Source organism: Dysidea avara, chromosome 9 (genome assembly GCF_963678975.1).
Source record: "Dysidea avara chromosome 9, odDysAvar1.4, whole genome shotgun sequence".
Lineage (NCBI taxonomy): Eukaryota > Metazoa > Porifera > Demospongiae > Dictyoceratida > Dysideidae > Dysidea > Dysidea avara.
The window spans coordinates 6,960,107-7,077,924 of NC_089280.1; the positions used below are offsets into that span (position 1 = coordinate 6,960,107).

Consider the following 117,818-nt stretch of genomic DNA (forward strand, 5'->3'; position numbering starts at 1 on the left):
ATGAACTCTTGGTATTACAAATTTTGATAGCGATGTCTCATTATAACAGAATGTATTGAGATTGTTGAATTGCTCAAACACAAAGAGCCATTTGATGGCTTGAGGGTAATGTGTACATGTGTCATGTGCTGTTACAGTCTATTTGGAATATTTATTTCCATAAAATGAGACACACTATTCCGTACACGTACATCAAACACCTCCGACCACATTCAATTTTAATGCATAATGAATGAAGTAACCAGTCACTGTAAATAACTAATACATTAGGAGATAGTTATGTAGCTAATTACTACATTAAGTGGGCACGCAAAATATTGTAGTATCGCATTAGTGAAAGTGTTTAAGTTGATAAAGAACACGTCATGAATGTCGGCAATTAAAACTATTACCATCAGACACCACTATTGACGTGGGCGAGGACAGACAAATTGGATGTTAAACAGTTGGCGGAAGCTAGATTTTGATAGGCTAAAGCTGTTGTTGATTTGATTAAATCACCAGGTTATGCTTGGAGGCCACAATTTAAATCTAATTGTGATAAGTAAACTATACACTCCAGGTGTCAGCCACTTGGAGCTTGGTAGCTACGTACCTGGATAAACCCTAGTTATTGAATGCAAAAACACACTCCAAGTAGAGGCTCCTGATTTGATCAATTTTGTCTTTGTCACATATGACAGACACCAGTGCATTAGTTTAGTGAACATGACATACTTACTAACAGTGAAATGTACTTCCCTACTATTGGCATCGTACAGTTATTTGGTAACAACAAGCTGGCTTGTAGCTAAACAGCTTGGAGGTAGCTATGTAGGTAACACCATATGAACAAGTTATATGGATACACTCATAACCATTTGCCAGTAACAGATTTACAAATGTATACAAAGACTGCATAATAATACGTACCTTTCTGTGGCACAAACCACAATTTATGACTCAGTGTAAACACCAATCCTTTTGGTTCCACATACAATCACGATTATACTGTTATCATAGCTACACTATATATATAATAACCAGAAACAATAACCATTTCCCCCATGTGTTAGAACTGTCACTACAGTGGGTTAGTTGTGGTTATGCAAGATACATTTTTGTGTGTGCACAAATGAAGACATGTTTTATAAACACTAAAGGTATTCATAAAATGTTCACTACAAATTTACATGTAAGGCACTTGTAAGATTAAGTGGGAAACCATAAAAGTACTGTGGTTTTAGTGCTTGCATTTCCATGAACCTTACTGGCCAGCACTTATCAGACTTCCTGTTTGTAGAGAGTATAAATATGTGAATACTCAGCCGTTCCACCATTTGATCTGCAGTCTTTTGTGAATTCAGATCTATGCAAAGAATATGGATTGCTGCAAACAGCTGTTTATCTTGATTGTTCTGATTTCCGTTGCTAATATGGTAAGGATGTTTCTTGCTAAAGGGAAAACCACCAATCTATATATGTACTATGGTTACTGAATTAAACAATCTCTATGTGCTTTTAGATCTTAGGTAGTAAATGGACTCCCTGCTCTAGAACTTGTGGTGTTGGAATCATGCAGAGGACCATCCCTTGCCAGTAAGTTTAACAGCAATGCACTAGTGATAGGCCAGGCCTTCTATTATTGCAACAATTTGTACTCTTAGGAAAGGTGAATGTGATGGAACAAGGGAAGAATTTAAGGCTTGCAACATGAAGGTAAGTAAATATTTGTATTGTTATAGCCTAAAGGCCTGTTATCAATAGTATCTAAACTAGTGTTTGTGGTTGCAGCAACATGTGTGGCAGGTGTCTGCAAATTCACCGCCCAGCCATGCCACAAATTCTTGAAGGAGTGGCATGATAAAAAAGGGAATTGTTTATATGCTGTGGGTTACTTTGCAGACGCACGACTCCCTATCCCACACAAACCACATAAACACAATAATGTGGCCTATTGGTGTTAACACAAACACTTAAGATGTACTGATTTGGTCTTTATTCATTTTTTAGAGGTGCCCAGATGGCAATGCTGACTTCAGGAGTCAACAATGTAAGACACATGGAGAGGAGTTAATGCCATTCATTAACAAAAGTGATCCCTGCAAACTGCTATGCAGTGCACCAGGACAGAGTCCTGCACAGAAAGGTTTAGTTGTAGATGGAACACCTTGTTCCTCGAGTGGTGTTTGTGTTGCTGGAGAATGTGTGGTAAGTTTTGTGGAAATATAACTGACTTGTCTCATATCAACTCTTGTCTATTATGTAGCCCTTTGGCTGTGATCATGTTCTTGGATCAAAGAAAACAACAAACAAGTGTGGAACATGCAGTGATTTGTGTATTCAACTGACATGCAAATTTAAGGAAATCGCTTCTAATGGTATGTTAGTGTATAGTGTTTGCATGGACGTTTATTTACCAAAATTTTAATTTGCATAGATTACCACACTACGCTACCATCTGAATCAACCAACATAAGCATTGCTTTGGGTTCATCTTCCTGTAGCTTCAAAGGTGATATAGTATAGAGTTGTCTTCTAAGATTACATTAATTGTAACTTAATTACATTCATTGTAACCTTCATAAAAATAGTAATGAATATGATATACCTTAATCTACAGCCATCAGCAATTCTACAAAGTCTCTACACTTTAGCAGAGACCAATCAGTCATATCTCTATCAGGGACAGTTTTTACAATTTCTAACAATGAGTTGACTGCAGAAGGACCACTTCAATCACCAGTCACTATTGAGGTATGTAATTACACTATTATTCAGTTCTATTGTAACTAACTTTCGTTAGGTTCATTGTCCGAAAAGTAGCCACAAGATGGAATGTGATTACCACATGTCTGTCCATATCCCATATGACCTTGAAATTTCAAGTTACTATGAATGGGCTGTAGGAGACAATTATTCTCCCTGCTCTCAAACTTGTGGAAGAGGTATTAAAGAATCAACTATTTAATTTAGTCATATTTAGTTTTTCCAGGAATCCAAATGCCAGAGATTTATTGCCGAACAGCAGGCACTAAAATAAGGGCACCGGACATAGAATGCAGTGATCAATCAAAAGAAGGACTTCCATACAACTTAATATTTTGTGATCAGCCAGCTTGTCCCTCTGAGTGAGTATATTCTCCACTATATGAAATCATGATAGTTGAAACCTTAGCAGTTCACAAAACTATAATAGGATGTGTGGTTGATTATTCATAAACACTATCACTTTCAGTGTTATCATTATATAATTCCTTGTGGTTATTATTTTTCAAATGGGATATGACCATTGTCTGAAGAATATAACATCTATAAATGTGATGATTTCCACTTTAGATGGACACACTCCGATTGGACACACTGTTCACAAAGTTGTGGTGGAGGAGACAGGATGAGGGATGTTAGATGTGTACAAGTGATCCGAAATGGTGTGCAACCAATCCAGACACCAGGGAAGTGTGACAGTGAAACAAAACCAGCATCACTACATGAATGTAACAAACACCCTTGTCACAACCATTGGCATGCAGGAGACTGGAGTATAGTAAGTTACAAAACAATCACTACTTCATATTACATATTATTTCACATTCAGTGTTCTGTTGATTGTGGGGAAGGAATTCAAAGTAGAAATGTCACATGTAGAGATGCCAATGGAAACAAGATACGCAGACACAATTGCAGTTTGCAGGCAAAGCCTCGTACAGAGAGATCATGTACTGGAGACACGTGCATCCACAAGTGGATCAAATCTAATTGGACCAAAGTAAGGGACTGGACACTACAAACTATTGTACAGGTGTCTGCTCTTTGGGAGGATATTATTATAATATAATGACACTTGTATATTAATTGTTTGTAGTGCTCTGTGAGTTGTGGTGAAGGAGTTCAGACCAGGCAAGTAAACTGTACTGAAAATGGGACAGTTGTAGATGACAGTGTTTGTCTTGAGAACATTCCAAATGCCAAGCCAACAGAAGTAAAAAGTTGCCAAGGACGTTGTTGTAATGGAATATGGACTGTTACAAACTGGCTAACAGAAGTAAGTGTGTGAGCTGCAATAAAGCATATATATGTGTGTGTGTATTTGATTTCTGCACAGTGTGTTGCACCTGGATGTCACAAAGAAGGTACACAATCCAGAAATTGTGATGCAATTGAATGTCATGAAAGAGGAGTACAGTACAGAAATGTACATTGCATACACAATGGAAGGACTTCTGAAGAGAATGACCACATTAAGTGTAACCCAGCAACAGAACCGTTAAACACACAAGGATGCTACAGGACTCAAGGATGTGAACCAGCTTGGATTGAAACAGATTGGACCCAGGTAAGTATGAACTAAACGGTAGAACAAATGTGAACCATATTTTTTAGTGTAGTAAATCTTGTCGTGGTACACAAGAGAGAAACATAACATGTAAACTGGGAAATGAAACACTTATGAATGAAAGATGCCCAAATAAGAAGCCAAGTATAAAACGTACATGTACTTCAAATTGTACAGTCTCTGATATATGTTTCAAAGAGTTTTGCTACAGAGATGATTTACCACAATGCCATCAAAATTGCTGCGATTCATGTGAAGAAGCTTTTCCACAATTGACGGGACTACTACGATACAATCGGTGTGACAAGCAGTGCTGTATAGGTGAACTCATAATTGGATCAAATGATGGCACCTTCTGTACATGATGGCTCCACATAATGGTACATTAGATGATACTATTGTTTGCCTAACATGACTCCGCTTAATTCTGACATCATAATAATAAAATGACTTTTTTTTGTAACACATTTTTGTATGATTGTACTTTATTAATAATTTATAAAACTATCAAATAAAAAATAAACAAGACAACATGTTAGTACATACGTAACAGCAGCAATAGATTGTGTTTACCACTCAGAATTGTTTTCTTTCTGAAATGACAATCTTGGATTATTTTCTGAGAAAAACTGTGAGTACCATCGCCAGTGTTTTGCTATCAACTGGTCTTCTTTAACCAACACTGGTTTGGATACATATGTCTTATTGTTCCATATCATCACATCCCGATCAACCTATATATACAAAACACATGGATGGGGCTTGTACACAGTGTAATTATGAATGGTTTAAAGGGGCAGTGTGTTGGTATTGTTAACATGTTTAAGTTTATGATGCAACATTGTTTAAATGGATGACAAAGTAGTGGGTGAAGCTTATAAAAACTTCAATCTTGCACTCCTACTGCTGCAAGACACAGCTGTATGAAATTAACGCTACACAACAACTTCTGTCCATGGATGTATCACAACCAGGCGGACGGTTTGAGCATTAGAGGGCTACACAGCGAAAGCCATGAGGCACCTGTTTAATCATCTGATATACTGTTGTGCAGTTGAAAAAGCATACTGGACTGTATCTCACTATTGATGTGCAAGCCTGAGTCTTGTACATATAATTAACAATTTCACTGGCAGTAAAACAATGCACAATTGAATGGCTTTGATGCCAACACACTGCTCCTAGTGACCAATCACCTCTACAATGGTACAGTATGTACACATTGAGCTGAGCAGAAAACTGGATGTTTTTCAAAAGAAATAGCATTTCAGTGATAACAGTTTAGGTATGAAGAACAGACATGTGTGGTTTGGCCCATTTCAAGTTTGAGAAAAGTTGTATATGTAACAGACCATGCAATTATAACAGGAAACGCGCAGAAAATATTGATTGGTCATAAATAAAGTGTCAGACATTTGAGTCAAGCAGTACTATACTAACTTTCGTCATTTACAGTATACATAAATTGCAACAAGAATACTGAATAGTGAGTTATTTTAGAGGAGGGAATTTTTTTGCAGTTTTAGCAGATTGGTAGCCATTTGTGAAAAAATTTGATCAAATTAGCATGAAGGCATAAAACTTTCCCCAGCCTTTAACATTTTGGATGGTGGCAATCCACAACTATACACCTCACTAGCAGTAGTTTAAGCTACCTGACAGTAAAGTGCTATTAAAAATGCTCCTTCATTATTTTACTAAACTCCAGAATTGAACTTTGCTTACCGTTCTCCTACCTCAAACGGTATTCTTAATGATTCAGAGAGGTCAATAGCTTTCATTGCAGAGGAATTTCTGCAAAATTCTGGCTAGCATTTTTGATTTATGATTTTTCCTTCCTACTATTCCCTCATACTGGCAAACGTAATAGACTCAAACCTAGCACCTACCAAAAATGCAGAGTAATAGAGCTAATTGTATTAATTGTCTATATAGTGCTCTGTGAGTTGTGGTGAAGGTGTCCAGACCAGGCAAGTAAACTGTACTGAAAATGGGACAGCTGTGGATTACAGTGTTTGCCTTGAGAACATTCCAATTGCAAAGCCAGCAGAAGAAAGAACTTGCCAAGGACCTTGTTGTAATGGAATATGGGCAGTTGAAAATTGGCTAAAAGAAGTAAGTGTTTTAGCTGCAATACAGCATGCATGTATTTATTTATTGTAATCTCAGTGTGTTGCACTTGGATGTCACAAAGAAGGAGTACAGTACAGAAATGTACATTGCATACACAATGGAAGGACTTCTGAAGGGAATGACCACATTAAATGTAACCCAGCAACAGAACCGTCAAATACACAAGGATGTTACATGACTGATGGATGCAATCCAGAATGGTTCCCAACAGACTGGGGCTACGTGAGTATCTGTAAACATGCAGCATAGCAAATGTGAAGTATTACTCTTTCTTATAATAGTGCAGTAAAACTTGCAGTGGTACACAAACAAGAACATTATACTGCAAACTGGGAAATGTAACACTTGCTGATGAAAAGTGCTCATATGCAAAGCCCAGTATGGTACAAACATGTGGTCCAAAGTGTCTAGTTTCTGAGATATGCGAAGCACAGTTTTGCCACAAAGATGAATTACCACCTTGCCAAAAACAATGCTGTGAATATTGTAAACAATGGCAGTTGCTACCACTGCTCCGGTACAATTTTTGTGAAAGACCCTGCTGTAAAGGTGACTTACCCGGGCAGGATACAGGTTGTAACTAATGATCAGTACATTGGATATGACACTATGTTTTACTAACATGACTCCCCTTTATCCTTACGCTGAAATGACTTTTTATAATTGTATTACATCTTTTTGTATGACTAATGACTAATGACTATATATATATATATTATATTGGACTTGTCATTATTCTATACTAGCATTGGTACCTGCCCTACGTGCAGGACCATACGTGCAGTACATGGTGATGTCACATCATGAGGTTTCCTTATGTCATTAATGATGCAAAACACTAAAGTTTATTGTTTGTGGTTTTGACAGGAATGTAGTTCAATTATTCAGTGTGTCTTCCCTACCAGTGACTTCAACATGGTGTAAAGAACAAACAAAACCTTTGTTGCTTTACATCTAGGACAACTGATGCAATAATAATTAATGTATTGGGAATGAAGCATAAATATTAGTGTCCTATATTTGCTGTGTAGCTTGCATGTTGATAGTGCTTTAAAGTACATGATCCTTATGCAGTACATATAGTGAAATAATGAGCATGTAAGCTAATTAGTTAAACTGCATGCAAGCTAAGGCAATTGTATATACAGTATACCGGAGGTGTACACATGGTATAGTTCGGTTTCTACATGATGTTTACCTTACCGACTGTCACAAAGAGAAACAAACTTGGGCATAATTTAACAATTTGCAATTATATAGTTACTGCATGGCAGGCAAAGGTTCAGAACTTGTCCTATGCTATGCACTTTGGTAGCTGCCCTACGTGCAGGACCATCTCCACATTAAACATTTTAATGCCAGGAAGAGGGACCAAGCATTAAACACCAGCACTGCTAATGTAGCTATGTAGGGTACATGGTGATGTCACATTTTTAAAGAGCATGAGGTTTCCTTATGCCATATATCCTGCTGAAATTAATGATGCAAAACACTAAAGTTTATTGTTTGCGGTTTTGACAGTTCAATTATTTCCCTACCGGTGACTTCAATATGCTGTATAGAACAAACGAAACCTTTGTTGCTTTAATAAGGATCATGTACTTTAAAGCACTGTCGACATGCATGCTACACAGCACTAATATTTATGCTTGGTTCCCAATATATTAATTATTGTTGCATTAGTTGTCATGGCAGTACATAATAATTTATAGTGAAATAATGAGCATGTAAGGCTAATTAGTTAAACTGCATGTGAGCTAAGGCAATTGTATACAGTATACCCTGCATTACATACAGGTTGTGTACACATGGTACAGTTTCAGTTTCTACATTATGATGTTTACCTTGCTGACTGTCACAAAGAGAAATGAACTTGGGAATAATTTAAAGCCAACACAATTTGCAGTTATAGTTACTGCATGGCAAGCAGAGGTTCAGAACTTGTCCTATGCACTTTCAGTTCTGATGTTGCAGTGACACATATACCTCTTGCCATACAAAAACCCAGTTTTGAAACACCTACAGTGTAATTGACCATTAAGGTAATGTACGAATCTTTAGAGTGAAAGCATGTAAGCAGGATTATAGTGAAACAGTTGTGCCAGGTCAGATGCAGTTCCTTGGTGTAAACTATGGATCTGCATGGTTCCAGTACTATCATTTTTCAGATGCACAGTAGTATCTGTCCAATCATGTAAGCTGCCTATTTACTACAGCAGTAATGAGGTAGCTAAGTCTGAACAAACAGTTTTGCATGCCAGTGCACACCTATGTGGAGGTGTAGATATTCTGGATACTGGTGAAAGAAGCTTTTACCTACTCTAATACAACAAACTGGACCAACACACAGATGGACAAATATGTTGGCAATTTGCCTGCCCTATCCAAAAATCGCTATAAGAGTCCCTGTGATGTGAGGCAGTTAAGTGCCAGTGCTGAAAAACTGAGCATAAGAGTTTGTAGATGAAGACTTGCATGGAACAGATAGAACAAAAAGGTCCCAAAAGTGAAAAAAGAAGTTATGCCTAGGCGGGGATTGAACCCAGGTTGGTTATGGGGTTAAGGGAGGTGCACAAATCGCCACAGTTGTTTATCTATGGTTTTGACAGGAATGTAGCTCAACTTTTCAGTGATCCTTCCCTACACCAGTGTCTTCATCGCCCTATAAAGAGCGAACAAAAGCACGTATTGATTTGCTACAACAACACTCGAGTTGCCAGGTGATGGGCGTTTAATTTCGCTAAAGTCCGGCGTCGATACGTGCTTTGCATGCCTGAGCTAAAAGTTTTTATAGTGTTTTTTTTTTGTTTTTTTTAAATTTTTTTTTATGGAATTTAGCTATACAAATTAATGACATAAGATAAAACAGTACATAATAAACAAAAACAAATTATTTTACATATGGGCCTCAGCGACCTGCACAGCAATCGGTGCCTCAGCAATGGGACAGCGCAAACTGGACCTGGCACCGCGAATGCACATAATTGCAGACCTCAACAAAGAGAAGCTCAATTTACATCTCAGCCATCCCATCACTATTCCATAGGAAAGACTGTGCTTTGTACTCAAAAGGTTGGCCAATCTCTTATAAAACTGAGTAGCAGCATCACCCATTCCACCAGTAGTAGTAAAAATTAAGGGAGTAAATGAGGCATTCTCTACTTCATGAACCCGTTGTTGGTATTCACGTCTCTTTTCCTTGTCATGACGTCGGTATGCAGAGTGTAGGGGTTGATTTGAGGGTGCACTAGGGTTAAAAATTCTGACATCAAAGTATGACCTCTCAAATCGTCCTCCGCAAAAACCATTAGCTGCAATGTCAAGCCTTGCGTTATCATCACGATTAGCTGTTTTGTATTGAAGGGTCTCACCAGAAAGAGGCTGAAGGTGGGGTTCAGTGACAACATTGTTACAGACCTCGGAAAGTAAATCGGCAGTTAGATCACGCACTTCATTATGTCTCAGAGAAGGAAACCCACCCTTTGGGCAAGACAGAGCATGTTCTATGGTAAAAGAGTGACCACAGGCACAGGAAGTAGGGCAGGCAGATGGTAGCCAGTGATAGCGAAGCGCAATTGCATCACGAAAAGCAGTTTTATGAAGCACAAAATTATGCGACTTCAATGGAAGACAAGAGAGCCAATTCGATGCACCCTTCTCCTGAGCCAACATGACTGAGGAACGCATGCTAGGAGGAAGTTCATCAAACAAATGATTGACAGATTGAAGTTGCTCTTGATGGCTCCTAGAGTGAAACTTGGATCGCAACTGAACCTGTGCATCAAGACAGTCACCTAGTTGATGTACCTGAGAGATAATCAAGCCAACGAGACCAGCATTTACTTCTACAGAGCAGGAACGCTGCTGTGACATAACAATTGAGCTAAAAGTCGTGTTTTAAAAAGGTGTTCACAAAAAGGTACTAAGTAGAAAGAAAAAAAACCTGTCAACACGTGGATTCGAACCCACGACCTCTTACACGCTAGTCAGGCGCTCTACCACTTAAACACTATGTGCTGTGGTTTTCAAAGGAATGTTGCTCAAGTTTTCTCTACACCTTGGCCTTCTACGCGCTGTAGAGAACGAACGGAAGCACGCGTGAACTCGTGATAACAATCTTAGAGTAGGCGGATGATGAGTGCTTCATTATCAGTACAAATTGTGTCAATTCGCGCCAAGTCTGGTGAGTAAGCGGCGTGACGAACAGACGGACAGATGGCTTTTCAGCTTTATATGTATAGATAGATAGATAGATCATGATCACATCGTACTATGATACAAAACAAAATTAATATTAAATAGCATTGGCAGTAGAGTTGGGCAATAAATCAATATTTCAATATGCACACCAAATGGTATTTTTGGTATTTTGATAATTGAAATACCGCATGTATATTGCAAATACCGAGAGTAATTGCAGGATATACTGTAGGCATAAAAATAAAATGTGAGCCATTCCCCAAAAAGCATTTTATTAATGTTAGACTGATTTGTAACTTCAAAATGCTACAATATTTCAGTTAATATTGATATCCTAGTTTTTACATACCTCCTTGCTTCAGTTTAATGTCCATTAGATGTACATAATCACAAATCAATGCCAGTTGCAAAAATTATTGAATAACTTCAATTATTTCATTAATACCTTAAAAATTCTCAATACCGCCCATCACTAATTGGCAGTTCCAACAAATGCAAGCCAGTTTTCTTGGGTAGGTATACATATAACGATCCCTACTAGACAGTACAGTAACAGTGCTACTGTACTGTATTAATAAGTAGTTAACTGCATCAGGGCAGTCTCCATCACCCATGTAAAAGCTTGGGATCTTTTGAACGGAGCATACGTACGTAGCTACTTCAATAGCTACTAGTGTTGAAATTAATGCTACAATTGTGCATTCTGCCAGTACATTTATATGTAAGTTACCAGTGTTTGTTGACATTTTTGTAATACAATGATGCTTGCACATGCACATATATTAGTTTATATACATGTAACCTAGGACATGCATTGATGATATAAAGTCCTCAGAGTGCTTCATGTTCTTTGATGTATACTTTTTTCTGGTATTTTGAAACCCTTTCATCATTTAATATACAGCAGACATGCATGCTTACACAACTAATGATTCTACTGTGTTCAGCTATATACCAGCTTACTACAGATTTAGTTGTCAACACCATTAAACAATCAACAACTCTGAATACTTCTTCAACACTTGTATATAGTTGTGTCATGATCTTTAATTATTTGAGCCATGCTGACGAGAGCACATAAGGTTTACTGGCTTTTGTAATTATTAATTAATAACAATATTTAAATCAATTCTTTCATCCTTACTATGGTTCGTTTGTCAGAAGCTGGCACTGCAATATGATAACCTTTGGAGCTACTGTACAAGGGAGACTATGTCTAGATTTCTTGAAGAATATTATAGGTTTATATAAACTCCAGTTCTTGCAATGTTTACGTGCTATTGACTTTTAGAAGCAGCCATGGTGCACATAATGGTTCAAAATTGTTTCTTCTATCTTGCAAAATCTAGAGATATTTGCAAAAGTTTTTCATCACATTGTTTACTTAGCAGCTGCCTGGTTTACTCCCACAATTGAAACAACAATATGTGACCAGACCTTCAAAAAACAGGTCATGCAGGTACAAACTAAACCCTGTCACATAACAGATCATAGTTCAGGAATGCCTGCATTTTGTAACTTGCATATTATAGTATGACGTCAAATAAAGAAGGGATTAAAATGTGTGCCCATGGCATAAGAATTATGAAAATTTGGTGAGTATTATGTTCCTTAGCAGGGCCTGTCACATAGTCATTGACATAGTCTGAAATTTCATGTTTTCATTTGCTACTTTCTGTTTGTCTTCTCTCACCTCTGTCATTTCAGTTTCCTGTAATTGAAACTTGAGTTTCTTCTTTCCTTCTTTGGCCAAATTTACCCTGTAGTGCATGCAGGTTTAGGGATTTTCCTTGTTCTATGGTACTCCAACTGGTTCCCATTGTCCTTTCTTTTATCTTGCATCATAAACTTTCACAAAGCAAATATGGCTGCACTCAAGCTATGTTTCTGCCTTTCAACTGTCTATTACATAATTTGATCACCATATGAGTGGGACAATAGATACAACACCACATAGATCGTGACTCTGATTTTGGAAAATCAATTTTAATGTTGCATTTAATAATACTTTAAATATTCATGACCAAAATAGGGCATTTCAAGCTATCAATGGGCTTTAGGTCAATATCATGTGTGACATTAAAACTGATTTTCCAAAGTCCAGTCACAATTGCAACCTAGGACTTTATTAGCCAAGCCATTGTATTCTAAAGAAAGTTAGATATTCTAATAGAGCAGTCACTGCTTGTATGAATTAAGGTACTGCAATAGAACAGTCAAATACTCTAGAAGCTGAAACATTTACAAACAATTTTCTGAAGCCCAATGCAAGTACTGGATTACACAAATTGCAATTCCTCAAGAGTTTTTTGATTGTCAAATGCAGACCTAGAATTTAATTCCAGGGGTAAATACTCTTAACCTATGGGAGGACTGGTAACATGTCCCATTGTTCTTTCTGACTCCGTATAACATGACATGAATAAGGAGAAACTGTTTATGATGCTACATACGTAGCTGTTGCAATTTATTTCCAGTTGTGGAAAAGATTAACACACCACTGATGTGACTGCTTATATCAATTAAATGGAAGTCTGCATGAGGTTGTCAGTTAACTGTGACAGTTTATGGAACAACACAGTGAATGGAAACATTCTGTGTAATATTATTGTATTTGCATGCATGAATCCTAAAAATTACTTGGCTATACAAAACATCATGTCCACAAAAGTAAATGTAACATACAAACTATATGAAAGAGCTGACATCTGGCAGAGCCAATAATGAATGCTAATATATACAGTTGTGTACAATTTACAATTAATAACACTGGCCTGTTATCGTTCTACATTCCATTTTGCTGCACTCTAATTTAAACTTACGTCGGCTAATATTTCCAGTATTAATTAAGGCTTTACAGCACAAGTGCTGAAGGTCTGTAGGACACCTGATCCTACAACCTGTTTAAAGAAGTGGGTTTGAAAAGATGGAAAAAATCCATGACTTGGACCTTGGCAGCCTCAAACCTGCAGCCATCCCATTAACACTCGAATGCTTACAGGAGTCTGCCAGGCGGTCAGGATGTTTTATCTTTGTCAATTTCATGTATATGTATCCACAGTAGTAAGTGTCTTGGGGAAAGAGAGTAAACCCAGTAAGACTGAATGTAGGGCATAAAGTCAATGAATAAGGACTGATGTTAATCTTTGCTCGGTAGTTATGTTGATATTCATTGTTAAAAGCAGCTCTTTTGGTAGCCAAGTACTCTTACTTTTGTGAATGTATACTGTTTGCACAGCCAAGCTAGCTGTATATGTATTTTGCATGAGATTATATCCATTTCAGATCGATAAAGGTAAATTGTCCCATGACAGTGCCTGAGGTAGTGTTTGCTCTATTAGAATAATTTTAACAGAGCCTCATAAACTTCATTTATCCAAGCAAATGAACTGTTTTGTGATTGAACACTATCACACAAGTGCTTATGCAATCAAGGTCCCACTATACTTTGTTTCTACAGAATTTACTAAAAATACTTTTACAAAGCACACACAGAGTGGAACATACCAAGCTCAAGACAAGAGAAGTAGTTGTATGCCCACATCAGCAAGATCTGATGGCACATAATGTTTTGTTGGCTTTGATCAATTCATGCATGCTATGAAGCATCCACCATCTAGGCTTTACCACTATACTGTTTAATCTATACTTAACTACAAACTATAACCACAGCAAGTAAATAATCTCCATTTAATTTGAGTATAGTACCCACAGGTTTAATAGACTTTGTGCATGGTATTATATTCTCCAAATCAAATTTTACTTAAAAATTTTACAGTTTGTTTATATGAAGTGAATTGCATCCAGCAATATAATTCTTTCAAAGTTTTTGTTTGTGGTAGGAGTTCCATGCTAGTTGGAAACTTGACATAGGATCTGACAAAATTTCAGGTACAACTTATACTAATATTTATAAAACTGTAATACAGTATTAGCAATAATTGAGAAGTTGGTTTTTCAGTACAAGCAAAACACTAATTGTGATTGCAGTAACATGGTAAGAGAAGTTGTAAACTGAAATTGTATGGCCTCATAATTCCGCACTAAATTTTGCAATTAAGGTATGTGTTACAAAACATTCTCAGCACTATCTATACATAGATGAGTGACCTAGTCTAGTATGGATACAATAATTATTGTTTGTTCCTAATATCAAGTTGAAAGCTTGTTGTTGAGGACAATTACATAATAAAACGTAAGCTGAATAATAGTATAACATTTTATAATGTGGAATTAAGGTGTGGATCTATAGTGAGACAAGGTGCTGAAACATTCATATCCCATTCCAGTTGAGGTAGCCACTAATACAAACACATGTTAGCATCCTTTGTGTTGAACCACAACATTACCAACATAAATGTATCAGATACGTATCAAATGCGATGGGTTTAGGAGATTTCATTCATAAAACTACAGAGATCATATATATCTATTGACAAAAATAGATTTACAAAAGCAGTCACCATTAGTTGGCATCCTGATTGTCCTGTTTTTATGTAAAATCGGTACAATTGTCAAACGATTATTCAACCATTCACTATTGTCATAGCTCCCAAACGAAGTTTACATTCACATAATTGAATGCTGTTAATTTTGTGTAACTGCTTTCCACCACATTGAAAGTTGAACTTCCGACTCATTAAGAGCCACTTTAAGCAGATCTGCTTATATTAAGTGACATCATAACGAAGGCTCACAGGCCAATCTACAATACAAATTGACCTGCCAAATACAGCCACCAGCTTAATAAGGTCTGGAAATTTTGAAAGTAAAAGTGGACAGTACAGTGTTACTATAAAATAACAAGAGAAAGTGTAATTCACAACACAAATCTGTCAACATTGTGTGACTGTGAGGAACTAATTTATGGAGCTACATATAATGATTCTAGTGTATATACAATGAACAAAAAAACTATCTACAAATATTTGGCCAAAGTCAGATCTATCCACTTCAGACACTTTGATCAGACATACGTATACTTCACAATATATCCTTATAAGATAAAATGCTTATCAATTTGTAGGGTCATATGACAAGAGGGTCGCATGACACATAGTGGAACACTAAAACTAATAGTATATTGGTGTAACAATATTATATGTAATACACTGTGGGCTGCAGCTGAAACAGTACCGCTGTAACACAACCATATGATTCCCCATGTAGGTAACACCTAAATTCCCTACTATAAAACAGCATGCTGTTTATGCATACCTCCTGAAATGCATTCAAGAGAAAGTGACAAGCAGACAAATATCTAACTACCGCAGGATAAATAAAATAATTGGTCAGAGTGGCTAGTTTTTGATGCGTTTCCTCAATGAAATGGACTGTCTTACATGAGTTAGTCTGTTGTTATGGTACATAATTGGCTCCCAGCATAGTCATGATGCCAACTGTGTTTGTGCTCTGTTACTATGCCCATGTAATTGCTAAACTGTCGGCTCCTTTTATTAGATAATGAACTAATTAACATGTTGACTAATGATCAAATTCCATTCATAAATTATCAGTCATTTGACAGATTATATTCATGCCAGCCTTGTTGATTGCAACAAAACATTCACATAAAATCAACAGTTAACTGAAACTTGATGATAATAGAGTAGGGCTCAAACGAATATGAGTTCTATTATTCGAATATTCGTTTCAAAGGAAATATATAACATCAATGGTAGAGTACATGGAAATTCTTGATCCTACATAAGCATATCTATGACATAAGTGATCAAATAATGTTCATTCTGAATTGCATTAAAGAGACATCTTGTACAACCGCAGGATTATTGATATCTCATCCATACCAATGCTGAAAAAGAATACTCGAATATTCGGTAGTTGTGAATAAAGAATATTCAAATAGTAAAAACCACTATTCGTTTGAGCCCTATAATAGAGAAATCATCTACAGACACTATATCCAATAGTCATAGCACGTGTTACAATAGCTGTATAACCTCTTTCAATGCTTGACATTTGTCAGTGTCAGCATGTGTGCATATACACACCAAGTGCACATTTTTGCACTAAGCACCCATCAATTAACACAATGAACAAGGGATGACAAAGGTAAATCACTTGTAATGAGGTAGTGTTAACATTTAGCATGAACAATCAATAAAATAAACATGCAACTAAGTTACAAATAACTAACATTCTGCTAGGGGTCCTAAATCAATTGATTGTATCCCACACAGAGATTCTCTTCATATGGCGGACAGTGTTAACATAATACAATATCATTAAAGGTATAATAGATAATAATTACCTGTTTTAGTAAAGCAGCTTCCTCCTATCATAATCCCCACAATGTCTTGTCTATGCCAGGCATGCTGAGGTTGCTGACAGATTTACAGCAGTCAGCATTGTCAACATAATTCCATTCATGGCAGTACTAGTCCCCTAACTAACAGCTAAATACCATGTACAGAATTTACGAGGACACATGTACAGCACCTTAATAAATAGTCGTCCATAATTTTGGTTTAGTATTTAATCCGATTGCATTGTACGTGACAGGTGACAGACTTGTATTATAATGACTGAGTTGCTACTAATTTCATGTCAGGATTGACATTTGACAGTTTGTTATGATACTGTGACATAATTAGTTGCTATGTAACAGTTGAGCACACAAGAATGGCTAATGGCTGAATGAGATATAACAAGAATCACACAAATTGTGCAAGTTTAGCGACTGTTGCCTTGTCAATACGTTGCTATACTACAAAACACCTTCAAACATAAAAAGTTGAAAACAAAATCGTATAGTGCTGGATATCAATTTAGTTAGAGAGGGAATACTGTGCAGCCTTTAAGGCTATTACCTTTAGACAAAATGGGATTGAAATCAGTATGACTAGCCAATGAATATATATATAGATATGATTTTCACTCAATTATGAAACTATTTGAGCAGCAAACACCTCTGTCAACATATGTAATTATCTTGCCCATTGATTTGAGGTTGCCTATATACATAGGTACAGTCATGAATTTTTTCTCCTTTCTGTACCTTTTCAAACACACTTTGTGTAACAACGTTAACTTTAAACAGGCAGTAGGACCAGGTGTCCTACAGACCTTCAGCACTTGTGCTGTAATTAAAGCCTTATTTAAAAAAAATTAAAATTGAAGCAATAGCCTTTAAAATGAAGGGCTGTGTTCTCTAGTCAGTTGTTATTTACAAAATAGAAGAAGTTAGTTGGAAATACTATGGGCTGCTTTGAAAGGATGTTCGGGCTTGATAGTACCCAATTAATACTGCCAAGGCATCATGCATGAAAGAAATACAAGGCTGATATCTGGCTGGTAGTTACGTGGTTGAAAACACAATCATTTGCATGTGCAATCACTGCTATCATCATAATATAAATGATGCCAAAACTTGTGCGTAGTTGGTGACATGCCACTTGTCTTTGCCTGGTGATGCAAAGACAAGTGGTATTTATTTTTTATCATCAGCCAGTTAGGCACTGGAGGGTGAACACAGAAAGCAGAGCCTGTATGAGGTGTTTACCACTAACCTATAGCTAGGAGCCTAAGTGAAAATCTTTGAGTGAAGTATCCTAAAGTGAAACGGTAAGCAAAAGCAATGCTCTCTAAAGCACTATTACGTACAATACGTTCCTTATACAATAACAACATGTAGAACACAATGAAGTTTTACATTATGTTCCTAAGTATGATGGGATGTTGTTCTTTAGTGTGAGATCTCTCCCTATGTAGACGTAATATTTAGTTCTTTATCCTACACTGTACCATGAAAGTGTGTCCAATGGGTATAGGGACAAAAGAGCAGTAATAAACTGAAAATGTAGGACATGGGCAATGGAAACTGAAGAAAATGATGTTGTGGGGAATGTTTTGACTTAGCCTATCATGAGTTTTAAATGCTTATACGTACATAGCTGAGCCTGTATACATAAATATTAGACAAGTACTAGACTGTGAAGCTCAGGTAACTATGTACTACATGACTTTCTTAATTAAGATTAAATGCTAGCATTTATAGTTTATGTTGTGTCCTGACTATAAGCGTCAGTTAGCTCAGGACTTGCCATTTGACTGACTAGAAAACCAAACCTGGTAAACCTGTCCACACCAATTAAGATAGTTGATAAGCATAAGTTTCAAAAATTAAAGAAAAGTAATTACAGGTGGAAAATCCCTTAAGTTCCAGTTCCATTTTAGCACAAAATTCAAGATTCATTTGAAAAATGTATAGAACTAAACAGGTTATCACACAATGTAATGAATTGAAGGTTCTACATATATCTATGTAGAAACAATGCATACAGAGAAGACTTGCACTGTGAATGGCATAATATTGTAAGTACAGTAGTGCCTAGACACAGAAGTATGTATGTACACAATATAGCACAAACCTTGACCACTTCTTCAGTTTACTGAGCTCTATTTGCCGTAACTTGTGATGGACAGATATTTAATATGTGACTTGTGCATGTAATATTGTGTAATCTTACTGATACATTCTTAAGCTTACAGCCCTAATCAGACAGTACATCACTAAATTAAGGCAAACAATTGGGCATGTACAGTTTATTGTAGTGGTACAACTTGAAGCATGCACTAATGTAAGGGTGCAGTCATGTTGTACAGAACTACATATCACAATGACTGTTGCCGTAGCTACATGGCAAACAATACAAGCAACAGTGACTGGTTATGCAGTTATAGCATGATCTTACTGATACATTCTTACATAATAAATTACACAATATTATGTGACTTGTGCATGTAATATTGTGTAATCTTACTGATACATCCTTAAGCTTACAGCCCTAATCAGACAGTACATCACTAAATTAAGGCAAACAATTGGGCAATTACAGTTTATTGTAGTGATACAACTTGAAGCATGCAACAAATTGCTAATGTAAGGGTGCAGTCATGTTGTACAGAACTACATATCACAATGACTGTTGCCGTAGCTACATATTACATATTACACTTCCAGAAATCTAGTCCATGGTGTATATGTTCACTTCCTAGACATCTTTTGTTAGTTGAAGAGTCTGTTTCCTGTAAAAAGACAAGCTATATAAAGTATAATACAACTGTATGATCTATCTCACTGCTGAGGGAATATGGTACCGATCTTCAGCACTTTGTTGTTTACAACCGTACACGAACTAAATCCAATAATATCACAATTTTAGTTATAAGATATGTACTGCCGATACTATTACTATTACAGAGACAATGGTGCTTTACTAAAAAGGTATGTTTTAATTTAATTGAGAATGATCTAGCTTAATTACTTACTGTACATTCAAACTCAAGCTGTCCATATTAATCAACATACAATGCACAAAACAGTAACTAGATGTCTCAGCATGGGGTATGCGGTATAGTACCTCCTGTTAGCTGATACTATCAATAATAAACAAACAGTTGTCTAAATAATAGTATGTAGTGTTTCTGATGTAACACTATCAAAAAGTCATCAGGCAGAGGCAGATAATCCTTACCTACATACCCAAATATGGAAAAAGGTACTCCTACATGGTAGTTGCGGCGTGACAGTACATTAAGCAAAACTTAGTAGCCGACAGGCCAACAACAGGTGTTGCATGTAAACATAAATTAAAACATTGATGGGCTCTCTGGAAGTAACTGTCAGAGCAACATCCTCAAAAAAAACCAAAAAAAAACAAAAAAAACCCAGCAGATCAGTGCTAAAAATTTGCTAGAAGTACAGTAAATTGGAAAATATTATATTACACATCTCTGGATGCATCAAACACAAGCACAAAGTGTCTACACTATAATGTGGCTAATAATTATCCCTAAAATTGTGTCCTTAACTACTTTCATGTAATAGGTGTCTTTAAGGCTTTTTAACATTTCACTAATTGCAAATCATCTTTAATACTAAACTCTACATTGTGACATTTTGGTTTGAGTGTACAGCAAAGTAGATGAACCTTGTGGGATTTAATTTGGGCAAACACAGAATCCTTGAAAATGTATTTTGCATTTGGCTATTTGTGGTACAATTTTTCTTCTCTTCAAAAGTTTTTGTAAGAGAAGTTTGCATAATTAGCTGGCTAATGACTAAAAATGACACAAATACACTCAAGTATACACATTATAAACACAGAGAAGTGAACAAACTTATAATTAGTTGCAATCATGCAATATCATTGAATTCATAACCAGTTTGGGAGTGAAAGTGCTGAGTTCATTAGGATTGCTAGAATGGCCTTAAAAATCCTTACGACTAGGAATGCCAATTAGACAGGATCACAATCTTTTCCTAGGTCTTGTGCAGCCTGACTCAATTTGCACACAGCGAGTTACACTATAAAAACTGAAGTATCCCCAGGACACCAAAATGTCCCGATCTGGACACCATTACCACCATTGGTGTCCATATATTGGAACATTTTGACTGTCCTGGGGACACTTCAATTTTTACAGTGTACTAACCACATCTTAAGCACCTGTTTACTTTTGAGGTGCTTGTCTACAATTAATGCCATCAGTAAGATCCCACAAACATTAACGTAGGGTCTGATTACACAAGACTTTACAGTTTAACAATGAATGTGCCAACATCTGACATGACAATAACTACATGATATCTGTTATAGAAAAAATGTCAATATAGTTGATACAGTTCTTGCATAATTCTACCAGCTGTCTGGGTATTGCTTGAAAGTCTAGTAGCTATGGCATTAAAAGGCCAAATTACATAGCAACTGTAAAGTACAACGTGTAATTACCAACAACACCTGAATGGTAAATTCAGATGTGTTTTGTAGCATCAATACATAGTCCCATGTGCTCGGTTGCATATACGTACACAACAATGTAACCAAACATATGAAATGTAGACCTATATCATTGTGTCCTATTCTAATCAGCCTACTGTATAATATGATCACTTGCCAAAATCAAATCATGTATAAAGCATTAACCTACCCAATGTAGTCACCTGTTAAGCAAGATAACAACTCATAGATGACCAAAACAGACAACTTTTACTGAAAAAGGATATACCATACATACTGTACTATATAGACAACATTCACTTGGTCAGTTCTGTGAAGAAGTCTGTGAAGAAGTAACAGGCAAAAGATAAATGCATTGGAATTACTGACAATGCACACACATAGTTCAATTCCTAACTAATATTCGCTACGGCATTCAAACTCTTTTGCTACGCTGTTACCAACAATAGACACTTCCTTTGTAACAATCAATAACCATTGTCATCACATCACTTCAGAAGGAAGTCCCTTGTTATTTCAACTGTACAACGTGACACACAATGTATTATGAACTTCTGTGTGACCAACTGCTATTTAAGAAAGGATGCGTCTACGTGACTGAGCATGAGCTCTCATCATTATTGTCACTACAGTACAAGGTACAAAACATTGTAGTGCTGACCTCTAACTATACACATATGTCCATATATATATGGGTAATACAAAACACACATTAGTTACTACATGGTTTTGCATAACTCTATATATACGTAATATGCACACACAGTCAAAGTTCATCGCACTTGAGATACGTATTAAGTGAAGATACGTATGAAGATTAGTAGGTACGTATCTTATACCTTTGGATTGTACCAGTTGGATTGCAAAGGTTGGTTGTACAACAATTTCAAGGATACGTACGTATAATTATAGTTTCAGGATTATTAGAACAGCAGACGGCTTTAAATATGGGAATACAAAATTATTATACAACACACGGTGTACTTTATGACACAAATAGCACAACTTATGCCAACAGTAAGACAGTCGTATATATTAAGTAGCATTCAGAGTTCCCCCTTCACATGTAAGAGTTTTCTCAATGAGTCCAAATATGCATGGGACTAGTATGTTTCAGTCTCGGCAATGCCTATAGTTGAGCTGTGATTATTTGTGTAAACAGTTAGCAAGTCTCATAGTTGAACAGTTTATAAAACAGTAAGGTTTAAAAGATGTGTTATGATTTTGATCATCAACTATGGAAATTTGTTCAACCAGAACTTGTACAGTTAAGATACTTTAAGGTGGGTGTATTTGTACCTCTGTATATTTAGTTAATTGGAATTCAGTTTATAATGTGCTATATATACGTATTTTAATACTATACACATGTCAACTCCCTCCAATAATCCCTCTCCCACAAAGTACAATACGTATGTCAAATGTAGTTACTGATCAAAACATATCATGTTTTGTTTGTACTTAATCAAGTATTAAGAATTACTACCGTAACTACAGGAAAATTTCTGGTCAGAGTTAGTGATTTCTCATTGACAGACCCTATTTTATCAAGGTGTACAAAGAAACTATAATATTATATAACAATGTGAATATAACTTTGTACTGTTGTACTGTTAAATACACACTGTGTACTTGTTTGTACTTGTTTACATACATACGTACGTATGATATCACTTAAGGCGATTGCCTTAGGCAATAGTAAGTAATATGACTAGAAGCCATCACAGACTACAGAATGTAGAAGAATCTGTAACATGTAAACAATTAAGCAATTAGGAGTCCATACAACTGCCATGACTACGCAATTGCATTCAGCAGTGTGTACCAATGCTACAAATATTTTTATTGAACAGGATGCTGTATGGCTAACTTCTGAACAGCGCAATACACATTATTACTGTAACTGAACACAAATCAGACAGACCGATATAGATAAAAATCACTATCTAAACAGTACGTTAAACATATTATGCTTGCACCAATTACTCTCTCAAATGGTTACTATAGGCAATGAAACACAATAAATTATTTTATGCCCTATTGTATATAGTTTGAATAATAAAATATTATCACAGACATAGAGAAAAAAAATAAAGTTGACAAAACTGACGTGTGCTCATGAATGTAACATGTTGCATCATCCAACCGCACAGTCTGATTCACATTACAAGACTATCTTGTTTTTAATTTCTGAGAAACAAATCATTACAAGTACAGAAAATATGTCCGAAACATGCAGAAGCCAGCTAGTATCACTGCAACCCCCACCTAGTATCACAGCAACCGCATGCATTCCGAGGACAGTAAACTTGATCACAGGTGTAAACGTAGCATAGCAGAAACACCACAGCAGACATAATACTGTTACGACAAGAGTATTACGGGTTACACTGTGTCATTCAAACAAGTTTAGTTTAATTATCCAGTTGTAACGAGGATAAAGGATAGGATAAAGTGACTGATTAGGCTACCTAATTAACGAAGGCATTTTTATTGATGAGGTTTCACACTTGTAACTGATACTACATGATAGAACACTACCCTGGGGGTATCATAACTAAAATATCACATGCACAACATGCGCTCCAACACAATTAATACTACACTACCCTCAGGGGAAGATACCAATTACAACATATTGTATGACATATTGAAACTAAAGCAAACGAGCAACGACTATACTGAAGCACACACACACACTGGCTGGGTGATGGGTGAAGTGGATGAGCTGTGACTGAAGCAGTGGACACAACTCTCTGGGTCATTCTATATAAGCAAACCAGATGACATGCTGCCATTGTTGTAGCATGTGATATCCAACATAGTGTTCAGTAACAATTGCTAATTATCTTGGATGGGTAGTATAACCAGTGAAAAAGTTCAAAGATAGTAAGAGATAGGTGTGGCTGAATCAACCTGCAAGTAATGCCAATTAAATGCATACTTACTATACGTATGTTTATACCCAGTATCTGCCAAGGTTCACAGTCAGTAATATCTTTTTAAGGGAATGCAAACTTTAACAAAGACACTGAAGAGAGTTATGCTTTTTGTGTTAATTACCCCAAATATAAATAGTTTTGTCGAACAAGTCGTTTGATCTGAGTATAAGACCGTCATAGCATTTCATCTTAATAACAGTTTTTATAACTACATTCCTGTACAGATATGATATTGGGACATTCAAATTAAGTACGCAGGTTTTAGTCAAGCAGTTATTGCTGAATTAAGTACGAAATCTGTTGACTGTAATTTATCACAATTAATGTTTAATAGTTGAAGACATGGTAACCAAAGTGAATTTCAGAAGCTAAATAAAATTTTGGCCTCCAGGCTATGATGTACGTAATTCAATTACATTATACTGCATGATAAAAAAAGATTTAAATGCTCGCAATCAATTGACCAAACCCAAACCAGATTGAATAAGACTCACAAATGGTTTTGGTCTGGTCATGGCTAATTGAATTATGGTTTAAAAAGTTAATATTAAGTACGTAGCAACATTGCTAGACAACATCTTGAATGCTACAAATTATACACACAATGTTGACAATGTTAATAACACACCACCAATTTTTACACAATCCCATGTATAAAAATTTGTAGTACCTCTTATAATCCAAGGAAATAGCAGTCCATTGAGTTTATAGTTGTGTAAACATACACCAATTATTTTACCAGGATGTGTACACCGCATGAACTTACATGTACTTCAGAAACAGCACAATCAGGATGTTCACTTGATACAACTTAGCTTAGGAGTTGGTAGGTTTGTCTTTTGCACAATAAGTAGACACTGATATACGCATATATAAAATCAGTGATGGCAATTGATAGCCATCAAGCTCATAGGGTACAGTGTATTGCACACACGCACGCACGCACACACACACACACACACACACACACACACACACACACACACACACACACACACACACACACACACACACACACACACACACACACCTACAACAAGCAATTCAGTGTCCCTTTTTAACCTCACATATGTAGATTAAATTGTGAAAGTTACTGGTTCACTGGCAGACAATGAACAATATCAGTTTTAATATGGACAGTTTTTGTCCCCTATTCTAGGTCTCATGCACGTAGCTCAGTATGTCAGTACCACAAGGTCTAAATCCTAGATTGGCTTTCTTACATACAAAACACACACTTGGTTGCAAAATCTCTTGTGACTTCTTACAACAATCTATTAAGCAGTATGCACACTGTGTGGGACATAGACATCACGAACATGAAAATGCTACCTACGTTGTCACGGTTTGATGAGCACAACTCATAATCATTTACTTTCTCTGATATAAGACCTGGCATGGTAGCTTTATCACCAAAGCACCTCTACACACTGGCCTCTCAAATGGAAAAATCGTAATAGCAAATGGTCATTCAGCGTCACAATCATAAATCTATTATACTGGCTACTAATTTCTATAAAAGAAGTAACCATGAATTTCTCTAGTAAGTAATGAATATTCTAGTTTGATTACAGTATAGGTGCTGACTGGTCACTAAAAGGATTATAAGGCTAACAAAGTTATAAGCATACAAGCTTAGTGGGATGTTGTCAAACAGACCAATGAATTTAGTATAACAGTATAATGAACCCACACATATATATCCATATGGATAACTAGGTGAATAAACATTTTTCTTCATGTATTGTATTTATGTGTCTGGCCTCAAACATCTTAACTATATGCTAGTTACTTCATTCCAAGATACACGTAGAACACACACCTGGGCCTGTACTACATAAGGCTTAATTATTAGTTTCTCATCCTCCTGTACTCAAAATAGCAGTGCAGGAGGGTGGATTTCTATTTTATTTTTTACTAACTAGATAGCTGAATTAGCTAGCTAAAATGACTCAAAATGTAATTTTCTTAGACTACTCTAACAAGGTACAAACTATAAAAGGTGCTAATTGGCCTTCCTTACTCACCAGTGATGCAACAAAACCTTGATGAGGTAAGGAAAACGGCAATGCTGGCAGGGATTAGAAGCTAACAATTAAGTTTGTGTGGCCTAAGCTATAATTATTACTTGAGCTTCACCACATGAACAGGAAAATCCTCATGCATAGCTGCTGTGCAAGATGCAGAGATATTGTTTAACCAGGCAACACACATACACACACATACACACACACACACACACACACACACACACACACACACACACACACACACACATGTAAAAACAAAGCCTTCAGGTATACCATTCTAGGAGAATTTGCCAGCACTGACTCATAGCACTTGAGTAGTCCACTGGTGTCACAGTCCTGGTTTACTGGGTATAGGCAAGACCATGTCACAGGACTAGTAACATACAGGAGACTGTACCATGTCTTAAACGTGAAGGTGTGGGTACCGAAAGTCCCACCTGGATCTTCTCACGCTGTGTGAGACATGGACAGTTGGCATTTCCTTCCCTAGTTAGCACCTGGTGCCCATTGGGTGGGTTGCTTCTCCAGGTCACCATAAGCAGCTGAGTATAGACTGGAGTACTGTAAGTAAAATTTCTTGTTCAAGGGAACAACAAAAAACTGTAGCAGCTGTATGGCATAACCGGGTGGAATCTTTCAATTACCAGGCAGGTACTCTAGCCACTTAGCTATGTTGGCTGCCTCATGCTACACCTGTGCATGCATGCACATGAGTGGGAGCAATCACATGCACACACACACGCATGCACACACGCAGAAGGGATTTTAAAAATATTTATCTAGCAACAGCGATGTTAGTGGTTGCACACATGATGAAATGCTGTGAATCTCACCATCAAAATTTTTAATGATGACTATTTTCAGTTTTGAATTTATCCTGATTTACAGTAATAAATAAATTATTACTTTAAAAAATGAAGTAGAGTTCCAGCAATAAAAAGTAGTGAAACAAGATATGATGAAGAGTCCATAATGTAAGTAAGGGAGAGAGTATAGCTGGAATACAATACATCCAGGAAAATCACTGAGTCAAGTACCACTCTGTTCACAGAATAAAGCCTTGACCTTATCAGCAATAATAAGCACCAATCAACATTAACAATTCCCTATCACCAGAATAGGTATTAATTTGATCTAAGGCAAATTTGACTGAGCTAAATTTGTCACATATTGGAAGCTGGATACTCTCTCCGTTACTTGCATTATGAACTCTTGGTATTACAAATTTTGATAGCGTGATATCTCATTATAACAGAATGTATTGAGATTGTTGAATTGCTCAAACACAAAGAGCCATTTGATGGCTTGAGGGTAATGTGTACATGTGTCATGTGCTGTTACAGTCTATTTGGATTATTTATTTTCATAAAATGAGACACACTATTCCGTACACGTACATCAAACACCTCCAACCACATTCAATTTTAATGCATAATGAATGAAGTAACCAGTCACTGTAAATAATCAATACATTAGGAGATAGTTATGTAGCTAATTACTACATTAAGTGGGCACGCAAAATATTGCAGTATCGCATTAGTGAAAGTGTTTAAGTTGATAAAGAACACGTCATGAATGTCGGCAATTAAAACTATTACCATCAGACACCACTATTGACGTGGGCGAGGACAGACAAATTGGATGTTAAACAGTTGGCGGAAGCTGGATTTTGACAAGCTAAAGCTGTTGTTGATTTGATTAAATCACCAGGTTATGCTTGGAGGCCACAATTTAAATCTAATTGTGATAAGTAAACTATACACTCCAGGTGCCAGCCACTTGAATCTTGGTAGCTACGTAGCTGGATAAACCCTAGTTATTGAATGCAAAAAACACACTCCAAGTAGAGGCTCCCAATCTGATCAATTTTGTCTTTGTCACATATGACAGACACCAGTGCATTAGTTTAGTGAACATGACATACTTACTAACAGTGAAATGTACTTCCCTACTATTGGCATCGTACAGTTATTTGGTAACAACAAGCTGGCTTGTAGCTAAACAGCTTGGAGGTAGCTATGTAGGTAACACCATGTGAACAAGTTATATGGATACACTCATAACCATTTGCCAGTAACAGATTTACAAATGTATACAAAGACTACATAATAATACGTACCTTTCTGTGGCACAAACCACAATTTATGACTCAGTGTAAACACCAATCATTTTGGTTCCACATACAATCACGATTATACTGTTATCATAGCTACACTATATATATAATAACCAGAAACAATAACCATTTCCTTCATGTGTTAGAACTGTCACTACAGTGGGTTAGTTGTGGTTATGCAAGATACATTTTTGTGTGTGCACAAATGAAGACATGTTTTATAAACACTAAAGGTATTCATAAAATGTTCACTACAAATTTACATGTAAGGCACTTGTAAGATTAAGTGGGAAACCATAAAACTACTGTGGTTTTAGTGCTTGCATTTGCATGAACCTTACTGGCCAGCACTTATCAGACTTCCTGTTTGTAGATAGTATAAATATGTGAATACTCAGCCGTTCCACCATTTGATCTGCAGTCTTTTGTGAATTCAGATCTATGCAAAGAATATGGATTGCTGCAAACAGCTGTTTATCTTGATTGCTCTGATTTCCGTTGCTGATATGGTAAGGATGTTTCTTGCTAAAGAAAACCACCAATCTATATATGTACTATGGTTACTGAATTAAACAATCTCTATGTGCTTTTAGATCTTAGGTAGTAAATGGACTCCCTGCTCTAGAACTTGTGGTGTTGGAATCATGCAGAGGACCATCCCTTGCCAGTAAGTTTAACAGTAATGCACTAGTGATAGGCCAGGCCTTCTATTATTGAAACAATTTGTACTCTTAGGAAAGGTGAATGTGATGGAACAAGGGAAGAATTTAAGGCTTGCAATGTGAAGGTAAGTAAATATTTGTATTGTTATAGCCTAAAGGCCTGTTATCAATAGTATCTAAACTAGTGTTTGTGGTTGCAGCAACATGTGTGGCAGGTGTCTGCAAATTCACCGCCCAGCCATGCCACAAATTCTTGAAGGAGTGGCATGATAAAAAAGGGAATTGTTTATATGCTGTGGGTTACTTTGCAGACGCACGACTCCCTATCCCACACAAACCACATAAACACAATAATGTGGCCTATTGGTGTTAACACAAACACTTAAGATGTACTGATTTGGTCTTTATTCATTTTTTAGAGGTGCCCAGATGGCAATGCTGACTTCAGGAGTCAACAATGTAAGACACATGGAGAGGAGTTAATGCCATTCATTAACAAAAGTGATCCCTGCAAACTGCTATGCAGTGCACCAGGACAGAGTCCTGCACAGAAAGGTTTAGTTGTAGATGGAACACCTTGTTCCTCGAGTGGTGTTTGTGTTGCTGGAGAATGTGTGGTAAGTTTTGTGGAAATATAACTGACTTGTCTCATATCAACTCTTGTCTATTATGTAGCCCTTTGGCTGTGATCATGTTCTTGGATCAAAGAAAACAACAAACAAGTGTGGAACATGCAGTGATTTGTGTATTCAACTGACATGCAAATTTAAGGAAATCGCTTCTAATGGTATGTTAGTGTATAGTGTTTGCATGGACGTTTATTTACCAAAATTTTAATTTGCATAGATTACCACACTACGCTACCATCTGAATCAACCAACATAAGCATTGCTTTGGGTTCATCTTCCTGTAGCTTCAAAGGTGATATAGTATAGAGTTGTCTTCTAAGATTACATTAATTGTAACTTAATTACATTCATTGTAACCTTCATAAAAATAGTAATGAATATGATATACCTTAATCTACAGCCATCAGCAATTCTACAAAGTCTCTACACTTTAGCAGAGACCAATCAGTCATATCTCTATCAGGGACAGTTTTTACAATTTCTAACAATGAGTTGACTGCAGAAGGACCACTTCAATCACCAGTCACTATTGAGGTATGTAATTACACTATTATTCAGTTCTATTGTAACTAACTTTCGTTAGGTTCATTGTCCGAAAAGTAGCCACAAGATGGAATGTGATTACCACATGTCTGTCCATATCCCATATGACCTTGAAATTTCAAGTTACTATGAATGGGCTGTAGGAGACAATTATTCTCCCTGCTCTCAAACTTGTGGAAGAGGTATTAAAGAATCAACTATTTAATTTAGTCATATTTAGTTTTTCCAGGAATCCAAATGCCAGAGATTTATTGCCGAACAGCAGGCACTAAAATAAGGGCACCGGACATAGAATGCAGTGATCAATCAAAAGAAGGACTTCCATACAACTTAATATTTTGTGATCAGCCAGCTTGTCCCTCTGAGTGAGTATATTCTCCACTATATGAAATCATGATAGTTGAAACCTTAGCAGTTCACAAAACTATAATAGGATGTGTGGTTGATTATTCATAAACACTATCACTTTCAGTGTTATCATTATATAATTCCTTGTGGTTATTATTTTTCAAATGGGATATGACCATTGTCTGAAGAATATAACATCTATAAATGTGATGATTTCCACTTTAGATGGACACACTCCGATTGGACACACTGTTCACAAAGTTGTGGTGGAGGAGACAGGATGAGGGATGTTAGATGTGTACAAGTGATCCGAAATGGTGTGCAACCAATCCAGACACCAGGGAAGTGTGACAGTGAAACAAAACCAGCATCACTACATGAATGTAACAAACACCCTTGTCACAACCATTGGCATGCAGGAGACTGGAGTATAGTAAGTTACAAAACAATCACTACTTCATATTACATATTATTTCACATTCAGTGTTCTGTTGATTGTGGGGAAGGAATTCAAAGTAGAAATGTCACATGTAGAGATGCCAATGGAAACAAGATACGCAGACACAATTGCAGTTTGCAGGCAAAGCCTCGTACAGAGAGATCATGTACTGGAGACACGTGCATCCACAAGTGGATCAAATCTAATTGGACCAAAGTAAGGGACTGGACACTACAAACTATTGTACAGGTGTCTGCTCTTTGGGAGGATATTATTATAATATAATGACACTTGTATATTAATTGTTTGTAGTGCTCTGTGAGTTGTGGTGAAGGAGTTCAGACCAGGCAAGTAAACTGTACTGAAAATGGGACAGTTGTAGATGACAGTGTTTGTCTTGAGAACATTCCAAATGCCAAGCCAACAGAAGTAAAAAGTTGCCAAGGACGTTGTTGTAATGGAATATGGACTGTTACAAACTGGCTAACAGAAGTAAGTGTGTGAGCTGCAATAAAGCATATATATGTGTGTGTGTATTTGATTTCTGCACAGTGTGTTGCACCTGGATGTCACAAAGAAGGTACACAATCCAGAAATTGTGATGCAATTGAATGTCATGAAAGAGGAGTACAGTACAGAAATGTACATTGCATACACAATGGAAGGACTTCTGAAGAGAATGACCACATTAAGTGTAACCCAGCAACAGAACCGTTAAACACACAAGGATGCTACAGGACTCAAGGATGTGAACCAGCTTGGATTGAAACAGATTGGACCCAGGTAAGTATGAACTAAACGGTAGAACAAATGTGAACCATATTTTTTAGTGTAGTAAATCTTGTCGTGGTACACAAGAGAGAAACATAACATGTAAACTGGGAAATGAAACACTTATGAATGAAAGATGCCCAAATAAGAAGCCAAGTATAAAACGTACATGTACTTCAAATTGTACAGTCTCTGATATATGTTTCAAAGAGTTTTGCTACAGAGATGATTTACCACAATGCCATCAAAATTGCTGCGATTCATGTGAAGAAGCTTTTCCACAATTGACGGGACTACTACGATACAATCGGTGTGACAAGCAGTGCTGTATAGGTGAACTCATAATTGGATCAAATGATGGCACCTTCTGTACATGATGGCTCCACATAATGGTACATTAGATGATACTATTGTTTGCCTAACATGACTCCGCTTAAATCTGACATCATAATAATAAAATGACTTTTTTTTGTAACACATTTTTGTATGATTGTACTTTATTAATAATTTATAAAACTATCAAATAAAAAATAAACAAGACAACATGTTAGTACATACGTAACAGCAGCAATAGATTGTGTTTACCACTCAGAATTGTTTTCTTTCTGAAATGACAATCTTGGATTATTTTCTGAGAAAAACTGTGAGTACCATCGCCAGTGTTTTGCTATCAACTGGTCTTCTTTAACCAACACTGGTTTGGATACATATGTCTTATTGTTCCATATCATCACATCCCGATCAACCTATATATACAAAACACATGGATGGGGCTTGTACACAGTGTAATTATGAATGGTTTAAAGGGGCAGTGTGTTGGTATTGTTAACATGTTTAAGTTTATGATGCAACATTGTTTAAATGGATGACAAAGTAGTGGGTGAAGCTTATAAAAACTTCAATCTTGCACTCCTACTGCTGCAAGACACAGCTGTATGAAATTAACGCTACACAACAACTTCTGTCCATGGATGTATCACAACCAGGCGGACGGTTTGAGCATTAGAGGGCTACACAGCGAAAGCCATGAGGCACCTGTTTAATCATCTGATATACTGTTGTGCAGTTGAAAAAGCATACTGGACTGTATCTCACTATTGATGTGCAAGCCTGAGTCTTGTACATATAATTAACAATTTCACTGGCAGTAAAACAATGCACAATTGAATGGCTTTGATGCCAACACACTGCTCCTAGTGACCAATCACCTCTACAATGGTACAGTATGTACACATTGAGCTGAGCAGAAAACTGGATGTTTTTCAAAAGAAATAGCATTTCAGTGATAACAGTTTAGGTATGAAGAACAGACATGTGTGGTTTGGCCCATTTCAAGTTTGAGAAAAGTTGTATATGTAACAGACCATGCAATTATAACAGGAAACGCGCAGAAAATATTGATTGGTCATAAATAAAGTGTCAGACATTTGAGTCAAGCAGTACTATACTAACTTTCGTCATTTACAGTATACATAAATTGCAACAAGAATATTGAATAGTGAGTTATTTTAGAGGAGGGAATTTTTTTGCAGTTTTAGCAGATTGGTAGCCATTTGTGAAAAAATTTGATCAAATTAGCATGAAGGCATAAAACTTTCCCCAGCCTTTAACATTTTGGATGGTGGCAATCCACAACTATACACCTCACTAGCAGTAGTTTAAGCTACCTGACAGTAAAGTGCTATTAAAAATGCTCCTTCATTATTTTACTAAACTCCAGAATTGAACTTTGCTTACCGTTCTCCTACCTCAAACGGTATTCTTAATGATTCAGAGAGGTCAATAGCTTTCATTGCAGAGGAATTTCTGCAAAATTCTGGCTAGCATTTTTGATTTATGATTTTTCCTTCCTACTATTCCCTCATACTGGCAAACGTAATAGACTCAAACCTAGCACCTACCAAAAATGCAGAGTAATAGAGCTAATTGTATTAATTGTCTATATAGTGCTCTGTGAGTTGTGGTGAAGGTGTCCAGACCAGGCAAGTAAACTGTACTGAAAATGGGACAGCTGTGGATTACAGTGTTTGCCTTGAGAACATTCCAATTGCAAAGCCAGCAGAAGAAAGAACTTGCCAAGGACCTTGTTGTAATGGAATATGGGCAGTTGAAAATTGGCTAAAAGAAGTAAGTGTTTTAGCTGCAATACAGCATGCATGTATTTATTCATTGTAATCTCAGTGTGTTGCACTTGGATGTCACAAAGAAGGAGTACAGTACAGAAATGTACATTGCATACACAATGGAAGGACTTCTGAAGGGAATGACCACATTAAATGTAACCCAGCAACAGAACCGTCAAATACACAAGGATGTTACATGACTGATGGATGCAATCCAGAATGGTTCCCAACAGACTGGGGCTACGTGAGTATCTGTAAACATGCAGCATAGCAAATGTGAAGTATTACTCTTTCTTATAATAGTGCAGTAAAACTTGCAGTGGTACACAAACAAGAACATTATACTGCAAACTGGGAAATGTAACACTTGCTGATGAAAAGTGCTCATATGCAAAGCCCAGTATGGTACAAACATGTGGTCCAAAGTGTCTAGTTTCTGAGATATGCGAAGCACAGTTTTGCCACAAAGATGAATTACCACCTTGCCAAAAACAATGCTGTGAATATTGTAAACAATGGCAGTTGCTACCACTGCTCCGGTACAATTTTTGTGAAAGACCCTGCTGTAAAGGTGACTTACCCGGGCAGGATACAGGTTGTAACTAATGATCAGTACATTGGATATGACACTATGTTTTACTAACATGACTCCCCTTTATCCTTACGCTGAAATGACTTTTTATAATTGTATTACATCTTTTTGTATGACTAATGACTAATGACTATATATATATATATTATATTGGACTTGTCATTATTCTATACTAGCATTGGTACCTGCCCTACGTGCAGGACCATACGTGCAGTACATGGTGATGTCACATCATGAGGTTTCCTTATGTCATTAATGATGCAAAACACTAAAGTTTATTGTTTGTGGTTTTGACAGGAATGTAGTTCAATTATTCAGTGTGTCTTCCCTACCAGTGACTTCAACATGGTGTAAAGAACAAACAAAACCTTTGTTGCTTTACATCTAGGACAACTGATGCAATAATAATTAATGTATTGGGAATGAAGCATAAATATTAGTGTCCTATATTTGCTGTGTAGCTTGCATGTTGATAGTGCTTTAAAGTACATGATCCTTATGCAGTACATATAGTGAAATAATGAGCATGTAAGCTAATTAGTTAAACTGCATGCAAGCTAAGGCAATTGTATATACAGTATACCGGAGGTGTACACATGGTATAGTTCGGTTTCTACATGATGTTTACCTTACCGACTGTCACAAAGAGAAACAAACTTGGGCATAATTTAACAATTTGCAATTATATAGTTACTGCATGGCAGGCAAAGGTTCAGAACTTGTCCTATGCTATGCACTTTGGTAGCTGCCCTACGTGCAGGACCATCTCCACATTAAACATTTTAATGCCAGGAAGAGGGACCAAGCATTAAACACCAGCACTGCTAATGTAGCTATGTAGGGTACATGGTGATGTCACATTTTTAAAGAGCATGAGGTTTCCTTATGCCATATATCCTGCTGAAATTAATGATGCAAAACACTAAAGTTTATTGTTTGCGGTTTTGACAGTTCAATTATTTCCCTACCGGTGACTTCAATATGCTGTATAGAACAAACGAAACCTTTGTTGCTTTAATAAGGATCATGTACTTTAAAGCACTGTCGACATGCATGCTACACAGCACTAATATTTATGCTTGGTTCCCAATATATTAATTATTGTTGCATTAGTTGTCATGGCAGTACATAATAATTTATAGTGAAATAATGAGCATGTAAGGCTAATTAGTTAAACTGCATGTGAGCTAAGGCAATTGTATACAGTATACCCTGCATTACATACAGGTTGTGTACACATGGTACAGTTTCAGTTTCTACATTATGATGTTTACCTTGCTGACTGTCACAAAGAGAAATGAACTTGGGAATAATTTAAAGCCAACACAATTTGCAGTTATAGTTACTGCATGGCAAGCAGAGGTTCAGAACTTGTCCTATGCACTTTCAGTTCTGATGTTGCAGTGACACATATACCTCTTGCCATACAAAAACCCAGTTTTGAAACACCTACAGTGTAATTGACCATTAAGGTAATGTACGAATCTTTAGAGTGAAAGCATGTAAGCAGGATTATAGTGAAACAGTTGTGCCAGGTCAGATGCAGTTCCTTGGTGTAAACTATGGATCTGCATGGTTCCAGTACTATCATTTTTCAGATGCACAGTAGTATCTGTCCAATCATGTAAGCTGCCTATTTACTACAGCAGTAATGAGGTAGCTAAGTCTGAACAAACAGTTTTGCATGCCAGTGCACACCTATGTGGAGGTGTAGATATTCTGGATACTGGTGAAAGAAGCTTTTACCTACTCTAATACAACAAACTGGACCAACACACAGATGGACAAATATGTTGGCAATTTGCCTGCCCTATCCAAAAATCGCTATAAGAGTCCCTGTGATGTGAGGCAGTTAAGTGCCAGTGCTGAAAAACTGAGCATAAGAAATTGTAGATGAAGACTTGCATGGAACAGATAGAACAAAAAGGTCCCAAAAGTGAAAAAAGAAGTTATGCCTAGGCGGGGATTGAACCCAGGTTGGTTATGGGGTTAAGGGAGGTGCACAAATCGCCACAGTTGTTTATCTATGGTTTTGACAGGAATGTAGCTCAACTTTTCAGTGATCCTTCCCTACACCAGTGTCTTCATCGCCCTATAAAGAGCGAACAAAAGCACGTATTGATTTGCTACAACAACACTCGAGTTGCCAGGTGATGGGCGTTTAATTTCGCTAAAGTCCGGCGTCGATACGTGCTTTGCATGCCTGAGCTAAAAGTTTTTATAGTGTTTTTTTTTTGTTTTTTAAAAATTTTTTTTTATGGAATTTAGCTATACAAATTAATGACATAAGATAAAACAGTACATAATAAACAAAAACAAATTATTTTACATATGGGCCTCAGCGACCTGCACAGCAATCGGTGCCTCAGCAATGGGACAGCGCAAACTGGACCTGGCACCGCGAATGCACATAATTGCAGACCTCAACAAAGAGAAGCTCAATTTACATCTCAGCCATCCCATCACTATTCCATAGGAAAGACTGTGCTTTGTACTCAAAAGGTTGGCCAATCTCTTATAAAACTGAGTAGCAGCATCACCCATTCCACCAGTAGTAGTAAAAATTAAGGGAGTAAATGAGGCATTCTCTACTTCATGAACCCGTTGTTGGTATTCACGTCTCTTTTCCTTGTCATGACGTCGGTATGCAGAGTGTAGGGGTTGATTTGAGGGTGCACTAGGGTTAAAAATTCTGACATCAAAGTATGACCTCTCAAATCGTCCTCCGCAAAAACCATTAGCTGCAATGTCAAGCCTTGCGTTATCATCACGATTAGCTGTTTTGTATTGAAGGGTCTCACCAGAAAGAGGCTGAAGGTGGGGTTCAGTGACAACATTGTTACAGACCTCGGAAAGTAAATCGGCAGTTAGATCACGCACTTCATTATGTCTCAGAGAAGGAAACCCACCCTTTGGGCAAGACAGAGCATGTTCTATGGTAAAAGAGTGACCACAGGCACAGGAAGTAGGGCAGGCAGATGGTAGCCAGTGATAGCGAAGCGCAATTGCATCACGAAAAGCAGTTTTATGAAGCACAAAATTATGCGACTTCAATGGAAGACAAGAGAGCCAATTCGATGCACCCTTCTCCTGAGCCAACATGACTGAGGAACGCATGCTAGGAGGAAGTTCATCAAACAAATGATTGGCAGATTGAAGTTGCTCTTGATGGCTCCTAGAGTGAAACTTGGATCGCAACTGAACCTGTGCATCAAGACAGTCACCTAGTTGATGTACCTGAGAGATAATCAAGCCAACGAGACCAGCATTTACTTCTACAGAGCAGGAACGCTGCTGTGACATAACAATTGAGCTAAAAGTCGTGTTTTAAAAAGGTGTTCACAAAAAGGTACTAAGTAGAAAGAAAAAAAACCTGTCAACACGTGGATTCGAACCCACGACCTCTTACACGCTAGTCAGGCGTTCTACCACTTAAACACTATGTGCTGTGGTTTTCAAAGGAATGTTGCTCAAGTTTTCTCTACACCTTGGCCTTCTACGCGCTGTAGAGAACGAACGGAAGCACGCGTGAACTCGTGATAACAATCTTAGAGTAGGCGGATGATGAGTGCTTCATTATCAGTACAAATTGTGTCAATTCGCGCCAAGTCTGGTGAGTAAGCGGCGTGACGAACAGACGGACAGACGGCTTTTCAGCTTTATATGTATAGATAGATAGATAGATCATGATCACATCGTACTATGATACAAAACAAAATTAATATTAAATAGCATTGGCAGTAGAGTTGGGCAATAAATCAATATTTCAATATGCACACCAAATGGTATTTTTGGTATTTTGATAATTGAAATACCGCATGTATATTGCAAATACCGAGAGTAATTGCAGGATATACTGTAGGCATAAAAATAAAATGTGAGCCATTCCCCAAAAAGCATTTTATTAATGTTAGACTGATTTGTAACTTCAAAATGCTACAATATTTCAGTTAATATTGATATCCTAGTTTTTACATACCTCCTTGCTTCAGTTTAATGTCCATTAGATGTACATAATCACAAATCAATGCCAGTTGCAAAAATTATTGAATAACTTCAATTATTTCATTAATACCTTAAAAATTCTCAATACCGCCCATCACTAATTGGCAGTTCCAACAAATGCAAGCCAGTTTTCTTGGGTAGGTATACATATAACGATCCCTACTAGACAGTACAGTAACAGTGCTACTGTACTGTATTAATAAGTAGTTAACTGCATCAGGGCAGTCTCCATCACCCATGTAAAAGCTTGGGATCTTTTGAACGGAGCATACGTACGTAGCTACTTCAATAGCTACTAGTGTTGAAATTAATGCTACAATTGTGCATTCTGCCAGTACATTTATATGTAAGTTACCAGTGTTTGTTGACATTTTTGTAATACAATGATGCTTGCACATGCACATATATTAGTTTATATACATGTAACCTAGGACATGCATTGATGATATAAAGTCCTCAGAGTGCTTCATGTTCTTTGATGTATACTTTTTTCTGGTATTTTGAAACCCTTTCATCATTTAATATACAGCAGACATGCATGCTTACACAACTAATGATTCTACTGTGTTCAGCTATATACCAGCTTACTACAGATTTAGTTGTCAACACCATTAAACAATCAACAACTCTGAATACTTCTTCAACACTTGTATATAGTTGTGTCATGATCTTTAATTATTTGAGCCATGCTGACGAGAGCACATAAGGTTCACTGGCTTTTGTAATTATTAATTAATAACAATATTTAAATCAATTCTTTCATCCTTACTATGGTTCGTTTGTCAGAAGCTGGCACTGCAATATGATAACCTTTGGAGCTACTGTACAAGGGAGACTATGTCTAGATTTCTTGAAGAATATTATAGGTTTATATAAACTCCAGTTCTTGCAATGTTTACGTGCTATTGACTTTTAGAAGCAGCCATGGTGCACATAATGGTTCAAAATTGTTTCTTCTATCTTGCAAAATCTAGAGATATTTGCAAAAGTTTTTCATCACATTGTTTACTTAGCAGCTGCCTGGTTTACTCCCACAATTGAAACAACAATATGTGACCAGACCTTCAAAAAACAGGTCATGCAGGTACAAACTAAACCCTGTCACATAACAGATCATAGTTCAGGAATGCCTGCATTTTGTAACTTGCATATTATAGTATGACGTCAAATAAAGAAGGGATTAAAATGTGTGCCCATGGCATAAGAATTATGAAAATTTGGTGAGTATTATGTTCCTTAGCAGGGCCTGTCACATAGTCATTGACATAGTCTGAAATTTCATGTTTTCATTTGCTACTTTCTGTTTGTCTTCTCTCACCTCTGTCATTTCAGTTTCCTGTAATTGAAACTTGAGTTTCTTCTTTCCTTCTTTGGCCAAATTTACCCTGTAGTGCATGCAGGTTTAGGGATTTTCCTTGTTCTATGGTACTCCAACTGGTTCCCATTGTCCTTTCTTTTATCTTGCATCATAAACTTTCACAAAGCAAATATGGCTGCACTCAAGCTATGTTTCTGCCTTTCAACTGTCTATTACATAATTTGATCACCATATGAGTGGGACAATAGATACAACACCACATAGATCGTGACTCTGATTTTGGAAAATCAATTTTAATGTTGCATTTAATAATACTTTAAATATTCATGACCAAAATAGGGCATTTCAAGCTATCAATGGGCTTTAGGTCAATATCATGTGTGACATTAAAACTGATTTTCCAAAGTCCAGTCACAATTGCAACCTAGGACTTTATTAGCCAAGCCATTGTATTCTAAAGAAAGTTAGATATTCTAATAGAGCAGTCACTGCTTGTATGAATTAAGGTACTGCAATAGAACAGTCAAATACTCTAGAAGCTGAAACATTTACAAACAATTTTCTGAAGCCCAATGCAAGTACTGGATTACACAAATTGCAATTCCTCAAGAGTTTTTTGATTGTCAAATGCAGACCTAGAATTTAATTCCAGAGGTAAATACTCTTAACCTATGGGAGGACTGGTAACATGTCCCATTGTTCTTTCTGACTCCGTATAACATGACATGAATAAGGAGAAACTGTTTATGATGCTACATACGTAGCTGTTGCAATTTATTTCCAGTTGTGGAAAAGATTAACACACCACTGATGTGACTGCTTATATCAATTAAATGGAAGTCTGCATGAGGTTGTCAGTTAACTGTGACAGTTTATGGAACAACACAGTGAATGGAAACTTTCTGTGTAATATTATTGTATTTGCATGCATGAATCCTAAAAATTACTTGGCTATACAAAACATCATGTCCACAAAAGTAAATGTAACATACAAACTATATGAAAGAGCTGACATCTGGCAGAGCCAATAATGAATGCTAATATATACAGTTGTGTACAATTTACAATTAATAACACTGGCCTGTTATCGTTCTACATTCCATTTTGCTGCACTCTAATTTAAACTTACGTTGGCTAATATTTCCAGTATTAATTAAGGCTTTACAGCACAAGTGCTGAAGGTCTGTAGGACACCTGATCCTACAACCTGTTTAAAGAAGTGGGTTTGAAAAGATGGAAAAAATCCATGACTTGGACCTTGGCAGCCTCAAACCTGCAGCCATCCCATTAACACTCGAATGCTTACAGGAGTCTGCCAGGCGGTCAGGATGTTTTATCTTTGTCAATTTCATGTATATGTATCCACAGTAGTAAGTGTCTTGGGGAAAGAGAGTAAACCCAGTAAGACTGAATGTAGGGCATAAAGTCAATGAATAAGGACTGATGTTAATCTTTGCTCGGTAGTTATGTTGATATTCATTGTTAAAAGCAGCTCTTTTGGTAGCCAAGTACTCTTACTTTTGTGAATGTATACTGTTTGCACAGCCAAGCTAGCTGTATATGTATTTTGCATGAGATTATATCCATTTCAGATCGATAAAGGTAAATTGTCCCATGACAGTGCCTGAGGTAGTGTTTGCTCTATTAGAATAATTTTAACAGAGCCTCATAAACTTCATTTATCCAAGCAAATGAACTGTTTTGTGATTGAACACTATCACACAAGTGCTTATGCAATCAAGGTCCCACTATACTTTGTTTCTACAGAATTTACTAAAAATACTTTTACAAAGCACACACAGAGTGGAACATACCAAGCTCAAGACAAGAGAAGTAGTTGTATGCCCACATCAGCAAGATCTGATGGCACATAATGTTTTGTTGGCTTTGATCAATTCATGCATGCTATGAAGCATCCACCATCTAGGCTTTACCACTATACTGTTTAATCTATACTTAACTACAAACTATAACCACAGCAAGTAAATAATCTCCATTTAATTTGAGTATAGTACCCACAGGTTTAATAGACTTTGTGCATGGTATTATATTCTCCAAATCAAATTTTACTTAAAAATTTTACAGTTTGTTTATATGAAGTGAATTGCATCCAGCAATATAATTCTTTCAAAGTTTTTGTTTGTGGTAGGAGTTCCATGCTAGTTGGAAACTTGACATAGGATCTGACAAAATTTCAGGTACAACTTATACTAATATTTATAAAACTGTAATACAGTATTAGCAATAATTGAGAAGTTGGTTTTTCAGTACAAGCAAAACACTAATTGTGATTGCAGTAACATGGTAAGAGAAGTTGTAAACTGAAATTGTATGGCCTCATAATTCCGCACTAAATTTTGCAATTAAGGTATGTGTTACAAAACATTCTCAGCACTATCTATACATAGATGAGTGACCTAGTCTAGTATGGATACAATAATTATTGTTTGTTCCTAATATCAAGTTGAAAGCTTGTTGTTGAGGACAATTACATAATAAAACGTAAGCTGAATAATAGTATAACATTTTATAATGTGGAATTAAGGTGTGGATCTATAGTGAGACAAGGTGCTGAAACATTCATATCCCATTCCAGTTGAGGTAGCCACTAATACAAACACATGTTAGCATCCTTTGTGTTGAACCACAACATTACCAACATAAATGTATCAGATACGTATCAAATGCGATGGGTTTAGGAGATTTCATTCATAAAACTACAGAGATCATATATATCTATTGACAAAAATAGATTTACAAAAGCAGTCACCATTAGTTGGCATCCTGATTGTCCTGTTTTTATGTAAAATCGGTACAATTGTCAAACGATTATTCAACCATTCACTATTGTCATAGCTCCCAAACGAAGTTTACATTCACATAATTGAATGCTGTTAATTTTGTGTAACTGCTTTCCACCACATTGAAAGTTGAACTTCCGACTCATTAAGAGCCACTTTAAGCAGATCTGCTTATATTAAGTGACATCATAACGAAGGCTCACAGGCCAATCTACAATACAAATTGACCTGCCAAATACAGCCACCAGCTTAATAAGGTCTGGAAATTTTGAAAGTAAAAGTGGACAGTACAGTGTTACTATAAAATAACAAGAGAAATTGTAATTCACAACACAAATCTGTCAACATTGTGTGACTGTGAGGAACTAATTTATGGAGCTACATATAATGATTCTAGTGTATATACAATGAACAAAAAAACTATCTACAAATATTTGGCCAAAGTCAGATCTATCCACTTCAGACACTTTGATCAGACATACGTATACTTCACAATATATCCTTATAAGATAAAATGCTTATCAATTTGTAGGGTCATATGACAAGAGGGTCGCATGACACATAGTGGAACACTAAAACTAATAGTATATTGGTGTAACAATATTATATGTAATACACTGTGGGCTGCAGCTGAAACAGTACCGCTGTAACACAACCATATGATTCCCCATGTAGGTAACACCTAAATTCCCTACTATAAAACAGCATGCTGTTTATGCATACCTCCTGAAATGCATTCAAGAGAAAGTGACAAGCAGACAAATATCTAACTACCGCAGGATAAATAAAATAATTGGTCAGAGTGGCTAGTTTTTGATGCGTTTCCTCAATGAAATGGACTGTCTTACATGAGTTAGTCTGTTGTTATGGTACATAATTGGCTCCCAGCATAGTCATGATGCCAACTGTGTTTGTGCTCTGTTACTATGCCCATGTAATTGCTAAACTGTCGGCTCCTTTTATTAGATAATGAACTAATTAACATGTTGACTAATGATCAAATTCCATTCATAAATTATCAGTCATTTGACAGATTATATTCATGCCAGCCTTGTTGATTGCAACAAAACATTCACATAAAATCAACAGTTAACTGAAACTTGATGATAATAGAGTAGGGCTCAAACGAATATGAGTTCTATTATTCGAATATTCGTTTCAAAGGAAATATATAACATCAATGGTAGAGTACATGGAAATTCTTGATCCTACATAAGCATATCTATGACATAAGTGATCAAATAATGTTCATTCTGAATTGCATTAAAGAGACATCTTGTACAACCGCAGGATTATTGATATCTCATCCATACCAATGCTGAAAAAGAATACTCGAATATTCGGTAGTTGTGAATAAAGAATATTCAAATAGTAAAAACCACTATTCGTTTGAGCCCTATAATAGAGAAATCATCTACAGACACTATATCCAATAGTCATAGCACGTGTTACAATAGCTGTATAACCTCTTTCAATGCTTGACATTTGTCAGTGTCAGCATGTGTGCATATACACACCAAGTGCACATTTTTGCACTAAGCACCCATCAATTAACACAATGAACAAGGGATGACAAAGGTAAATCACTTGTAATGAGGTAGTGTTAACATTTAGCATGAACAATCAATAAAATAAACATGCAACTAAGTTACAAATAACTAACATTCTGCTAGGGGTCCTAAATCAATTGATTGTATCCCACACAGAGATTCTCTTCATATGGCGGACAGTGTTAACATAATACAATATCATTAAAGGTATAATAGATAATAATTACCTGTTTTAGTAAAGCAGCTTCCTCCTATCATAATCCCCACAATGTCTTGTCTATGCCAGGCATGCTGAGGTTGCTGACAGATTTACAGCAGTCAGCATTGTCAACATAATTCCATTCATGGCAGTACTAGTCCCCTAACTAACAGCTAAATACCATGTACAGAATTTACGAGGACACATGTACAGCACCTTAATAAATAGTCGTCCATAATTTTGGTTTAGTATTTAATCCGATTGCATTGTACGTGACAGGTGACAGACTTGTATTATAATGACTGAGTTGCTACTAATTTCATGTCAGGATTGACATTTGACAGTTTGTTATGATACTGTGACATAATTAGTTGCTATGTAACAGTTGAGCACACAAGAATGGCTAATGGCTGAATGAGATATAACAAGAATCACACAAATTGTGCAAGTTTAGCGACTGTTGCCTTGTCAATACGTTGCTATACTACAAAACACCTTCAAACATAAAAAGTTGAAAACAAAATCGTATAGTGCTGGATATCAATTTAGTTAGAGAGGGAATACTGTGCAGCCTTTAAGGCTATCACCTTTAGACAAAATGGGATTGAAATCAGTATGACTAGCCAATGAATATATATATAGATATGATTTTCACTCAATTATGAAACTATTTGAGCAGCAAACACCTCTGTCAACATATGTAATTATCTTGCCCATTGATTTGAGGTTGCCTATATACATAGGTACAGTCATGAATTTTTTCTCCTTTCTGTACCTTTTCAAACACACTTTGTGTAACAACGTTAACTTTAAACAGGCAGTAGGACCAGGTGTCCTACAGACCTTCAGCACTTGTGCTGTAATTAAAGCCTTATTTAAAAAAAATTAAAATTGAAGCAATAGCCTTTAAAATGAAGGGCTGTGTTCTCTAGTCAGTTGTTATTTACAAAATAGAAGAAGTTAGTTGGAAATACTATGGGCTGCTTTGAAAGGATGTTCGGGCTTGATAGTACCCAATTAATACTGCCAAGGCATCATGCATGAAAGAAATACAAGGCTGATATCTGGCTGGTAGTTACGTGGTTGAAAACACAATCATTTGCATGTGCAATCACTGCTATCATCATAATATAAATGATGCCAAAACTTGTGCGTAGTTGGTGACATGCCACTTGTCTTTGCCTGGTGATGCAAAGACAAGTGGTATTTATTTTTTATCATCAGCCAGTTAGGCACTGGAGGGTGAACACAGAAAGCAGAGCCTGTATGAGGTGTTTACCACTAACCTATAGCTAGGAGCCTAAGTGAAAATCTTTGAGTGAAGTATCCTAAAGTGAAACGGTAAGCAAAAGCAATGCTCTCTAAAGCACTATTACGTACAATACGTTCCTTATACAATAACAACATGTAGAACACAATGAAGTTTTACATTATGTTCCTAAGTATGATGGGATGTTGTTCTTTAGTGTGAGATCTCTCCCTATGTAGACGCAATATTTAGTTCTTTATCCTACACTGTACCATGAAAGTGTGTCCAATGGGTATAGGGACAAAAGAGCAGTAATAAACTGAAAATGTAGGACATGGGCAATGGAAACTGAAGAAAATGATGTTGTGGGGAATGTTTTGACTTAGCCTATCATGAGTTTTAAATGCTTATACGTACATAGCTGAGCCTGTATACATAAATATTAGACAAGTACTAGACTGTGAAGCTCAGGTAACTATGTACTACATGACTTTCTTAATTAAGATTAAATGCTAGCATTTATAGTTTATGTTGTGTCCTGACTATAAGCGTCAGTTAGCTCAGGACTTGCCATTTGACTGACTAGAAAACCAAACCTGGTAAACCTGTCCACACCAATTAAGATAGTTGATAAGCATAAGTTTCAAAAATTAAAGAAAAGTAATTACAGGTGGAAAATCCCTTAAGTTCCAGTTCCATTTTAGCACAAAATTCAAGATTCATTTGAAAAATGTATAGAACTAAACAGGTTATCACACAATGTAATGAATTGAAGGTTCTACATATATCTATGTAGAAACAATGCATACAGAGAAGACTTGCACTGTGAATGGCATAATATTGTAAGTACAGTAGTGCCTAGACACAGAAGTATGTATGTACACAATATAGCACAAACCTTGACCACTTCTTCAGTTTACTGAGCTCTATTTGCCGTAACTTGTGATGGACAGATATTTAATATGTGACTTGTGCATGTAATATTGTGTAATCTTACTGATACATTCTTAAGCTTACAGCCGTAATCAGACAGTACATCACTAAATTAAGGCAAACAATTGGGCATGTACAGTTTATTGTAGTGGTACAACTTGAAGCATGCACTAATGTAAGGGTGCAGTCATGTTGTACAGAACTACATATCACAATGACTGTTGCCGTAGCTACATGGCAAACAATACAAGCAACAGTGACTGGTTATGCAGTTATAGCATGATCTTACTGATACATTCTTACATAATAAATTACACAATATTATGTGACTTGTGCATGTAATATTGTGTAATCTTACTGATACATCCTTAAGCTTACAGCCCTAATCAGACAGTACATCACTAAATTAAGGCAAACAATTGGGCAATTACAGTTTATTGTAGTGATACAACTTGAAGCATGCAACAAATTGCTAATGTAAGGGTGCAGTCATGTTGTACAGAACTACATATCACAATGACTGTTGCCGTAGCTACATATTACATATTACACTTCCAGAAATCTAGTCCATGGTGTATATGTTCACTTCCTAGACATCTTTTGTTAGTTGAAGAGTCTGTTTCCTGTAAAAAGACAAGCTATATAAAGTATAATACAACTGTATGATCTATCTCACTGCTGAGGGAATATGGTACCGATCTTCAGCACTTTGTTGTTTACAACCGTACACGAACTAAATCCAATAATATCACAATTTTAGTTATAAGATATGTACTGCCGATACTATTACTATTACAGAGACAATGGTGCTTTACTAAAAAGGTATGTTTTAATTTAATTGAGAATGATCTAGCTTAATTACTTACTGTACATTCAAACTCAAGCTGTCCATATTAATCAACATACAATGCACAAAACAGTAACTAGATGTCTCAGCATGGGGTATGCGGTATAGTACCTCCTGTTAGCTGATACTATCAATAATAAACAAACAGTTGTCTAAATAATAGTATGTAGTGTTTCTGATGTAACACTATCAAAAAGTCATCAGGCAGAGGCAGATAATCCTTACCTACATACCCAAATATGGAAAAAGGTACTCCTACATGGTAGTTGCGGCGTGACAGTACATTAAGCAAAACTTAGTAGCCGACAGGCCAACAACAGGTGTTGCATGTAAACATAAATTAAAACATTGATGGGCTCTCTGGAAGTAACTGTCAGAGCAACATCCTCAAAAAAAACCAAAAAAAACCAAAAAAAACCCAGCAGATCAGTGCTAAAAATTTGCTAGAAGTACAGTAAATTGGAAAATATTATATTACACATCTCTGGATGCATCAAACACAAGCACAAAGTGTCTACACTATAATGTGGCTAATAATTATCCCTAAAATTGTGTCCTTAACTACTTTCATGTAATAGGTGTCTTTAAGGCTTTTTAACATTTCACTAATTGCAAATCATCTTTAATACTAAACTCTACATTGTGACATTTTGGTTTGAGTGTACAGCAAAGTAGATGAACCTTGTGGGATTTAATTTGGGCAAACACAGAATCCTTGAAAATGTATTTTGCATTTGGCTATTTGTGGTACAATTTTTCTTCTCTTCAAAAGTTTTTGTAAGAGAAGTTTGCATAATTAGCTGGCTAATGACTAAAAATGACACAAATACACTCAAGTATACACATTATAAACACAGAGAAGTGAACAAACTTATAATTAGTTGCAATCATGCAATATCATTGAATTCATAACCAGTTTGGGAGTGAAAGTGCTGAGTTCATTAGGATTGCTAGAATGGCCTTAAAAATCCTTACGACTAGGAATGCCAATTAGACAGGATCACAATCTTTTCCTAGGTCTTGTGCAGCCTGACTCAATTTGCACACAGCGAGTTACACTATAAAAACTGAAGTATCCCCAGGACACCAAAATGTCCCGATCTGGACACCATTACCACTATTGGTGTCCATATATTGGAACATTTTGACTGTCCTGGGGACACTTCAATTTTTACAGTGTACTAACCACATCTTAAGCACCTGTTTACTTTTGAGGTGCTTGTCTACAATTAATGCCATCAGTAAGATCCCACAAACATTAACGTAGGGTCTGATTACACAAGACTTTACAGTTTAACAATGAATGTGCCAACATCTGACATGACAATAACTACATGATATCTGTTATAGAAAAAATGTCAATATAGTTGATACAGTTCTTGCATAATTCTACCAGCTGTCTGGGTATTGCTTGAAAGTCTAGTAGCTATGGCATTAAAAGGCCAAATTACATAGCAACTGTAAAGTACAACGTGTAATTACCAACAACACCTGAATGGTAAATTCAGATGTGTTTTGTAGCATCAATACATAGTCCCATGTGCTCGGTTGCATATACGTACACAACAATGTAACCAAACATATGAAATGTAGACCTATATCATTGTGTCCTATTCTAATCAGCCTACTGTATAATATGATCACTTGCCAAAATCAAATCATGTATAAAGCATTAACCTACCCAATGTAGTCACCTGTTAAGCAAGATAACAACTCATAGATGACCAAAACAGACAACTTTTACTGAAAAAGGATATACCATACATACTGTACTATATAGACAACATTCACTTGGTCAGTTCTGTGAAGAAGTCTGTGAAGAAGTAACAGGCAAAAGATAAATGCATTGGAATTACTGACAATGCACACACATAGTTCAATTCCTAACTAATATTCGCTACGGCATTCAAACTCTTTTGCTACGCTGTTACCAACAATAGACACTTCCTTTGTAACAATCAATAACCATTGTCATCACATCACTTCAGAAGGAAGTCCCTTGTTATTTCAACTGTACAACGTGACACACAATGTATTATGAACTTCTGTGTGACCAACTGCTATTTAAGAAAGGATGCGTCTACGTGACTGAGCATGAGCTCTCATCATTATTGTCACTACAGTACAAGGTACAAAACATTGTAGTGCTGACCTCTAACTATACACATATGTCCATATATATATGGGTAATACAAAACACACATTAGTTACTACATGGTTTTGCATAACTCTATATATACGTAATATGCACACACAGTCAAAGTTCATCGCACTTGAGATACGTATTAAGTGAAGATACGTATGAAGATTAGTAGGTACGTATCTTATACCTTTGGATTGTACCAGTTGGATTGCAAAGGTTGGTTGTACAACAATTTCAAGGATACGTACGTATAATTATAGTTTCAGGATTATTAGAACAGCAGACGGCTTTAAATATGGGAATACAAAATTATTATACAACACACGGTGTACTTTATGACACAAATAGCACAACTTATGCCAACAGTAAGACAGTCGTATATATTAAGTAGCATTCAGAGTTCCCCCTTCACATGTAAGAGTTTTCTCAATGAGTCCAAATATGCATGGGACTAGTATGTTTCAGTCTCGGCAATGCCTATAGTTGAGCTGTGATTATTTGTGTAAACAGTTAGCAAGTCTCATAGTTGAACAGTTTATAAAACAGTAAGGTTTAAAAGATGTGTTATGATTTTGATCATCAACTATGGAAATTTGTTCAACCAGAACTTGTACAGTTAAGATACTTTAAGGTGGGTGTATTTGTACCTCTGTATATTTAGTTAATTGGAATTCAGTTTATAATGTGCTATATATACGTATTTTAATACTATACACATGTCAACTCCCTCCAATAATCCCTCTCCCACAAAGTACAATACGTATGTCAAATGTAGTTACTGATCAAAACATATCATGTTTTGTTTGTACTTAATCAAGTATTAAGAATTACTACCGTAACTACAGGAAAATTTCTGGTCAGAGTTAGTGATTTCTCATTGACAGACCCTATTTTATCAAGGTGTACAAAGAAACTATAATATTATATAACAATGTGAATATAACTTTGTACTGTTGTACTGTTAAATACACACTGTGTACTTGTTTGTACTTGTTTACATACATACGTACGTATGATATCACTTAAGGCGATTGCCTTAGGCAATAGTAAGTAATATGACTAGAAGCCATCACAGACTACAGAATGTAGAAGAATCTGTAACATGTAAACAATTAAGCAATTAGGAGTCCATACAACTGCCATGACTACGCAATTGCATTCAGCAGTGTGTACCAATGCTACAAATATTTTTATTGAACAGGATGCTGTATGGCTAACTTCTGAACAGCGCAATACACATTATTACTGTAACTGAACACAAATCAGACAGACCGATATAGATAAAAATCACTATCTAAACAGTACGTTAAACATATTATGCTTGCACCAATTACTCTCTCAAATGGTTACTATAGGCAATGAAACACAATAAATTATTTTATGCCCTATTGTATATAGTTTGAATAATAAAATATTATCACAGACATAGAGAAAAAAAATAAAGTTGACAAAACTGACGTGTGCTCATGAATGTAACATGTTGCATCATCCAACCGCACAGTCTGATTCACATTACAAGACTATCTTGTTTTTAATTTCTGAGAAACAAATCATTACAAGTACAGAAAATATGTCCGAAACATGCAGAAGCCAGCTAGTATCACTGCAACCCCCACCTAGTATCACAGCAACCGCATGCATTCCGAGGACAGTAAACTTGATCACAGGTGTAAACGTAGCATAGCAGAAACACCACAGCAGACATAATACTGTTACGACAAGAGTATTACGGGTTACACTGTGTCATTCAAACAAGTTTAGTTTAATTATCCAGTTGTAACGAGGATAAAGGATAGGATAAAGTGACTGATTAGGCTACCTAATTAACGAAGGCATTTTTATTGATGAGGTTTCACACTTGTAACTGATACTACATGATAGAACACTACCCTGGGGGTATCATAACTAAAATATCACATGCACAACATGCGCTCCAACACAATTAATACTACACTACCCTCAGGGGAAGATACCAATTACAACATATTGTATGACATATTGAAACTAAAGCAAACGAGCAACGACTATACTGAAGCACACACACACACTGGCTGGGTGATGGGTGAAGTGGATGAGCTGTGACTGAAGCAGTGGACACAACTCTCTGGGTCATTCTATATAAGCAAACCAGATGACATGCTGCCATTGTTGTAGCATGTGATATCCAACATAGTGTTCAGTAACAATTGCTAATTATCTTGGATGGGTAGTATAACCAGTGAAAAAGTTCAAAGATAGTAAGAGATAGGTGTGGCTGAATCAACCTGCAAGTAATGCCAATTAAATGCATACTTACTATACGTATGTTTATACCCAGTATCTGCCAAGGTTCACAGTCAGTAATATCTTTTTAAGGGAATGCAAACTTTAACAAAGACACTGAAGAGAGTTATGCTTTTTGTGTTAATTACCCCAAATATAAATAGTTTTGTCGAACAAGTCGTTTGATCTGAGTATAAGACCGTCATAGCATTTCATCTTAATAACAGTTTTTATAACTACATTCCTGTACAGATATGATATTGGGACATTCAAATTAAGTACGCAGGTTTTAGTCAAGCAGTTATTGCTGAATTAAGTACGAAATCTGTTGACTGTAATTTATCACAATTAATGTTTAATAGTTGAAGACATGGTAACCAAAGTGAATTTCAGAAGCTAAATAAAATTTTGGCCTCCAGGCTATGATGTACGTAATTCAATTACATTATACTGCATGATAAAAAAAGATTTAAATGCTCGCAATCAATTGACCAAACCCAAACCAGATTGAATAAGACTCACAAATGGTTTTGGTCTGGTCATGGCTAATTGAATTATGGTTTAAAAAGTTAATATTAAGTACGTAGCAACATTGCTAGACAACATCTTGAATGCTACAAATTATACACACAATGTTGACAATGTTAATAACACACCACCAATTTTTACACAATCCCATGTATAAAAATTTGTAGTACCTCTTATAATCCAAGGAAATAGCAGTCCATTGAGTTTATAGTTGTGTAAACATACACCAATTATTTTACCAGGATGTGTACACCGCATGAACTTACATGTACTTCAGAAACAGCACAATCAGGATGTTCACTTGATACAACTTAGCTTAGGAGTTGGTAGGTTTGTCTTTTGCACAATAAGTAGACACTGATATACGCATATATAAAATCAGTGATGGCAATTGATAGCCATCAAGCTCATAGGGTACAGTGTATTGCACACACGCACGCACGCACACACACACACACACACACACACACACACACACACACACACACACACACACACACACACACACACACACACACCTACAACAAGCAATTCAGTGTCCCTTTTTAACCTCACATATGTAGATTAAATTGTGAAAGTTACTGGTTCACTGGCAGACAATGAACAATATCAGTTTTAATATGGACAGTTTTTGTCCCCTATTCTAGGTCTCATGCACGTAGCTCAGTATGTCAGTACCACAAGGTCTAAATCCTAGATTGGCTTTCTTACATACAAAACACACACTTGGTTGCAAAATCTCTTGTGACTTCTTACAACAATCTATTAAGCAGTATGCACACTGTGTGGGACATAGACATCACGAACATGAAAATGCTACCTACGTTGTCACGGTTTGATGAGCACAACTCATAATCATTTACTTTCTCTGATATAAGACCTGGCATGGTAGCTTTATCACCAAAGCACCTCTACACACTGGCCTCTCAAATGGAAAAATCGTAATAGCAAATGGTCATTCAGCGTCACAATCATAAATCTATTATACTGGCTACTAATTTCTATAAAAGAAGTAACCATGAATTTCTCTAGTAAGTAATGAATATTCTAGTTTGATTACAGTATAGGTGCTGACTGGTCACTAAAAGGATTATAAGGCTAACAAAGTTATAAGCATACAAGCTTAGTGGGATGTTGTCAAACAGACCAATGAATTTAGTATAACAGTATAATGAACCCACACATATATATCCATATGGATAACTAGGTGAATAAACATTTTTCTTCATGTATTGTATTTATGTGTCTGGCCTCAAACATCTTAACTATATGCTAGTTACTTCATTCCAAGATACACGTAGAACACACACCTGGGCCTGTACTACATAAGGCTTAATTATTAGTTTCTCATCCTCCTGTACTCAAAATAGCAGTGCAGGAGGGTGGATTTCTATTTTATTTTTTACTAACTAGATAGCTGAATTAGCTAGCTAAAATGACTCAAAATGTAATTTTCTTAGACTACTCTAACAAGGTACAAACTATAAAAGGTGCTAATTGGCCTTCCTTACTCACCAGTGATGCAACAAAACCTTGATGAGGTAAGGAAAACGGCAATGCTGGCAGGGATTAGAAGCTAACAATTAAGTTTGTGTGGCCTAAGCTATAATTATTACTTGAGCTTCACCACATGAACAGGAAAATCCTCATGCATAGCTGCTGTGCAAGATGCAGAGATATTGTTTAACCAGGCAACACACATACACACACATACACACACACACACACACACACACACACACACACACACACACACACACACACACACACACACACACATGTAAAAACAAAGCCTTCAGGTATACCATTCTAGGAGAATTTGCCAGCACTGACTCATAGCACTTGAGTAGTCCACTGGTGTCACAGTCCTGGTTTACTGGGTATAGGCAAGACCATGTCACAGGACTAGTAACATACAGGAGACTGTACCATGTCTTAAACGTGAAGGTGTGGGTACCGAAAGTCCCACCTGGATCTTCTCACGCTGTGTGAGACATGGACAGTTGGCATTTCCTTCCCTAGTTAGCACCTGGTGCCCATTGGGTGGGTTGCTTCTCCAGGTCACCATAAGCAGCTGAGTATAGACTGGAGTACTGTAAGTAAAATTTCTTGTTCAAGGGAACAACAAAAAACTGTAGCAGCTGTATGGCATAACCGGGTGGAATCTTTCAATTACCAGGCAGGTACTCTAGCCACTTAGCTATGTTGGCTGCCTCATGCTACACCTGTGCATGCATGCACATGAGTGGGAGCAATCACATGCACACACACACGCATGCACACACGCAGAAGGGATTTTAAAAATATTTATCTAGCAACAGCGATGTTAGTGGTTGCACACATGATGAAATGCTGTGAATCTCACCATCAAAATTTTTAATGATGACTATTTTCAGTTTTGAATTTATCCTGATTTACAGTAATAAATAAATTATTACTTTAAAAAATGAAGTAGAGTTCCAGCAATAAAAAGTAGTGAAACAAGATATGATGAAGAGTCCATAATGTAAGTAAGGGAGAGAGTATAGCTGGAATACAATACATCCAGGAAAATCACTGAGTCAAGTACCACTCTGTTCACAGAATAAAGCCTTGACCTTATCAGCAATAATAAGCACCAATCAACATTAACAATTCCCTATCACCAGAATAGGTATTAATTTGATCTAAGGCAAATTTGACTGAGCTAAATTTGTCACATATTGGAAGCTGGATACTCTCTCCGTTACTTGCATTATGAACTCTTGGTATTACAAATTTTGATAGCGTGATATCTCATTATAACAGAATGTATTGAGATTGTTGAATTGCTCAAACACAAAGAGCCATTTGATGGCTTGAGGGTAATGTGTACATGTGTCATGTGCTGTTACAGTCTATTTGGATTATTTATTTTCATAAAATGAGACATACTATTCTGTACACGTACATCAAACACCTCCAACCACATTCAATTTTAATGCATAATGATTGAAGTAACCAGTCACTGTAAATAATCAATACATTAGGAGATAGTTATGTAGCTAATTACTACATTAAGTGGGCACGCAAAATATTGCAGTATCGCATTAGTGAAAGTGTTTAAGTTGATAAAGAACACGTCATGAATGTCGGCAATTAAAACTATTACCATCAGACACCACTATTGACGTGGGCGAGGACAGACAAATTGGATGTTAAACAGTTGGCGGAAGCTGGATTTTGACAAGCTAAAGCTGTTGTTGATTTGATTAAATCACCAGGTTATGCTTGGAGGCCACAATTTAAATCTAATTGTGATAAGTAAACTATACACTCCAGGTGCCAGCCACTTGAATCTTGGTAGCTACGTACCTGGATAAACCCTAGTTATTGAATGCAAAAAACACACTCCAAGTAGAGGCTCCCAATCTGATCAATTTTGTCTTTGTCACATATGACAGACACCAGTGCATTAGTTTAGTGAACATGACATACTTACTAACAGTGAAATGTACTTCCCTACTATTGGCATCGTACAGTTATTTGGTAACAACAAGCTGGCTTGTAGCTAAACAGCTTGGAGGTAGCTATGTAGGTAACACCATATGAACAAGTTATATGGATACACTCATAACCATTTGCCAGTAACAGATTTACAAATGTATACAAAGACTACATAATAATACGTACCTTTCTGTGGCACAAACCACAATTTATGACTCAGTGTAAACACCAATCATTTTGGTTTCACATACAATCACGATTATACTGTTATCATAGCTACACTATATACCTAATAACCAGAAACAATAACCATTTCCCCCCATGTGTTAGAACTGTCACTACAGTGGGTTAGTTGTGGTTATGCAAGATACATTTTTGTGTGTGCACAAATGAAGACATGTTTTATAAACACTAAAGGTATTCATAAAATGTTCACTACAAATTTACATGTACTAAGGCACTTGTAAGATTAAGTGGGAAACCATAAAACTACTGTGGTTTTAGTGCTTGCATTTGCATGAACCTTACTGGCCAGCACTTATCAGACTTCCTGTTTGTAGAGAGTATAAATATGTGAATACTCAGCCGTTCCACCATTTGATCTGCAGTCTTTTGTGAATTCAGATCTATGCAAAGAATATGGATTGCTGCAAACAGCTGTTTATCTTGATTGTTCTGATTTCCGTTGCTAATATGGTAAGGATGTTTCTTGCTAAAGAAAACCACCAATCTATATATGTACTATGGTTACTGAATTAAACAATCTCTATGTACTATTAGATCTTAGGTAGTAAATGGACTCCCTGCTCTAGAACTTGTGGTGTTGGAATCATGCAGAGGACCATCCCTTGCCAGTAAGTTTAACAGCAATGCACTAGTGATAGGCCAGGCCTTCTATTATTGCAACAATTTGTACTCTTAGGAAAGGTGAATGTGATGGAACAAGGGAAGAATTTAAGGCTTGCAACATGAAGGTAAGTAAATATTTGTATTGTTATAGCCTAAAGGCCTGTTATCAATAGTATGTAAACTAGTGTTTGTGGTTGCAGCAACATGTGTGGCAGGTGTCTGCAAATTCACCGCCCAGCCATGCCACAAATTCTTGAAGGAGTGGCATGATAAAAAGGGAATTGTTTATATGCTGTGGGTTACTTTGCAGACACACGACTCCCCATCCCACACAAACCACATAAACACAATAATGTGGCCTATTGGTGTTAACACAAACACTTAAGATGTACTGATTTGGTCTTGGTTCATTTTTTTAGAGGTGCCCAGATGGCAATGCTGACTTCAGGAGTCAACAATGCAAGACACATGGAGAGGAGTTAATGCCATTCATCAACAAAAGTGATCCCTGCAAACTGCTATGCAGTGCACCAGGAAAGAGTCCAGTACAGAAGGATTTAGTAGCAATAGATGGAACACCTTGTCCCTCTAGTGGTGTTTGTGTTGCTGGAGAATGTGTGGTAAGTTTTGTGAAAATATAACTGACTTGTCTCATATCAACTCTTGTCTATTATGTAGCCCTTTGGCTGTGATCATGTTCTTGGATCAAAGAAAACAACAAACAAGTGTGGGACATGCAGTGATTTGTGTGTTCAACTGCCATGCAAATTTAAGGAAATTGTTTCCAATGGTATGTTAGTGTATAGTGTTTGCATGGACATTTAGTCACCAAAATTTTAATTTGCATAGATTACCACACTACGCTACCATCTGAATCAACCAACATAAGCATTGCTTTGGGTTCATCTTCCTGTAGCTTCAAAGGTGATATAGTATAGAGTTGTCTTCTCAGATTACATTAATTGTAATAATTGCATTCATTGTAACCTTCATAAAAATAGTAAATGAATATGATATACCTTATCTGCAGCCATCAGCAATTCTATAAAGTCTCAACACTTTAGCAGTGACCAATCAGTCATATCTCTATCAGGGACAGTTTTTACAATTTCTAACAATGAGTTGACCGCAGAAGGACCACTTCAATCACCAGTCACCATTGAGGTATGTAATTACACTATTATTCTATTGTAACTAACTTTCGTTAGGTTCATTGTCCGAAAAGTAGCCACAAGATGGAATGTGATTACCACATGTCCGTCCATATCCCATATGAGCTTGAAATTTCAAGTTACTATGAATGGGCTGTAGGAGACAATTATACTCCCTGCTCTCAAATTTGTGGAAGAGGTATTAAAGAATCAACTATTTAATTTAGTCATACTTAGTTTTTCCAGGAATCCAAATGCCAGAGATTTATTGCCGAACAGCAGGCACTAAAATAAGGGCACTGGACATAGAATGCAGTGATCAGTCAAAAGAAGGACTTTCATACAACTTAATATTTTGTGATCAGCCAGCTTGTCCCTCTGAGTGAGTATATTCTCCACTATATGAAATCATGATAGTTGAAACCTTAACAGTTCACAAAACTATAATAGGATGTGTGGTTGATTATGCATAAACACTATCACTTTCAGTGTTATCATTATATAATTCCTTGTGGTTATTGTTTTATTACACAGATGGGATATGACAAGATTATAACATCTATAAATGCAATGATTTCCATTTTAGATGGACACACTCCGATTGGACACACTGTTCACAAAGTTGTGGCGGAGGAGACAGGATGAGGGATGTTAGATGTGTACAAGTGATCCGAGATGGTGTACAACCAATCCAGACACCAGGGAAGTGTGACAATGAAACAAAGCCAGCATCACTACATGAATGTAACAAACACCCTTGTCACAACCATTGGCATGCAGGAGACTGGAGTATAGTAAGTTACAAAACAATCACTACTTCATATTACGTATTATTTCACATTCAGTGTTCTGTTGATTGTGGGGAAGGAAATCAAAGTAGAAATGTCACATGTAGAGATGCCAATGGAAACAAGATACGCAGACACAATTGCAGTTTACAGGCAAAGCCTCGTATAGAGAGATCATGTACTGGAGACATGTGCATCCACAAGTGGATCAAATCTAATTGGACCAAGGTAAGGGACTGGACACTACAAACTATTGTACAGGTGTCTGCTCTGCCAGTGGGAGGACATTATTGTAATATAATGACACTTGTATATTAATTGTTTGTAGTGCTCTGTGAGTTGTGGTGAAGGAGTTCAGACCAGGCAAGTAAACTGTACTGAAAATGGGACAGTTGTAGATGACAGTGTTTGCCTTGAGAACATTCCAAATGCCAAGCCAACAGAAGTAAAAAGTTGCCAAGGACCTTGTTGTAATGGAATATGGACTGTTACAAACTGGCTAACAGAAGTAAGTGTGTGAGCTGCAATAAAGCATATATATGTGTGTGTTGATTTCTGCACAGTGTGTTGCACCTGGATGTCACAAAGAAGGTGCACAATCCAGAAATTGTGATGCAATTGAATGTCATGAAAGAGGAGTACAGTACAGAAATGTATATTGCATGCACAATGAAAAAACTTCTGAAGGGAATGACCATATTAAGTGTGATCCAGCAACAGAACCATCAAATACACAAGGATGCTACAGGACTCAAGGATGTGAACCAGCTTGGATTGAAACAGATTGGACCCAGGTAAGTATGAACTAAATGGTAGTACAAATGTGAACCATATTTTTTAGTGTAGTAAACCTTGTCATGGTACACAAGAGAGAAACATAACATGTAAACTGGGAAATGAAACACTTATGAATGAAAGATGCCCAAATAAGAAGCCAAGTATAAAACGTACATGTAATTCAAATTGTACAGTCTCTGATATATGTTTCAAAGAGTTTTGCTACAGAGATGATTTACCACAATGCCATCAAAATTGCTGCGATTCATGTGAAGAAGCTTTTCCACAATTGACGGGACTACTACGATACAATCGGTGTGACAAGCAGTGTTGTACAGGTGAACTCATAATTGGATCAAATGATGGCACCTTCTGTATATGATGGCTCCACATAATGGTACATTGGATGATACTATTGTTTGCCTAACATGACTCCGCTTAATTCTGACATCATAATAATAAAATGACTTTTTTTTGTAACACATTTTTGTATGATTGTACTTTATTAATAATTTATAAAACTATCAAATAAAAAATAAACAAGACAACATGTTAGTACATACGTAACAGCAGCAATAGATTGTGTTTACCACTCAGAATTGTTTTCTTTCTGAAATGACAATCTTGGATTATTTTCTGAGAAAAACTGTGAGTACCATCGCCGGTATTTTGCTATCAACTGGTCTTGGTGAAGGAGTTCAGACCAGGCAAGTAAACTGTACTGAAAATGGGACATATGTATCCATATGTCCCATTTTACATATGTATCCATACATATGTATCCAAACCAACATTGGTTTGGATACATATGTCTTATTATTCCATATCATCACATCCCGATCAACCTATATATACAAAACACATGGATGGGGCTTGTACACAGTGTAATTATGAATGGTTTAAAGGGGCAGTGCGTTGGTATTGTTAACATGTTTAAGTTTATGATGCAACATTGTTGGATGACAAAGTAGTAGGTGAAGCTTATAAAAACTTCAATCTTGCACTCCTACTGCTGCAAGACACAGCTGTATGAAATTAACGCTACACAACAACTTCTGTCCATGGATGTATCACAACCAGGTGGATGGTTTGAGCATTAGAGGGCTACACAGTGAAAGCCATGAGGCACCTGTTTAATCATCTGATATACTGTTGTGCAGTTGAAAAAGAATGCTGGACTGTATCTCACTATTGATGAGCAAGCCTGAGTCTTCAGTGTTGGGCAAGTTACTTTGTAAAAGTAACTAGTTACATATTACTTGCAACTGAACTATTTAGTTACAGTTACATATTACCCATAAAATAAAGTAACTGTAATAATATTACATATTTATTACTTTGTGTCCACAGCCTTAAGCTGTCACGTATGAAACTACCACCTTATCACGTGACATGATTGCGTTGTTGGACAATATGCAAATTTTGGTTATAAGTAAGAAGCTGGTGAATAAGCTTCATTCAGTATGCCTCGTTACTTCGTTGTGGCTAGCCGTTACTCAGAGGACAACTAACGAGATTAGTAACTTCGTTACTTGTAGTAATAATATTACGTAATATTACGTAATATTAGACTCGTTACAGTAACTATATTACTTAGGTAACGCGTTACATTTGTAAGTAAAGTAGCTTGCGTTATATTATCTGTTTTTATAGCGTATCTCGTTATATTACTTTGTTACCTCAAAAGTAATAATATTACGTAACGCGTTACTCCCAACACTGTGAGTCTTGTACATATAATTAACAATTTCACTGGCAGTGAAACAATGCACAATTGAATGGCTTTGATGCTAACACACTGCTCCTAGTGACCAATCACCTCTACAATGGTACAGTATGTACACATTGAGCTGAGCAGAAAACTGGATGTTTTTCAAAAGAAATAGCATTTCAGTGATAACAGTTTAGGTATGAAGAACAGACATGTGTGGTTTGGCCCATTTCAAGTTTGAGAAAAGTTGTATATGTAACAGGCCATGCAATTATAACAGGAAACACGCAGAAAATATTGATTGGTCATAAATAAAGTGTCAGACATTTGAATGAAAAGATTTCGAAATGTTTTTAGTGAGTCAAGCAGTACTATACTAACTTTCGTCATTTACAGTATACATAAATTGCAACAAGAATATTGTATAGTGAGTTATTTTAGAGGAGGGAATTTTTTTTGCAGTTTTAGCAGATTGGTAGCCATTTGTGAAAAAATTTGATCAAAATAGCATGAAGGCATAAAACTTTCCCCAGCCTTTAACATTTTGGATGGTGGCAATCCACTACACCTCACTAGCAGTAGTTTAAGCTACCTGACAGTAAAGTGCTATTAAAAATGCTCCTTCATTATTTTACTAAACTCCAGAATTGAACTTTGCTTACCGTTCTCCTACCTCAAACGGTATTCTTAATGATTCAGAGAGGTCAATAGCTTTTATTGCAGAGGAATTTCTGCAAAATTCTGGCTAGCATTTTTGATTTATGATTTTTCCTTCCTACTATTCCCTCATACTGGCAAACGTAATAGACTCAAACCTAGCACCTACCAAAAATGCAGAGTAATAGAGCTAATTGTATTCATTGTCTATATAGTGCTCTGTGAGTTGTGGTGAAGGTGTCCAGACCAGGCAAGTAAACTGTACTGAAAATGGGACAGCTGTGGATGACAGTGTTTGCCTTGAGAACATTCCAATTGCAAAGCCAGCAGAAGAAAGAACTTGCCAAGGACCTTGTTGTAATGGAATATGGGCAGTTGAAAATTGGCTAAAAGAAGTGAGTGTTTTAGCTGCAATACAGCATGCATGTATTTATTTATTGTAATCTAAGTGTGTTGCACTTGGATGTCACAAAGAAGGAGTACAGTACAGAAATGTACATTGCATACACAGCGGAAGGACTTCTGAAGGGAATGACCACATTAAATGTAACCCAGCAACAGAACCATCAAATACACAAGGATGTTACATGACTGATGGATGTAATCCAGAATGGTTCCCAACAGACTGGGGCTACGTAAGTATCTGTAAACATGCAGTATAGCAAATGTGAAGTATTACTCTTTCTTATAATAGTGCAGTAAAACTTGCGGTGGTACACAAACAAGAACATTATACTGCAAACTGGGAAATATAACACTTGCCAATGAAAAGTGCTCAAATGCAAAGCCCAGTATGGCACAAACATGTGGTCCAAAGTGCCGGTCTAGTTTCTGAGATATGCGAAGCACAGTTTTGCCACAAAGATGAATTACCACCTTGCCAAAAACAATGCTTTGAATATTGTAAACAATGGCCATTGCTTCCACTGCACTGGTACAATCTTTGTGAAAGTCCCTGCTGTAAAGGTGACTTACCCGGGCAGGATACAGGTTGTACATAATGATCAGTACATTGGATATGACACTATGTTTTACTAACATGACTCCCCTTTATCCTTACTCTGAAATGACTTTGTATAATTATATTATGTCTTTTTGTATGATTATATATTGGACTTGTTTTGTTATTCTATATCATGATCACATCACATTACAATTATACTACATACTTTATACAAAAACACTGAATAGCATTGGCAGTTCCAAACAAATGCAAGTCAATTTTCCTGGGTAAGTGTATGACTATCCCTATTAAACAGTATGGTAACAGTACTACTGTACTGTATGATAAAGTAGTTAACTGCATCAGAACAGTCTCCATCATCCATGTAAAATTAATTTAAAGTTTGAGATTTTTTATTACACACATAAATTATACATATATATGTATGTAGCTACTTCAGACTGACTTTTATGTTCCCTGTTATATCATTTGTTTTCATTGCTACTTTCTGTTCCGTATGTCTTCAATTTTCCATCTCACCTCTGGAAATTCAGTTTTCTGTAAACTTGATTTTTTTCTTTCCTTCTTTAGAGAAATAATTTACCCCTGTAATGCATGCAGGTTTAGGGATTTTCCTTGTGTTATGGAACTCCAGCTGATTTCCATTGCCTTTCTTTATTTTCATTCTTGCATAATTATCTGCATAATTAACGGTATATAAGTAATGCTGACATTTTAAAGGATGGATGCATGGGAAAGATGTATACATGTAGTTGTGGAATATGCAGATTGCCACACTGCTGATGCGACTGTTTTACAGTTTATAGACATTTATGATATTCTGCAGCATACAGCCACTTGGATACAGCACTTTGTATTTTTTTCCGTGCAGCCAATCTATTTGCAAGACCACTACCTTGAATTTAAAGCTAGTTATAAATCTGCATTACAATTAAATCTTATAAAAGAACTTTATACTCTAATAAAACACACATTTCAAAATATTATCAAAATCAAATTCTCTTTGCACCAGACTGTGTTCTCTTATGTCTCCTAGCACTAGACACTTCTGATGCTTGAAGTGAAGAAGTCACAATCTTATTAGTAGATGGCTGCTCTTGGCTTCATGACTTCAATATACAAGTCATGCACCAAACTCCGTTCTTCCTTTGTGATAGAACTCATGTTACAAGACTGCATTAGTAGTTGTGTACCAGAATCAACAGCTACAGACACATCACAGTTCTTGATAGGAACAAACTTACACCCACACACTGCAAGCACACATGTTATATGCAGGGTCACCAATAATCATACATTTTGATAAGAATGGCACAGCAGACACTTTAAAACACTCCAAAATGTCTACATAGAAAAACATCAGTGACACACTAGCTAGATTATAATTGTATATTCTATCTAATCCAAAACAGCCAAGCTGTAAAAAAAGTGTGCGGCCCTCAGAAAGGCTATGGTGAAAAAAGATGTGAAATCCAAGGTGGCGGCCAAGAAATGGCTGTGATGGTAGGTTAGTGGTAAAAATTTTAATAATGACAATTCAGGTGAATTTTTGTGCCGCTTCACAAAAATTCACCTGAATTGTCGTTATTAAAATTTTTACCACTAACCTACCATCACAGCCATTTCTTGGCCGCCACCTTGGATTTCACATCTTTTTTCACCATAGCCTTTCTGAGGGCCGCACACTTTTTTTACAGCTTGGCTGTTTTGGATTAGATTTCATTTCTTTTTGTATTTGTATACCCCAAAGCCGGCCTATGGCCAGCTTTGGGACTTTTTTAACCTATGTTTTTTTCTTTACTACAGGAAGAAGAAAAGATGAAGTAGATGTACTTTAAATATTTTATCAGTAAATGTACAAATTATATATACTGTATAATACATATGTGACCGGATTTGCGAAAAGGGGTCCAATTTGCCAACTTTGACAATTGATAACTTCAGATTGGAAAGAGCTATTGCCTTGATATTTGGGCAGTGGTGAGCACCACTATAGCTGAATACATGGTGAAATGTTCAGGTTAATAATTATGTTACTTGAACACTGAGTTATGGTCTCCAACATTTACGGAATTGGATGTGTGTGGAAGACCCCTTTTCGCAAATCCGGTCACATATATTGATTACAGAAATTTCCATGGTGGTTTCTTTGTAACTGAACACTCTACAAGGTGACTTCTTCTAATTGCTCTCTCTACAGGGTGAATTGTTTGTAGCTGAACGATCTACAAGGTAACTTCTTCTAGCTGATCTCTCTACAGGTGATGTGTTTGTAGCTGAATTTTGTATAGGTGATTTGTTTGCAGCTGAGCTCTTTACAGAATGGTTTCTTTGTAGCTGAACTCTCTAAAAGGTAACTTCTTCTAACTGATCTTTCTACAGGGCAATTTGTTTCTGGCAGAATTTTCTACAGGGTGATTTCTTTGCAGCTGAACTCTCTACATGGTGGTTTCTTTGTAGCTGAACTCTCTACAAGGTAATTTCTTCTAGCTGATCTCTCTACAGGGAGATTTGTTTGTAGCTGAACTATCTACAAGGTAACTTCTTATAGCTGATCTCTACAGGGTGATTTGTTCGTAGTTGAATTCTGTACAGGTGATTTGTTTGCAGCTGAGCTCTTTACAAAATGGTTTCTTTGTAGCTGAACTTTCTCCAAGGTAAGTTCTTCTAACTGATCTTTCTACAGGGTGATTTGTTTGTAGCTGAACTATCTACAAGGTAATTTCTTCTAGCTGATCTCTCTACAGGGCGATTTGTTTGTAGCTGAATTCTGTACAAGTGATTTGTTTGCAGCTGAGCTCTTTACAGAATAGTTTCTTTGTAGCTGAACTCTCTACAGGGTGATTTGTTTGTAGCTGAAATCCCTACAAGGTAACTTCTTCTAGCTGATCTCTCTACAGGGTGATTTGTTTGTAGCTGAACTCTCTACAGGTGATTTGTTTGTAGCTGAACTCTACAAGGTGATACTTCTAGGTGATTTCTCTACAGGATTCCTTGTTTCTAACTGAACTCTCAACAGGGTGATCTGTTCATAGCTGAACTTTCTACTGGGTGATTTGTTTGCAGCTGAACTCTCTAAATGGTGGTTTCTTTGTAGCTGAACTCTCTACAATGTGACTTCTTCTAGCTGAACTCTCTACAAGGTGACTTGTTTCTAGCTGATCTCTCTACAGGGTGACTTGTTTCTAGCTGAACTCTCTACAGGTGATTTGTTTGTAGCTGAACTCTCTACATGGTGGTTTCGTTGTAGCTGAACTCTCTACAAGGTAACTTCTTCTAGCTGATCTTTTTCACTGCATATTTGTTTGTAGCTGAGTTCTCTACAGGGTGATTTGTTTGCAGCTGAACTCTCTACATGGGAGTTTCATTGTAGCTGAACTCTCTACAATGTGACTTCTTCTAGCTGAACTCTCTACAGGGTGACTTGTTTCTAGCTGAACTCTCTACAGGTGATTTGTTTGCAGCTGAACTCTCTACATGGTGGTTTCTTTGTAGCTGAACTCTCTACAAGGTAACTTCTTCTAGCCGATCTTTCTACAAGGTGATTGAGTTTTTTGCAGCTGAACTCTTTACATGGTGGTTGCTTTGTAGCTGAACTCTCTAAAAGGTGACTTCTTCTAGCTGAACTCTCTACAGGATGATTTGTTTGCAGCTGGATTCTCTACGTGGTAGTTTCTTTGTAGCTGAACTCTCTACAATGTGACTTCTTCTAGCTGAACTCTCTACAGGGTGACTTGTTTCTAGCTGATCTCTCTACAGGGTGACTTGTTTCTAGCTGAATTCTCTACAGGTGATTTGTTTGCAGCTGAACTCTCTACATGGTGGTTTCTTTGTAGCTGAACTCTCTACAAGGTAACTTCTTCTAGCTGATCTTTCTACAGGGTGATTTGTTTGTAGCTGAATTCTCTACAGGGTGATTTATTTGCAGCTTAACTCTCTACAAGGTGACTTCTTCTAGCTGAACTCTCTACAGAGTGATTGATTTTTTTTGCAGCTGAACTCTCTACATGGTGGTTTCTTTGTAACTTAACTCTCTACAGGGTGATTTGTTTGTAGCTGAACTCTCTACAGGGTGATCTGTTCATAGCTGAACTCCCTATAAAGTAACTTCTTCTAGCTAATCTTTCTACAGGGCGATTTGTTTGTAGCTGAGTTCTCTACAGGGTGATTTGTTTGCAGCTGAACTCTACATGGTAGCTTCTTTGTAGCTCTACAATGTTACTTCTTCTAGCTGAACTCTCTACAAGGTGACTTGTTTCTAGCTGATCTCTCTACAGGGTGACTTGTTTCTAGCTGAACTCTCTACAGGTGATTTGTTTGCAGCTGAACTCTCTACATGATTGTTTCTTTGTAGCTGAACTCTCTACAAGGTAATTTCTTCTAGCTGATCTCTCTACAGGCCGATTTGTTTGTAGCTGAACTCTCTACATGATGGTTTCTTTGTAGCTGAACTCTCTACAAGGTGATTTCTTCTATAGCTGATCTTTCTACAGGGTGATTTGTTTGTAGTTAAACTCTCTACACGATAGATTCTTTGTAGCTGAACTCTCTACAAGGTGATTTCTTCTATAGCTGATCTTTCTACAGGGTGATTTGTTTGTACCTGAACTATCTACATGATGGTTTCTTTGTAGCTGAACTCTCTACAAGGTAACTTCTTCTAGCTGATCTCTCTACAGGACAATTTGTTTGTACCTGAACTCTCACATGATTGTTTCTTTGAAGCTGAACTCTCTACGAGGTGATTTCTTCTAGCTGATCTTTCTACAGGGTGATTTGTTTGTAGCAGAACTCTCTACAAGGAAACTTCTTCTAGCTGATCTCTCTACAGGGAGATTTGTTTGTAGCTGAACTTTTTACAAGGAAACCTCTTTTAACTGAGCTCTGTACAGGGTGAATTGTTTGTAGCTGAACTATCTACAAGGTAACTTCTTCTAGCTGATCTCTCTACAGGATGATTTGTTTGTAGCTGAACTATCTACAAGGTAACTTCTTCTAGCTGATCTCTCTACAGGGTGATTTGTTTGTAGCTGAATTCTGTATAGGTGATTTGTTTGCAGCTGAGCTCTTTACAGAATGGTTTCTTTGTAGCTGAACTCTCTACAAGGTAACTTCTTCTAGCTGATGTATCTACAGGGTCACTAGTTTGTAGCTGAATTCTCTACATGGTGGTTTCTTTGTAACTGAACTATCTACAAGGTGACATCTTCTAGCTGATCTTTCAACAGGGTGATTTGTTTGTATTTGAACTCTCTACAAGAAATCTTCTTCTAACTGATGTTTTAACAGGGTGAATTGTTTGTAGCTGAACTCTCTACAGGGTGATTTGTTTGTAGCTGATCTCTATACAGGTTACTTATTTCTAACTGATCTCTTTAATTCTGTTCAGGGTGACTGCTCTATTAGGATGACTGCTCTATTAGAGTATCTCGATCTCGCACTTGCTACACCAAGTTGGATTTCGTGTTATAACTCCGTGGATTTAAGTCTGATTCTTCTACACCATTGAAGAGCCTTTCTAAGATGATAACTCCATCTGTACAGCGATTTTGAAAGCATTACCCCAAGCGGTTTACCTGGTAGGCGTGGCAAGCATAATAATAATAATAATAATAAAATAAAAATATTAAAAATTAGCTAATCTCGATTGCGTAATTGTTACACACTGTTGATTTTTTCGCTGTATCTTCCTGGTTTTTAGCTCGATTTCTTTCAAACCACAAAAGGTTTGAGGTTCAATAGTTAACCTATTCACCCACCGATTTTCAGCTTCTTCCCATACGCGGTTTACCCTGTAGGCGTGACAACATATTGGTGTTATTTTTCGTGCATAATCGCTCATAACTCTTTGTCTGTTTATGGTATTCCAGCCAAAGTTGGTACCGAGATGCGCCTTTATACCCCCCTTCTGTGTGCCAAATTTCAAGGCAATCGGATAACGCGTTCGAGTTTTATAGCAGTTTTTGTAAGTGTGCGACAAGAAAAAGAAAAATAAGAAGAAGAAGAAGAAGAAGAAGAAGAAAAAAAAAACGAAGAAACTCAGCCAATTTTTGAAGTCGCATATCTCGGGAACGCGCGAAGCGATTTCGCTCAAATTTGGAATGTAGAGTGCTGCAGTTGGGGGGCATGTCCACAGCAAAAGTCGTCTTGTTTCATCAAGGAAGCACAGAGCTACGGAGGTGCGAAAATTGCGTTTTCTTTCTTCCTGTCAATATACTCACGGGTGTTACGCGCCGGCTTCTTGGGCCGCACGACACACTACCGTGTGTCTTGATATATATACACATGCTAGTGTTATTTGTATTTAAATAGGAAGACCAATGATGTATATAAGCTGATGCTTCTCTCAACACATGGGAGTTCTGTTACATATAGATTCATATAAGTAAGGCACGCAAAACATTAGAGAGGAATGAGTTTGTTAAACTCATGATCATCTATTGAATGTGGAATTCAGTATTTGAACATTTGTTATCCCACCCACACTCCAAATTTGTGGATGGATCACAACTACACTACATAATGGAATTGACTGTGTCAAACTGGCCTTTGGCTGGCTGTGAGCACATGCCTGGTTTAAAAGTCCATTTTTTCAAATTTATAAATCAGGCTGGAATGCCTACTAATAGCTAGGGTGACTGTACTATTAGAGCATCTCGATCGTGCACTTGCTACACGCTACCTTAGATTTACACATTTCTTAAACACTGAGTTATGGTCTTCCAAGTTCATAAAACTGGATGTGTGTGGAAGATCCCCTTTTGTAAATCCAGTCACATATGTATGTATATGAATCCTACCTGATATAAATTGGCTTGGCTGTGCGAAACACTGTGTCTACTGTCTACAAAAGTAAATATAACAGGAAACTATTGACATGTGGTTGAGCCAATAATAAATGCTAATACAGTTATGCTATTTACAAAGATTTGACAGTCATGTGTCATAGAGTTCTACAGTTAGTTTGCTGCATTCTGTTTTACACTTATAGATAGCTAGATACATTTTAAGCTATTGTCTTGGGAAAAGGAGGCCAAGTTACCAGCCAACTAAAGTTACAAGAAATTGATTAATAAACTCAGTAAGACTGAAGGTATATAAAGCATGAGTCAATCAAAAAGGACTATATCTTTGGCATAATATAGTTATGTTCCCTTGCAGAAACTAAGTCAGATCAATGGCAAAGTGAATCTACAAGAAGCAACTTTGCTTGAGAATGAACGTCATCATTGCAATACGCATTTAAAAACAGGTCATGGACAGAGCAACACAGGAAGGAAGGCTATGTAATTTTTATTCCCCAAAAAGTAAACAGATTTTCCTGTAGACCAGTGAAAAAATAATCATACAGTAGCTAGCTACTATCGTACTGTATAGTAGGGACCACAAAGGAGTAGGCATGGCCCACGGGATAACATCACCCAAAAACCAGCTTCAGTTTTCCCCGACGATGATGAGGCAGTATTGGTTAGGTGAAACTAGGCCCAAACAAGTTTTCAGATCGACCCGAAATGCTTTCAACAAGTTGCTACGGAATTTTAAAAATAATTTATTTAACGGAATTTTCTACTGACTGACTGAGTACCTGACTAATGCCTTCAGACAAGCGTAACTCGATAACGGCTAAGGCTATGTGCTTGATTTTTTCACTGTTCAACATCACTTCAGCTCGACAGGTACCTTTTGGAAAACCGCAGTACATACAGTGCATTCTTCATGGACTTACCAGTGTCCTCCTTTGTGTTCCATTCATCTTTCCTACAGCAAAAAGTGTCGATTTGGCGGTAGCACATGATGGCTTCCCTTTGTAATGGAAATCATCCGTATTTTTCATAGTGGCTATTTTGATAGCATAGCAGAGGTGCTTTTCGAACAGTTCTTGATTCGAAATGCTACATAACGCATTGAGCATAGCTGACAATGAAGTGTAATGGATACTTCATGATCACTTTTCAAGCAATAATTGGGGTGCACGGTGCCATTTCAGACTGCAGTATGCGTGGGTTCACCAGTCATAATAATTATGTACAAAAAAAGTTTACAAACAAGTACACAGAAAAGTTTGGAATTTTCAACTAGAGTAGGGACCATAGCACATCAATAAAAAGTACTGAAACAAGCTGGAGTAGTGCACGATATTAAATCACAGTAAAACAATACGAAGTGTTATATCCCTACTGTGCTCAAGATATAACACTTCTTATTATTTTACTGTGATTTAATATCGTGCACTACTCCAGCTTGTTTCAGTACTTTTTATCGATGTGCTATGGTCCCTACTCTAGTTGTCCAGATATAACACTTCGTATTGTTTTACTGTGATTTAATATCGTGCACTACTCCAGCTTGTTTCAGTACTTTTTATTGATGTGCTATGGTCCCTACTCTAGTTGAAAATTCCAAATTTTCTGTGTACTTGTTATTATTAGAACAAAATATATAGCATATTTCAGTTTTAAAAGTATCTTTATTGGTTCCTTTCAGGTTGACTTCATATCTACTAGTAGACCTATACTTCTTCTAAGTTAACTTCTATGGCTTCCTTTGTGGTTAGGGAGCTTTCTAAGGTGGTGTTTATGTGAGCATCCTATTAGGATTTTGGCAAAGAACATAGGCAATCTCTATTATAAGCCATCACCATGGTTCATGACTATAGAATTTTAAATAAACACTCATCCTAATAAGGTGTTGTCATGCATAATTAACTGTTGCCCCTAGCAACCTGAATTTTACAATATTTGTGGGAGTCTATGTCTAAAGTAAATACTCCAATTTTTAAAAGGGTAGCTACACAGTGTTTATTCTAGGGGGGGGGACTCCCCCCCCTAAAATCTCAGATTTACCCCCTAAAATTTTGAGTGACTATTACACTATACTTATAGGTTAAGCTTGTTTTTATAACAGCACACCAAACATGCTCTCAGATTCAATCTCAGAGTGGTTAATATGAAGATTTTTCCCAGGTTAAGAATTACAAATGCAACCTTAAAAATGCTTTCTGATTCAGTATCAGATCAATTAATTTTTAAAAATCTGCTAGGGTACATATACAACTAACTTCATACATATAGTGATGGCTATTTGATATCTGAGAACCCAAGTCTACCCGGTTTTTTCCAACTAGCATGCTTAACTCTCAAAATTGTCCTCAGATAGATAGTGTATGGGGAAACATCTAAATGTCATGTAACTCATTTCTCATGACTTATATGTGCTATCCAGTTAAAAATTGGAGAAGGTACACACTTCAGACATTGACACCTACAAAATAATAAAATTCAGGTTGTTAGGGGCAACAGTTAATTAATGGTTAATTTTCCTGGAAATTTGCTTATTGCTATTGTAGTAGTACTATGGAAAGAGAAGTTTTAAAAACTTGTATGGTTTTATAATTCAGCATCAAATGGCGCATGTGACCAAAAAGAAACATCCAAATTTCTTGGCTTCCTCTATAATATGAACAGGTGAGTGACTTACTATATGGATACAAGAATTTCTTGTCCTCAAGTTGAAAGCTTGTCATCGAAGACAATCACATACATCATGAAACACAAGCTGAATAACAGTATCACATTGGAATTAAGAGGGGACCATAGTGAGGAACACTTATATCCATACAAACATGCGTTAGCATCCTTTTTGAAAGAAAAAATTTCCAGCACTAATGCGCTTGGATCCATATCAATACGATTGTATGGATTAACTCAGGAGATTTCATTTATAAAAGTACAAAATTGTGTAGCATAACTATTAAGATTGTGTGGCATATAGCTATTGACAGTACTATGGTGAAATATACGTATCTATAAAAGCAGTCACCATGTATTGGCATCCCAACTGCCCCGTTTTTATTTAAATCGGTACAATTGTCAAACGATTAGTCAATCATCTTCTATTGTTATAGATCACAAATGAAGTTTTCATAAACATAATTGAATGTTGTTAATTTTGCATAACCGTTTTTTTACCTCATTGAAAGTTGAACTTCTGACTCATTATAAAGAGCTATTTGGTGGCATTTTAATGAACGCTAACAGACGAATCTACAGTACTTCACATTACAAGGAACTTATCTAATCAGGTCACTGGCCACAGTAATAATCCCCAAATGTGTCATTTGTGTACAAACTGACCTGTCCATTGCAGCCACCTGCTTAATAAGGTTGTCACTCTGCAAACTATAACAAGAGTAAGTGTGATCCTCAGGGCAAATCTGTTAACATTGTATGACCATAAGAGACTAAAGATGATGTAAGAAACAAGAGCTATAGCGTATGGTACAACAAACAAACAACACACATTAAAAACATTAAAATCTATCTGCTTCAGAGTCCAGATACTTTATGACACGTAGTTCGTGGTACGTCTTACACTCAGCTTACTGAAATGCAAAAGTACCTCTTGAAATGCATTCAAGAGAAAGTGACAAGCAGACAAATATCTAACTACCGCAGCATAAATAAAGCAATTAGTTAGAGTGGCCAGTTTTTGATATGTTACCTCAATGAAATGGGAAGTGTTATGGTTATTGGCTCCCAACATAGTCATGACGCCAACTGTGTTTGTGTTCTGTTACTATGCCCATGTAATTGCTAAACTGTCGGCTCCTTTTATTAGATAATGAACTAATTAACATGTTGACTAATGATCAAATGACATTTATAAATTATTCAGATAACACATGCAATAAAGTGAAACAAAAGTTTTAACAAGACATTATCATACATAGATTATACTCATGTCAGCATTACTGATTGCAATAAAACATTCATGTAGAATTAATCATACTGAAACTAAATCCTTACTTTTTTGATAATACATGATGAAAAATGATCTTCAGACACTATCCAATAATCAGTCATAGTATATGCTACAATAGCTGTGCAACCTCTTTATACGTATGGTCTATATTTGTCAATGATACATTTTTGCACTCTGCACCCATCCATTAAAGCAATCAACATGGAATGACAAAGGTAAATCACTTGTAATGAAGCAGTGTGAACATTTGGCACAAACAATCAACAATAATAAACATGCGACTAAGAATGTGATAATTAATATTGCAAATAACGCACATTCTGCTAGGGGCCCTAAATCAATTGACTGTGTCTGACACAGGGATTCCTCTTGATATGGTAAACAGTGTTAACATAATACAATATATTAAAATTATAACAGCCAATTATTTCATTATGCAAGCAGCTTCCTGCTAGCTACTATATATAATCCCCACAATGTCTTGTCTATGCCAGGCATGCTGAGATTGCTGACAGATTTACAGCAGTCAGCATTGTCAACATAATTCCATTCATGACAGAACTAGTCCCCTAACTGACAGCTAAATCCCATGTACTAAATTTACTAGGACAATTGTACAGTACGTACCTTAATAATTGTCCATAATTTCTTTATCATTAGATTTTACAATGCAGTACTCTGTCAAGGAACTGGTGAGACAATATAGAGCAGGATTGGCTATTTTAATAGTCCATCACCTAATAAAAAATACAAGCTGTTTAACAGTGTCATACTTGCAATGTGGGATTAAGTGTGGATTTACGTACTGTGTGGAGATGAGGTGCTGGAATATTTGGTCTTTGAGGTGCATCCCATTTCACTTGATGTCAGTAACCACCTTTATAAAAAAGCACCATTATGAAAACCATAACATTTGCAGCATAGACAACCATATTGTTGCTGATGGGATGGCAACAGTACCATAACTACTAAGGGACTACACTATTATAATGACTGAGTTGCTACTAATTTCATGTCAGGATTGACATTTGACAATTTGTTAGGACACTGTGATATAATTAGTTGCTATGACTTCCATGTAACAGCTTGAATTAGTTGAGCACACAAGAATGGTTAATGGCTAAATGAGATATAATTGTGCAAGTTTAGTGGCAGGGGCGTACGCAGGAATTTTGAAAAAGGAGTTTCCACTACAGCTAAGTGACTGTTATATTAGAATAGTTTATATTTCCTGACTGCTTTATTAGAGTATCTCGATTTTTTCACCAAAATCATAATTCAGAACAATGCTATAAGTGTTGCTATCATGTGAGAAACTATTATTTAACTAGGATAAAAGTTTAAAATGTATCTTGTTTTATGACAGATTCCAGATTCTGGAACCCTGAAGTTTCAATAAAAAGTTGAAAGAAAACAAAATCTTATAGTGCTGGATATTAGACTGTGCAGCCTATAAAGCTATTAAATAACCTTTAGACAAAATGGGATCGAAATCAGTATGACTAACCAATGAATAGGTAAGATTTTCACTCACTTATAAAACTATTTGAGCAGCAAACACTTCTGGAGGTTTTATAGCAAGAACTTGCCACATCGTGTTCAACAAATGTAATTATCTTTCCCATTGAATTGAGGCTGCCTATATACATAGGTCCAGTCATGAATTTTTTCTCCTTTCTGTACCTTTTCAAACACACTTAATATAACATCTTTAAACAGGCTGTAGGACCAGATGTCCTACAGGCCTTCAGCACTTGCGCTGTAATTAAAGCCTTAATAAAAAAAATTAAAACAGAAGCAATAGCCTTTAAAATGAAGGGCTGTGTTCTCCAGTCAGTGGTTATTTATAAAATAGAAGAAGTTTGCTGGAAATACTATGGGCTGCTTTGAAAGGATGTTTGGGCTTGATTGTACCCAATTAATACTGCCAAAGCATCATGCATGAAAGAAATATAAGGCTGATATCTGGCTGGTACTTACTTGGTTGAAAACACAATCATTTGTACGCGCAATCACTGCTGTCAGCATAATATAAATGATGCCAAAATTTGTGCGTAGTTGGTGACATGCCACTTGTCTTTGCCTGGTGATGCAAAGACAAGTGGTAGCTATTTATTTTTTATTATCAACCAGTTAGGCACTGGAGGGTGAACACAGAAGGCAGAGCCTGTATGAGGTGTTTATCACTAACCTAGGAGCCTAATTAAAAATCTTTGAGTGAAGTATCCTAAAGGGAAATGGTACACAAAAGCAATGATCTCTAAAGCACTATTACATACAATACGTTCCTTATACAATAAAAACATGTAGAGCACAATGAAGTTTTACATTGTGTTCCTACGTATGATGGGATATTGTTCTTAGTATGAGATCTCTCCTTATGGAGATGCAATACTTAGTTCTTTATCCTACACTGTACCATGAAAGTGTGTCCAATGGGTATAGTGACAAAAGAGAAGTAAAAAACTGAAAATGTAGGACATGGGCGATGGAAACTGAAGAGAATGTTGTGGGGAATGTTTTGACTTAGCCTATCATGAGCTTTAAATGCTTATACATACATAGCTGAGCCTATATACATGAATATTAGACAAGTACTAGATTGTGAAGCTCAGGTAACTACGTACTACATGATTTTCTTAATTAAGATTAAATGCTAGCATTTATAGTTTATGTTGTGTCCTGACTATAAGCGTCAGTTAGCTCAGGACTTGGCATTTGACTGACTAGAAAACCAAACCTGGTAAACCTGTCCACACCAATTAAGATAGTTGATAAACATAAGTCTCAAAAATTAAAGAAAAGTAATTACAGGTGGAAAATCCTTTAAGTTCCAGTTCCATTTTAGCACAAAATTCAAGATTCATTTTAAAAGTGCATAGAACTAAACAGGTTATCACACAATGTAATGAATTGAAGGTTCTACATATATCTATGTAGAAACAAGGCATACAGGGAAGACTTGCACTGTGAATGGCATAATATTGTAAGTATAGTAGTGCCTAGACACAGAAGTATGTATGTACACAATATAGCACAAACCTTGACCACTTCTTCAGTTTACTGAGCTCTATTTTCCGTAAGTTGTGATGGACAGATATTTAAACGATACAGATACCTTGGCAAACAATACAAGCAACAGTGACTGGTTATGCAGTTATAGCATAATCTTACTGATACATTCTTAACATAATAAAATACATAATATTATGTGACTTGTGCATGTAATCTTACTGATACATCCTTAAGCTTACAGTCCTAATCAGACAGTACATTTATTGTAGTGGTACAACTTGAAGCATGCAACAAATTGCTAATGTAAGGGTGCAGTCATGTTGTACAGAACTACATATTACAATGACTGTTGCTGTAGCTACATATTACACTTATAGAAATCTAGTCTATGGTGTATATGTTCACTTCCTAGACATCTTTTGTTAGTTGAAGAGTCTGTTTCCTGTAAAAAGACAAGCTATATAAAGTATAATACAACTGTATGATCTATCTCACTGCTGAGGGAATATGGTACTGATCTTCAGAACTTTGTTGTTTACAACCGTACACGAACTAAATCCAATAATATCACAATTTTAGTTATAAGATATGTACTGCCGATACTATTACTATTACAGAGACAATGGCTCTTTCCTAAAAAGGTATGTTTTAATTTAATTGAGAATGATCTAGCTTAATTACTTACTGTACATTCAAACTCAAGCTGTCCATATTAATCAACATACAATGCACAAAACAATAACTAGACATCTCAGCATGGGGTATGCGGTATAGTACCTCCTGTTAGCTGATACTATCAATAATAAACAAACAGTTGTCTAAATAATAGTATGTAGTGTTTCTGATGTAACACTATCAAAAATTCATCAAGTAGAGGCAGATAATCCTTACCTACGTACCCAAATATGGAAAAAGGTACTCCTACATGGTAGTTGCGGCGTGACAGTACATTAAGCAAAAATTAGTAGCCGACAGGCCAACAACAGGTGTTGCATATAAACATAAATTAAAACATTGATGGGCTCTCTGGAAGTAGCTGTCAGAGCAACATCCTCAAAAAAAAAATGAATGAAAAAAAAAAAAAAAAACGGCAGATCTGAGCTAACAATTAGCTAGAAGTACAGTAAGTTGGAAAATATTATATTACACATCTCTGGATGCATCAAACACAAGCACAAAGTGTCTACACAATAGTGTGGCTAATAATTATCCCTAAAATTGTGTCCTTAACTACTTTCATGTAATAGGTGTCTTTAAGGTTTTTTAACATTTCACTAATTGCAAATCATCTTTAATACTAAACTCGACATTGTGACATTTTGGTTTGAGTGTATAGCAAAGTAGATGAATCTTGTGGGATTTGGGCAAACACAGAATCCTCGAAAATGTATTTTGCATTTGGCTATCTGTGGTACAATTTTTCTTCTCTTCAAAAGTTTTTGTAAGAGAAGTTTGCATAATTAGCTGGCTAATGAATTTTATGACTAAAAATGACACAAATACACTCAAGTATACACATTATAAACACAGAGAAGTGAACAAACTTATAATTAGTTGCAATCATGCGATGTCATTGAATTCATAACCAGTTTGGGAGTGAAAGTGCTGAGTTCATTAGGATTGCCAGAATGGCCTTAAAAATCCTTGCAACTAGGAATGCCAATTAGACAGGATCACAATCTTTTCCTAGCCTGACTCAATTTGCACACAGGGAGTTACACTATAAAAACTGAAGTATCCCCAGGACACCAAAATGTCCCGATCTGGACACCATTACCACCATTGGTGTCCATATATTGGAACATTTTGACTGTCCTGGGGACACTTCAATTTTTACAGTGTACTAACCACATCTTAAGCACCTGTTTACTTTTGAGGTGCTTGTCTACAATTAATGCCATCAATAAGATCCTACAAACATTAACGTAGGGTCTGATTATGCAATACTTTGTCTAGAACACAGTTTAACAATGAATGTGCCAACATCTGACATGACAATAACTACATGATATCTGTTATAGAAAAATGTCAATATAGTTGATACTGTTCTTGCATAATTCTACCAGCTGTCTGGGCATTGAAAGTCTAGTAGCTATGGCATTAAAAGGCCAAATTACATAGCAATTGTAAAGTACAATGTGTAATTACCAACAACACCTGAATGGTAAATTCAGATGTGTTTTGTAGCATCAATACATAGTCCCATGTGCTCGGTTGCATATACGTACACAACAATGTAACCAAACATGTGAAATGCAGACCTATATCATTGTGTCCTATTCTAATCAGCCTACTGTATAATATGATCACTTGCCAAAATCAAATCATGTATAAAGCATTAACCTACCCAATGTAGCCACCTGTTAAGCAAGATAACAACTCATAGATGACCAAAACAGACAACTTTTACTGAAAAAGGATATACTATACATACTGTACTATATAGACAACATACACTTGGTCAGTTCTGTGAAGAAGTCTATGAAGAAGTAACAGGCAAAAGATAAATGCATTGGAATTACTGACAATACACATACATAGTTCAATTCCTAACTAATATTCACTATGGCATTCAAACTCTTTCGCTACACTGTTACCAACAATATACACTTCCTTTGTAACAATCAATAACCATTGTCATCGCATCACTTCAGAAGGAAGTCCCTTGTTATTTCAACTGTACAACGTGACACACAATGTATTATGAACTTCTGTGTGTCCAACTGCTATTTAAGAAAGGATGTGTCTACGTGACTGAGCATGAGCTCTCATCGTTATTGTCACTACAGTACAAGGTACAAAACATTGTAGTGCTGACCTCTAGCTATACACATATGTCCATATATATATGGGTAATAGAAAACACACATTAGTTACTACATGGTTTTGCATAACTCTACATATACATAATATGCATACACAGTCAAAGTTCATCATTCACTGGCACTTGAGATACGTATGAAGATTAGTAGGTACGTATCTTATACCTTTGGATTGTACCAGTTGGACTGCAAAGGTTGGTTGTACAACAATTTCAAGGATACGTACGTATAATTATAGTTTCAGGATTATTAGCACAGCAGACGGTTTTAAATATGGGAATACAAAATTATTATACAACACATGGTGTACTTTATGACATAAATAGCACAACTTATGCTAACAGTAAGACAGTCGTATATATTAAGTAGCATTCAGAGTGCCCCTTCACATGTAAGAGTTTTCTCAATGAGTCCAAATATGCATGGGACTAGTATGTTTCAGTCTCGGCAATGCCTATAGTTGAGCTGTGATTATTTGTGTAAACAGTTAGCAAGTCTCATAGTTGAACAGTTTATAAAACAGTAAGGTTTAAAAGATGTGTTATGATTTTGATCATCAACTGAGGAAATTTGTTCAACCAGAACTTGTACAGTTAAGATACTTTAAGGTGGGTGTATTTGTACCTCTGTATATTTAGTTAATTGGAATTCAGTTTATAATGTGCTATATATACGTATTTTAATACTATACACATGTCAACTCCCCCCAATAATCCCTCTCCCACAAAGTACAATACGTATGTCAAATGTAGTTACTGATCAAAACATATCATGTTTTATTTGTACTTAATCAAGTATTAAGAATTACTACCGTAACTACAGGAAAATTTCTGGTCAGAGTTAGTAATTTCTCATTGACAGACCCTATTTTATCAAGGTGTACAAAGAAACTATAATATTATGTAACAATGTGAATATAACTCTGTACTGTTGTACTGTTAAATACACACTGTGTACTTGTTTGTACTTGTTTACATACATACGTACGTATGATATCACTTAAGGCGATTGCCTTAGGCAATAGTGACTAGAAGCCATCACAGACTACAAAATGTCGAAGAATCTGTAACATGTAAACAATTAAGCAATTAGGAGTCCATACAACTGCCATGACTACGCAATTGCATTCAGCAGTGTGTACCAATGCTACAAATATTTTTATTGAACAGGATGCTGTATGGTTAACTTCTGAACAACGTATTACACATTATTACTGTAACTGAACACAATATAATGCTTGCACCAATTACTCTCTCAAATGGTTACTATAGGCAATGAAACACAATAAATTATTTTATGCCCTATTGTATATAGTTTGAATAATAAAATATTATCACAGACATAGAGAAAAAAAAAATAAAGTTGACAAAACTGACGTGTGCTCATGAATGTAACATGTTGCATCATCCAACCGCACAGTCTGATTCACATTACAAGACTATCTTGTTTTTAATTTCTGAGAAACAAATCATTACAAGTACAGAAAATATGTTCGAAACATGCAGAAGCCAGCTAGTATCACTGCAACCCCCACCTAGTATCACAGCAACCGCATGCATTCCGAGGACAGTAAACTTGATCACAGGTGTAAACGTAGCATAGCAGAAACACCACAGCAGACATAATACTGTTACGACAAGAGTATTACGGGTTATAATGTGTCATTCAAACAAGTTTAGTTTAATTATCCAGTTGTAACGAGGATAAAGGATAGGATAAAGTGACTGATTAGGCTACCTAACTAACGAAGGCATTTTTATTGATGAGGTTTCACACTTGTAACTGATACTACATGATAGAACACTACCCTGGGGGTATCATAACTAGAATATCACATGCACAACATGCGCTCCAACACAATTAATACTACACTACCCTCAGGGGAAGATACCAATTACAACATATTGTATGACATATTGAAACTAAAGCAAATGAGCAGCGACTATACTGAAGCACACACACACTGGCTGGGTGATGGGTGAAGTGGATGAGCTGTGACTGAAGCAGTAGACACAACTCTCTGGGTCATTCTATATAAGCAAACCAGATGACATGCTGCCATTGTTGTAGCATGTGATATCCAACGTAGTGTTCAGTAACAATTGTTTGTCTTGGATGGGTAGTATAACCAGTGAAAAAGTTCAAAGATAGTAAGAGATAGGTGTGGCTGAATCAGCCTGCAAGTAATACCAATTAAATGCATACTTACTATACGTATGTTTATACCCAGTATCTGCCAAGGTTCACAGTCAGTAATATCTTTTTAAGGGAATGCAAACTTTAACAAAGACACTGAAGAGAGTTATGCTTTTTGTGTTAATTACCCCAAATATAAATAGTTGTGTCAAACAAGTCGTTTGATCTGAGTATAAGACAGTCATAGCATTTCATCTTAATAACAGTTTTTATAACTACATTCCAGTACAGATATGATATTGGGACATTCAAATTAAGTACGCAGGTTTTAGTCAAGCAGTTATTGCTGAATTTAGCACAAAATCTGTTGACTGTAAGGTATCACAATTAATGTTTAATAGTTGAAGACATGGTAACTAAAGTGAGTTTCAGCAGCTAAATAAAATTTTGGCCTCCAGGCTATGATGTACATAATTCAATTACAATATACTGCATGACAAAAAAAATTTAAATGCTCGCAATCAATTGACCAAACCCAAACCAGATTGAATAAGACTCACAAATGGTTTTGGTCTGGTCATGGCTAATTGAATTATGGTTTTAAAAGTTAATATTAAGTAGCAACATTGCTAGACAACATCTTGAATGCTACAAATTATACACACAATGTTGACAATGTTAATAACACACCTACGTAATTACCAATTCTTACACAATCCCATGTATAAAAATTTGGATGTACTTCTTTGGTCCAAAGAAACAGCACTCCATTGAGTTTACAGTTGTGTAAACATACACCAATGATTTTATCAGGGTGTGTACACTGCATGAACTTATGTGTACTTAAGACAGCACAATCGAGATGCAGCTCACTTGATACAACTTAACTTAGGAACTGGTAGGCTTGCTGCATTTTGCCATATTGGTGTACAATGCATTGAAATTTTTGTTTTATTACCTTTTGCATAGTAAGTATACACTGACTAATATATATATATATATATATAAAATCAGTGATGGCATTTGATAGCCATCAAGATCATAGCTCGGCTAGGGTACAGTGTATTACACACCTGCAGCAATCCTTTTAAAGATTAAATTGTGGAAGTTGTATTGGTCCGCTGGCAGACAATGAGGCAAATGTACAATATCAGTTTTGATATGGACAGTTTTGTCTCCCATTCTAGGTCTCATGCAGCTCAGTTGAACCAAGGCCACAAGGTCTAAATCCTAAACAGCTGCTGGGTAATTGGCTTTCTTACATACAAACGCATATACACACTTACATTCAAAATCTTTTGCAACTTCTAAAAACAATCCATTAAGCAGTAAGCACACTCTGTGGAACACAGACAACATGAATATGATAATGCTACTTACATTGTCACGGTTTGATGAACACAACCAAGAGTATGTATACTCTTGACACAACTCATAATCATTTACTTTCTCTGATATAAGACCTGGCATGGCAGCTTTATCAGCAAAGCACTTCTACATAGTGGCCTCTCAATTGGAAAAATCCTAATAGCAAATGGTCATTAAACGTCACAATCATAAATTTATTATACTGGTTACTAATTTCTATAAAAGAAGTAACCATGAATTTCTCTAGTAAGTAATGAATATTCTAGTTTGATTACAGTGTAGCTGCTGACTGGTCACTAAAAGGATTATAAGGCTAACAAAGTTATAAGCGCATACAAGCTTAGTGGGATGTTGTCAAACAGACCAATGAATTTAGTATAACAGTATAATCACATACATATCCATATGGATAAGTATAACTAGGTGAATAAATAAGTTCCTTCAGTACTGTAGTATTGTATTTATGCTGTGTTTGGTCTCAAACATTTTGTATATGCTAGTTACTTCATTCCAAGGTACAAGTAGAATACTGGGCCTGTACTACGTAAGCTATAATTATTACTTGAGCTTCACCACGTGAACAGGCAAATCCTCACACAGCTGCTGTGCAAGACACAGAGATATTGCTTAACCAGGCAACACACACACACAGTATACACTCATGTAAAAGCAAAGAATTTGCCAGCATTGACTCATAGCACTTGAGTAGTCCACAGGTGTGACAGTGCTGGTTTACTGGGTAGCTATAGGCAAGATCATGCCACAGGACTAGTAACATACAGGAGACTGTATCATGTCTTAAACGTGAAGGTGTTGGTACCAAAAGTCCCACTTGGATTTTCTCATGCTGTGTGAGACATGGACAGTTGGCATTTGCTTCCCTAGTTAACACCTGGTGCCCATTGGGTGGGTTGCTTCTCCAGGTCACCATAAGCAGCTGAGTATAGACTGGAGTACTGCAAGTAAAGTTTCTTGTTCAAGGAAATAACAAAAATTGTAGCAACTGCATGGCATACATAACCAGGCATCAAACCTGGAATCTTTTGATTACCAGGCAGGTATTCTAGCCACTTAGCTATGCTGGCTGCCTCATGCTACACCCATACATGCATGTGCGACACACACAAACCACACAAACTACTGGAAGGGATTTCAAAATGTTTATCTAGCAACAGCAATGATAGTGGTTGCACACATAATGAAATGCTGTAAATCAGGAAATTTCACCATCACAATTTTTATCATTGTATCAAAATTTTTAATGTTGACATTTTCAATTTATCCCGATATACAGTATTACCAAGGGTTCATAATGCAAGTAAGGGAGAGAGTATCTAGCTGGAATACATCTAGGAAAATCACTGAGTCAAGTACCACCCTGCATGTTCACAGAATAGCTAAAACCTTGACCTTATCAATGCTAATAAGCACCAATCAACATTAACAATTCCCTATCGCCAGAGGAAGTATTAGTTTGAATTTGACTGAGCTTATTTGTCACAGGCAATATTGGAAGCTGGATACTCTCTCCCTTACTTGTATTTTGGACTCTTTATATTACAAATTTGATAGCAATGTCTCATTATACGTAACAGAATGTATTGAGATTGTTGCAATTCACACAAAGTCATGCACGCAAATAGCTATATGCAACCATTTATTCAATTTTAAATACTTAAATATTTTTAAATGCATAATGGACAAGTTAACCCTAAGGCAAGAGGGGCATTATTAGCATGTCTAAGCTGCTCAAATACAAAGAGCCACTTGATGGCTTGAGCGTAATGTGTACATGTGTCATGCGTTGTTACAGTCTATTTGGAATAGTTATTTTCATAATATGAGACACACTATTCCATACATGTACATCAAACACCTCTGTCCACATTCAATTACAAATACATTACGATTGAAGTAACCAGTCATGATCACTGTAAATAACCAATACATTAGGAGATACTTATGTAGCTAATTACTACATTAAGTGAGCACGCAAAATATTGTAGTATCGAATTAGTGAAAGTGTTTAAGTTGATAAAGAGCACGTCATGAATGTCGGGCAATTAAAACTATTACCATCAGACACCACTATTGTCGTGGGCGAGGACAGACAAATTGGACATCAATCCGTTGGCGGAAGCTGGATTTTGACAGGCTAAAGCTGTTGTTGATTTGATTAAATCACCAGGTTATGCTTGGAGGCCACAATTCAAATTTAATTGTGATAAGTAAACTATACACTCCAGATGCTAGCCACTTGGAACCCTGGTTATTGAATGCAAAAAACACTCCAAATAGAGGCTCCCGATCTGATCAATTTTGTCTTTGTTACTTATGACAGACACCGGTACATTAGTTTATTGAACATGACATACTTAGCAACAGTGAAATGTAACTCCGTACTATTGGCATCATACAGTCAGTGACTAAAAAACTATATTTTACAACTAGCCAAACCTGAGAGTGGGGGGGAGTATTTGTAACACATGTAAACAAAATTTGCATTCATGTTTGATGTATATACATATTGTATGCTCTATATTGTGATTGTCTAAATAGCTAAAGTAGTGAAGAGAGAACTTGTGTAGTGAAGTGTCAGTGGATGGGGAAGGCCAAAGGGAGACTAGGGGGGGCTGGAGCATATATACTTCCCCAGGAATTTTTTTTGAAATGTAGCTGTGATGAGATTGAATCTGGAAACAATTTGAGAGAAATGACTAAAATCTGGATGTTTTAAGGAAATGGTGAATTAAAAGGATAAAAAGAACTATGTATAGAGGCTGCATAGTTACAGGGTTTGAAAGTTTTTTTTGAATAAACTATTGTTTTATTAGCTAGATTTTAGGGCAATTTTAATCATGGACTGTAATAAAAGTAACTGTGACTATAGGCTGAATTGTAAGGCAATTTCTAATCAAATAGTGGAGAATTTTTTTGAAAAATAGCTATCTCAAGATAGGATCTTGAGGTACTTTTAGTCAAATCCCTGTAAAAGAGACTTAATTATAAGCTGCACACACACGTGCACATAATAATGGTATACGTAACTTTGAGGTTATACTTTTCTCAGTGTGGTGCAGCTTGCTATTTTAGTCTGACTTTTACAACTAGCCCAATCATCATTACAACTAGCCAAAAGTCACTTACAACTAGCTTTTTGGCCACAACTAGCCCCCTTTTTTAGCCCCTGCATACAGTTATTTGGTAACAACAAGCTGGCATGTAGCTAAACAGCTTGGAGGTAGCTATGTAGATAACACCATATGAACAAGTTATATGGATACATCCATAACCATTTGCCAATAACAAATTTACAAATGTATGCAAAGACTGCATAATAATACGTACCTTTCTGTGGCACAAACCACAATTTATGATTCAGTGTAAACACCAATCATTTTGGTTCCACATACAATCACGATTATACTGTTATCATAGCTACAATATATACCTGATAACCAGAAACAATAACCATTTCCCCCATGCATTAGAACTGTCACTACAGTGGGTTAGTTTTGGCTATGCAAGATACAATTTTGTGTGTGCACAAATGAAGACATGTTTTATAAACACTAAAGGTATTCATAAAATTTGCGTGTAAGGCACTTGTAAGATTAAGTGGGAAACCATAAAACTACTGTGGTTTTAGTGCTTGCATTTGCATGAACCTCACTGGCCAGCACTTATCAGACTTCCTGTTTGTAGATAGTATAAATATGTGAATACCCAGCCATTCCACCATTTGATCTGCAGTCTTTTGTGAATTCAGATCTATGCAAAGAATATGGATTGCTGCAAACAGCTGTTTATCTTGATTGCTCTGATTTCCGTTGCTAATATGGTAAGGATGTTTCTTGCTAAAGAAAACCACCAATCTATATATGTACTATGGTTACTGAATTAAACAATCACTATGTGCTTTTAGATCTTAGGTAGTAAATGGACTCCCTGCTCTAGAACTTGTGGTGTTGGAATCATGCAGAGGACCATCCCTTGCCAGTAAGTTTAACAGCAATGCACTAGTGATAGGCCAGGCCTTCTATTATTGCAACAAATTTGTACTCTTAGGAAAGGTGAATGTGATGGAACAAGGGAAGAATTTAAGGCTTGCAATGTGAAGGTAAGTAAATATTTGTATTATTATAGCCTAAAGGCCTGTTATCAATGGTATCTAAACTAGTGTTTGTGGTTGCAGCAACATGTGTGGCAGGTGTCTGCAAATTCACCGCTCAGCCATGCCACAAATTCTTGAAGGAGTGGCATGATAAAAAAGGGAATTGTTTATATGCTGTGGGTTACTTTGCAGACACACAACTCCCTATCCCACACAAACCACATAAACACAATAATGTGGCCTATCAGTGTTAACACAAACACTTAAGATGTATTGATTTGGTCTTTATTCATTTTTTAGAGGTGCCCAGACGGCAATGCTGACTTCAGGAGTCAACAATGTAAGACACATGGAGAGGAGTTAACGCCATTCATTAACAAAAGTGATCCCTGCAAACTGCTATGCAGTGCACCAGGAAAGAGTCCAGTACAGAAGGATTTAGTAGCAATAGATGGAACACCTTGTCCCTCTAGTGGTGTTTGTGTTGCTGGAGAATGTGTGGTAAGTTTTGTGGACATATATAACTAACTTGAATCATATCAACTCTTGTCTATTATGTAGCCCTTTGGCTGTGATCATGTTCTCGGATCAAAGAAAATAATAAACAAGTGTGGAACATGCAGTGATTTGTGTGTTCAACTGCCATGCAAATTTAAGGAAATCATTTCAAATGGTATGTTAGTGTATAGTGTTTGCATGGACATTTATTCACCAAAACTTTAATTTGCATAGATTACCACACTACGCTACCATCTGAATCAACCAACATAAGCATTGCTTTGGGTTCATCTTCCTGTAGCTTCAAAGGTGATATAGTATAGAGTTGTCTTCTAAGATTACATTAATTGTAACTTAATTACATTCATTGTAACCTTCATATAAATAGTAAATGAATATGATATACCTTAATCTACAGCCATCAGCAATTCTACAAAGTCTCTACACTTTAGAAGAGACCAATCAGTCATATCTCTATCAGGGACAGTTTTTATGATTTCTAACAATGAGTTGACTGCAGAAGGACCACTTCAATCACCAGTCACCATCGAGGTATGTAATTACACTATTATTCTATTGTAACTAACTTTCGTTAGGTTCATTGTCCGAAAAGTAGCCACAAGATGGAATGTGATTACCACATGTCCGTCCATATCCCATATGAGCTTGAAATTTCAAGTTACTATGAATGGGCTGTAGGAGACAATTATACTCCCTGCTCTCAAACTTGTGGAAGAGGTATTACAGAATCTAACTATGTAATTTAGTCATATTTAGTTTTTCCAGGAATCCAAATGCCAGAGATTTATTGCCGAACAGCAGGCACTAAAATAAGGGCACCGGACATAGAATGCAGTGATCAGTCAAAAGAAGGACTTCCATACAACTTAATATTTTGTGATCAGCCAGCTTGTCCCTCTGAGTGAGTATATTCTCCACTATATGAAATCATGATAGTTGAAACCTTAGCAGTTCACAAAACTATAATAGGATGTGTGGTTGATTATTCATAAACGCTATCACTTTCAGTGTTATCATTATATAATTCCTTGTGGTTATTGTTTTTCAAATGGGATATGACCATTGTCTGAAGAATATAACATCTATAAATGCGATGATTGCCACTTTAGATGGACACACTCTGATTGGACACACTGTTCACAAAGTTGTGGCGGAGGAGACAGGATGAGGGATGTTAGATGTGTACAAGTGATCCGAGATGGTGTACAACCAATCCAGACACCAGGGAAGTGTGACAGTGAAACAAAGCCAGCATCACTACATGAATGTAACAAACACCCTTGTCACAACCATTGGCATGCAGGAGACTGGAGTATAGTAAGTTACAAAACAATCACTACTTCATATTACATATTATTTCACATTCAGTGTTCTGTTGATTGTGGGGAAGGAATTCAAAGTAGAAATGTCACATGTAGAGATGCCAATGGAAACAAGATACGCAGACACAATTGCAGTTTGCAGGCAAAGCCTCGTATAGAGAGATCATGTACTGGAGACATCTGCATCCACAAGTGGATCAAATCTAATTGGACCAAGGTAAGGGACTGGACACTACAAACTATTGTACAGGTGTCTGCTCTGCCAGTGGGAGGATATTATTGTAATATAATGACACTTGTATATTAATTGTTTGTAGTGCTCTGTGAGTTGTGGTGAAGGAGTTCAGACCAGGCAAGTAAACTGTACTGAAAATGGGACAGTTGTAGATGACAGTGTTTGTCTTGAGAACATTCCAAATGCCAAGCCAACAGAAGTAAAAAGTTGCCAAGGACGTTGTTGTAATGGAATATGGACTGTTACAAACTGGCTAACAGAAGTAAGTGTGTGAGCTGCAATAAAGCATATATGTGTGTGTTGGTTTCTGCACAGTGTGTTGCACCTGGATGTCACAAAGAAGGTGCACAATCCAGAAATTGTGATGCAATTGAATGTCATGAAAGAGGAGTACAGTACAGAAATGTATATTGCATACACAATGGAAGGACTTCTGAAGAGAATGACCACATAAAGTGTAACCCAGCAACAGAACCGTTAAACACACAAGGATGCTACAGGACTCAAGGATGTGAACCAGCTTGGATTGAAACAGATTGGACCCAGGTAAGTATGAACTAAATGGTAGAACAAATGTGAACCATATTTTTTAGTGTAGTAAACCTTGTCATGGTACACAAGAGAGAAACATAACATGTAAACTGGGAAATGAAACACTTATGAATGAAAGATGCCCAAATAAGAAGCCAAGTATAAAACGTACATGTAATTCAAATTGTACAGTCTCTGATATATGTTTCAAAGAGTTTTGCTACAGAGATGATTTACCACAATGCCATCAAAATTGCTGCGATTCATGTGAAGAAGCTTTTCCACAATTGACAGGACTACTACGATACAATCGGTGTGAAAAGCAGTGCTGTATAGGTGAACTCATAATTGGGTCAAATGATGGCACCTTCTGTACATGATGACTCCACATAATGGTACATTGGATGACACTATTGTTTGCCTAACATGACTCCGCTTAATTCTGACACCATAATAATTTTTGTAACACATTTTTGTATGATTGTACTTTATTAATAATTTATAAAACTATCAAATAAACAATAAACAAGACAACATGTTAGTACACATGTAACAGCAGTAATAGGTTGTGTTTACCACTCAGAATTGTTTTCTTTCTGAAACGATAACCTTGGACTATTCTCCGAGAAAAACTGTGAGTACCATCGCCGGTGTTTTGCTATCAACTGGTCTTCTTTAACCAACATTGGTTTGGATACATATGTCTTATTATTCCATATCATCACATCCCGATCAACCTATATATACAAAACACATGGATGGGACTTGTACACAGTGTAATTATGAATGGTTTAAAGGGGCAGTGTGTTGGTATTGTTAACATGTTTAAGTTTATGATGCAACATTGTTTAAATGGATGACAAAGTAGTGGGTCAAGCTTATAAAAACTTCAATCTTGCACTCCTACTGCTGCAAGACACAGCTGTATGAAATTAACGCTACACAACAACTTCTGTCAATGGATGTATCACAACCAGGCGGACGGTTTGAGCACATTAGAGGGCTATACAGCGAAAGCCATGAGGCACCTGTTTAATCATCTGATATGCTGTTGTGCAGTTGAAAAAGCATACTGGACTCTATCTCACTATTGATGTGCAAGCCTGAGTCTTGTACATATAATTAACAATTTCACTGGCAGTGAAACAATGCACAACTGAATGGCTTTGATGCCAACACACTGCTCCTAGTGACCAATCACCTCTACAATGGTACAGTATGTACATATTGAGCTGAGCAGAAAACTGGATGTTTCTCAAAGGAATGATAACAGTTTTGGTATGAAGAACAGACATGTGTGGTTTGGCTCATTACAAGTTTGAGAAAAGTTGTATATGTAACAAGCCAACAGGAAACGCGCAGAAAATATTGATTGGTCATAAATAAAGTGTCAGACATTTGAATGAAAAGATTTTGAGATATTTTTAGTGAGTCAAGCAGTACTAAAAATGAGCTGAATTTCAAGAACTTGTGTAATTTCATCCTTGAGTTATTTAATGTTTTTGGGGCTCAGCTCAATGTGTATATGCATACTACCGTATAGCGGGTTATTTTCGAAACAGAAATTTTCGCACAAGAAGCAAAATCTGAATTTTGAAAGATTTTAATTTCGAAGAGTGCATATTTCGAAGTCTGGATGGATTTCAAATCGTAAATGGAAATTCGTGTCACAAAATTATGAAGATGCGTGAATGTTTGCCGAAAACTGACTTAATTACTGATGGAATAATCTTGTGCACTGGAGAGAAGACTGAGGGAGTCTCGAGTGGAGTAAATTCACTGGCACGATCACGCTCGATCATAGCTAGCTATCCTGCCTGCTCGCATAGATACTAGGCATCAATTCCCACTCTGGATCACCTGTTTTCTGGTTTTTGGTATAGTAATGATACAGTTTTCCCATTATCATCAGCAATACTGAGCTAAAAGTCGAGGAATACACAAACGAATCGCCGAAAGTTGGACGGTTGCTTTCACTTGTGGGAATTTCATTATTTTCAAAAAACAACCGGACGTGGGAATTTATTTTCGAAGAGAAGGGACTCTTCGAAATATCTGAAAATAAAAACCTTTCGAAAATTACCAGCTATACGGTATAAGTCTAGTAGCCTTATGAATCACAATCCCTACCATATAATTGGCAAAGCCATACGCATGCAAAGAGTTCATACACATACTTACTGTGCTTATAGCTAAAATGTAGTACAGTGAAACCTGTCTATTCTGGTCACCATAGGGACAAAATTTTCTGACCTCATTAAGGAGGTGGCTGTATTAAGTAGGTCACTTTGTACACAGTTGGCACATGTGGGGATTTTTATAATGGCATGCAGTTTAGACAGGTGACCTCTTTATGCAGTGACCTGATTAGACAGGTTTCACTGTACTGAATTGAGTTTGGCAGCTCAAGTCCAACAATCACAAGATCCTGACAACTTTATACCAATAAAAGTATTTACAGGTACTACAGGTAAACAATAGGGATGTTTCATAATTATGCAAGGGAAGGAAATTAGAAATTTGTAGGGATTATAGCAAAGGAAGTTGTTTTTACATCTGCAGTTATACTAGCTGACATTTAATTCCTACAGTATAGCTAAATATCAAATGTCCACTAGTATAATTGCAGGTATAGATGACCTCCCTTGTTTCAATTACTGAATTACTGAAATACGAGGGGCCAATCTGCTTTAGTTTCAGGTACGTTCCAACACAGTGTCACAAACAAAGAACAGTACAAGAAGTGCTTGTGCAATCAATCCACGAAGATTAAAGAACTAAAGCCACATTACCACCTAGAGGAGAAAATAGGACACAAAGGAGGACAAAGGTATGTTATAAGTCCATAATGCATCCATTGTAATTGCTGCAGTTGGCAATGAGGCATGTCTTGGGCTGAAGTATTGCCGATCAGTGAAGAAATTGAGCCCCACAGTTGGCTTACACTTGGCTGGAGGCATTAGTCAGTCAGTCAGTCAGTCAGTCAGTCAGTCAGTCAGTCAGTCAGTCAGTCAGTCAGTCAGTCAGTCAGTCAGTCAGTCAGTCAGTCAGTCAGTCAGTCAGTCAGTCAGTCAGTCAGTCAGTCAGTCAGTCAGTCAGTCAGTCAGTCAGTCAGTCAGTCAGTCAGTCAGTCAGTCAGTCAGTCAGTCCAGTCAAATTTAGGGTTGCCCTGACAACATTTAAGGGCTGGGTTAAGTGGCCTATGAGCTGTTATGAAAGAAAATGAGATTGGTTTTTGGGTGATAATTTTGGGCAACACAACCCAAACCTCTGTGATGCCTACTATTATACTGTACATAAAAAAATAAACTACATTATTATATTACACACTCCAAGTCTCTATTCACCTATCCTCACTACACTATTACGTAACACTATTCATACTGTATGCTCTGGTTGTATTTTCGGGCTATGCCCCTGTATCCAAATTCAAAAGTCAAATTCAAATACAGTACATCAAATAAGTAATATGTACTGAATGTTTCTGTGTTCAGCAATACAGCTATGATGATTGCAGTTACACATTTTGACCTAAGCATTACATACCTTATTTGTAAATATGACTCATTGAAGATACAGAATACATACGTACTGACATATGTCAATGTTACTGAATTGCTGGCAGTGATAAATAAGTTATAACTGACAGTCGAACAGGCACTGGTGACAGTGATAAATAAATTATCATACTGACAGTCATACAGGCATTGGAAATATATGTATGGTGGAACTTGCACTATATGACAATGCTGGGAACAGCCAATATATCAAGATGCCAGTTTATCCATAAAAGAATATTTTGGTAAGTGTCCAGATTATGCAAGTGTCATAAGTTTTTTAGTCACTGTCCTTATTAGGTTTCACTCTAGTTTTAAAGTAACTATTTTTAGAATGCTACTCACACTATACACTCCCAAGTTCCAACCAGGGGTGTAGGACAAACTTACGTGAACTGACATACATACAATATGAGATGAACTTTAGCGATGCTTGAAATACTGTGATGGTTACTGTACAAAATATCAATAAAGAGGTTCAAAGAGGTTCGATAGCTATATAGTGTTTGTACTTTACTATGGTGAGTATTTTGTGAAGAACAAATGAAACATGTGGTGGTCACCAATTCGCCCACTAACAGTCCCTGTATTTATCAAGCAACCATAAACTATTGCCCATGGTGGATATAAAAAGGTCCACTACATATTTTAGTAGTGCTAAGAATACACAATTCCATACATGGGCTTGTCCTAGTTCATATTGTTAGTGAGTTAAATGCATTAATTCTATAATGTGATATAAGGGAAACTTACCAAAAATATACAATTATTATAATTAGGTTAATTGTAGTATGAGGTAATACAGCGGGTGAGGTGATAATCACATAGTTTTAAAATGAATACGATTTAGTGGTAGTATTACTAAAGGCAGAGCTATCTGAGGAATCAATACAGCTGGCCTGGGCTAGAAATGAATCTACTTATGCTTGACACCAAAAATGTAACACATTAACTTTCAGTTAATTTATAAATACTCTTAGCATTATAAAGTCACAGTGTTTGAAACAGTTCCCTCTAATTGGACCACATCTGCATACATTGACCACCACAACACAAATTGTATAAATGGCACTTTTATAAGTGAGCCATAGGAAAGAGGAGAAATTGATTAAAGCATGTTTGTGGCTCAACTTTCAACACTTACACAATATTGAATAACTGTTGATAACATTGTAATTGAACACTTTTCACCTGCATAGCTTCTCCTCTTAACATTAACTTAGGTAGAAAAGCTGGCATCCACCAATCGTAATAAATCTCGTGGGTCAGTCTTTGTAACATTGGTTCTTCTGGGGTAAGAGTTTGGATAAATACTCCACTTCCGAACACTGATTTAAATTTCAAATTAACCAGTCCAGGACCAACCTAAGGGAGGTCATTGACAGGTGAATTCAATTTCATGACCACAGCACATACATACACATTACACAAATGGCCCCCTTGTGACCAGGGTACAAAAACCTGATCTATGGGGCCTCATCTACTTTTAATAATGACTTGTAACTTCTCAGAGCATAGTTATAAAGCATTGAAAAGTCAACAAGCTTTTGTAATCTGTCAATTGACAAGGTATGTAGTTTGTTGAATCCTAAAACAAACTCATATTAGGATGTTGTTGGTTTGGCTACTGTCAAATTGACTGACTATCAAAAGATAAAGAATGAGTGGGACGAGTGGGACTACTTGCTTGTGTATTTTGGAGTGCTCTAAGTGTGCTAATTCAATCATTGCCTATCAATTACAACATTCTTGCATGACAGCAAATTGGATTTGCTGCTGCCACAACTGTTTATAGCCCATAGACACTACTATGAATTATTACAATGGTGCTTGTATTGTGGTGTACACAAACAAAACTGCCATCCAAGTACCACCAGGAACATGTGCCCAAGTAATTTGTCGCTAACCAGTTATAAGCTCCCACACAAAGTAATTTGTCTCTAACTAGGTTCCCACAAAAAAAGGTTACACTTCTTGTCACTAAATTACTTAATTTATAACAAATGATAGGAATGTATGATAGGAATGTAGCACATAACAAGTCGCCTACACAATACGTGACTCCTGACTCCTAACGTATACAACATGTCTGAGTAGATAGAAGAAAAGGAAGTACAGCCATTGTATATTTGAACATATCTGGTGAATATAATATAATGAATATCCCAAATGTGATGGTTAAATCTCTGGCTGGAAACGTTTTAACAAAAACTTTACTATACCACTGGATGTATTATGTGGTACGTGACAGCCTTTACTACCTACACACTGTAACATGCAACCTCCTTCAGGTCAAATATCATCTTGTGTTTTATGAATAAGTTGGAAATTCAAACCTACACATAAACTCAATATTCATTACTATACATACTGTTAACATGTAGAATATCATTACTATGTTTTATGAATAAGATGGTAATTTAAAACTACAAACACAATATAGCAACACTCTTGTAATTACATTAACGTTGGAATGTTCACCTAACCAAACACAAAACCAAAGTTAATACACTTAAAATAAACAGTTAACAAATTAAAATTCCAGATCACTAAATGAGTTAGTTACATATCTTGATAATTACATTACAATTATGGTAAGTTTTCTGAAGCTCTAAAGTTAGAGTCTGTTGACTATGATGTAAACCACAACACAATCCAAACTATTCACACTCCATGATTCATGAAATTGACTAGGAGAAAACATCCAAGCGTTGGAGCGTTACTCGGATGACTGCAGGTTTGAGGCTGTCCGGGTACAGTCGTGGATTTTTCTCCTTTCTCAACCTTTTCAAACACACTTTATGTAACAACTTTCGACAGGCTGTAGGACCAGGTGTGCTACAGACCTTAATAAATGGTTTACATTGTGACACACCTACTATTTTCATAAATCATTCTCTTAAAGTTATGATCACATTTGTAATTGTCCATTAAAAAGCAATAAAAATCAAGTTACTTGAGGTAAGCAAGATCACAAGTATTTATGATCATACAGCTCCATCCCATTTAATGAAAATCAGAACTCTTGTTTTGGTCTTGTATCATCATTTGTTTGGATATTAACAGCATGTTGTTCCTTGTATGTTTAGGTACGTATGTTTGTATCTATAGTTAGGGCTAGGGTGTTATATAACAGTCAAATTAGTAGTCTTGTAAAGTTGTCTTTATTTCAGTCATGTAAGACCGTAATTTGTAGGTGCATGCATTTTTGTTCATATCTTTTAACTACAATGATTGTTACTTTCATAAATTAGAACTATGAGGGAGCTGTAGTTAATACTGATGGTACCCACACTAGTATAGAGACCTGATCAGTATTCTTACACTGCTATTAATTCCAACTTTCACATGAAAAATACAGCTTTCTGTGCTGACAATAAAAACATTCCCAACTGTGAAATTGAAAGTCCATGAGTTTAATCTTCAAATCCCAGAAAAATAAATACAGATTTAATTTCAGATCATGAAGTTAACATATACAGTACGTAAGTAGGATGAAAAAGAAACATTTACTTACAATGGTTGGAAACCTATTCATAGCTTGACGTGACTGTCTGAACAACAGTTATGTCACAAAGGAGATAAACATGTCCTTCTGTAACTTTATACCATCATGAAACAGACTTGCTATGCTGAACCATGGAAACAAGAGAATTTTGTAATAGAATATTATGGACTTTGTTTACAACAGGTCTGAAATGGAGTGGTAAATTTTTCTGAAGGACAGTTTGCACAATAACAAACTTGACCCATTATATTCTTTTAAAATTGTATCACCAACATGTGCCTGGCTTATACCAATTCTTCTTAATCAAACAAACTTTAACTGTGTACGAATGTACGTACAGATGTGACAAATGAGCTTACCAAAATGCTTGTACTGTGGTGTGTGCTTTAATTAGAATACACAACAAACTAATAGTTGTATTAAGAGTTCATTTTATTTGTACAAATATTATAAACTCTTGGTTGTATGTAGTTTAAACACCCAGCCAAACATGCTTTCTTATAAGGCATTGTGCTGTGTGTGGCATATCAATGGCAACTCTCAAATAATGTTATAAACATTAACTTCTCTTTATTGCCACCAATTAAACATGTACGTAATTAATAGGAATAAAACAATTGGAAAATTAGTGTATTTTCTGTCTTGGTTGAACAAAGAGAATTAGACGGTAAATAACCTCTTTTCGGGATACGAAGTTCACATGTTCAGCATGTGGGTACAGTAGTTGGGTCAGGATGTGTGAACATGTGCTCACTCCTACATTTGCTGTTTAGGCTATATCTCACCCACCTGCCCTGATGTTTTCCTTGACTAGTGTTCAGCAGAAATGCAGGCACCAAAGTGGACTACCAATGCACAATTTTCATGCTAATTTATGTTATTGAGGGCGGTATGCACACGGTTGTTTCCAGGTAGGCCAAAAAAAATTCTGCAGGTCTGTCTGGTTTTTTTCCTTGGTCCCACCTAGGCACAGTGGCTCCAAAATTAATTTCACTGTACAGGCACCCACCCTTATACGTCACACTGTTTTTGTGTTATGTAGCCGATAGTGTAGTATCAATAGTTCTATGATGTGTTGTAGTGTTGACAAGTCATTAGTCGGTAGCCGCACTTAACAGCTACGTAAGCCCAGTGGTTCAAGGGTCATGGGGTTGGGTGTTGGATTACATTAAATGCTGTAGAAGGGGGTGTGAAGGAGAGTGTTCACATGCATGTAGTATGAGGAAGGAGCACAACAATCCTTTCATTGAAATTAGTACACAAATTTTTTAAAACAAGGTAGGCATCTGGTGTCTTTCAGATGTAGATAACACATCAACAACTTGAGAAGGTGTACGGAACAGGTAAACATGCTACACAACATGGCCACACTGAACAGTAATATTGTACAATCAAAGGTAAGATCAGTACAATACATTTATCTCAATGCTACAAGTGCTTCACCGATTGCATTAAATGACTGGCCATAATAACAGTAGGTCTTGAATGTTTTTGTCCCACTGTTCATATGAACGCGACTTTTTTAAGTACTCATCATCTGGGACAAATGAATGCTTGCAAATTTACTGCCTGTCGTTTGTACTGTTCAACTGGGTACAAACCGAAACTTGCAAGCATGAGATAGCCGGTTCAATTTTTGCCGTGACATGCTTATTTTCTTTGCCAACCTCCATAATATATAGTAACTGGCCACTGTATACATATACTAGTATAATTGAAAAATGAAGTAGGGATCCAAGCAAAAAAGAAGAGATGAATGATGGTATTACAGCATTTAGACTATGGTACGGCTCATTTACAGGTTTACTAAATCACTTAGTCACCTGACATGCTCACTTAGTAATCTACACATGTTCACTTAGTAACCCGCCCTCAAGCAATTTTGTACATGATAAATATTAATTATAACATGAAAGGCACACTGCAGTACTTGATAATACTATAATATTCTTCTTCTCCGTGTTCCAAGAATAATTCTGGACAAATAGTAGACTAAACACCGTATGTACTGTAGCTCTAGCCATTACTTTGGTTACCAGTCGAATAATTATTTTTGTGGGCACTGTAAGGACTTCAGGAAGAAACCGTTCCGCTGTTCTGCATTGCTCTTTCACCCCACACTCATGCTCTGGTTATAAAGGTACGTACTTTAAACCATAGTCCAAATAAGTTAGATACCGCGACCAATGGAAACTAAGTGATTTAGTAACCCCTCAGGCCCTTAGCAGCACCCTCACTGTGCTCGGGACACTACAGCCTTAGGGGTTACTACATCGCTTAGTACCCTTGGTCTTGGTGTCTAACTATTATATAGCTTGGTGGGAAATTGCTTACTTTTGCATTGATAGCTCTGTGAGAAAATCTCTGCATTGGCATGTTACAACAATTAGTTTGTTAATGCCAAAGTAGGTCACCGAGCTATGCTGTAATATCATCATTCATCTCTTGTTTCACTGCTTTTTATAGCTTAGATCCCTATTTCATTTTTAAGCTCGGATTTTGTTATGGCATAGAGCTGTTTTATTAGGGTGACTGCTGTATTAGAATATCCCGAGTCGACCTTTCACCACCAGGGGGAATGTCACTATTTCATAATTCAACCGTGCTAGCATTATAAATACAATAATAAGGGTGTGTGGTCATCATGATCAAGTGAATGGATTGTAGAGAGGTGTGGTCTCTGAGCTTGATCATTATTAATCAACCAAGATCATTAATGGGCATGGTATCATGTGAAGTTGCTGGTATTTACTGAGCATAAGCACCTTAAATAATGTTGTGGCATCTAAATATGCTACTCAAGGAAAGTGTTGATATGGAAAATTAATGTCTCAATATGGTTTCATTGCATAAAGAAAATGGCAACCAGCCTGATTGAAAGACAAAGCACAGAGGGCACACACTTGTCGCAACCCCAAAAGGCACATCCCACTGGTGAGTTTGTTAGTGTGGTGTAAAATGGTGGCCTTACGCTGCTTCATTCGGTCTCCAACTTTGCGACTGTGGTCAAAGCAAAATTCAAGTTTTAGTGATTTAAAAAAAATTCTATATCTGATTGTCCGTAAGTGTTTTCTTGTTTTAACACTATATTTGATGTTATATAGACTATTATTCCGTAAAGGTGATTTTCGTCATGATCCTTAAAGGTGGAATTTTAGGTGAAACAGTAACTACCGTACTGTGTTATAACTTATGAACAATAAATTAATATATTGCACATCACTGGTTATTGTCCTGACAGTTTTACAGTGTTAAACTGGAACAGATAACCCTACCTACTATTAGCACATACGTAATTCTCATTGAAACAAATAATGAAGTGAATGGCTATCTTGAAAACCCTCTTCAGAAATACGTACAGCCTTGAAAAGTATCTACTGTGACTACAAAGACATACAGAAAACAAGATTGATTACACAACAGCTCATAATAGTAGTAATCTTGTGTCATTCTCTGTTGCGTAACACCTACACACAAGAATCATGCAGTCAGGAAAATAATTGGATAGTTGGTATATAATTACGAATTATTAGCTGTTATATTATTTACCACTAAAAATATTGAGTAGTAAATAGTTCAATTGGTAACAATTACCAATCATTCTAAAGTACTGTAATTGGATAATTGGTACAAAATTACAAATTACCAACAGTTATTTACTCTAGAGATGTACTGATTCAACATTTCCAATTTCAATCCGATCTAACATAATTATTACACATCTACCGATATTGCACCAACATGACATCAACTATGCATTATTATTATGTTTACTTCATAGGATATTACTGCCTCAAACTTAAGAGCAATTGTTAGTGAGGTCATTTGTTTTGAAGTGCTGCCTTGCAAGGACTAATAGGGCAATACCATAAGCTGTACCTTGTATCCTCCACCTCCTCATACAATTGTAACTCCCCTTATGGACCCTGCACTTGGGGAATTATTTACCATGCATGGTGTGGTACAATAAAGTAGCCACAAATATTTCAAAGCAATCTCCTACCACTGCTGCAAGGCTCATAAGTGCTTCGGCCCTTCGGTACTTATAAGTTCCTGAAGACTTACCCAGAATACTCCATGCTTGAACAGCTTGTAAACTGATGTGGCACAGTATCCTAGTGCTTCACTCTATTGTTTAGAAAGGTGGATTAAGTTTTACTGAATACAGTAAACTCGTGTGTAATTATAAGACTTCTCACACTGTGACCAACAGATAAGTGTTAGGTGTACGTTGCAAATCGTGACCACAAAATTTAGTCCCACGTTATTTGTTTCTTTGTCCAACCACAAAAATTTAATCCACAAATTTACTTTGGTAATTACAATAAATATTTGTTTACTATAACTATTAGTACTTTGTAATTACATACCAATTATCCAATTATTTTGGAATGATTGGTAATTGTTAGCAATTAAATTGTTTACTACTCAATGTTTTTAATAGTGAAGAGAGATGTACCAACCTACTAAGTACCTATCTAGTATCTAATATCAGATCAACAGTCAATTTGGATGAAATCAGTATAATTAATTTTGCATATAAATACCGATTCAATTCCGATCCCATGTCTTGGACTCACTCTATCATTTCTCTTCTCCATTACGGTGGTATAGACTGAAATGCTCTCTTGCACCCACTGGCTATAATACAGTTTTTTCTTTGTCTCAGTACAATTTTTAAATGCTGAAACAATAAACAGCTTATTGTATGTTGTGCACTTGTTATAGTATTCGGCATGTGCAATCCCTAGCCCGCTTGTTGAGCAGTACGCTTGTTGAGCAGTAGTGTAAACAAGGGCTGCAGCACTCGAGTTTGATAACCCGGGTTGGCCCGAGTTGAAAGTAACCTGGGACAATGTGATTTAAGTATAGTACTCAAGATAGTTTAAAACCTGACAAAAAATATTTCCAAACAAAAAATATTGCTTGATTTTAACATGGATAGCAGTATGCTAAAATCACTACAGTACAGTGGAACCTCCCTTATCTGGACTCTATTATCCAGGCACCTCCATTGTCTGGACAGCCCAAATTGGTCATGTGGCTTGTAGTTTATTGACCATAATGAAGTTTGGTTTAGATAAAAGCACAAGGAGAGAGCCTAAAGGTTGCTGTTTACTTGTTTGGTGGCTTGTTTCTTCTACTACAAATAACTACCACTTGGTTGCTAGGTGATAATGCATTTTTACAGCCCAGGGGAGTGCTCTGTAGTGACTTCCCCCTCTGCCTACTAAACTGCATAGTACTAACTGATAACAATAACAACATTACTTGTATTTAAGTTAGTCACTTTAGCATAATAGCATGTTATTCTTAGTTACGGATATTTCTGAGATACGGACAGTAGTATGTACCAGACTGCCTGGATAAGAGAGGTTCCACTGTACAGTGTATCATGGTAGTGGTGTGTGCGTGTGTGTGTGTGTGCGTAACAAAGAGACATAACGAAGAGACATGTGTATGGAGCCTGTGTAATGTCTGTTCTGCTTTATGGTAGTGAGTGCTGGATACCACTTAAGAAACATTTACGTAAATATGTTAAATTGTTTCCATCACAGATGTCTTTAAAAACTGTATTAAAAATTTCCAGCATGAAGCAATGGGAGGAATGTATTACATCTGCAATGGTGAGAGAGCAGTGGGGTGATATGGAAACCATGGACACTAAGCTGGAACACCGGCACCTGGAGTGGCTTGGGAATTTGTCTGGAATGCCAGATTTTCGCTTTCCGAAGATTTGTCTCTTTGGATGGTTGTCTCATTGCCGTCCGTTTTGTGGACCAAGGAAGCGGTGGAGAGATTTTACAAAAAGCAATTTGAAGAATGTGGGGATAAGTGATGGTTATTGGTATTGTCAAGCTCAGGAGAGGGAAAAGTGGAGATCTATTTGTAGTCAAAGTGTGGAGCTGTCCAATCAACCAGTAAAGAACATAGTATACCATGTGTGCAGTAGGAGCTTCCGAAGAGAATGTGACAAAGCACGTCATAAATGTACTGTGGAGAGGTCTAAACCAATCCAGGAGCAGGCTGATGCTGTGCAGTATCAACTCTGTGATCGATGGTTCAGGAGTAGGAGAAGTTTGGCAATGCAGATGTAGGGAGGATGAGTCAGCAATAAATGGACCAACAGTCAACCTGCAGGTACCAATAGTATGTGGAGTTTGTGGAAGACAGTTTTGGAGATCTGGAGATTTAAAGCGTCATAAATGCAATGAACCCCAGTCTGATGCAGTGCAGTGTCCAACTTGTCAATGTTGGTTCAAGAACACTAGGGGCCTTACCATACACCAGAGAGCGAAACACCAGGTGTGACACCTTCATTTTTGCCCCTTCAATTGGAGGGAGACGTGACCCGCATGGGTAGTCTACAACAGGATAGGTGTGTTTGTGTGTGTGTGTGAGTGTGCGTGCGTAAACAGCATCACTATGTGTGGGTAGGAAAAAGGCTTCAATTAGTGGTACAAATTGATGGTGGAACACACAATTGATGTAGTTAATAGTCTAGTCAATGGGTCACCACCACCATATGAGACACTGTGGAATCTGTTAGTGCACACAGTAAGACAGAACCATTGCACACTCCACAACTATGACTGTGGTTTTGGCATGTGCTACAGAGTACATTCAACATTCAAACTAGATAATTAACCACTGAGCCACAGCTACCAGTTATCCACTTACTCTTAATTTCAATGAAAATGCTACCATGTAATACTAAGTACATATTCTATGTGTGCATGTTGTATTAAAAGTTTTATAGTATTGCAAAAAACAACAACAAACAAACAAACAAAAACAGTTGTACCAAGAGTGTGCATATTATAGTTACAATTGTAACTTCCTTTCTTTAGTAAATGTGCATTGTGCCTATAGAAAAGAAATGGGTAAGTGTAATCTCAAAACCAGTTCGTAGACTAGGTTTGGGATTTGTAAAATACAAAAGGAACTGTTTCCATTCCAAGCTGTGAAAAAGAGATAAGGCAAAGCCAGGGTTAAGGTGAAAAAGAGAATTGGCTGCAATGATTATCAATTTAAATGCTGTATGTATGACATGGTAAGATGGTCATAATTGGGCACAACCATTAAGTTTACAATGGTAAAGTGGACTGTAATTCTAATGTAAGTGGATCAGTAAAATGCCAAACAATATAGTACCCCCTTGAAAATTTCTGTCTACTTAAGTACATATTCAGATTTGTATGAACTCCTGATTATCTGCACAAGATAATAGATCTTGATTTCTTCAAACAATCACCTCAAATATGAGTTTGCTTAAATAACAAGTAGAGGTATTTTCACACCCTTTGTTCAAATGTGACAGTAGTCAATCGAACAATAAACTGATTCGGATAAAATGTCTTTACACCTTTCTTTATATTGCTGTTTGTTTACATGACAACATATTATGCCAGAAGCCAGAAGCATAAAACAAGAAACACACAGTTGATGGTGAATGGAGAGGTGTATTGCGAGGATTACTTAATTGCAACAAGGCTTCTCCAGGGCTATGTGACATATCACTACTGGACAGTAATCTATGCTATTACCATGGAATTCCCATTATCCTGTGAAATACCCATGAAAGTTTCAGTTGATAAGTTTTTCATGGGTAATGAAATACCCATGAAATGCTGGGATAAAATATTGTACCCATGAATGACCCATGAACGAGTGAGTTTTCATGTGTTTGTATGTTTGTACAACCCATGAAAAACCTGTGAAATCACACCAATGAAAAATGTGTGGAAAGCCTATGAAATACATTCATAGGTTTTCCACAGGATTTTCATTGGTATGATTTCACAGGTTTTTCATGGGTTGTACAAACATACAAACACATGAAAACTCACTCGTTCATGGGTCATTCATGGGTACAATATTTTACCCCAGCATTTCATGGGTATTTCATGAGGATCATGGGAATTCCATGGTAATAGCATAGATATATTGTCCAGTGTATGGCATATTAGCTACTACACAAATGAATTGATAACTGTATATGTATTAAAACTAGACTTAACACACACATGCACGCACGCACACAAAAAGGCAAAGCCATCAGCTGTTGTGCTGGCATGGTCACGCCTACCCAGTGGACCAGCAGTGGGATACCTGTGCGCTACTACTCAGGTGCTATGATTCAGTGTAGGAAAATCCTCCTGGGGCAGGACTAGTAACCCACAGGAGACAGTACTGTGTCTCACAGGTGAAGGCATGGGCAAAAGGAGTCCCATCTTGATCTTCACATACTACGTGAGACATGGATAATTGGCCTTTGCTTCCCCAGATTACACCATGTATATTTCTACCTACTATGTGTCAGCCATTGAGTAGACCACGGAACAACACAAAAGAGGACAACTAGATTTACGGTATAGCCCAAACAGCCATGGTATAACTATTACTTGTATGGCAATAAAGCATACTTTGTATGAATGTGACACCCACAAAGACACTGGAATGACCATCAATAACAAAGCTGTCAGCAATGTTATTAACAACAAATTAATAGCTACACACATGAATGAGTATTTATAATTCCACTATAATAATCATATGATTACGCTTGTGCACTACAGAAATATAGCTGCCAGGTGTGGTCTTGATCTAAATATAGCACTCAGTTTCACCATGTTTGTCTCTTGACCACACCCTCGTGCTATATTTTCTGTATTATACTCGCGGTGGTAGATTTAACTAGATTTAATAATAGGGATCGTGTCATTTTCTCTAAAATGTTGAATATCCACCATAGCAGTTTAGGTGGGTACAACTAAATGTTGTGTAAATGTTGTGTGCCCTTGTTTTAAATGTATTTTAATTTTTACTATACATCTCTTTGTTATCTCTGGACACTAGTGGATTGTACCAAAATACCTGCTGTGCAGCGTGCAACTATTTTTATACCTGTAACGTATGCACACAGTTGTAACATCAATCCACGCACTGCTCAAACGATTACTTTAGTCTTAGAATATATGTAGTTGAGTAACTATCAACTAGTCAAAACTCAGCAACCACACTAAGTCTATAAACCAAGACCACAATATGTCGCTCAATATTACAATTCAAAGCATATTGTATTTTGAACTGGTTGGGCATCAAAGCCATTAGCAAACCGTGTTCCCATGATATTGCCCAAGCAATATCAAGATACTGTATTTCCTGGGCAATATGCGAGCTAAACACCAAGTGGCACCTTTGAGTGCCCACGGTACATAAGCACACTTTGATGCGATGAAAAATATAACACTCTTTGGCTTATTATGGAAACATATTTTTTCCCATCGAACTAGATGATATCATTAACAGCCAGAATCGAGATATTATAATAAAGCAGTCACCGCAATACAACATTCTAATGTACCACTCTGTGTGGGCAGTTCAAAGGCACTGCCAGTGCCATAATTTGTATATTGCACTGCTGCAGACCGCAGTGAGTGGAGTGCATTATAACTTATAACGCACTGGTTGTGGTTTTGTAGACCACAACGAGTGCATTATAAGTTATAATGCACCGACTGCAGTGCAATATACAGATATTGCACTTGCTGCGGTTTTGTGCAGCATAGCACAAGTGCCGGTGGCGAAGACCACTACGACACCTCACCTAATAGGTGGAAAGACACTTTACAGATCACTTGAATTCTTTTATAGCCTGACATGTAAAGGTCGATTGTGGGCCATAACGTCACCAATACGTATAATGTTTACAAGCAGCCAATGGCGATCGAAAAAGCCAACGCGGGTGGCCACAACTCTAGTCTACATATATATAAACGTACTTATACACCTTACTAGTCTGGTGCCACCTTAGCCCAAATTAAACTGTAGTCCACTTCGACAATGACTCAATAAAACAAATATATTCTAAATAATACTAACCTTTACGTTCGATTGTGGGAACCAGTTTTGTCATGCCACCAGATTCGAGTTTAGCCAGTGTGAATAGTAAGAATTAGACTAGTATCGTTTAGTAGTTAGGTTTTGTTTACTTAAACCATCTATTTAGCTGCTTTTTTTCGCTAGAGAGAATCACTGGTGATTAGTCTGGTGCTTAGTCTATATGGCACACTGGCATGCTGAGCACTACATGATGAGAGTCGAACAGCGAATGCAGGTTAGTGATATAACCCATAGCGTACTATCTCAGGTGGCTGCAGTATTGCAGGGGGGAACGTCATCGAAACGTCTGGCTTGGTTACCCACAATCGACGTTAGAAACCTGGCCTTTATAAGTGTTACAGCTGTCTTGTGAGACTCTCCCCACCTATTAGGTGAGTGGTACATAACAGTTATACAACGTGCACTCGTGCTCTGCCTGTATAAACGCACTTGCCTTCGGGCCTGACGGCCCTCAGGCTCATGCGTTTATATCAGGCAGAGCACTCGTGGCCGTTGTATAACTGTATAATAAACAGTCTTGTATGTTCAAAATGTAAACAAACTATTATATTAATTTTAAAAAAGGAAGCAGGGGTCCATGCACTAAAGAGACATGATTACAATAGCTACAGGTGAAAATCCCTACTTTGGAACTGAGAAAGTTACATATAAGCCAAAATAGAAATTCTACTTAGTAATCTAGTATACATGATTGTATATTGAAAGAAATATTAGTTTAAAAAAGAAGTAGGGATCAAAATGATAAAACTCTTAAGACAAGAGATGAATGATGGTTTACAATACAGTACTGTGGGAAAATCCCTACATTGGCATGAATTAATTTGTTTGAAGCCAAAGTAGGGAATATTCCACAAGCTATGTAATACCATCATTCATCTCTTATCTCATGAGTTTTAATCATTTAGATGCCTACATCGTTTTTAAAATAATAATTTTTAAATGTACTAGATTGTTTAGTTTTTTAAAAGTTATAGCTACAGCTATGAAATACATATGTGACTGTTTGGCTGTTGTATTAGGGTAACTGCTTTAGAGTAACTTAAGGGGGCCTACAACTGGACTACACAAGATATTTATGGGACGTGGTCATGACATCCCTTGTTTTTCGCCGTGCTACCAATAAAGAGTGTATTCAATGGTCAATCGCTATATAGATCATTAAGAGGCATGTCCCTCGGTCGTTACTTGTCCAGCTGTACTAAATCATAAAGGGACGTGTCGCTTGATTGTTACCGGTCCAGCTAGTTTCGTAAAGGGTCCTATCGTGCAGGTACAGTATCTATTTACTGTCGAGCCTACTAATTTAACTTCGTCTACTGTCTACTGGAAATATAAGAGCGTGAACATAAATTTGTGGCATCTAAGTGTTGATACTGAAAGTGAATGCCTTGATACGGTTTCCTAGCATGAAGAAGATGACCAGTAGGTTGAAGATAAAAGGAAATGCAAGGTGCAGAGGGCAAGCACTCATTAGAACCGCAAAAGGCACATTCCAGTGGTTATTGTGGATAAAAATGGTGGTCATACAATGTGTTGTTTAGCATCTAGTCTTGTGACTTTGGTCAGGCTGGCTAACCAAAAATCAGGTTTGGATGAATTTTAAAATTCACTATTAGGGTTTAGATATTGTTTATACTATAGTCATACTAACACTCTCTGCAAATGTACTTTTGCCCCTTAAGATGTTTCTAGAGTGGTGGCGGGTGCTGTTTATTATAGGGGCGATCCCTACGTAAACAGCACTACTAGCTGTTTGATACCTTTACATCACTTGTTTCACTACTTTATAGTCTGCTTCTTTTCTAAGTTTAAACACACACACACACACACACACACGCACACGCTACCTAGTATAATGCTGCAAATTACTGCCCCACTACACTGTATTAACATACATTACCTGGTGGACTGTAACACTGAGAGTTGTGAAGGGAATTGTGTAGCCCCAGACTTCGATGGAGTGGACAAGGTTCAGCTCTCCAATATGTTGGTCTGGTGCAGGAAGTGGCTCCCACTGGGCTACCCATTTGTGTGAGAACATGGCGTAGATCGGGTTGTAGATGTAGCGCAGGTCAACACCAGCTGCGATAAACGGCTTATGAAGGTGATGAAGATGAGCCAAGTCTGCACCATTCTCTGGTATCTCCTGAAGACACAACAATACACAATTATACATGCACCCAAATACTACACAGTTTTGAACAGAATCCCATCATAACTTATGATACATAAATTTGACTTATATTTGAAGTATCACAATATCACACTAGACAGGAGTTAATAACAGTGGAGGAGACAGGAGTTGATAACGGTGGAGGAGACAGGAGTGTGTCAAACGCAGTACAGAAACTACGCTCGAGATTGATTTGATTTTTGTTTAATCTCATGGTAGTTAGTAAAGGCCATTTTTTCCTATCAGAGCACATAAACTCAATACAAAACACAACCACTAGACAACCATGTTACACATACAATAAAATCTTTATCAGAGGATATAAATTCATGATTACAAGCAACACATGTGGCATCAGTGAGAGAATTCCACCAAGAAGTGACAGATGATCTGAAGAAGTTTTGGGTGGAGGAGAGATGACAAGTTGAGTAATTTAAAGGGATTCTATCAGAGGTGCAAAGTGTTCACACTGGCATGACAAGGAAATGTGATGATTGTGCACTGACAGACCAAAGAAATGTGACAACACTACAGTTCTGCAGAGAGAATCTTTTTAAATTACTCAGGATCATTTTTAGACATCAACTGGGCTCGTACTTCAATATAGCTCCCTAAAGCAATAAATTTTGGTTAGAAGCATTAAACAGATCCACTGTACAGTTAGCCTGATTACATGACAAGATAAACTGGTACTGGTGAATGACTACGAGGTAAGGAAACAAGATTATAAAACTGGCTAGCTGAGATGACTCCAACTCTACCACCAGGGAAAATTAATGTTATAGATATAAGATAGCTGTACTCTAATAGAGCATTCACTAACGTATAGAAGGGAACAAAAGAAAAGTGTACCTTGTTTTATCTTGTGTGCTTCAGGTAAAAAAGAAGGGAGTTAAAACAAGAACTTGGATGGGAAGTTGATCAACTGGACAGTACATTACTTAAGTTTGTGAGGCATGACTGCATGATTCTGTTGTTAATAACAAACGCCCAATCTTTAACTCCTCACTTAGTGATTCACATGCACAACTCCATCATACCCTTCAGATATTCATACTACATGAATACCTACCTCAATGTGGGCATTGATGATGTGTACTGTTTTCCCTTTAAATGTCCAGTCACCAGTATCAATTTCCGGCATCACTTCCGGCATCCAGGTGGGATCAATCCCCTCAGCATGGTGCCACACCATAATCTGTCCGTTAGCCTCAAAACATGGCCACTGCTTGGTCTTGGCAATATCTGGTATCTTCTTAGCATAAGGAATATTTACACACTTTCCGTCTTCACCACGAAAGGTCCATCCATGAAATGGGCACTGCAGACAATTGTCAATCACCCTCCCTCCAATTCCAATGTTGGCTCCCATATGTGGGCAATAAGCGTCAAGGATATATGCCTTTCCATCTTCCCCTCTGAACACAGCAAAGTGTTGGCCAAGGACACTCACTGAACGGGCTTGTCCTTTAGGTACGTCACGTGACGCAATCAAGGAAAACCATCCATTAGGGTAGACTGGGGGAACGTCTCCAATTTTTCGACGCCTGCGAACTATGTTGGCAACATCTTTCTGTGATTTTACTCCTTCTATCTCCGTGTATCCCAAGTCTCCCAGAGCGCGGTGCAAGTTTAAAGGGGAGAATAAGATGCTTAGTATCTTGCGGACCACCAACCAAGCCGTGTACACCAATGACAATAAAGTCAGCACACCCAACCACATCCATCTCGCGCCAGTGAGGAAATTTGCTATAGCTGATCGCAGTATTTCCAGAAAACCGAGTGATCCCTCCGCGTTAAGAAATTGGCCAAGAAATGGAAGACTCTCTAGTATCTCTCCATGTACTTGTGTTACAGTGATTGCTCCCAGAATGATACAGGACAGTATAGTGACCCACAGTAGCTTGGCCATAGCCGGAAAGGTCAAGAGTTTAACACTTCACCTAAAACACGTGACTCTTAGCTAAGTCTCACCTTTAAGCGCATGGGCTTGTACCAAAAAGCGCATGGGCTTGGAACAGAAAGAGACAAGAACTCGCCAACGTTTATGGTAAAATAAATCAATATATTTATTTATTCGTCATTCAAAATGCGTAATAAAGAAGACATTTCTAAGGTGAGTATTAATGAATGTCTTTGAAGAGGTGTATAAACGAGTGTGCACTGTTTAGCACGTTATTAGCATGATACAAAACTCAACGCTGGTAACTAGAGGTTTATGTGCGTTTATCATACTGCTCTACTTGATCGGGTTTATACCCAGCGTGGATACGCAGCTGGTGATGACACCTGGATTGTAAGTGGGCATTAGTTAGAATAACATAACTAAACACTAAACAAGTATCCCAGTGTTATTGTTACGCGAAAATTAGACGTTGCCATTGTGGCATCAATATTGTATGCCTCTTGTCCAAAATGTAGTTCAGAGTTTCAGGTGTACAAGCAAGTTACTCTGTGTTCTAGTGTCAAGGTTTAGACTCCAGCTTTACAGGCTTCCTTATAGTATATTTTATAATCTTATTGTGTTTTGTTTTGTAGTTTAATACCACCACAAGTGAAGGTGTGGACTCTAGTAACGTCACCATTTTATGAGACATCATTCATTGTGGTGAGTGTTGGTTGAGTTAGTCAATACTTTAGTGGATTTTGTAGTTGTTAATGGATTTGGCAGTATTAACTGTAGTAGGACACGTATTGGAACCATTGTGGAATATTAGATCTTACTTGGTATGTTTGTGTGAATAAGTTTGTTGTCTCAGTGTTGGGTATGTAGCGTGTATGTGCATGCGTGTGTGTGTGCGTGCATACACTCAGGGTGCATTTTGCTCATCATGCATAATTCCTGTGTATACAAGTAAAGGAAAATTTGAGAGATTAGTAGGGATCATAGAAATAAAGAATGCATAATGAAGCAAAGCAGATTGCTAACTTCTGCTACGTTTTATTCCTACTCCAGTCTTGTAGCTTGACGTAGGGATTCAGTGTCCACTATTACAGCTGTACCTCCTTTGTGTCACTGCTTTTTATTTCTATGATCCCTACTCATAGTAAATTTCCTTTTCTTTGTAACATATCCATGACTGATGAACTAACATATACTGAAGAAGGATAGAATGGTGCCAGAGGTATCACAAAACAAATCTCATGTATCCTGACTACGTTTCATTAAACTTTCATCTACATATATGTCACCCATTACACAGTCTTACAAGTAAAGAACAGTACGAGAAGTGCCTCGATAGTAAATCTAGCTGCTATAGAAATTACAGATGATCCTCGTGATAGCCAGCACTTTAGCCAGAGAGATGCGTTACCTACTAATCAACATTTACTTGGTAGTAGAGAAAGAATTGGGACACTAAGGAGCTGGGGACAGAGGTAAATTCTTTTGATGCATGTAATGTATGTACAGTAGTTACTGCAGCTGGTGAAAAGGCATGTCATGCGATGAAGTGACATCGAACAGTGAAGAAATCAAGTCTGTAGCATTAACCACAGTCAAGTCATGCTTGGCTAAAGTCAGTCAGTAGAAAAGTCTATTAAATAATCTGTTGAAAGCATTTAGGGTCACTCTGAAGGCACATTTGGGCTTGATTATGCTTAACCAGCTGCCGTGAAGTGAGGCTGGCTTTTGGATTCGTTTTGGGGGAGGATAACTTCACAATCCCTACTATACAGTACAATTTGTTGTTGTGAATTTTTGTTTGTATGATATTTTCCAGATATTTATTGCTGTGGTGAATGTTGGTGGATTAACCCTTGCAGCACTTATCTGTTATGCTGTCTACTTCATTGCAAGATTAGAGTCATTTCTGTAAGTCATTACTTACTGATATACTGTATTTAGGCTATATAGTTACTCAACTTTTGACCTTTCTACTTATGAACCATGAATTGTTTACCCTTAAAAGTACATGAGTCACTATAGTGGCAAAAGATGTATGGAAAACAGATGATGTTTAACAACTGTATTGGCAGCAAATACTGTATGAGCAGAAATTTTGGCTTGGATTTTAAATTGGTGATTTGGTGAACACTTACCATATCGTAAAATCTCCCTATATTTTCTTTTTAATGTTTCTAATGTCTTAACTGATTGAACAGGCATGAGATCAAGCAAGAAGCAAAGTACTGTATCTAGATGTACTGAACCTCATCCTGCAGTACAATCAAGCGATTTATGATTGTCTGTAATATCGCTCTTTCGCCGGAAGGAAGTGAAGATACACGCAGTGGAGATCATAGTTACCCTGTGCTACTTGCATGGAGAATGTTCCCAACTACTTCATTTCCTTTTGCTGCACTGGAATAAACCACCGTCCTGTTTCACATGAAAGAGTAACCACCGTCCTGTTTCACATGAAAGAGTCTCTCTCATATGTAGGCCAATGAGGTAAGCGTCTAGCTATACATCTTTGTTAACGGGAAGCCACATGGCCTGCTACACTGGAAATTTGCTACTACATGGGACTCAGACATGCATTTCATCTAGTTAAGCACTCAAATTGCCAAATATTCTGCTTGCCAAAATTTCTGCTTATACGGTGTGTTATAGACTTACAAATATTGTACTGTTTCTCTACTTGTTCCATGGCATTCTTCAGTTAAAAATCTGTCCTTGATCAAGAATTGCCAGTAGCTCACTTGAAGGCTCCGCTCATTAAGATGACAACAACGTTAGCATTCCCAAAATCTAAGTGATTTATTACCAGTCTGTGGGACCTTCTGTATATGAGTTATCAATTGACGAATATCAATAGCCACTATAGTGGCTTATGTGGATATGATGCAGGTGTTTTGCAAAGTTTTATGCAGCTTAAGAGGTAACTACAGTTAATGGGGTACAGGTTAATTCTTTCTCTATATTGGCTGTTGACTTATACCGTATAGAGGGAAACTTTGGCGGGGGAAAACTTTGGCGAATTTCGCGATTCGCTACAAATTCGCCAAAGTTTAATCCACCAATTACTCATAGCACCTGGGATTAGCATCTTTATAGCTATAGATTGAGCTTGAATTCGCCAAAGTTTATTTCGCCAAATGCGATTTAGCTTGCTATTCGCCAAAGTTTACCCCCATCAAAGTTTCCCTCTATACGGTATTTTGTACATTACACTAACATCTCACTTAGTGGCCACCAGTTTATTAAGACGATCTGTTTATGGTGACCATATCCAGTACTGCTAAGGTGTACTCATAAATAAGTAGATTTGAGCAAAAATACTGATAAATAGTTTGTATCATGATAAAAGCAAGCACAAGATGGTGCCAGTGTTGAAAGCTATATTTTCACACTTTGATAAGAAATACTTCCATGATATAACATGATACAGTTTTTCAGTATTTCCCAACCAATAGTCACATCCAGGTTAAGTAATTAAATTTAAGGTTATACCAGGTATTCACATACCTATAGATCGTGAGTGTGTGTGTGTGCGCGCGTGTGTGTGTGTGTGTTTGAGGCAGCATTACCAGGTGGCTAGAGCATCGGCTTGGTAATTGACAGGCTTCAGGTTCTATGTCCAGTTATGCCAAATTGGTGTTGTTTCCTTGAGCAAAAAAAACTTTGCTTACATTGTTCCAGTCTACCCAGCTGTATAATGGGGACCTGGTAGCCTGGTGTCAACTGGGGAAACAGCCCACCCAGCTGTATCATCAATGGGTACCTGGGGAAGCAAATGCCGAACTGTACATGTCTTGCATAGTGGGTGAAGGTACAGGTGGGACTTCGGGTGCCACACCTTTACCTGTGTGACATGGTGCAGCTTCCTGGGGTCACCAGTTGTGCCCCAGGAGGATTTACCTGCGCTGACTCATAGCACCTGAGTTCTCTCAGTGCTGGTTCACTGGGTAGGCATGACCGTGCTAACATGGAAGCTGAAGACCTTACCCCCTGGGTGCATGGATGTCCACTGTGAGATGTGGTACAGCCTCCTGTGAGTTACTAGTCCTGTGTAGTACACAGACATCCTAGTGATGGTCCACTGACCATGTTAGCATGGTTGCGAAAGGCTTTGCTTTATTTTCTGCGTGTGTGTGTGTGATTTTTGTGAATCTGATTTTACGTCATGCAGTTGCAATTGGCAGTACTAGAATAATGTTTGGCTATTTAAATTTTATGACATGGCTGACCAATCGTGGTTGTTTTGGTCAGTATGAATCACTAACAACTTACAAAAATCCGAAACGGGTAACTGATTTCTGGCCCTTAATGCAGAGAGAACTTTTTTTGTACCTATATTTATTTTCATATTTGACTTAGAAATTTTATATAGGCTTTGTTTTTTTTTTTCAGAAATAACAGTATATTTTCAATGGGCATGCTTAAATACTTAATTTGCAGTTTATCTTTAAATTTGTCATATTCTAGAATTTTTCTTCTTCAGAGCCATTCACTGCAGCTTATGCTTGAAAAAGAATTTTAGTGTGCCCTATGTCAATTCTTTAAAGTTTGTTCTTCTGGTGTAAAGTAAAAGCTAAGCATGTTCTGAGAGACAAAATCCCCTTACCTTAACAAGCAGTGACAGATCACTTTGTAAACAAAATACTTTGGGGATTTGACAATGGTCAGTTTAATTAGACAGTATGGTGACTTGACTACACAGGTTACACTGTACAGTGTGCGTGTTTTATGTTCGGCAGGTTTCTACCGTTCAATGGGATGTATGGCTTCACCTGTGCTTGTGCTGTGGCCTTCAAACAGGCTCATCCTGATCGACCGGTTTTACCTGTATTACCATTCTTAAGATACAAGGTTAGCTGGTTAAGTATGTGACCCCCACATGCTGCCATATGTCAATGTAGGATTTACCAATTCTACTACTACTTGTGTTCGTAACATTAACGGTGTTGGGAATTCTATCATCATCTTATGTCATTATGTCATCAACGTACATTGTTGTGTCGTGGGTGTTCCTGCGCTTCTACCAGACCAAGTCAGATGGGTCAAGAGGGGACATGGCTGACAGCTTCTCTTTTGCTTCATTCTTTCCTGAAGCAGTTCAGTGAGTTGTAATATTGTTATAGTTAACGTGTCAAGTAAGTCCCAGACATACTCGTTGTAGTGACCAGATCCTAAGGATAGCTAGTGTGCACTTTATGACCTCAATGCATGTATTGTTCATGGGTAATGGTAGTGGTGTTGGTGCTTCAAGCATTCGTGCCTATTGTCCCCTGCTTAGCTTCATTAACTGCAAGTTATGGTAGCCACTTAACATTTGTCAAGAATTATGTCTGTGATATGGTAAATATGTCCACGATGTGCTAATGGGATTAGCCTAACTGTTTTGCAAGCCTACAGCCTTAGGAGACAAAACTACCGGTGAAACATAAGGATATCTTATAATGTACACATTTGTTATTGTTGATAGGCCACTGGTTTCTGTGGCAAGTGGATCAGTGTTCCACTTGCTAGTGATGACCAGTATATGCCCTGAGGCAGTTCGGACATATGATGTGGGAGCATCGTCCTCAGCTATCACCATAACTTTACCAGGTACCCTACCTGCTGATGCTCAACGAAGAAAGTAAAGGACACTTTTGTTCTCTGTGTGTGTGTACACATGGTGTGTGTACGTGTGTGCATGCATGCTTGTGTGTGTGTGGTGTGTGTGTGTGTGTGTGTGTGTAGTGTGCATATTGTGTGGTGGTTATGGCCGTGAGTGGGTTAATTAAACAGTAGGATAAAATTCATAAAGATACACTTGTGCATATCATAATAGCATACAGCATACATGCTTATTAAGTGTCACAAGTTCATTTAGTCCATTACAATTGTGGAGCCACAGCAGCTGATTTACACCTGCATGCATAAAACACAGACTTCATTGAATTCATCAGTGGGTGACGAATCTGCTTGAAGTATATCCCATACACGAACGGCTGCACAAGAAGAACAATGTAGCCAATGTTGGGGGCTATGGCAGAATCCACGAAGTACTTGTACATTGTTGCATCTTCCAGTATTCCCACTGGAATATACATCAATGGAAACAGTAGGCCGATCAACGTGCTGCCTGCGATCACCACCAGTAGGGTTATCAATGGCTTCAAATTCCTCTTGATGGCAGCTTGCTTTTGCTTTAAGGCTTGTAGTTGATTGGTAGCTCCGGTCAATTGGGACTCTTTCTGAATTTGCTTATTCACCTTGTAAGCTTTGATGGACAAGTAGATATCCATGGAAACCGTTAGCAGTGATGTAATGAAGGTTGGGAGTATGTGGGTGAACAGCGTCTCCAGGAAAGTAGCTCCGAGTGACGAACACGCACCAAATTCTGCCACCTTTTGGTACCCAGCTGGGTTGAAGAGTTTATGAATGAAAAGAACAAACGACAGGAACCATGTGACAGCAATCGTCAACTTCACAACGCGTGACGTCATGATCTGCCGGTACTTGAATGGAGACAGGATGGCAATCATCTTTTCCACCGATATCACCAGGAACATGAAGTAGATCTCAACCGCTGGGAACAGGAGAAACTGGAAGACATTACAACCGATCAAATCCAGGCCAATCTTATCCTCAAGCATTATGACACTTGACTGAACAGCAGTGAGGATGGCTAACACAATATCAGTAACCATCAAATTTGCCACGAAGGTGTTGTGAGGATTGCGTAGTCTCCTTGTGTTTCTGATAGTAGTAATAATCCAACCAGCCAGGAGGGTGATTACCAAGGTAGCGATCAGCTTAAATCCCCAGGACAAGTAGCTTAAATAGCTTACCAGAGTTGGATCTGGATTGAAAATTGGTACATCATCTTGAATGGCACCGGATCCAGAGTAAGGAATGTTATCTTCCCCTTCCATTGCAACTGAGAGTTGTAAACCAAGACTCGTACGACAAGCCTAACCAACTGACATATACTCTGTACTTTACAATAGAAAAGGTCACTTTTATAAAAACTTGACAGTTGATGGTATTTGTTTCTAGCTTGTGCTTGTTGCAGAGGAGTGCAATATTGTACTATTCTCTTAATATGTTTGTACTGTTTTAGGGGTGCACAGAATAGTACAATATTGCACTATTCTGCAGCAAGCATAAGCTAG

At 37.0% G+C, this 117,818-nt stretch overlaps 6 protein-coding genes and 1 long non-coding RNA gene across 7 annotated transcripts in view; 6 read left to right on the plus strand and 1 right to left on the minus strand.

Annotated features, from left to right (window-relative positions):
• Positions 1–934: 934 nt before the first annotated feature.
• Positions 935–4,838, plus strand: LOC136265669 (papilin-like). Its single transcript, XM_066060566.1, has 14 exons — positions 935–1,418; positions 1,505–1,578; positions 1,647–1,698; positions 1,993–2,190; positions 2,249–2,360; positions 2,420–2,494; positions 2,603–2,736; positions 2,786–2,927; positions 2,975–3,110; positions 3,319–3,526; positions 3,578–3,748; positions 3,845–4,024; positions 4,085–4,315; positions 4,363–4,838. The coding sequence occupies exons 1-14, from the start codon at positions 1,362–1,364 to the stop codon at positions 4,678–4,680; spliced, it is 2,088 nt and encodes a 695-aa protein (XP_065916638.1). The 5' UTR covers positions 935–1,361; the 3' UTR covers positions 4,681–4,838.
• A 1,339-nt stretch (positions 4,839–6,177) lies between these two features.
• Positions 6,178–7,153, plus strand: LOC136265681 (uncharacterized). Its single transcript, XR_010705677.1, has 3 exons — positions 6,178–6,430; positions 6,485–6,670; positions 6,730–7,153. It is a non-coding gene; the product is annotated as an uncharacterized lncRNA (long non-coding RNA).
• Positions 7,154–28,870: 21,717 nt separating this feature from the next.
• LOC136267441 (papilin-like) lies at positions 28,871–34,741 on the plus strand. Its single transcript, XM_066062603.1, has 17 exons — positions 28,871–29,008; positions 29,093–29,166; positions 29,235–29,286; positions 29,581–29,778; positions 29,837–29,948; positions 30,008–30,082; positions 30,191–30,324; positions 30,374–30,515; positions 30,563–30,698; positions 30,907–31,114; positions 31,166–31,336; positions 31,433–31,612; positions 31,673–31,903; positions 31,951–32,262; positions 33,839–34,018; positions 34,073–34,258; positions 34,318–34,741. Exons 1-17 carry the CDS (start codon positions 28,952–28,954, stop codon positions 34,618–34,620), a joined length of 2,751 nt encoding a protein of 916 aa, XP_065918675.1. The 5' UTR covers positions 28,871–28,951; the 3' UTR covers positions 34,621–34,741.
• A 21,737-nt stretch (positions 34,742–56,478) lies between these two features.
• On the plus strand, positions 56,479–60,013 carry LOC136265667 (papilin-like). The gene is made up of 14 exons (XM_066060564.1): positions 56,479–56,602; positions 56,687–56,760; positions 56,829–56,880; positions 57,175–57,375; positions 57,434–57,545; positions 57,605–57,679; positions 57,786–57,919; positions 57,964–58,105; positions 58,153–58,288; positions 58,493–58,700; positions 58,752–58,922; positions 59,023–59,202; positions 59,258–59,488; positions 59,536–60,013. The coding sequence occupies exons 1-14, from the start codon at positions 56,546–56,548 to the stop codon at positions 59,851–59,853; spliced, it is 2,091 nt and encodes a 696-aa protein (XP_065916636.1). The 5' UTR covers positions 56,479–56,545; the 3' UTR covers positions 59,854–60,013.
• Positions 60,014–86,405: 26,392 nt separating this feature from the next.
• Positions 86,406–90,152, plus strand: LOC136265666 (papilin-like). Its single transcript, XM_066060563.1, has 14 exons — positions 86,406–86,746; positions 86,831–86,904; positions 86,974–87,025; positions 87,320–87,520; positions 87,581–87,692; positions 87,752–87,826; positions 87,936–88,069; positions 88,114–88,255; positions 88,304–88,439; positions 88,648–88,855; positions 88,907–89,077; positions 89,178–89,357; positions 89,411–89,641; positions 89,689–90,152. Exons 1-14 carry the CDS (start codon positions 86,690–86,692, stop codon positions 90,004–90,006), a joined length of 2,091 nt encoding a protein of 696 aa, XP_065916635.1. The 5' UTR covers positions 86,406–86,689; the 3' UTR covers positions 90,007–90,152.
• On the minus strand, positions 90,108–110,745 carry LOC136265674 (cholesterol 7-desaturase nvd-like). The gene is made up of 4 exons (XM_066060575.1): positions 109,843–110,745; positions 108,498–108,743; positions 94,375–94,548; positions 90,108–90,363 (listed from the first exon to the last, which is right to left on the minus strand). Exons 1-4 carry the CDS (start codon positions 110,680–110,682, stop codon positions 90,199–90,201), a joined length of 1,425 nt encoding a protein of 474 aa, XP_065916647.1. The 5' UTR covers positions 110,683–110,745; the 3' UTR covers positions 90,108–90,198.
• Positions 110,735–117,818, plus strand: part of LOC136265677 (transmembrane protein 115-like) — an 8,828-nt gene continuing 1,744 nt past the window's right edge. Inside the window, exons 1-8 of the mRNA XM_066060577.1 lie at positions 110,735–110,886; positions 110,942–111,066; positions 111,309–111,378; positions 111,423–111,497; positions 112,493–112,584; positions 115,413–115,524; positions 115,575–115,774; positions 116,141–116,296. Of these exons, the coding sequence (XP_065916649.1) occupies positions 110,860–110,886; positions 110,942–111,066; positions 111,309–111,378; positions 111,423–111,497; positions 112,493–112,584; positions 115,413–115,524; positions 115,575–115,774; positions 116,141–116,296 (857 nt within the window). The 5' untranslated portion in view covers positions 110,735–110,859. The remainder of the gene's footprint in view (positions 110,887–110,941; positions 111,067–111,308; positions 111,379–111,422; positions 111,498–112,492; positions 112,585–115,412; positions 115,525–115,574; positions 115,775–116,140; positions 116,297–117,818) is intronic.

Excerpts from the sequence above, each read along its gene's own strand:
- LOC136265669 (XM_066060566.1), top strand. The coding sequence starts at position 1,362 with ATGGATTGCTGCAAACAGCTGTTTATCTTGATTGTTCTGATTTCCGTT. Across the intron at positions 2,495-2,602 it reads ATCTTCCTGTAGCTTCAAAG|CCATCAGCAATTCTACAAAG; the intron begins GTGATATAGTAT and ends CTTAATCTACAG. Across the intron at positions 2,737-2,785 it reads AATCACCAGTCACTATTGAG|GTTCATTGTCCGAAAAGTAG; the intron begins GTATGTAATTAC and ends AACTTTCGTTAG.
- LOC136267441 (XM_066062603.1), top strand. The coding sequence starts at position 28,952 with ATGGATTGCTGCAAACAGCTGTTTATCTTGATTGCTCTGATTTCCGTT. Across the intron at positions 29,949-30,007 it reads TAAGGAAATCGCTTCTAATG|ATTACCACACTACGCTACCA; the intron begins GTATGTTAGTGT and ends TAATTTGCATAG. Across the intron at positions 30,083-30,190 it reads ATCTTCCTGTAGCTTCAAAG|CCATCAGCAATTCTACAAAG; the intron begins GTGATATAGTAT and ends CTTAATCTACAG.
- LOC136265667 (XM_066060564.1), top strand. The coding sequence starts at position 56,546 with ATGGATTGCTGCAAACAGCTGTTTATCTTGATTGTTCTGATTTCCGTT. Across the intron at positions 57,376-57,433 it reads GTGTTGCTGGAGAATGTGTG|CCCTTTGGCTGTGATCATGT; the intron begins GTAAGTTTTGTG and ends TCTATTATGTAG. Across the intron at positions 57,546-57,604 it reads TAAGGAAATTGTTTCCAATG|ATTACCACACTACGCTACCA; the intron begins GTATGTTAGTGT and ends TAATTTGCATAG.
- LOC136265666 (XM_066060563.1), top strand. The coding sequence starts at position 86,690 with ATGGATTGCTGCAAACAGCTGTTTATCTTGATTGCTCTGATTTCCGTT. Across the intron at positions 87,026-87,319 it reads TTAAGGCTTGCAATGTGAAG|AGGTGCCCAGACGGCAATGC; the intron begins GTAAGTAAATAT and ends TTCATTTTTTAG. Across the intron at positions 89,642-89,688 it reads TTGAAACAGATTGGACCCAG|TGTAGTAAACCTTGTCATGG; the intron begins GTAAGTATGAAC and ends CATATTTTTTAG.
- LOC136265674 (XM_066060575.1), bottom strand. The coding sequence starts at position 110,682 with ATGGCCAAGCTACTGTGGGTCACTATACTGTCCTGTATCATTCTGGGA. Across the intron at positions 108,744-109,842 it reads TCATCAATGCCCACATTGAG|GAGATACCAGAGAATGGTGC; the intron begins GTAGGTATTCAT and ends TTGTGTCTTCAG. Across the intron at positions 94,549-108,497 it reads TCAGTGTTACAGTCCACCAG|GTTGGTCCTGGACTGGTTAA; the intron begins GTAATGTATGTT and ends GACCTCCCTTAG.